Source organism: Panicum virgatum, chromosome 7K (genome assembly GCF_016808335.1).
Source record: "Panicum virgatum strain AP13 chromosome 7K, P.virgatum_v5, whole genome shotgun sequence".
Taxonomy (NCBI): Eukaryota; Viridiplantae; Streptophyta; class Magnoliopsida; order Poales; family Poaceae; genus Panicum; species Panicum virgatum.
The window spans coordinates 30,533,278-30,671,977 of NC_053142.1; the positions used below are offsets into that span (position 1 = coordinate 30,533,278).

Consider the following 138,700-nt stretch of genomic DNA (forward strand, 5'->3'; position numbering starts at 1 on the left):
AATTCTTCTATGCCAAAGCCACCCAAGAGACGACTTGGTGAAGAGGCATGTCATGGTGCTTGTTTGCTTTGAAGAGAAATCCACCAAATAGATGTTGCCATGCCTAAACCCCGTGAATACCATTGACTTGTCTTCTTCAAGAGTTACTACAACACCATTCTTGTCAAAGGTACATGTTAGTCCAAGATCACACAATTGAATAATTGAAATAAGATTAAAACTTAGTGCTTCTACAAACAAGACATTAGAAATAGATAAATCTTTAGAGATTGCTATTCTACCCAAACCTAAGACTTTCCCCCTTGAGTTATCACCATAGGTGACATGTTCATGATCGCCGGGGTCTTCAAGAGAGGTGAACATGCTATCATTGCCGGTCATGTGTTGAGAGCAACCGCTATCAAGTACCCAATATTTTCCACCGGCTTTGTAGTTCACCTACACACATGAGAATTCACTTTTGAGTTTTAGGAACCCAAACAAGCTTTGGGCCTTGCACATGTGTGACAAGAGCTTTTGGGACCCAAAGTTGCTTGGGGAGCTTCTTCTTTGACTCCTTAGCAATTTTGCCAATGAATTTGGCCTTCACCTTGCCCTTCACTTTACTCAAGAGAAAATGGTTATTTTGAAACATTAATGAGTAATTCTTAGGTAAAGTGGGAAGAGGACGTGATGGTAAGGTGCACTCCCTAGTGTGGTGCCCGGTGACTTGGCAATGTTGGCAATATAAACCAACTTCCTTGATGAAGCTAATCTTGATCTCCGGAGAAGGAGTAGTGCCTTGATTTGGCTCCGGAAATGAACCAAGACCTCTCTTGCCATAGTCACGGGCATTGTTGAAGAGAATCTCCTTGTGGATGTATTCTCCTCTTGAGAGCTTCTCCACACTACTCTTGAGGCTTGCCACTTGATCCATCAATTCCTTTTCCCTAGAAGGTACAAGCTTGGGCAAAGCATTAGTAGCATTTGCATTAATGAGTAGGTCATCACATGAAGTAGAAGCATTGACCTTCTCAATAGTTTCATGAGCAAAGTTCTCAAGACTTGGGTCAATTGCTTCATAGGCAAATTCAAGTTCTTGTTATTTGTGAGCCAACTCCCTATGCTCTTGTTTAAGCTTTTTGTGGCTCTCTTCAACATGCTTAGCAAGTACAAGTGACTCATTGTGCTCTTTGAGCAAGTCATTGTACTTGCCAAGCAAGTCGGAGTGGGCAAGCTCTAACTTGGCATGAGTGCTCTCAAGAATCTTGACTTTGCCCTTTTCCCTCTTGATGACGGATGTATACTCATTAATGAGGTTAGTGAATTCATAAGGGTCAAGCTCTTCATCACTATCATCTTCACTATCCACCTCACATACCTTGGTGTTACCTTTTGCCATGAGGCACATAGGAGGCGGAGGTAGTGGTGGTTCTTCATTTGTGAGGGCGATGGTGACGATGTCTTCTTCATCACTTGAATCTTCGCTTGATGAGACATCGGTCACCCACTCTTGTTTTTCCACCAAGAAGCTTCTCTTGGTGTGCCCTTTCTTCTTTGGGAAGAGCTTGGTCTTCTTGTTATGGCTCTTCTTCTTCCCAACCTTCTTGTTCTTGTTCCTTTTTTCATCCTCTTCATCATCGCTTGAATCATGGCGATGTTTGCCTTTGTTGTCCTTCTTTCTCTTGTCCGGCTTGGGGCAATCGGGAGAGATGTGGCTTTTTTCTCCACAATTATAGCAAGTTTTGTTCTTGACATCTCCCCATGGCCGAAACATTCTTCTTTTGGGGTCAAAGTTGAAACCCTTCTTATTGATCTTGTCATTCAAGCGTGTGAACTTTCTCATCATGAGAGCAAGTTCTCCATCATCTTCTTCATCGGATGAGCTCTCATGATGATCCTCTTCTTCATTGCTTGAGCTTGATTCTTGCTTGACCATCTTGAGCTTGCGGGATTTGTTGGCCTTGGTTTTGAGAGCAATTGACTTGCTTGTTGTTGGCTCTTCGGACATACCAAGGATACCCATTTCATGAACGCGAATTTCGCCCACAAGCTCTCCCACTTCCATTGCATCAAGATTCTCTTTTTGAAGCATAGCATTGATAATGTTGTACTTGGGCTTCGGAAGGAGCATGAGAATCTTGCGGTTGATGGAGCCACTGTCAATTTTAGAAACTTCAAGAGCGTTAATGTCCTTGACAATGACATTCAAGCGAGAATACATATCATTGCAATTTTCATGAGCAAGCATCTTAAAGGAATCATATTTTGCTCTAAACAAGTGATATTTTTATTCACGGACTTTTGTGGAGCCTTCATGAATTTCAATTAGCTCTTTCCATATCTCACTTGCTAAGTCCATGACATTTACTCTAGCAAAGACTTCCTCACTAATGGCTTCGAAAATTGCATTTCTAGCCTTAGCGTTCCATTTTAATTGCTCCGGGGTGGGAGTTCCGGTGAATCCGGTCTTTGTTGCCATCCACACTTCGGGGGCAATCGCATCAAGGTATGCGGCTATAAGAACTTTCCAATAGGCAAAGTTCTTGCCCTCGAAGTGAGGCGGCGAACCTCCCATCTTGGCCATAGCTCTAGGCGGTGAAGCCTAATGATCCAAATGAGCAACGAGGCTCTGATACCAATTGTAAAGATCGATGGACCAAGAGGGGGGGTGAATTGGGCCTTTTTCAAATTTCTAAGATAGATAAAACAACCTTAACCTATGCAAAGCTAGTAAGGCTCAATTCAGCAACCGGCTAAACAAAGCAAACTACACAAGCTAACAAAGATATGAAACTAAGCAAGGTAGAGCTAAGCTATGATCTCTAAGGTCAAGCACATGAAAGAATGCATGAAAGTAAGTGCTTGAAATGAAAGAGAGTGCAAGAGACAACCGGATTTTTTCCCGTGGTATCGATGTGTTGGCACACACCCCTAATCCACGTTGTGACACTCACTAAGAGTCTTGTCACCTCCCATGTCACCGAGACTTGGGCGCTCACTAAGAGTCTCCGTTCACCATCCCGGCGTGGTGGAGCTCAAGTCACGTACAATCTTCTTCTCCGGGCTCCCACAATCCTTGGCAAGCTCCGCGAGAAACACTTCGATCACCAAGATCGTCTAGGTGCTGCCAAACACCAAGAGTAACAAGCTCCTAAGCCTTCACTTGACCTACACTCAGTTGGCCCTAGCTCAAGCACACTTGCTACACTTGCAAAGGATGAAATCTTCAAGGTTGAAGCACAAACAAAGCACTAGATCTTCTCTCTTTTGCTCAAAGCTCTTTCTCTTCTTCTCAAGGGTGGCCTCAAGTTTTCAAGGTGTCAAAGGCAACTGAAATGAGCCAGGGGGTACCCTTATATAGAGTGGAGGAGGTCACATAGCCGTTGGAAGTTTTCTGCAGAAAAACCGTGACCACCGGAAGAACCGACGGTATAGAAAGTATAGGCATTGGTTCAACCGGTCTCTCTGTGTCAAAGAAGTAGCCGTTGGAGTTCTGACACAGTATCCACGCTTGCGTCATTTGCACCGGTGCATGCTCCGTAGGGGCATCGGTTCAACCGGTGCTGAAGAGGTTCACTGATCAACTCAAACAAGCGTTCTGGAATGAAGTACATCCAATGCACCGGTGCTTTGATTCTGAAGCGTCGGTTCAACCGGTGCTGAAGAGAAGTTGAAGTCCACCAAAACATGCTTTCTGGAACAAAGAACTTCCATTGCACCGGTGCTTATCTTTTGACCATCGGTTCAACCGGTGCTATACTTGATTTCTGCCTTCATCCAGAGAAGATAGACCGACAGGGCATCGGTCCTTCCGCCATGCATCGGATGCTCCGATGCTAGAGCACCGGTTCAACCGGTGCTGCTGATTTTCTTTGTTTTCAACTGTTTTGACTTGGATTTGAATGTGACTTTGATTGTTTCTTCTTCCAAGAGTTGTGTTGACTTCTATTGACCATATTTTGCTGTTTTTGAGTGAGTGTGCAAGATTTCTAAGGCCAACTCAAGTTTTGATCAAGCTACTAACTCATGAACCCCTCTTAATAGTACGATCAAGAACTAGAAACTATAAAACCTAACTAAATCAAGTGTCCTTCAACTCCTTGTGACACTTGAGACTAGAAAGGCCCTTAATCTTTCATATCGAGTCCTTGGTACGCATGATTGTTTCGAATTGAGGGGTCTCCTTTCATATTTCGTATGAGACTAATCCAGTTATTTAGCTTTCCTTTAAAACACACGTTAGTCACATACGGTTGTCATAAATCACCGAAACTTACCATTAGCATCTATCGGCCTAGATGCGCTACATATGGACATAGACGATCAATCTGAGTAAGTAAATGCACACTCTTCCATATCCACATATTCTATTTACATGATTTTAGCTTTTACCTTTTAACTACAGCGCTTGGGACAAAAGCCATTATTACCAACAGGTAACTATTTATTATTCCATGGGTTACTATGCTATGTTATTACACCTTTGAGAATTTTTATAAAATCAAAATGGTTCCATCAATGTCATCATACTATGTTGCTAGGGCAATCGAGATGATGAACACGATGAAAAACAGGCCGCCAAAAGGCAAAAAATTACCTAACCGTTAATGGTAAATTGCTGTAATAATAATCTACTATTTCCCTTCAACTGTATGTGTACTAATTACTTTTTTCCATATTAATCAGATATCAAGCAACGAAGAAGTGAAGGGGATGGAAACACATTTTGATGTATAGGAAGCAAAACAATCAGCATCAGAAGATTTGGTTTACTCCTATCCAGTTAGCTTTCGTGATCTACAAATGCAAACAACACTGGAGAATGATATTTTGCTCTTCACAAGCTGATAATATGACCCTTGTATTTTGCTACTGTGGTACGCAAATCTTTGGTAACACCATGCTGTTCGTGCAACGGCAAACACCAATCGTTTGGCCCCTATGTGTTGTCAGGATCTTTATAAAACCATGTAACATCTACAATTCTGGTAGTTCAATACAAGTATAGTGCTCGCTCATCGGTACATTTGTTTTTTACAAATTTAAAATCACAGGAACACAGTCCGGTCACCAGATTGAAATTTTGCATACATTTTCATCTATCCAGCTACCACAGCTACATATTACATATTCAGTGTATGCATTCGCTATTCTGAGTATCTAAAATATATACAAATATGTGGCAAAACAAAAGGTAGACAATGGCTTCAGCGCGGCAATGCCGCGTGTTGTTTCTAGTGGTCACGAAACTCGTGCATACCTAATAGTGCTTAGTACTTTTGAAATTTAGAATTCATAAAATGTGACTGCCGGATCACACACAGATGGAAAGCGCACATTTCCACAGTTTCGCTCTGTAAGCTAAGACGTATGAAGATAGAATATTTTTCATGGGAGCGTGGGCAAGGGAAAAAATCGCAACCACAAATGTTTTATCTTCTTTACCTATAAATTTAGAATTTCTATAATAAGTAGATGTACTCAAGCATTATTAGAGCAATGGTTCCTTGGTCCCCTATTACTTTCATCCTCATTTTAACACACAAAGCTCTAGTGCTTGGATGGTGATGTAACTTTTTAGGATGTGTGGTTTGTTTAAGACTGTTTCACTTGGTCGCATATAAATATTTTTATTCTGAAGTAAATTGTACCTTTCGAGTTTCGACTGATGAGTTGTGTTTGATCATAAATGTAGGGCATATGATAGTTATTTGAATATTAGTATTTTTATGTTTAGTTTAACATATATGATAAGTTACAAGTTAAGGATGTAATATACATTGATTTGTTAGAGTTAATATTGTTGTTTATTTTGTTTCATTGAGTTGTGTAGTGTCTAGAGTCAAGTTTGTATACATGTTCTTTATATCGCGTGGCTTAGTGGCCAGGAGGGGCAACCATGCTATGTGTGCGGCAGCTAGGTGCTATGCACACGCACGTGGGATTGGATTTGCGGCCAGCAAATTCATGTGTCACCCTCTGAGCTTTATGTCCCACCATGGTGACCTTAGACTGGATGCAGTGATGAGAAAACAGAAAAATAGAAATCATCACTGTCGTAATCATAATCAATTGAGATTGTGATCACCCAAATCGAAATCCTGCAGCTTGAATCAAGGTCCTGCCCACCCAAATCAAAATCCCGTGGCCAGAATCGAGGTCCCGGAGGGGAAGCCAATGGCTGGTCTTTATGTGTAGAGGGACACAGATGGAGACATATAGAGGAGACACCAAAGCCGCAGGATCAGATAGCTCATGCTTGTAGTTGTTGGTTGTGATCCGCATGTAGGGAGATGTGCCTTACATGTAGGAGGTGTTTAGTGACCACGAAAGAGTTTCGCCGAGCTGTGTGGCCAAACGTGACTAAATCTGTGCCTATGCGTGTGCATATGTTTATTTAAGCCTTCTGTGCGGTGATGAAGTAAACAAAAAGAAATAAGTCGCTGGTGTGCAGTGCCACAAAACTACTTATGTGTTCCTATGTTCCTACGTGAGCATCTTCTCGAAAGAGCCGAGTGCCATGAGCTATGACAGTGAGTGATTCCATCATAATTAACATATCACTATATGTTATATGATAAATCATAAGTTAAAAGATAAGCTAGGTGGACCCATTCTTTAACACTTAGCCATCCAAATGATAAACTCCAAATTAGGAAAATATATTGTTGCATATAAAAAATCTAATTCCTCACTAATTTCTAAACAAACACACCAAACCTCAACATCAATATCAACTCCTAAAGTTTGTGGTAGACTTTTTCCAATCGATTTATACAAATGTTATTTCACCAAGGATATCCTAACAGGATCCCCGTTTTCCAAGGAACCGAGACGCTTGGAAAAAGAATTGTTGCATTCTTCAACCAATCTTTGTTGTGTTCTTTAGTCATTCCTTACATCAAATTAGTCTCTTCGTTCTCTAAACCCCATGTATCTTCAATTCCTTTCCATCACTTTAATTCCTTTGCATCACTATGACTTGTTGATCTTATATGCTCAATTCTCTTGCTGTTGTTTTTTCATTGTGGGTCATGCTCTAATTTTATTACTAATAAGTAATGAAATTTTAAGTTTGAGGTCTTTTTAGTATTTCTCATAAAACCAATCACGCCTCTATTTTTGCGCTTTTTGCATGACAGCACCCAAGACCGAACATCATAGAATGCCTAACCACATAACTAAAGCTAACTACAAAGTCTAGTAGCAAAACTTATTCTGGACAATCAAAAGATACTTCATGAGAAGAAATTGTAAACGTTTGGATCTCCAGTATAGCCAAATGAGTTTGCAAATCTTTCTCTCTGTCAAGTCTGTCACCCCACCCCAGCACCGTCCCTGTGTCGTGGTCGTGCCCTTCTTGAAGGTGGACTGCAGCACTGCTGCCTTCAGGGCTTCCCTTAGTAGGAGATCTATCGTTTTTCTTCTGAAAACAATCATCATTCCTAGTTCCCTACATAGCCTAGTTATCACCAACAACCCCACCATGTGGAATTTCGGTTCTTTGGCTTAGACATATATTGACCTAGAACTAGAATCAATCAGAGAAGCAATGTCTGCATTTATTTTTCCCAAATCCATTTGGGATAGCCTTTGTTTCGCAAAAGCGGTAGCAATACCATGTAATCACCTCAATTGAGACTGATTTGTCTCATCCAGTCACCTTCTGAAAGTTAACCTCCACCCCCATCAATGGCGGACCCAGGAATCAAGCGGAGCCTGGGCCAAGTCTACACCCACGCACAAGCTAATTTGCCTTGCCTCTCTCGCAGTGGTCAACACACAGCAATTCTCTTCCAACCCACACACTGACTCTCTGGTGGTATGGCGAGTTGGCGACAGGAGCCCGGGCACGTGCCCAGGGTCGCCGGGCCCTGGGTCCGCCCCTGACCCCCATCGCGGTAAGTGATTGCTCATTTCATATTTCAAACAACCTTGGAAATATCCCGCGAAGGAAACAATACCACACCAAGGGAAATATTTCGAAAATCTGTCTTTTGCCCATCTCCCACCACCATGGTCCTCCCTTTACTTAGTTGTATCAGATTGATTGATTTTGGACTTGGTGCTTGTTTCGCTGGTTGATGGAACCTAGCTGTGTGATAAATTGGTAACAATTTCTCCCAGATTTATTCTTTAAGAAGCACGCAGCAACACAGAACGGACTCTAGCGATCTCACTTCTCTGTCAAGCAATCACAGAGCAAAAACAAACAGTGCTACCACAGCGACTAGCAACACGCACTGATCGGTCAAGCTCAGTCTTTGAAGATCCCGAAGGACGGGTTGACGATGGAGTAGCCGCCGTCGAGGAGCAGGTTGTGCCCACTGATGTACCGCGCGTCGTCGCTGGCGAGGTAGAGCACGGCGGCGGCGATGTCCGCCACGCGCAGGCGCACGCCCTTGAGGTTCGCCACGGCCTCCATGGCCTGCTCGAACGCCTCCCCCTCCAGGCCCACGTACCCCGTGGCCAGCGGCGTGGCGGCCGCGGCGGGCGAGACGCAGTTGACCCGGATGCCGTGCCTGCCCAGCTCCGCCGCCGCGTTCTCCGTCAGCGCCACCAGCCCGCGCTTGGCGCACGTGTACGCGTGCGACGCGGCGCCGGCGACCGCCGAGGCCAGGCTCGACGTCCCGATGATGCAGCCGCCGCGCCCCGCGGGGACCATGACCCGCGCGGCGTGCTTGGTGCCGAGGAAGGGGCCCACGAGGTTGACGGCCAGCACGCGCTCGAAGTCCTCCTTGGTGCTCTCCCGGATGCTGTGGCACGCCGCGCCGCCGATGCCGGCGTTGTTGAACATGACGTCCAGCCCGCCGAAGCGCGCCACGGCGTGGTCCACGGCCGCCGCGACGTCGCCCTCGACGGTGACGTCGCAGTGCACGTAGCTGGCGGCGCCGGCGCCCAGCTCCGCGCAGAGGCGGCCGCCGAGCTCGTCCTGGATGTCGGCCACCACGACGCGCGCGCCGTGCTTCACGAAGAGCCGCGCCGTGCACTCCCCGATGCCGCTCGCGCCGCCGGTGATCAGCGCCACCTTCCCCTCCAGCCTGCGCGCGCGTAACAAGTTAGGCCAACCCGTCAGCACGCAAAACAAAGTAAAATCTTGCAGATTGGCAACCGAAGAAACAACAACTCGATGATCGAATCGACATGGCAGGAAACGGAAGGCAGCAGCAACTAGTAGTGTTCTTACTTCCTTTCAAGGGCAGGAATAACTTGATCGGAGCTGGTTGCCATGGCAGCAGCCTCTGCAGCCCTTCTCTATATGGCGAGAGTGTGATGTCAGCGTTCTCACTTCCCCTCACCTGCTGCGGCTGGAACTTGGAGCGACTTCGACTTTCTTATACTGCTGCTGCTCCAGTGCAGATGACAAACAGCGCCGGCATTTACAAAAACAAGTTCGGCGGGCATCTCTAGTGTTTAGATGCGCCCCACCCCCCCCCCCCCCCCCGGGTCGCAGATGGCAAGGGCGACGTCGCGAGGTCGCCGTCGCATTAGGTCTCAGCGCGTCGCCCTGATGAATTTGATGCCCCCCGGTCGCAGATGACAAACTTGCTCGTCGTTTCCTTCGCAGCCGGCCGCCGCCATCGTGTTTTAAAAGGCAGTGGAAAGGCCGGCAATGTTTTTGTTATTCGTTGGTCGTCGTCGATCCGTGCTCGATGCACGTATGTGTCGAGCTACATACAGTAAGGTGGCTCCATTTTCCGTTAATTTCCTTCCTTGCTGCTATAGGATTGCTCATCTTGACTGGAGTGGCCGGATGCCCGGATTCACCTCTCGATTTATGGCAGGTGCAGTGTATTTTCGCCGCTCCCTAGTCTCTTCCACCTAAGTTTCGCGTAAAGGTGGCTAAGAGCAGTCCCAACTCGTAATAATACACCTATATATAGACGGTGTCAAGGCTTACTTTGATAACGAGCCAATCCTATTGACTTGTTGATGTTAAAAGTGAGATTTGGTTCGGTTCGTTTCTTTTTTTATTAATCATAAAAAAGGCTACACATTATTCCGATGCATATGAATGTTTGCTCATTGGTTATCCGAAAACTGTGAACGAAAAGGCATTACTGGATGTGAGAATCCTGCCTTCCTGGTATTATTATTTTTTCTTTTATGGGTTTATTATGTTTCTGCCCCTACTTCGAACCCCAATTGTGATATTACATTTGTTTTTGCTCTGTTTGCGATTTTATCTTTACTATTTCAATTTGAAGCCTCCGTTTGCTCCTAGTTTTGACACAAGCTGACCAAAGATTTATCAAATTTAACAAAACGAGAAAATGCTTTGTACTGTAGCGAAAAGTAAAAAATGCTCCTTATCCCTTCGATATCTCCCCTCACTCTACACCCCACCGTGCAGTTCCATTCACAAACCACAAAGCCTAGCGAGTCCGTGGTGATTCCGGCTAGCGGCGAGCGGGGGGGCGTGGTCGGTGGCGCGGGGGCGCGTGCTGGCAAGGCATGGCTGGGGCGGGGTGGAGTGAGGCTGCGAGGCCTGCAGCGGCGCGACAGGATGCGAGGCCGGAGTAGGGCCAGGGGTGGAGCTACGTAGTGGGGTGTGGGTGTAGCCGCACCCAGAAAAAAATTACAATTCCTTATCATTTTCAAATTTTTATCCTATTTGCTTGAATACTATATATATATGCTATGAAGTGCCGCACCTCCCTCTGCTGCTCTCTAGCTCCGCCCCTGAGTAGGGCCGCGCAGCGGCGAGCTCAAGCCGCGGCGGCTTGCATGGGCGAAGGAGCGAACAGTGGCGGGGCCAACAAGAGCTCGCGTGTGGGCGCTTGGACCCATCATTGCTTGCTTACTTGCTTGATTCCTTCAATTAGCCGGCCTACTTAGTATGCAAGGGTATTTATTGAATACCAAATTTTTTTGCTAATCTATAGTATCTAAAGGTATAAGCCAATGTATGTATGTTAATAATAGGTATAAAATAGTCATTTTATTTTGCGTTTTGAATTTTTGAATACACAACCTTCAAACCCTGGGCCCGCCACTGCTACTAGCTATGCCGTGTAAGATCATAACAAGGTGCCAATCTAAGCAAGAGCTAAGCTGCAAAAATCATGTCAAAGCGAGGAAGGCTCTGCCGCAATGCAATAACCGGAGAATGAGGACCCCACGCTCCCTCAGATTGTACCAGCAAATGATTATAGAAGTTCTATCGGTGGTTCATCTAAATTTTTTTGTTCAATTGGTTGTCCGTCTCATCAAGGATGCAATGCAAACCGAGCTTGTTTCATCAAAAAAAAAGCAAACCGATTGCTGTGTTAGAGAATGGTAGGAGGATAAACATTTGCGCCGGTCACACAACGGGGGATCCCCATTTGTCTTCCCGAAGGTGGTAAACTCATGTATCTTTAATCCACTAGCGGCCCATAACAGGTCCAAAACGACCCACGAACCATAAACTGCTCAGAGTTATACCGTTTGCATATCATCAACTCATAAATAGGCAGCATGCAGGAACTAATTATGAACGGATCAACATGCAGAGCTGCGTGATGTAGTGTATGATAAAAAAACAAATTATGATCCTATCATCAAGTAGGTATGGTACCAATTTTTTATTATCCTTTTATCTCGTTGCATCTAAAAGTGTTGATTTATCCTAGCAGTAGTGATATTCACTATTATTTTAAAAAATGATTTTCAACATTTTCAAAGAGCCTGTTCAACATCTCTTAACAGTAAATTCAACATTTTTAATAAACTAGTTCAATATCTTAAATATCAATGTTGAAATTGTATATCTACAATGTTGAAATAGTATACCTAAATTGTTGGGATAGAATAATTAAAATGTTGGATTTATAAGAAAAATAAAAATATAGCATATCAGATCTCATTTTGCTAAGAAAATTCAAAGAAGTATTATAGTTTAAACGGAATTGAAATTGGATGAAACGATAGAGAAAAACGAGTTTGAAGTTTGAAACCTTCAGTCGCCAAGCAACCTGTGCATATGAATCTGTCCAATTATGTTGTTCTTCCAATCTCTTCCAGACTTCCATGGTTGCACGTGCTCCATGCCTGAAATACATGTGGAAGAGAAGGATAAAAGAAAAATCATAACCGTTCATCTCTAAAGTGGAAGGTAGATAGAGTTGCCACCTTCCGGAAGACAGATAGGTTTTCCGCACACAACGAGTCAATCAGCAGCCCAGCTCATGGAACCAACAAGGCGGGCCGGGCCGTGAGGACCGAGAGTGGGCCTACGCTAACTACTGCAAACACCCACGCGACCGAGGGCGTTGAGTACGGCTCCCGCGGCGGCTCCGCTGGCAGCTTCTGCGCCGGAGCTGAGGATGCAAATACGAGTCACAACTAACAGTCAAATATAATAATCACATAAGGTCTAATAACTATCTTTTATTTCAGATCAAAATTTTTGTTCCCGAGCAAAACCTCTCGAATCATGAAGTTGGACGACCACTAATTTGAACATGATCGTAAGGATGCAAAGAGGTGATCCTTAGATGTATTTCCAACTCTTTTTAATTTAAAATTTTATATAATTTTTTAAAATAAAATTTTATTTTAAAGAAATAGTATAAAATTTTAAATTAAATAGAATTGAAGGTCACCAAATTGCACCCTACAGGATCGGATGCACGCATGCATGCATGATCGTCGCTCCGTACGTGACAGCGCTACGCTCGAGCAAACCGCCACCCAGCCTGAGATGAACGGAGCAAACCCCAACTCCATTCCAAATCTAATGCCTAGATCAACCTCGGCTCCGGATCCTCCGGCTTCAGTGGCAGGCTCGCTCGAGCTCGGCTCATTGACCGCCCTCCCGGCTCCCGCTCAGGTTCCCTTCTCACTCTGTTTCTTAAAGCTTTTCCTTCTCTCTCGGACTCTCTCCTCGCTTGCTCTTCCTTCCGGCGACGACTGGGCGAGCGGCGGCGCCTTTTGTCCTGTATTCGCCCAGCCCTTTGCCGGCAATGAGCGAAGAATCGTCCAGGTGTGCCCGCCCCTTCTCTTCCTTCTGCTGCGCGAGACGGAGCACCCCAAACCCTAACAAAATTACTTGTATTCGGATCTGAATCCAGTTAAAATTATTTCGCTTTCAAGAGTTATCGTTCTATGCTGGGTCCGCCCCTCAGTATGTAGCTTATCTTGTCTATACAAGCAGTATCTACAGTAGCGCATTCCAGTGCCTACTCCGTGCCCTCATGCAGGATCATGTAAGAAGACGGTCCTGTTTGATCATAGTTGGAGGATTGTGGCAGACGAGATTGATTGCCACCTTATGCTTAGGTGTTCTTGGCTCCTTTTTCTTCTAATCAACAGTTCAATGCCACACTAAAATTCCTGCTGGCTGTTTTCTTCTTGGGTAAAATAGTAATCTGTATAGTGTTTTCCTGGCCCTGGCTCTAAAATGTTACCATAAACCATATTCCCATGCATTGCCCTTTATGAGAATTATATCGCTATTAAGTTGAGAATTAAGATTTGTTTGCCTTATAGCTTCATTTTAAGCTATATAGGGTTGCAGTAGGCAACCTGTTTGCTGACAGTCTTACTCTGCAGATATTTCGGGTTTCCAGATCACAATGTTAATATGTGCCCACATTGCACAGGCTGAATTGCTAATGTGCTATTCGCATCACAAGGGCCCTGGCTGTTACTAGAATGTTGTGAATCACTCCTTTTTTTTCTGCCCAAGTTCTATGGTTTTCTAATGTTATTCTATCCCAGAGACGATGATGAACTTGTTGATCAAAAGAAGTATCTTGAGGAACGGTGCAAGCCACAGTGTGTAAAATCACTTTACGAGTATGATGTATGCTCTCTCTTTCTTTTATGGGAGCTCAAAACTCCAGTTTCTTTACTGTTTAACATATCCTTTAGTTGGTAAAAGGGTTCTGGAACCATATTATTTCTATTCCTTCATGAAATTTCAAAATTTAGCTCATTGAGGTTGGCAGAACAGTGGAATACATTCAAATGAAGCTTTTCTCAACAATCAACACACTTTGAATACCTGACCAGATTAGCCAGGGCCTGCTGATGGTAGTAGCCATGGTCTTTTTCTTGTGCAATCGTGGGCCAATCTATTTTGAATTATTCACCTGTGTGAAGTGTGAACATACGATTATTAGCCAATCTGAAGATTCTTCTTCCAGAATATTTTGAAGTTGCACATTGGCTTGGCTTATATTAGACTTTTCTTGGCAGCCAGTGTTAGGAGCTAATTACTGTTGGTCAAGTGGTGTTGGGTCTAAAATTATGTATATTCTACTATTCTTGAATTCACATTTCCCATTGTCCTGATCGGACAGGACAATCATGGCATTCTGAGAGTTATGCTCCCAATCTATTAACAGGCATGCCAACTAGTTATTTTCAGCTTCTGATTAGCTATTCAACCATTGCTTTGTTAAGGATGTATACTGATTGAACCGTAATAAAATTTGTATGTGGTCCTGTTTTTTTTTAATCCTATAACTTCGCGAATGCAGAACTTGAGCTGTAAGGTTGTCAGGTTGAGAATCATATAAATCTTCATTGCAGTTCCTTGGATATGGTGCTGTAGACCTGTACATACCTATTTAAAAACTGAATTTGAATATTAGACTTCAGCCCTTCATGTTGTTTCATTTTACCCTAGGATGGGTCATAATATTTCAACTGTTTACTATTCATACATGGTGCGTAAGTTCTTGTTCATCCATTAAAAGGGTGGCTGTCTGTTTTCAGAAATGTGTCAAGAGAGTGGAGAATGATGATACTGGGCACAAACACTGCACCGGGCAATATTTTGATTACTGGTCATGCATCGACAAATGTGTAAGTACTACTTCCAGATTACATTGATATTTGTTACAATCAGCTGAAGAAAAGCACCGTTGAGCTAGATAATAACCAATTTTCTATGAAACATGCATCTGCAGGTAGCCCCAAAGCTGTTTAAGAAGCTAAAATGATGTCTGGGATGGAGCTTTTGGCAAGTGATTCTGATGATAACATGATGCTACTTTCTGCGAGCGACTTATCCATTTGTGTTAACCTTGGCGCCTTTGGAACCTGGCTGAGCTCACGAACTATTATGCCTGTGCCTTGATTCTGTGAACTTGTAATAAATCAACAATTTTCCTTCGCAAGCATGTGTGTTCCTCTGGACTTGACATGGATAAGTTGATGTTTGGTGAATCTAATGTCATTTGCCCCAGTGCCATTCCTTTGAACTGAGCATGGATAAGTTAATGTTCGGTGAGATTCTTGCTCTTTCCCCGTTTCTGCGAGGAAAAAGGATATTGTGAGTGAGCTGTGAAGAGAATCAAATGTGGTCCTATTCACACCGTTTTGTGAATTGTGATAGCAGTCGATTGAGCTGGCTGTGTTTCTTTGCCCTTGCACTAGCGAATTGAAAAGGAAATCACGATGACCAAGTCTTAGTTACAATAGAACTACTGATCTAAATTTTCTATCCAACAATGGATGAATTTATAGTCATATCACAAGTTTTTTTTGTATGTGTTGGGGTTGATGGGGTTTAGAAATGTGGTTCTAAAATACGCTATATCGGAGTATTTGTATATTGGGATTGGCTCTGGAAGTTATTTACTTTGTTTCACAATTTCCCCTTTAAACAATACTGGCAATTAATTAATTGAAAATGGTGATGAAATGAAGCATGTGAGCTACTCGAGTGGGTGATAGGGAGAAAGTTATGAGGTTTTGAAGGAAGATTGAGGAATGAGTACTTAGATGACTATATGCTACAAAGACAGCCCATCCACTGGGATAAATAAAAATCATTGGTAGGTCGTGTTTACCATACTGAAGTCACTACTATATATCTAGATGACTACAATGTTATTCTATCATGAATCTAGTGACAAAGATGCAGATTATTGAGGAGAGCCCAGAGTTTCCATCTTGCTCTCTCTGCCCATCCTTGCTCTGCCACTATGTGGAGTAGTGTTTCTCACCACTGGTCCCTCCCTCCTCCCTGTCCTGATTCTGAACTGTCCGTGCTCATCCACTCCTGCAAGCTCAAGGTTGATCGATAAGCAACCTCTGGCACATCAGGCCCATCCTCTGACAAGCTGTCGATGCCGATCCCTAAAGGCCTTTGCCTGCTGGCTCTGATTTCACCATGAAAACACTGTGAGGATGTACCCCAGGAAGCTGCTGCTGCTGCTCCATGGCCAGGCGAGGAAGAAGAGCGTCTCGAGCGGGAGCTCCTCCACCACCAACAGAGGCTCGGCGGCCGGGCGGCGGCGGCGCGGCGTGGCAGCAGCCGCGGCGTGAGCAGAGCGTGGAGCAGCACGGCGCCGCTGTCTACGGGTCCGGCACGCCGCCGGGCACGTGGCGGCGGCAGGAGAGAGAGGGACTCCCGGTCGGAGCAGGCGGCGGATCGGAGATAGGGAGATTCTCGGGGAGCGCCTTTGCTCCATGAAAATCTCCCGCTGACACCATCGCCTTCCCGGCGATCAGAGAAGAGGATGCCGCCGCGGGAACCCTGTTCGCGAAAGGAAGAGAGTGCCGTGGAGAAACGGAGGATGCGGTTGGGGGTTTAGGATCGCAACGAACTTGCAAAGGTCCGGTCTCCGGTGTGTATACACGTATTAGAATATCTTTTTGAAGTAAACCGTATTAGAATATCTGGGAGTTTGTTATTCATTCATGTGTCACGAGTCACGACGGATTTTTATTCTCCGCGCACCTACACCCTGTGCCGGTGCACACGCACGTTGACGTTGCTCCCTAAGAGACTCCTCAAATTATTTTACTATTACTAGTAAAGTGTACGTGCTGCACGTATTTTAAAATCTAGTCAGACATCGAATATCATCTATACAATAATGTATTTTTAAAATCTAATAAACAATAGCTTTTTATTTAGTAAATAATAATTTATCATCACACACAGTAATATTGTTCAATAACAAAAACATAGCACATGATATAATTATGTCTGCACTGAAATATTACTGTGGAAAGAAAACTGCCTTATAAGTCTTATAACTCTCGTAACACAGGAAAACGTGCCTTGTAACTCTTATATGACCACGTTATCTAGGACTGGTGAAAGAAACTCTAGGCATTTCTTCAAAAAAAAATCTAGGCAGTACCAATTACTCTTTTGACAAACTAATTGCCTCAAGTGCCAATAAGAACACCAGTGAGAAGGGGACGCCGGCATCAAGATTGCAACTGCCGGCATAACAGGTTCAGCAATGTACTTCCATTCACGTTGTGGACTTGGATAGCTTGATTCCCATACAGCTTCTTTGCTCCACCTGAAAACACATAAATTTTGTCATATATCCTGAGGAGTGAGAAGTATAGGGGGTATAGAATCCACTCATCCAGCATGAAGCAACGATGATAACTTTCACTGGCATACCTGACAAAATAGTAATGTTCTGCAGCTATACCAATAGGCCCTATATACCAAGTTTCTCACATGCAGAAAACCACTCATCAAGAGAATCTTGTCCCCGTCCGCTGACTATAAATACATTGTTCTTTGGATGATTGCATAAGGTTTTGAGAATTGAAACGACTTCAGCATTGGGAGCTTTGTTGATTGATGACTGGGGCACAAGTGTATCATCGTAGTCAAGAAATATCGCTCTTCTGGAAGCCTTGTTATAACAAGAAACAAAGTGCTCCGAAGACAGCTTCCTGAAACCAGGAGAGAGCCAGACCAAACCCGATAGCCCAGCACCTTCAGCTGTAATGATCTTTGCATGCTCTTTCCAGATCTTGAGCAAAGCTGTGTGCCCAGTAATAGCAACATCATGAGTGCTGACATAGCGATAATGCTTTTCATGCCGTAGCTGTTTCTCATACTCTGTCAAGTAAGTTGCTTGGCACAAGGCGTCGGCCACATCATCGACACTCCATGGATTTACCCCTAAGAGGATGGATACCTCGAGGATTTCTTGTTGAAGCAATTGTAGCAGACTCTGACGTCGGTATATGTATCCCATACTGCGGTAGAGCCGGGAACAAGTTGAAGCTCAGGGTCAAACAGACACTGCCAGTCTTGCCAGAGCTAGACTAGGCGTAGTTTGGATATGAAGAACATGTGATCCTCGGTTCCTTACCATGTGGTACGAAGAGTGCTCGTGACAGAGCGTCCTTCCGCAGCTGGGGCAATGGTGCTGTTAGGGAAAAAAAAGTGAGTCAGTCATGGTGTCTTAAGTCCACTGCTACAATTAGCTAGCTGCGGCCGATACATGATCCGATTCGTAGCAACAGACAGAGAAATTTACAGTAGAGCGAGATATATTCAGGGGTTAGAGACAGATGTAGAGCTATGTATCACCGATACGCGATACGGGTACGGCGATACGGTGATATGTGAGTTTAAAAAACGACATAGTGGTAGTACAGAGAGAGTATCGGAGTATCGAAGTATCGAAGTATCGGATACGCAAGTATCGGATACGGGTACGGCTGGGTTAGTGAAGTATCGGTGATTCCCAAAAATTTTCACCTCGAAATTTGTGCCTCCTCCTTTGGATACATGCATGGAGCATTAAATGTAATTAAATAATAAAACTAATTGCACAGTTTGGATGTACACGACGAGACGAATCTTTTGAGCCTAATTAGTGTATAATTAGCCATAAGTGCTACAGTAACCCACATGTGCTAATGTCGTGGTTAAAGGCCTCAAAAGATTCATCTCGCGGTTTCTAGGTGAGTTCTGAAATTAGTTTTTTAATTAGTGTCCGAAAAATCCTCCCGACATCTGGTCAAACTGTTGATGTGACATAAAAAAAATTTGATTTGGGAACTAAACGGCCCCTCGTAGATGTAGAGGATGGGATTCGTACACGGCGGCGGAAGGTGCCGAAGGTGCAGCGGCAGACATCGCAGTGGGCGGACTCCTAGAAAGGCGGAGGCGTCTCCATGGCCTTCCGCTTATGCAGCGGCGGATCTGGTCCCAAGCTGCTCCTGCTTACCTCGCTTCGCCGATCTGACGCGCAGGTGACACGGGAACCGATTGATTGAGGAACTTGCAAGACCGGGAGGGAGTGGGGCACAAGGGGGAACCGGTGAGGAACGGGGGATCCTGTCAGGCATCGACGTCAGGGTTGCAGGCCATCACGCCTCGGCCATCCAAGCGAGATCAGCGGGAGGAGGCCGGACAAGACGGGAGGAGGAGGAGGCCGTGGCGGCAGCAGAAGTGGCAGAGGCGGGCGCCATCGGGGCGGAGCCTGGCCTTAGCGCCGCAGAGAAGCGCGAGTGGCTGCGACCGCAGAGCCACGCTGCCAGGCCGGCGGCGGCGAGGGTGGGCCAGCGCGAGAGGCGAGGGCCACCATGCCGGGCGACGACGATGCTGGGGAAGCGCGGTGGAGCGTTCTTGCGTGGGAGGCTGGGAGCCAGTTTGGTCAACGTGGTGAAGTACCGGTCAATGTGTAGAAGTGGGTAGGCGGGCGAGTAAAGAACAATTCGGTGATAAAAATAAGTGAAAATGGGTTCTATAGCACTGAAAGATCTCGAGATCCGGAAAATACCACCGAAAGATCGCGGACACGTAAAATATCATCGAAAGATCGGAATTTGGACTGAAAATAGCACTCCGTTAAAATGACTAATGGAGCAGTTAGTTTATCACACAAAACGAACCGGTACATGCATTCCAGTGGGCAAATGAAGCCATTCCAACAGCTATAGTGGTCAAAAACACATTCCAGCAGCTACAGTGGGCAAATAAACACATTTCAGCAGCCATACTAGACATATAAGCACATTCAAGCAGCCACATAGACACATTCCAGCACATATAAAGCACCCAACACTTAAAGTAGAGAATAGGGAGAATAAGTGTGAATAGAGTAACAGTTTGGGATCCAGCACATACATAGCAAAGGGGGCATGTCTGCTAACACACACAACAGTTCAATAGATACATCCATAGTCTAACTAAATATTACAGTAGCAAAGCCATTTCTTAGCCTATGATAAGCCTTTTTGCAATTCCTCCTGGGGATATGTCTGCGGCTGCCCTGCTCCTTGTTGTAGGTCCTGGACTGATAGGACTACAAGTAGAAGCTGCCATCCTTCTTGTTGTTGGCCCTGGACTAACAGGTGGTTCTGCAACTAAGGAAGTAGAAGGTGCAGATTCTTTTTTGGATTTTTTTGGAGCTTTTTTGGAGGTAGATGTACTGCCCTTTTCTTTCCTTTTGCTGTACAAGAGGAACGTATCAGCCATACGTAAGAAAAAATGAAATTACAGAAAAAGTGAGTTGGTCAATTTACCTTGAATTTTTTGGGGCTGCTGGTGGCATTTCAACACTGAGATCAGTAGGTGGCTCAGTACAACCCTTCTCAATATGCCCAAACTAGAAGCATCTTTTGCATTGGTAAGGACCCCTTTTTCCTGGCTCACCCTTACTTTTGATCCTCTTCACTCTTGGCCTACCTGCAGACCTTTCAAGCTTTGGAGGCAACATTACAAACCCGGGATCAACAATAGGCCACTGTGACTTGTCAACCATTGGGTTGACCCCAAAGTGATATGTAGCCTTGAACCGTTGAACTGAGTAATATTCATGAACAAAGTGTTCAAGTTTAATTCCTCTAAGGGAACCTATAAAGGCTATTGCATGGGTGCAAGGTTTCCCAGAAATATGCCACTGACCACATGAACATGTCCTGCTGTCAAGGTCCACAGCATGCCTCCAAGGATAGTTGTCCTTAGTCAATCCAGAGACCTCAGCCTTCAGACCACCACTCCCCTTAATTGTGTACTTCAAGTTTCTACTCTTCATGTTCAGCTCATTTTTAACACTAGGGAGAATGGAACCTTCAAGTTTGTTAGCTATACGCTGCCTCATATCTATCTTTTCCATGATCATACCCCTAATTGTGTCCACGAGGACATCCACAAGTAACCCTTTCGTCTCTTTAATCCAGTTGTTAAAGCACTCCGATATGTTGTTGTTCACATAGTCAACCTTGCACTCCCCTGAGAACTTTGCTCGAGACCAAACTTGCTTGTGCTCTGCTTCCAAGTAAGGAATTGCTTCTGGACAGTTCTCTGCAATTTTATCCCAAAGCCACCTATGCCTCCTAGGAGTACATGCCCAAGCACAAGGCCACATGTACTTTAGCACATCTCCGTCGAAGTGCTTTCTAAAATTGTGCATCAGGTGCCTAAAACACTCTCTATGCTCAACATCACCTTGGAAGACATTGTGGACTGCTGTCTCTAAGCCTTTGCAAGCATCTGTGTGTATTGTGAGTCCATGTGGAGTTCCAATTGCTCTCTTCAATTGCTTCAAAAACCATGTCTAATCAGCTTTTGTCTCCTTGTAAAAAAATCCATATGCCACCGGGTACATCCAATTATGTCCATCAATAGATGTTGATGCAGCTAGCTGTCCATTATATTTACCTGTGAGGTGAGTGGAATCAACCCCAAGGTATGGCCTGCAACCAGCAAGAAATCCATCCACACATGCTTTGATGGCCACAAACATCCTACGGAAATAGACCTGACCATTTTTGAGCTTCTTGCAATCAATCTCTACTATGCTTCCAGGACATGTAGCTTCTAACTCGGCTTTGAAACTCCACAAACTTCTAAAACTTTCCTCCCAACTGTCATGTAGGCCTTCTAGTGCAAGTTTACTTCCTTCCCACACCTTAGTATATGACATTTTGATCGGGAATTGTCTTTCAAGGTCAAGTTGCAATTTCTTTGCTCCCAAGGCTGGAGTGGACTTGAGTAACTCCGTTGCTCTGTCAGCAATCCAGGCTTTGCTAGCCTCCTTACCCCTCACTTGGCTGGTGCTAGCATAGGTATGGCTAGAACCTATTGACACAACCTGAAAATAATTGACATAACATGAATCGGGCAATTGCATAGACTGAAATTAATTAACAAAACATGAATAAAACAACTGCATAGGCAGGAACTAATTATGAAACAAAAACCTTGCATAGTAGTATACCATGAAAGTGGGGCAACCACGAAGTTTCTTTGCATGAACTTTCCATCCACACTCTGAATCTGCACATCGTGCCCTATATCTTGTTTTATCACTATGCTCCACAAATGTTTGAAACTCCCTTTTTATGGCATATTGCTGAATCATTAGCTTGAAGGTCTTTTTATCAGGAAATGTTGAACCTTCCTTTATATCAGGGTTGTCTCTGTCATATGTAGTGTGTGGAACATATGGAGCATCCCGCAACATGGTGGCCTCATCACTTGGCACAGCCTCAGGATCAATGTCTTCAGTTACAGATTTTTTGCTGTCCACTTTCTTCTTTTCTTGCTGCACTTTCTCATTACTTCCTTCTCCCTGTACATGCATTTTCTTCTTGAAATACCTCCACTCTTCATCAGCTCCAACTGGATCATCTCCCTCATGGTCAACATCGGGGTCCAAATCATGGTTACCCTCCTCTACTACTCTGGAAGGACCAGCAGCTGTAACACCCAGTTGAGGTTCCAAGGCCCATTCTAGACCATCCAAATCTGCCACTTGATTTTCTTCAACTGACACTTGACTTTCATCCTCCATTGCAGTCACAGTCAAAGCCATATCAGCATGCACACATCTATCTGGCACATGATTTTCTTGAACTGACACTTGTCTTTCATTCTCCATTTCAGTCACAGTCAAAGCCATGTCAACATGCACACATCTATCTACAGTCATGATAAACTCCACCTTTTTTGTACCTCGCAGCAAAGTTAGAAGCTCTTGGTCAGAACCAAGGCGAAATGTTTCTTTGTTCTGACCCACATACCAAAAGTTTGCTTCCTGATAGCTACCCCAACTGAAGTGCTCCAAAACATCTTTCTCCATGTCAATGATGGAGTACTCATCAGCATCCACCCACCAATCCAAGCGTCTGCCCTTTTTGTACATGGATCGATCCTCCTCAACAGTTGAGTAGGAAGATACATCAATCACTACTCTACAAGCATTGGTTGGATCGATCCTGAAATTGTAGCAGTGCAAACAAATTAGCACTGCTTCCAAAAGTTGGGTCTTTCTCATCACTGACCATCCTCATTCCAAATGCAACCATGTACACTAACGAATCGGATTTTGCAACTAATTTCAGTTCTACTATACTAACCTAGTAGCAGTATATAGCTAGGGTTTAGTCTTACCAATCAGGGACCTCTGTTTCATGCATTCCTCCACCGGTGGGGCACAGAGGGGAGTGGGCGCGGCTGGCGGAGCAGTGGAGTCGTCCTCGCAGTCCCTAAATCTAGCAAACACAGAAATAAATCACTTACTGTAGGGGCTTCCTTGACTGTAGAGATAACAGTAACGAACAGAGGGAGGAAAGAATTAGATCTAAACAACAGAGGGAGGGAAAGCTACATATCCGCAGAGGTGTTGGGGAATTAATTACCAGAGATGGTGAAACCAAAGAAGCATCACAGAGCGCACAAGAGGAGGAAGAGCGTAGATTGAACACCTTGCCGGTGGAAGGGGTGTTGAAAGCTCACATATCCGCAGTGAGGGCGTAGAAGATGGAGCTGGGAAAGGTAGCAGCACACAAGGGAGCTAGCAGCACGCAGCACGCAGGAGACAAGGGAGCTAGCAGCACGCAGGAGACTAGGAGAGCAGCAGCAGGACGGCAACAGCGACGGTGGCCACGACGGCTTGGAGGAGGCGGGCCGGGATCGACAGGCTGATGTGCAGTAGACGGCGACACAGCTATGGATGTAGGCAATCGGAGGGGGATGACCGGTAGGCACCGAATTTGGGGGTGGCGACGGCAACGGCTGTGCTTGACTTCCCGTGTGGAGAGAGGGGAGGATAAAAGGAGGAAGTGGCGCGGAGGAGGCGGCCCGTCGCCGGCGCAGCGGAGGGGGCCCGTCACCGGCGGAGGCGGGGCGCGGCGCTCGCCCGGATGCTCGCCCGAAGTCGCCCGGCGCGACTGGCTCTGAGCTGCAACGACTCAATCGATGGGGATAAGATAAGGACAGGGGCAAATATGTCTTTTCACGTTAGAAATGTGTGGCAGACTAACAGCTCCGTTAACAGAGTGCTATTTTCAGTTCAAATTCCGACCTTTCGGTGGTATTTTACGTGTCCGCGATTTTTCGGTGGTATGCATGGAGCCCGTCAGCCCGGGCCTGGGCGCCCCCCCCGGATCGGGTGCGGCGAGGAACCCGGCGCGGCCAGTCACAGGCGGACCGAGTGATCGACCGACGCGACGAGGTGCGCCCCGGCCAGGCTTTGGTGACCGGCGGTGGCGGTAGGCCTGCGGCCTGCCACGATCGCGCGCCGACGCGCATGTCCGGAAGCGGAGGCGGAGGCGGAGGCGGAGGCCGAGACCCCCCGCGCATCTGGGAGTGGAGACCCACGCCGGAAGCACCCGACCACCCACCGACCCACGCCTCCGGGATGGCGGCGCGCGCACGTACCGGCGCCATACCGATACCGCGCGGCGCGGGGCACCACCAATCATAAGGCTCGAGGAGAACGGAGGCGCAGATACAGAGAGAGAGAGAGAGAGCAGAGCGCCCTGGGAATGGAAGCCAATCTCGGCCAGCAGCCCAGGCGCAGCGGGCTCGGGCCGTGCCGAGGCGGCGAGGCCCGTGATCGCGCAGTGGCAGCGCAGCGCAGCGCAGGCGCGTCGGCACGGCCGGGCTGCTGCGCCGCTACGGGACCGTGCCGGACGAGGGCGTGCGTGGGCGGGCAGCAGTGACGCAGGGCACGGCAGAGGAAAAGACGGGTGGTCTGGTCACCCTCTCCATCTCCGTGCCATGCGTACGCAGCCTGCCCCAGCAGCCATGCAGAGCGCCCAGAGCCACATCAGGGCGTGTTTAGTTAGAGGTCGCAAAAACACAAATATCTGCCTAAAGTACTAAATAAAATTTATTTGTAAAACTTTTTTATAAATGGGTGTAATTTTTCGAGATGAATTTAATGAGCCAAGTTCCACCATAATTAGCGACAATGATGCTACAATAACCGCCCTAATCATTCTCTAATCATGCGATCAAATGCCTTATTAACTATAACATATGCTACAGTACCATAATTATGAAAATTATTTTATAATTAGACTTCATTTAATACCTCTAATTAGTACTTCAAGAGACTTTTATGAAAAAATGTTCACCCCTAACCAAACACGGCCCCACATGGCCGCCGTACCGCACGTTGCCGGAGTACAGCGGCAGCTGCTCTGCTCTGCTCGTGTGAGGGCCTGACAGGATGCTCAGCCTCCCTCTCTCCTTTTTAGTGCCGCCCCGCCACAAGTAAATTCCGAGTAAATTTCCTGTATGCCATTGAAAAATTGAAGTGATTCCTTAAGTGCTATTGGAAATTATTTCATCCTTTCTATGCCATCGTTTATAAATTTTTATCCCATCCATGCCATTGCTGTTAAGTCTCCCTAACAGATCCGCTAAAGGGTATGGCGAAAAGACCAGAATACCCCTCCGTTCCCTCTCCGGTTACTTCTTTTTTCTCGAGCGGCCCACCCTCCCTCGCGCGGGAGGTCACCGTGCTCCCCTGCTCCCTCCACCGCCTCCTCGTGGCCTCCTCTCGAGCGGATCCGAGCGACGGGGAGGACCGGCGGCGAGCAAGGCCGGCGCATCCTCCCGCCGCGGCGCCTGCTCCCTCCTCCCTCCTCCGCGAGCGCCGCTGGATCTGGGCTCGGCGGCGTCGAGCTCGGGACGGCGAGCGGTGGCCGGCGCGCTTGTCGGGCGGCGGCAGCGGTGAGCAGGCGGCCCCTGCTTCGGTGAGGTGCGTGGCCGGCCATGGAGCGCGGCCCCTCCCCTGTTCCCTACTCCGGCGACCCGAGGAGCCACACCGTCCTTTTCCCTCCCCTGCCCCCTCGCGCACGGCCCCCTTGCCGCGCCCCTCGCCGCTCCGTGGCGAGGCGGAGCGGCCGCGGCGACGTGCACGCGAGGCCGCCGCGCGGCACGACGTCGCGTGGCGGGGAACACTCGAGGCCGGCCGTGGCGAGGCGGAGAGGCAGCGGCGACCTCGAGCTCGGACCCGGAGGTGGCGCCAAGGCGGATCAGCGCGTGGACGAAGGTTCCGGCGGCGCCATGGGCGGAGGAGACGGAGAGGAGCTGCCCCCAACACTGGCTCCGTCCCACCGGGCTGGGGCACGCGGGCCCGCGCGGGGGAGGGAGGCCCGCGGGTGCCCGCGCGAGGGAGGAAGGGAGGCGCGCCGCTCGTTCAGATCGGCGGCAGAGCCTAGGGTTCGGCGGCAGGGGGCTCTGGCGGCGTCGGGATGGAGGGGGTGGGCCGCTCGGGGAAAAAAGAAGCACCTGGAGACGGAACGGAGGGGTATTCTGGTCTTTTCGCCATACCCTTTAACGGATCTGTTAGGAAGACTTAACAGCAATGATATGGAGGGGATGGAAAATTATAAACGATAGAAGAGATAAACTAATTTCTAATGGCACATAAGGGATCATCTCAATTTTCCAATGACATACAGGAATTTACTCTAAAATTCTTGGGATGCCGGCTACAGTTACCCGCCCTGTTGCGATTACTGCGCCTAATGCGACACCGGGATCGGATGGAGCACGCCAAATCTCTCGCATGAGAGCTACGCGATCGCGATCGCGATCGCCACATGCCCCGTCCAATCCACCAGATCGGAAATGACGTCCCCTAACAGTGTCAAGAAGTGAGTGTGAATGTTCAGAGGATGGGTTTTCAGAGAGGATTCAGATCAGACCAGATCAACCGATTGATAAGAGCAAGAAACGGTATGGGAGTATAGAACAGATGATGAATCGCCAACACAAATAGGGATTAAAACAGATGACAAATTCCACAGTTTTCTTGGCCGACTGACGGCAGTCCCAAATGTAAAGGCAGCTAGATCCACAGTAGCATACTAACATCTCGACCTAGGACCAGGTTCTTCTTAAAATCTCAAGACACCGAGGAAGGTGGAGAAACTTATGTAGTAGTAGTATGGTTCACCGGCCGTCGACCGGTCGATGAATGGAGCTCCGGCTCGGCGTGCGTCGTCGTCTACGCGGCTGTCGGGGCGGCCATGATGCTCTTGCTGGACGAGGAGCTGGTCGGCCTCAGCGCCCTCATGGGGCTCGCCAGCGCCCACGCCCAGCTCCGGTGGCTCCGCGTTCCGTTGCCCCTCGTGCTGCCGCCGCCGCCGCCGCCGGTGCCGCCGGCCCCACCGTCGGGCGCGGAGAGCCAGTAGGAGGAGGACGAAGGAGGGGGCGCGGCGCCCAGGCCGCCGCCGAAGAAGCCCGCGCACTTGATGCGGTGGTGCTGGTCGGCGCGTTCGTCGTCGCCGTGCGCGCCGCCGCCCAGGTGGCCCAGCGCGCCCGCGGCCTTGGGCTTGGGCTCGCGGTGGGACTCCACGCGCCGGAGCGCGCAGTCGCCGAAGCCGGTGGAGAGGCGCTCCAGGAAGTCCCCCGAGAAGCTGCGGCTGCCGCACCCCACGGAGCGCGACCGCGCCACCTTCCTCCCGAAGGACGACGACGAGGAACCCTCGCTCCGGCGGCCCGGGCTCTCGGGCTCCACGATCGCCTCCAGCCGGCCCCCGAGCGCCGCCGCCGACGCAGACGCCACGGACACGGAGTTCCTCCTCGCCACCGCGGCGCCGCCGCTGTTGCCCGGGGCCGCGACCGAGGACGCGCTCTTGTGGCTCCCGGACGACGACGAGGACGACAGGTGGAGGAAGGACCAGAAGCTCTTCTTGCGCGGGCTGTCCGCGGTGACCGCGGGCGCCGGCGGCGGCAGCGGCTCCTCCGGGCGCGGCGCGACGGACTTGCTCCGCTTGAGCCCGGCGCCCTGCGCGGGCATCACCTTGCGCGAGGCCGCCGCCGGAGGGTAGAGCGGCAGCGGCGCCTCCGAGGAGGCGCGGTTGGACGGCGGCGGGGTGGAGGACGCCGACGCGGAGGCCGCCGCCGGCGGCGGGTGGAAAGGGCTGGACTTGGACGAGGACACCAGCATGCCGAGCTTCTCCTGCAGGCAGAAGGCGCAGATGCCGCCGGCGCCCGCCCCGGCGGCCGCCGTCGCGCCGGGAGGGTAGGGGTGCTCGCTGCAGTACACCGCGGCGTCCTGGTCCGCCGCAGCCGCCACTACCGCCGCCGTCGCGTCAGCCGCTTTCTCCTCCATTCTCGAACCCGCTCGCCCTCCTCAACCGTCCTCGCCAAGGTCCCGCGCTGCCGGGACGGATCTTGGCTACGCGGCGAGGACACTCCACATCACCGCCGCCGCTAGCTCTTCCTGAGCAGCAGGCGGAACGAACGATCCTTTGCCGGAAGCTCAGGCGCTCAGCTCCTCCTCCTCAACCCGATCTGGCTGCTTTCCGCGAGCGTGGAGACGACGAGCAGGAGGACGGAGGGGGAGCAGGGAGATCGGGAATGGAGCCGGTCCGCGGCAGCGGCACGGGCGCACAAGCGGATGCGGAGGGCAGCGGCAGGCAAGGCGGGCAGAGGGGTGGGTGGGGTGGTGCGCTCTTGTGCTCGCTCCGCTCGCGCGCCTGCGCCTGCGCCTTATTTTAGGCGGCACATGCGCCTGTTTCTTTTTGTCCCGGCTCGTGGCGGACAGTCTGGGGGCCGTGAAGAGGCTGGGGGCACGTGGGGGGTGGGGGCGCTTCTCCCTGCGCGGCCCCCGGCAGCAGCAGGCGTTGATGGCAACGGATCCCCTGCACAAGCACCACGTTCGGAGATCGGAAATTCGCCTTGTTTGGTTTCGCATGGTTCTAGCGCGTATGCTTCTCGAACAAAGAATCTCACATGCATGATATACAAAATGAAGTCTATTTGTAAAAACAATTTAGAGATGGGTGTAACTTTTTGCGACGAATCTAATGACGGTAATTAATCGATGATTTGCTACAGTGATGCTACAGTACCATCCTCTAATCGCGCGGTCAACGGCCTCGTTAGATTCTTTATGGTCACTAGCACAGGGATTCTGAAGTTGGTTTTCTAAACTGATTTTGTTTGATACTGTAATTAGCGATCAAATTGTTACTATTCCTAACGCACTACAATTCAAGCACCAACCAAACGAGGCCAATTACCGTTGCCGATCGCACGCTTGGGCCGTAACCATTGGGTGGGATTCTAGGGTTTGAGATGGATGACGGCCAAATGGATGAAATGCTTTCGTTCATATGCCTAGAGAGAGAGAGCATAACAAAATCGCTGAAATCTTTTCGGTTTGTCTGTAATAAAAATTCCGTTCGGGGGGTACAGCAATCTCTGGACGGGATGCGATTTGACTTTTAGAGGAGCTTCTTGTAGGGATGCGCACATGCCGCCGTGCCGCTAGCATTGTCATGCAGGGGGTGCAAACCGGGTCACCAATTTGCACATCTAATCTCTCGTGTGGTGTAGGTTTAGGACTCGTCAATCCGGACTCTATGTCTAGTGTACTGTTTGGATCATCTAGAATAAAGTATACAATTGTATAAAATTAACTAGCAACATTAATATGAATATGATACTAATTAAAGCTCTAAATAATGAGCCTTGGTGACCTAATTAAGCGAATCAGTCAAAAAAATCTTTCATAGCATAATGTGAAGCTAAATGATTATTTTAAAATTCTCTAGGTAAAATCTAAATAGTTTCTATTTTGATGGTTTCACGTTGAAGGAAAATAGACCTAATTATCCTCTCACAAACAATGTGTCAAAGCAAAGCACAAGAGCATAATGCCTTTTTGATATGGTATGGGCTTATAAAAAAAATGAAGGTATTTAGAAAGATTATTATTGTAAAGACTATGTGGGGCAAGAGGTTAAGCAAAGCGTTAATAAGACCAAACCTTAGTAGTGGCGCCGCCGGAGCCGTGCCAAAGCTGGAGCATCCGCCGGCAAGGGAGGCGAGGCGCTGCTGGGTGCTGCTCGTCGTTGGCCTGGTGGCGCTGCCGCTCCTCGCGATCTTCGTCCTCGGCCAGGTGAGCGCGTCGACGATCTGGGAGATGGCGAGTGCCACGTTCACAGTCGTGCTGGAGCCGGTACGAGACGTGGCATGGCGGTACTACAAGCACTTCCCCTACGCGCCGTCGCCGGCGGGCTTGGGGATGGCGGTAATAATTTGGATATGTACTGCCCCCGAGCCAATTCATCTGCTATATATCCCGTCAGTTCTTCCCCTTTGCTCGAGCTCCCTTCCACGCCAAATTCACCACCCTTGCTCAACGAGCGCAAAATTCATCTTGCACACGACCTCCTCGGCGCCCCAGAGACCCATTTGATCCGTTCCCGAGTTGAATCCATCGCCGGAGCACCGAGTTCGCAGTCCTCTTCTTCCTCAGCCCGCCTCTGCACAGAAACAGGCACGCTGCCGTTGAGCCAGGTCTTTTGGGCGTTTATGGCTTGAGTCAGTTGGTCGTGGAGGGTCGCATCGGGTGATGTATGGTGTAGCTACTGTTGTTCATGTGGATCCAGGCCTAGTTTGGCTAGAACGCGAGCTCACCACCATGGCTAGTCAAACTGATCTCCGGTGACGCGCACTGCCCGAGCGCGCGGGGTCATGGTGCAGAGAAACGGGTAAGTTACGCTAGCATCACTACCACATATATCTAAGATATTTGCGAGTAGAAGATCATAGATCGTTACCACTAGACGCGCAGCGCAGCGGAAGAAGTCGCGCGTAGATATAGATGAAGTAGTCGATCACGTCCCACGAACCGAGCTCCTCGTACTTGATCCCAGCAGCCGATCAGCGCAGCAGTCGCAGTAGCGCCTCCACGGAGTCCACACGTACGGGAATGAAACGCCGGGCGTCGGTGTGCTAGCACCGCACGCATTACTTGATCCCAGCAGCCGATCAGCGCAGCAGTCGCAGTAGCGCCTCCACGGAGTCCACACGTACGGGAATGAAACGCCGGGCGTCGGTGTGCTAGCACCGCACGCATGGCAAGGGCGGCGGCCGAGAGAGAGAGGGAGGGGCGGCGGCTAGGAGGTGGCGCGGCTCACAGGGGATCGCCCCCCTAGCCCCTCCCTCGTATATATAGGGCGTACTAATGGGCTTCTATCTCATAGGACCATTAGTAACCCTAATCCCTATTGGATAATATTCTTTTGGGCCTTTAAACCGTATTGTGATGATGGGCTCTTGGGCATATCACCAACAATCTCCCACTTGCACTAGAGACAATCATACATGCAAGCTTTCCAACATTCCAAACCCCTTAAGCGTGTGACCCGTTAGGTTCATGTGTAGGTGGAGGTGGTCGTGATCGAAAATCATTTCCGAATCACAAGTCAATAGCGGCACCTAGCAAGGCATAGTGACTCACAAATACACATAAAGATCATATCGGCAGAACCTTAGATATACTCATACACCGATCCCTTTGCCACACGATACCAGTCAAGCTCAAAGCGAGATGCGTGCCACCTTTGTGATAGCTCGACCATTCTCTCGATCTAATAGTGGATTCTATTCATAACTAACCTTTAGTCATCATGATTAACTCTTTAATCACTTTGGCATGGCCATGCACTTTCAAATCCAACTATCTCGAGGGGCCCAGAGATATCTCTCCCGTTATCTAGGAGGGGCAAATTCCATCTTGATCCGCTCACATCCCATTCTATATTTCATGACACACCTGTAAGTTACTTTTGTAACTACCCAGTCACGTAGTAGCGTTTCGTAGCCCCAAGATGCACCACTACACACAGTGAGAAACAATGGCGATCTCAGGTCTAAGGATCCAGTAGGTATAACACTCAAGAACAACTGATGGCACATACAAAATAACAATCCCAACATTGTTTTGGAGTGGGTCAATCCAACAACATGTTCACCAACATGTGTCCACATCATTAATCCGATATCTCCATATCCATGATCCGTGAAACATGATCATCAATTAATGCATGTGCTAGTCTTAATGCATGTGCTAGTCTCAATGTCGTTGTTGTCCCACACAACGACATAAACTAGGGATAATTTAGAATCATATCATTGTCAACAAAGAGTTTCACGAACAAGTCACATACTTGATAATCAATGTAAAAATAATCATCCATGGAACAAATAACAATTATTTATCATTACATAAACATACTCATGACACAAAAATCTCCCACGCACACTAGAATCACTGATGTAAGTATCTAATACCCATAGATCTCATGTGCGCCTCATGCTTTGGTTGTGGGAGAGGCTTCGTCAACGGATCAGCAACGTTTGAATCCGTGTGCACCTTGCAAACCTTCACATCACCGCTCTCAACAAAGTTACGGATGAGGTGATACTTCCGCAGTATATGTCTGGACTTATTAGTTGTTCTAGGCTCCTTTGCTAGTGCAACGGCACCACTATTATCACAATAGAGGTCCACTAGACTGGACGCACTAGGAACAACACCCAAGTCAGAAACAAACTTTCTGATCCAAACAGCTTCTTTTGCAGCTTCGGAAGCTGCAATATACTCGGCCTCTGTCGTCGAATCAGCCACCGTATCTTGCTTAGAACTCTTCCAGCTCACTGCCCCACCATTGAGGCAGAAAACAAAACCGGATTGCGATTTGGAGTCATCTTTGTCTGTTTGAAAACTAGCATCGGTGTAACCCTTTACAAGGAGCTCATCTTCGCCTCCAAATATTAGGAACATATCCTTAGTTCTTCTCAAGTACTTAAGGATACTCTTTACAATTGTCCAGTGAGCTTCACCGAAATCTGACTGATACCTGCTCGTAACACTTAGAGCAAAAGAAACATCTGGGCGCGTGCAAAGCATAGCATACATGATCGACCCTATGGCTGAAGCATAAGCAATCGTACTCATCCTCTTTTGCTCATCAGGTGTCGTAGCACACTGACTCTTGCTTAGAGTAATGCCATGTGACATTGGCAAGAAACCTTTCTTGTAATCTTGCATATTGAACCGATTCAATATCTTGTCAATGTACATGTCTTGGCTTAATCCAATTAGCCTTTTTGATCTATCTCTATAGATCCTAATACCCAGAATATAAGCCGCCTCTCCTAAATCCTTCATCGAAAAACTCTTTTTCAATGAGGTTTTAACGGCTTCAAGCATTGGAATATCATTTCCGATCAGTAATATATCATCCACATATAGGACCAGAAACATAAGTGCGCTCCCACTAGCCTTTTTTAAACACAAGGCTCATCTTCATTCTTGATGAAGCCAAACCCTTTAACTACTTCATCAAAACGAATATTCCAACTCCGAGATGCTTGCTTCAATCCATAGATGGACCTCTGAAGCTTACATATTTTCCCAGCATTTTTAGGATCAACAAAACCTTCAGGCTGTGTCATATACACGTCCTCACTTAGATGTCCATTAAGGAAAGCGGTTTTGACATCCATTTGCCATATCTCATAGTCATAATATGCGGCAATTGCTAGAAGAATCCGAACAGACTTTAGCATTGCGACGGGCGAAAAGGTTTCCTCATAGTCAACACCTTAAATTTGTCGGAAATCTTTCGCCACCAATCGTGCCTTATAGATGTGAACATTTCCATCCATGTCTAATTTTTTCTTAAAAATCCACTTACAGTCGACAGGTCTCACACTGTCAATTTGATCGACCAAGTTCCAAACTTGATTATCATGCATGGATTTTAACTCGGATTCCATGGCTTCAAGCCATTTGTCGGAGTCGGGTCCCATCATTGCTTCTTTATAGGTCAAGGGCTCATCATTTTCCATCAATAATACGTGGCGCTCCTCCGTAATCAGGAGGTTGAGCTTGTTAGTAGCGCGGCGTGCGCTTATAGACCTTCGTGGGGCTGGTGCCTCAACTACGGGTTGTGCAACATCTTGCACATCCCATGGATCTTCAGTGGGTGCTGAAACAGTTTCGGGTGTTTCCTGAATTTCTTCAAGTTGCACCTTGCTCCCACTAAATTCTTTTGAGAGAAACTCCTTTTCTAAGAAAACACCATTGCGAGCGACAAACACTTTGTCTTCCGCCTTATTGTAAAAATAATATCCTTTGGTTTCCCTAGGATACCCCACAAAGAAGCATTTGTCTGACTTTGGAGTGAGCTTATCTGACATCAAACGTTTGACATAAGCCTCACACCCCCAAACTTTGAGAAAAGATAATCCGGGACGCTTCCCAGTCCATATCTCATATGGTGTTTTCTCAACAGACCTAGTTGGAACCCTAGTCAATGTGAACGCAGCAGTTTCAAGAGCATAACCCCAAAATGACAATGGAAGATCAGCTTAGCTCATCATGGACCTAACCATGTCCAACAAGGTTCGGTTCCTCCGTTCGGATACCCCATTCCATTGAGGCGTTCCGGGCGGAGTTAGCTGCGGAATAATTCCACATTGCTTCAAATGATCACCAAATTCAAGGCTCAAATATTCTCCTCCACGATCAGATCGCAGAAATTTAATTGTCTTACCTAATTGATTTTGTACTTCATTCTGAAATTCTTTGAACTTTTCAAACGATTCAGACTTGTGCCTCATTAAGTAGATATAGCTATATCTACTAAAGTCATCAGTGAAAGTAATAAAGTACTGAAAACCACCTCTGGCTATAGAGCTCATTGGTCCACATACATCGGTATGTACAAGTCCCAACAAGTCACTCGCCCTCTCACTCTGACCAGTGAAAGGCGCTTTGGTCATCTTTCCAAGCAAACAAGACTCACATGTGTCAAATGATTCAAAATTAAATGAGCTTAACAATCCATCTTTATTGTGTTGTTCAATGCGCTTCTCATTTATATGACCTAAGCGACAATGCCAAATAAAAGTGGGATTCAAATCATTTGGTCTAAGCCTCTTAGTATTAATGTTACAGACAGATTTATCCTCAAGATCAAGAACATATAATCCATTCACCAATGGACAATGAGCATAAAAAATACCATTGCAAAAAATAGAACAACGTTTGTTCTCTATTACAATCTTAAAATCACCAACTTCTTCCAAACATGAAGAAGAAATAATGTTCTTGCTCAAAGCAAGAATGCAATAACAATTATTTAATTCCAAAACTAATCCGGAGGGTAGAGACAAGTGGTAGGTGCCGACCGCCAACACCGCAACCTTTGCGCCATTGCCGACACGAACGTCCAACTCGCCTCTTGCAAATCTTCTAGTCTCACTTAGACACTGCAACGATTTGCAAGTGTGAATCATCGATCCAGTATCAAAAACCCATGATTCACTAGAAGATAATGCAATATTTATTTCTATAACATTTATACCTGAAGTGGAAGTCTCACTTCCCTTCTTCTTCTTCTTTTCTTCCAAGTATTTCTTGCAGTTCCTAGACCAATGTCCCTTTTCATGACAGTGGAAGCATTCATCCTCAGAAGTAGGGCCAGATTTGGCCTTGGGTGCTCACTTTAGCTTAGAGCCCGAGGACTCACCACTGGAACTCTTTTCCTTGCCTTTACCTTTGGGATTAGGAGGCGTCCAACGCTTCCTCTTTTTGTTCCCCTTCTGAATCATCATCACATGATTGGGATTCTTCTTAATGCTCTCCTCTGCTATCTTTAGCATCCCATGCAACTCACTCAATGTTTTATCCAAGCTATTCATCTGAAAGTTCATGATAAAAGGCTCATAGCTCGCCGGGAGCAACTGGAGAATAACATCAGTAGCCAAGTCTTGGTGAAGTTCAGAACCAAGTCTGTCCAAAGTCTCAATGTAACCAATCATTTTGATCACATGAGGACTGACCGGGCTACCTTCTGCCAGTTTGCACGCAAACAAGGACTTTGAGATATTGAACCTCTCAGTCCTGGCTTGGTTCTGAAACATCCCACGCAGCCCCTCGATCATGGTATGAGCATCCGCATGCTCATACTGCTTCTGCAGATCATGGGACATGGTGGCGAGCATCAGACAGCTGACATCAAGTGAGTCATTGTAGTGCTTCTCATAAGCTCTACGATCAGCAGCAGTTGCATTGTCAGGGAGATCATCAGGATATTGCTGCTCAAGAACATACTCCTTTTTCTCTTGCCTGAGAACAATTCTCAGGTTGCGGTACCAATCAATAAAGTTTGTTCCATTCAACTTTTCTTTCTCAAGAACAGAACGCAAATTGAAAGCGGAATTGTTACTGGCAGACATGATCTACAACATGAAAGTAAAGCAAGATTTCAGCACTAAGTTTATGTAAAAGACTTTCATTAACTGATTTAACAAAAGACAACCTACTATATCAAAGTCATCTTCTCTCTAATGACATATAGTGGTTCAAGATCCATAATCACTAAAATCTTAGTGAGCTTTAGCATCACGGCTAGAAAAGTAGTGATACAGGTAAGCAACAAATTACTAATCACATCTAATGCCCCGGCCCCAACCCTATGCCTTAAAGCCCAAAACTGTTTTGATAGCTTTGTTGAGTAAACCAATACTATGCTTGTGAATGTCCGACATCCACCCTATACAAAAGTGATAGCTGAGGGTACTCTACTTTGGTAAACCTACCACACAACGATCAAAATTTATAGGTGCAGCTATTGGTAAAAGGCATAAAAAACTCAACCTTTTTCGAGGAAGCTATTCTATCATGATTAAAGCATCCACCATATGTAAAAGCATGAAAAAATAGTATGACAGGAAAATAAACATCACAGGCATATAATCATATTATATTGCGAATAGTATGGCCTCTTGCATCACAATGGGCTCCATCGCCATGGCTACAAGGTGACCTCCATTGCCATCCGTCCTGTCTTGTGGTGATCATCATCGCCATCGTGATTGAAGCTTCTATGAAAAGATACTAAGCTACTACATCTAATAGCTAGTGAAATAATTACATGAGGATTCAAATATCACAAGTCGACACGCAGATCGTTATACAATAATGGTGCAACCTCAACCCGGTTGTGTTAACTTGCGACACGCAGGCCGCACAAATCATCACATACATCATCACATGATATTGAGGCCATACCATTCACATCACACCCTGCAAAAACAAGTTAGGCGTACAACGTGTTCTACCAAAGTAGCGCTTGGGAAGCCGCTACAGCGAGAAAGCAACGGCGGGCCGGTCAGCGGGCGGGGGGTCGAGGGGGGAGCCGCCCCCCGCGGGTCTCAGGGCAGCGCCCTGAAAACCTCACGGAATTACACAGATCGCATCTAAGGAATCCCTATGAAAATCTCATCAGAGTGATCGCATCACCTCAAATCCGAGCCATTCATAATGCCTCAATTTTCACTAGGTCAATCACATTGACCGTGCAAACTTTGCACTTGAGAAGACTGCATCTACACATGACCTCGATCTGTTGGTTCAATCTGCTGACTATGCACACAGTTAGTCCCGATGGTGATTCCAGCCGGTAGGGATATGTCGTATGCATAACAGAGAAAGAACACAAACTAATCTTTTGTCACATGCCGCGCAATCAACTCGCTCCAGTTTTAACCCCTTATGACCAATTGATCTAATCAAACCGTGCAAAAGTAATAGATCCAATCTACTACAACAACATATCACCTATATGCAAAAGATCCAGACCAAAAACTACGCAAGATGGCTCTGGTACCACTGTAGGGAAACGGGTAGGCTACGCTAGCATCACTACCGCATATACCCAAGATACTTGCGAGTAGAAGATCATAGATCGTTACCACTAGACGCGCAGCGCAGCGGAAGAAGTCGCGCGTCGATGTAGAGGAAGTAGTCGATCACGTCCCACGAACCGAGCTCCTCGTACTTGATCCCAGCAGCCGATCAGCGCAGCAGTCGCAGCAGCGCCTCCACGGAGTCCACACGTACGGGGATGAAACACCGGGCGTCAGTGTGCTAGCACCGCACGCACGGCAAGGGCGGCGGCCGAGAGAGAGAGGGAGGGGCGGCGGCTAGGAGGTGGCGCGGCTCACAGGGGATCGCCCCCCTAGCCCCTCCCTCGTATATATAGGGCGTACTAATGGGCTTCTATCTCATAGGCCCATTAGTGATCCTAATTTTTCTTGGATTAATATTTTTTTGGGCCTTTAAATCGTATTGTGATGATGGATTCTTGGGCATATCACCAACACATGGACATGGAGGAGCGGATGATCCAAAACGGCGGCTGTTGTGTTCCATCACCGTTGGCGACTCCAGCGGCCGGACATGTCATGTCCCCGACGCCCCCCTGATCGGCCCCACAGTCTGGTACTGGTGCGACTCCAGCGGCCACATGCGTGGCGGTCGGAGCCGACGCCGATCCGCGGCCGGCCTCCTCCGCTCCTCCCCCTGCCGCATGTGCCGCCACGAGCCTGCTAGCGCGGCAGTTTTCACTGGCCTCGCTCGCCATTATCATAGACCATACACTACTACTCGTACTTGTACTGGTCTAGTCTACTAGTAGCCAACGCCGCCGATGTGCGTTGCGCGAGTGAGTAAAATAAACACAGTGGTTGATCTCGCAAACCCGCGCCGTGACAGCGGCGAGCGGCGCTGGCCTGTCCGCGCCGGCGCCGGCGCCGGGCCAGGGGGGACGCGATCATGCTCGTCGTCCTAATCTGCAAGCCCCCCTCCCTGCATGGTCAAACATGCAACAGCTAGGAGCACAGGCGAATCTGCGGCCAGTAGCGCGATCCAGGGTGGCGCATCGACCAACCGGGGCAACCAGCCGATGTGAAGTGGCAACGCCCGCCGCCCAGCAGCCCCAGCGTGCCCCAGCCTTTGGACGGATGTGATCCCGGACGCGACTCGCCGGTGACACTGGCATTTTCATGCCGTTTCTTTTTTTTTAAGTAAAATTTTCATGCCGTTTCGATTTGATCTGCAGGGAGAGAATGGATGTAAGGTAGGTAGGTAGCATATGTACACTCACATGGGTCCGGCTCGGGCGGCCCAACCTTAATTATAGGGGCCAAACTTTTAATCATGTCACATTAAAAAAAATAGTATTTAGAAGTATTAAATAAAAATTAATTACAGGACTAATTGCAGAATCTGGAGCTAAATTGCGAGACAAATCTAATGAGATATATTAATTCATAATTAGCGAATTATTACTGTATTAAATTATGAATTAATTACGTTTATTAGATCCGTCTCGCGAATTTGCACTGTTAAAAAAAATTATAAATAAAATTTATTTGATACTTTTAAATGATAAAATTTCTTTTAATGTAATAAGAGTTAAAAAAAGTTGCTAGAAACAAACAGCTCTGCTTCTCCCAGAGACCCTAACATATAATGGAAAGCGTCAGTTCGACAGTCCGTTGCCAATGCTACACCTACACAAAGAAAATCAGTGTTCTTCATCGGTATCGGCTCCAGTGTCCAGTGGCGGTCAGTCCTTCGCTTTCCTGCGTTTTGGGGCTGATGGCTGCTGCTGCGAAACTGCGTACTACGTGCGGCAGCCATTATACTCCCCACCCACACCCAGACATCGGGCTTGCCGCATGCTTGTGCTGCCTGTGCGTGGGCTTTCGATACTTGGCACTCGAGGAGTTGTTTGATTTGAGGGGCTAAATTTTAATCTATATCATATAAAAAAGAATTTTAATATTTAGAAATATTAAATAAAATTTAATTATAAAACTAACTACAAAATACTAGGGCTAAACTGCGAGACGAATCTAATAAGATATATTAATCTATAATTAGAGAATGGTTACTGTAGCAAATTATGAATTAATTAGGTTTATTAGATTCGTCTCGCGAATTAGCACTCAGCTGCTAAAAAAATTTATAAACAGATTTTATTTGATACTCTAAAATATTAAGATTTCTTTTGATGCGACGGGGACTTGAAAAAAAGTCCCAGCAATCAAACAGTTGCATCGCGTGCACGGCCTCCGTTCCAGGTGACACTTGCATAAAAGTAAGCAGCAGGTCCCCCAGTCCAGTCATCAGCGATTCTCAGGATCGCCGCCATTCGCTCTCAACACGCTAAAAACATTCGATGTGGTTGGATGGTTTTAACCGGACCGATCACACTGCAGGAGAGCGAGGTGGAGTTGAATGTTGCGGCGGCCAGTGCTCTTCTGGCACCAGGTACTGGAGAGAGCACCCTCATTTCTCAAGCCTCGTGTTGGATTTTGTCTGCTTCACAAGTAAAATTCGTAAAGCAATGCTATCAACTCCCAACGAAAATTCTAACTGAGAACGTAGCTGCCTATACGTCCCGGTCAGCTTCAGTTTCAAATTTCAATGATGATTTTTAACTACTCCAAACATAAGGAATCTCGTAGTATGTAAACCACCTGGTGAAGAGAGTGGACTTCTAAAATCGCAAGAGAATCCAAACATTGAAATATTCTAACTTTACATAAGCACCTTATAAGTATTTTTAACCGTAATCAATATAAGTAATTAACAATAATCCATTATTGATTACAGAAAAAATAATCTGAGGAAAGAAATCTTGCCTTTGCCAATGGGTTTCACCAAAGCTCCTATTGCCAGAGCCATGCATCCTTCCTTTCCCCATTGCTCTGTTCGATGTGTCGTGGCTGATGCTGATTTGTTATGAGAGGAAAGTACTGCTGACTGGCTGGTGACTAGTGGTTGATGCTGATTTGGTGTGAGAGAAAAACACTGTTGACTGATTGTAGCGAACAGAGTGTCAAATCAGTCGCCACAATAGAACTCAATGCGCTCAACAGAATATAGATCACACAAGCTAAAAAAATAATAAGACGGACAACAGTATATCCAACTCAACCAGTGTACCTTCAGTACAGAAGCATACACTTCCCGTTGCTACAAAAGGATCACTTGAATAAAAAAAACATGATAGAAGCAAACATTTGTGTTTCAAAGATCAGCCTAACTCCTAAGGCACCCGTAGCCAATCACTGTGATTAGGTCACATGCTGTGAGGCTAGGCGTTCAGACACCAAGGCCTCGTCAGGTCAAGTTGGCTTCAGCAGTTGCTGAATCTTGCCCATACCATCGACCGACCTTCTACCCGTGTCATCCGGCTGTTGAAGGACTGTTCCTAGTTCCAATCAGATCCTTGTTGAATTGCAGTACCCCTTTGTGTACAAGTGAGCAGTTTTACCATAGCAAGAAGCTATCACCTTATTCTATTTCTTATAAAGTTTCATTCTACAAAAATAACTAAGTTAAAAAAAATACTCCATCTAAATACACAACATCTTCATTTTTTTTGAACCACAACATGGATCTAAAGTACTACTAACATATCGCACTGAAGTCCAATCTAATTTTTATTACTCACCCCACTGAGCCAAAAGGTCTTGGGTTCGAGTCAGCCTCTCTGCATGCAGGGGAAAGACTTGCCTCGGTTATTCCTTCCCCAGACCCCACTCACGTGGGAGCTACCAGCACTGGGTCTGTCCTTTTACAGTTTATCAATAAAAACTTGATGCTCTTCCGTGCTATTGACATTTCTGTACGCAAAATAAGTGATCATGGACGAAGTAGTCTAGGACCAGAATTTGAAGATATCCATGAAGCAATTACATCAGCAAGTGTCTCAACATCCTTTGAGATCTGTGCCCGTAGAATGCCCGAGTCAGTACCCAAAGTGGTACCAACCTCCTTAGCAACAGCCTCCCACGGTGTGCCTGCAGTCAGATTTGCCAGAAGTTCACCTCCGCGGTTCACTGCATCAGCCATTGCTGGTGGAACATCAGGAAGCACCTGAAGAAACAAAACATAATTACTCTGCCAGAATTATAAAATCTCTGTTCTAACAATGGCTTTTCAGTAACTCCAAAACAAGGAAAGATGAAAAGGAAAACAGTACCTGCTGTAATGGCAGACCATGATCCCCAGGAAGTGATCGAATCGACATATCAAGCAATGAACTAATGGCTGCTTCAGAGCTTAGTACTTGTGCAAGGATAGAGGTTTCATCAATTTGATCATCTTTGAACTTTATTAAGAGGTTCCGAGAAACTCCATAGTAGGACTTTATCTGCAGAAAATTGTGATGTGCCAGTAAGTCAGCATGCATAGAAATAAAATGGCCCAGACAAAAATCTTGGTAATTCAGCATAAACAGATTGAAATATAAATTGACGACAATCCTAAGATTGGTTATAAACTTAAGTTTTGAACTGAAAATTCTGACAATCTCAAATAAATAGGTATTGACAGAATTCTGTACAACACCAGAGACAATTTAAAAATACGTTCATAGATTTTATCTCTGTGAATTAATTGACTTAAGGTAAGTTTAGAGAACACAAAACTACAATAATTGTTACCAATTCTCACATGGGAGGTAACATATATATTAATATTAAAAGAATAGCACTAAACATACCAGGCGTCGTGTCTCTTCTGGTTTTGGAATGAAGTCCTCCCGCCCTTTTACTAAGTTCATATACAACGGAGGAAGTTGTTGAAGTAAAGGTAGAAGTTGCTTAACAACAGGAGGGCTTAGATTCTCAATCTGCTTAATGGCTGCTTCTGCCTGTTATGCAGAATATAAGCTACTAAGCTATGTGGATGGATGGATTCAAGTAGGAAATATACATGCACCCAGCTACTTTTCACCGGACAGCAATAAATTTATTGTGTTTGAAATATTCAAGCAAAATAAATAGAACAATCTATGGTCATTCTTAATTTCACATCCTTCAGTCATTGTTAACTGATCAAACCCAGGTATTTTCTTCCATATTGAGTTTGGTACTTAGTAATGTAACTAAATGGAAAACATCAAAGCAGGAAATGGAATAAAAGGGCCAAAATGGCAAATCATAAAGTGTGCTATAGGAAGAGTGAAAAATTCTCAATTTCAATGGAACATGTGGCACCTCAATTAACATTCTTATGATTAGCAAATCCTCAACTTTCCCTGTAAGAAAAGTAAATGAAATGGATTTTCCCAACAACAAAAGTAAAAAAGATAAGTTGGCCCTAAAGAAAATGTATATCAAGTCATCATACCATGGAGTGTAACAACAGAAAAAACATCCGAATGCAATCTTCCAATTATTTCTAAAAAAAGGCCATGCAATTCTGATATTTAAAAGTTACAATTATGATATAGAGAGGCCTACGGAACTAAAATTGAATATTCTGGTAGTTTTGTGGCAGTAAGTAAAGGTGTAAAGCTACACAAATAGGATATTATAGTTAATATAAAAAATGGTTCAAGCTACATTTCTGTTATTCGGGACAACCCCTGAAACTTCTGCATGAGACATCTATAGTCTTCAGAACAAGGAAGGAAATACCAAGGTGAACACTGACGGCGTAAGCATAAAAAATTAACCTGTGTGTAAGATGTTAGTCATTTCAAGCAACAGTTTTGACACCAAAGTAACAGAAACAGATCGTACCCCAAAACGGACTGTTGGATATGATGTCAGCTGGGACAATATTGGACCAAAACTCTGTGCCATGGGAACAATTACTGGTGAAAATAGTGGGATGGCAGAGCTTGCCTCCTGCAAGAAGAGAAATATCAGAACTACTCGTAGTTGTCCAGAGGCAGATTTTTCTGGAACAGGCAACTTGAAAAGAAGAAGAAAAAACTTGAACAAAACCTTCTCTGAGTAGAAAAAATGAGAGGGTGCTAATGCCATCTTATAAAGGCATACATGGTTCATAAAAGTATATTGGCAAAGTCGCATTCAAACAGCTTTATCACGTGTTAAAACTGATGGATCTGTTTTATGAAGGAAGGAATCATACAAAACTTCTCACCTGGCTTTAGCATTTGCATCCCATGGTGTATGAAACCGAATTTGAGATAGGAAGAAATTTATCAGCTTGTGAAGCGAAAACATCTGGAATATGTGGTCCTCTCTCATCCACACATCTGAAGTACCGCAGGAAACAAATAACTCTAGACTCTACAGTCTACACTCCAATCCTTATTTCAAGGACCAATTCTGAGCATTGGGATGTAGGACTAGAACAAAAGAGTCACATTTGCAACAATACAAGCAGATCAAAAGAAGCAATAACCTGACCCACACGTGAATGATCGCATCAGGTCTTTGAGTCTTGTGGTGTCTTTCGGGGTATGCTTTGACTTCAAACCATTTTTGTGTTTGTGGTGATGAACATGGCTTTTGTGGACTAGTCGAAATAAAATAATGATAGAGAAACTGTTCTTTCATTCATACTCTACAAAATTCTTTCATGACTGCAGAAATGGCACATGCTTCTCAAAGCGATCAAGGGTGGCCTGACAAGCAGATGCTGAAGGTGAAATTTTGGACGGATGTGTTTGTGAAGTTACCAAGAGAGCAATTGCAAGAAGATCTGGTGTGATCATCTTTGGAGCTCGGGAGAATTAGATCCTTCTAATAGTAGAGAAAACTTGGTTCTGGTTGTTAAACTACTTTCAATTTCTTTTGTTTTATTTTGCAAGTGGAGTCCTCAGCAAAAAAGCAGGATAACCTTTCTCTAAAAAGGAGATAGGAGGGGAGAGACGCAAGACATACCTTGTTGTTAAATGACATCAATACATTTCCACTTCGCTGCACAGCATATCTTGATCCTGGAATATGTCATGAAATATATTATATAATTGATTGAACAATAGCAAGAAAAAAAATAATTTCAAAGGACAAAAAAGTTACTTCATAAACATAACTGAAATTCAATCCATGGTAAACTCTTACCAATCAGCATGTGGATAACAGATCCCAAGGAATGTCCAACACCAAAAGTTGGGAGATCATTTACCTGAGTTAAATTTCATATAATTATTAGTAAAATGGACCAGAATCCAAGTTACTAGTCAAATAGTTCTACTTACAGGCTCATTCAAGTTTCTCAAGCACCTGTCAAACTTAAACTGAACTTCATCAGCAATGAAGAAATGATCGAAGCCACTCGCATATGGCGTAGCAATCACCAAAGCTCCCCTAGATTCCAAAATATACAGGTCAGCATTTGTGCACTGGAAGTAGGAATCCTAGCAAAAGTTTAGCAATTCCGGAAAACTTATAATGACAGAGTTAATTAGTCAGAAAATAGTTACGTACATGGTCCATAGGAAAGGTTAGACACTTTTTGAACATACCTGTCCGCGAGCCGCTCGAGGAAAAAAGCGGTACGTGATCTGAGGCGCGGCTCCGACAAAAATCCCTCCGACGAAGTGGACAGCGAACGAGGGCGCCGAGGACTTGGGTCTCAGCACCCATGCTCCCTAGCGTAAAAATGAGTCACCGCTAAGGGTAATATAATTTCTTCTGCCATTTCCGCATCTGAGCAACATCTACTTTAATGTAGTCCCATCTGAGCAGCATTGATTAGTACGAGCATGGCACCCATCAATCTACAAAACCCATCCTCTGGTCTTGTTCCTGCCTGTTGATTCCAGAACTAGGACCAGACACCTCATGTGCAGCAGCAGCGGCCCTTGTTGACGTACATGTTTTCTTTAGCCTCGACTCACGATCGCCAGGCAGGCTCCTCTCCCTGCCAACATTCTGACCAGACGCAGGGCCATTGTTCTCTTGTTTACCACAGATGGATGCGTTCCTTGCATCACCTTTTCTCTTCCTCTCGTTCACCACTGCTTCAGGAGCCACAGGAAGAGAGGAGTTCTCTCTGAGCTGACTTTCATGATCTCTTAGCTGAAGCATGCTCAAATGCTCAAATAAAAGAATCATATAGTAGAATCAAAGATAAATAGCACAACATCTTTAAAAGAGACACCTTTTGTTCAGCAACTAATCGTTGATGTTTTTGTTCCTTCAACTTGAGCTCCAACAATTTATTCTAAGAAAGGAAAAGGTAAATCAATAAAACAAATCCAAACATGTTGCAAAATCTAATGATGGTTATTGCTAGATTGGTAATAATATTTTTGATTTTTGCGCCTGTCTAAGTTTGCAGTCTAACTCCACGATCCGAAAAACAGATAAGAATTGGTACACAGAAATTCCAAGTTTCCTAACTAAATAAAACTGTCATTTGAGAATGTGCCTTGGAATCTAACAGACCTTCAAAATCTTTTACCTAATAAATATTTCAACAGGCTGTCAGATACAAGTCAAAAGCAATAACCAAGAAACACCAGAAGAACCAACTCTTCAAATAATTATATACCTTTTCTTGCAAGTTCGTGCAAAGTTGCTCTTTCTCTTTGGCTTTGGTCTCTGCTTCTTCAAGCTAACATCATTCAGCAGGAAAAATACAAATTACATATCATTAAGCTAGACTTAAGCAGGTTGCTAGCACAGTGTGCAAGTTATCATGAAAATTAACTTATGAAAATGCACAACTAAAACTCACCATATGTTTGGTCCTACGAAGTTCAACAGTATCAACTTGCTTCTTTGCTGGTCCCAATTCAATACACCGAGCACGGCTAGCAAATTTTAAAGAACTCAAGGTTTTCAATATATCACTATCAGCTGGGCTAATTTGCACAAACATTAACACTTTCGAGCCGCCTCCTATTATCAATGTTGAAAGGAACAGAAAGCAAATTAATCATATGGCTGTTAGCCTCACCTCCTTACCTGATCCTTGATCGGACCCTCACACTCCACTCAAATAGGAGGCGGCTCACCTTGTACTTAGCTCACCTTGTCTATAAATTGAAGAGCAGCTGCAGCTCCAAAGATTAAGCAGCACCATTCCTCTCGTGTGCTCTTCCTGCTCTTCTTCCTCTCCTGTTCTTCTTCAACCTGTGTGTGTGTGAGTGGAGTGTGAGGGTCTGATCAAGGATCAGGCAAGGAGGTGAGGCTAACAGCCATATGATTAATTTGCTTTATGTTCCCTTCAACATTGATAATAGGAGGCGGCTCGAAAGTGTTAATGTTTGTGCAAATTAGCCCAGCTGATAGTGATATATTGGAAACTATGAGTTCTTTAAAATTTGCTAGCCGTGCTCGGTGTATTGAATTGAGACCAGCAAAGAAGCAAGTTGATACTGTTGAACTTCGTAGGACCAAACATATGGTGAGTTTTAGTTGTGCATTTTCATAAGTTAACTTTTATGATAACTTGCACACTGTGCTAGCATCCTGCTTGAGTCTAACTTAATGATATGTAATTTGCATTTTTCCTGCTGAATGATGTTAGTTTGAAGAAGCAGAGACCAAAGCCAAAGAGAAAGAACAATTTTGCACGAACTTGCAAGAAAAGGTATATAATTATTTGAAGAGTTGGTTCTTCTGGTGTTTCTTGGTTATTGCTTTTGACTTGTATCTGACAGCCTGTTGAAACATTTATTAGGTAAAAGATCTTGAAGGTCTGTTAGATTCCAAGGCACATTCTCAAATGACAGTTTTACTTAGTTAGAAACTTGGAATTTCTGTGTACCCATTCTTATCTGCTTTTCGGATCGTGGAGTTAGACTGCAAACTTAGACAGGCGCACAAATCAAAAATATTATTACCAATCTAGCAATAACCATCATTAGATTTTGCAACATGTTTGGATTTGTTTTATTGATTTACCTTTTCCTTTCTTATAATAAATTGTTGGAGCTCAAGTTGAAGGAACAAGAACACCAACGATTAGTTGCTGAAGAAAAAGTCTCTTCTAAAGATGCTGTGCTATTTATCTTTGATTCTACTACATGATTCTTTTATTTGAGCATGCTTAAAGTAATGCCGACCTTGGTACCTCCATATTTCAGCTAAGAGATCGTCAAAGCTAGCTCAGAGAGAACTCCTCTCTTCCTGTGGCTCCTGAAGCAGTGGTGAACGAGAGGAAGAGAAAAGGTGATGCAAGGAACGCATCCATCTGTGGTAAACAAGAGAACAATGGCCCTGCGTCTGGTCAGAATGTTGGCAGGGAGAGGAGCCTGCTTGACGATCATGAGTCAAGGCTAAAGAAAACATGTACGTCAACAAGGGCCGCTGCTGCTGCACATGAGGTGTCTGATCCTAGTTATGGAATCAACAGGCAGGAACAAGACCAGAGGATGGGTTTTGTAGATTGATGGGTGCCATGCTCGTACTAATCAATGCTGCTCAGATGGGACTACATTAAAGTAGATGTTGCTCAGATGCGGAAATGGCAGAAGAAATTATATTACACTATATGCTCCCTAGCGTAAAAACAGGGCCTTAACCAACACAATCGGGACAGCCGCAGACTGGAATCACAGTACAGGAGACAGCAGCAGCCACCGAGACGCACACGCACCTCGACTTCGGTCCAATCTCCGGTCGAACCCCAGCCCTCCCGGGACTGCCTCGCCGCCTCCGTGATCACCCTGCGCTCCGGCCCCCAACAGCGAGAGGTTAAGCTGAGAGCGGGCGCGAGGTTGCCCCAGATGAACAGAAGAAGGGAACCACGGGACCGTCCTCCCCCCGCCTACCTCTCGATCTGGGAGTAGAGCTGAATCGACCCGTCGGAAGGCGCCGCGGCGGGGCGCGGCCCATCTCCGTCCTGCGACGAGCAGCACGAGATGGCGCGCCTCCTCCTCCTCCTCCTCCCAATCGACGCCGCGACGCTGCTCCGGGACCCCGCGAAGAGGCGTGCGGGCGAAGAGCCCGCCGCGCCGCCGCCCCCCGCGCGCCCGCACGGCGGACGCCGGCGGCGGAGACGCCGCCGCCGTCCTTATCATCTCCCCCACTCCCGCCGCTGCTCTGCAAGCCGTACGGGTTTTCCTCGTTGCGTCTCCGCTTCAACTACCACTCTACCAGTGCCAGAGTGCCCGAGTGCGGCTGTCACGCCACGCGGCACGCGCGCGCCCGCCCGCCCGCCCGCCACACTCGGCGCGGGCGAGCCCGCCGACGCGGCCCGAGAGCCAGCCGCACGATGCTGCCCCGGAGCGGCCCGCCCGACGCGTTGTCGGACGGGTCAAAGGTCGCACGAGGCCAGAACCAGAAGTGCCGCGCCGGGCCCGTTGGGGTGCGGGGGCGGGCCGGCCTTCGGCTTACGCCGCACACCACACCCCGACCCGCTGGGCTCGTATAACTTTGGGAAAAAGTTTAAATAACCCCCCCCAGACTATGATACGTTGGATACATAGGACTCTGAGGTATGAAACCATATACCAGACACATTAAACTTTTGCAAATGGTACAAAAAACCCCCCAAGACGGTATTGGAGCCCGGTTTTGCCCGCGTGGCTGTCCACCCTGGCTTCCCCCGCCACCGTGTCTCTTGTCCCCGCCTGTCAGACCACCATGGACAAAAGGGGAAGCCCAGCGCGGACCAAAGGGGCGGACCAGTCCCGGACGACTCTGCCTCCTCTGTCTGTTTCTCGGTCTCCTCGTCTTCTCCGAGGCGTCTCCGTCGTCTCCGGCAAGGCGCACGGCGGGTTCATGATCAGGAGGTCCGTTCGCTAAGCGGTCTGGCGCAGGAGCAAGAGGTTAGTCCCCGCTTTGCCGTTCACCCATTTTTGCCCCAAGGTTTGGTCGTGATTGGACTAGGTATGGGAATGAGGGTTTCTATGGGAGGGGAAATTTGGAAGTAAATGGCGATGAAGTAGTGTAGTTTTATGTATTCGGCTTGTTTGTAGTAGACATAGTTTGGATTTTAGGCGTTAGGGTTGTGGGTTTAGGTTATTTTGGTGGAAAGTTGGGGTTTTTTTGGGGGGTATTAGGTTCCTGCAGGTTGGGGTAAAAGTATACAAATGCGTAAGATTTTGATGTATGATTGCTGCACATGTTTTGATATTGCAGGATGGATAATCTTGCTGTTCGGTTTCACTTTGGTGGGTCATTTCTCAATACCGGTGGGCAGTTGCAATATGTTGGAGGGAGAACAGGGATGTCCGAAGTTGAGTTGGACAAGATATCTTATCCAGAGATCAAGGGTCATCTTGCTGATCATGTGACCCACTCGAGCTGCTACAGGTTGCATTGGTTGAAGCCTGGTTGCCAATTGTCAGATGGCCTTTTGTTACTTACTGATGATGCATCATGCCAATGGATGGCTGATAACATGACTGATGGAGGTGCTGCAGACATATATGTCGAGGAAGTCTATGGTATGCAGTGTGTTGAGCAGAGTCCTGAGAAAAAGGATAAGGATTGGAGGAGTTTTATGCAGTTCTATAGATCCCCACCTAAGATTTCACAAGACTACAATGAGGCTGAATGCTATATGAGTGGTAGAAGCGAATATGAGCAGAGCTATGTTGATGGTTCTGCTGATGACGAGGTAGATGATGCTGATGGCAATGCTCATGAAGACAGCAGTGACAATGACACATCAGATGAAGAGTACAAGCAGCCACCAGAAGATGACAGTTCTGCTGATGATGAAGAAGGCCAACAGTTCAAGAAATTTGCAAAAGAGATTAAGCGCAATATAAAGGCTAAGAAGCTTGGAGTCCATGGGAGCCAGCTTGGAGAAATCAGGCTTGAAGATGTTGTGGCCGAAGTGCCAAACTTAGATGATCCTGGTAGCCCATGCTACGACTCTAGTGATGCCTATTCCTATGAAGAAGACAGTGATGGAGAGACACAAAGGTGGAAGAGCATAGAGAACCGATATGACAGCAAGGCTGCAGTTCCTATCTTCACACTTGGAATGGCCTTTAGGAGCAGTAGGCAATTCAAGAAGGCAGTGGTGAAATATGGCATAGCAACTCACAAGCACATCAAGTTTGTAAAGGATGAGAAGAAAAAGGTGAGGGCTATGTGTACTTGGAAAGGTTGCAAGTGGCTGATATATGGTTCCATCACCAGCAGGTCTGAGTGGTTCAAAGTTGTTACCTTTGTTGATGAACATACTTGCCCACCAAGGAGAGACAACAAGTTGGTCACATCAAACGTGATTGCAAAACATTATTACAGTGAAATCAAAGATAATCCCACCTGGAAGGTTGGCCTTATCAAGAAAGCAGTGCTTAAAGACCTGCTTGCAGATGTGTCCATTGCCAAGTGCAAGAGAGCAAAATCATTAGTTCTAAAGGCTGCTCTAGATTCCATGAAGGGTGAGTACACTAGGGTTTATGACTATCAGGCCGAGCTTCTTAGGAGCAATCCTGGCTCAACAGTTGTGGTCTGTTTAGACCCTGAAATTGAGGACAGGCATGTCTTTGAAAGGTTCTATATTTGCTTTGATGCTCTGAAAAAAGGATTCAAAGCTGGATGTAGAAGGGTAATAGGATTGGATGGGTGTTGGTTCAAAGGTGCCAACAATGGGTAGTTGCTCTATGCAATAGGTAGAGATGGTAATAATCAAATGTACCCTGTTGCTTGGGCTGCTGTGGCAACTGAAACATATGAATCCTGGTACTGGTTTCTAGGGCTGCTACAGAAAGATCTCGACATCTGCAATGGAGGGGAAGATTGGGTGGTAATATCTGACCAACAAAAGGTAAGGAGTACCCTCTCTATGAATGGTTTCTGTCCTCAATTGTAGCAATTCCTTAATTGTATACATCTGATAATTGTGATGCTTCATATACAGGGCTTGCTAAAGGCAGTGAGTGAACTGGTTCCTAATGCTGAACACAGGATGTGTGCAAGGCATATATATGCAAATTGGAGGAAGATACATACAGATAAGGAGTTGCAAAAGAAATGGTGGGGTTGTGCTAAGGCACCTAATAGAATACTTTTCAATTACAATAGGGCCCGCCTAGCTCAAGATACACCACAAGGAGCTCAGGATATGATGAAGACTAGCCCTGAGCACTGGAGCAGAGCATTCTTCAGGTTGGGATCCAATTGTGACTCCGTGGACAATAATCTGTGTGAGAGCTTCAACAACTGCATCATGGATGCAAGATTCTTTCCTGTTATTTCCATGAATGAAGCAATTAGGAAGAAGTTAATGGTGAGGATTCAAGAGAACAGAGCAAGGGCAGAGAAGTGGACAGGGACAATTTGCCCTAACATTTTCAAGAAGCTGAAGGTCAACATCATAAGGTCAGGCAAATGTGATGTGCTGTGGAATGGAGATGATGGCTTTGAGGTGCAGATGAAAGAGAGTCACAGGTTCATTGTCAGCTTGGAGCAAAGGACTTGCTCATGTAGGTACTGGCAGCTTTCAGGACTGCCCTGCTGCCATGCCATCAGCTGCATCTACAAAGCTTCCAAAGTGCTGGATGAATTTATAGCTCCATGTTTCTCTGTGTCAGAGTACAATAAAACCTATGCTCATGTCCTCCAGCCAGTTGAGGGCCCAGCCAATTGGCCAATTTCTGATATGCCAAGGCCAGAACCTCCAGGTTTTGTCAAGATGCCAGGTAGGCCCAAAACTGAGAGAAGGAGGGAGCCTGGTGAGGCACCAAAGGGGACAAAGCTTAGCAGGGTTGGCACAAAGATGACTTGCAGGCTGTGTGGAAAATCAACTCACAATGCAAGAAGGTGTCCAAAGAACCCAGAAGCAGGCAAAAAAAAGAATGCACATATAAAGAGGGATGCAAAGAAGACGAAGAAAGATGGGCAGCCATCAACTTCGGCAAATCGACAATCTACATCCAGGGGTAAAAAGAGGAAACTTAGTGAGGTATGTGAGGCCCTCAGTGTCCTATGGCATTTTTGTTTCTATAAAAATTTACACCTCTCCATTTGTAGGACCTGGCTCAAGGCCCTGCTCAAGTTCCTGTCCATGCTCCCGCACAAGGTACCTGGGGCAGCCAGACAAGTTCCATTACCCAGCCAGCAAACCAAGGAGGGACATCTCTAAGGCGTTCAAGAATTGCCCATCTGTTGTTTGGGGACAACATCTAGTAATAGGCAGTAGGGAAGACAATAGTAATAGATCAGCTAGTTCAGTTAGTCTTTTGGATGAACAATGTATTATATTCAGTGTCCATGTAGGACCTGGCACTAGAAGTGCATGATGCACTTGTGCAGCCTTTTGGATGAACATGTCTTTTGCTTGGTCTTTTGTGAAAACTTCATGTAACACCTGACTTCACCAGTCCTTGAAGGGTAGCACAAACATAGATATGGATATAAGTGCAACTAACTGCACTTTAATTTGCACAAATTCATATGCTCTTGTTCCAGTTGTTCAATTATGCATTCCTATTGTGAACTGGTTTGAGATGCACAAAATGCACATTTTTATTGTGAACTGCTCTGAGATTCATTGAGGTCAACACAAAATAGCTCATTCATTCATTCATGCCTTACACACAAAATGCATCAATCCTGGACAGCACCTGACATCAAGCCATCACAACACCTAACATCACACCTAGCATCACACCAACCACAAATACACACACAAAGGGACAGACTGATCTGGACCTATCCCCTGCACACATCTTCATAGCCATTGCTTGTAGCAATTCATCCTTCTCTGCCAACTTCTTTTTCATTCCTTCTCGTTCTTCCTGCAGACTTTGGTTCATCTTCTTTTGATCTTCAAGCTCCCTGCTTACAGTCACATCAACACTCTGAAGCTCATCAACCTCATCTCTCTCTGCCTTCATCCTCCACACAGCATTCCGAAGATCTATCAACAAGGTCTTCATGAATTCAGAATGCTCACCATCAAACCACGAGAAGAACTTGCAGTCCATAGCTGACTGTAAAGGAACAAAGCACATCAAGAAGGAATTGTTCCTGAACCATTCCAAACAAAATCAACAACAAAGAGAGTCATCCTTACCCGTGCCCTGCTGCATCGGTAGTACCTGCGCCCCGGGTTGTCGTCGCTCCACGAAACCCTCCTCGGTGCCTTCAGCCCGCACCGGCAAATCACCGCAGGCGCATAGTCCAGAGGACCTTCGCGGGCAGGCACCGGCGGCCCCTTCGATGATGGTCGCGCCCCTGTAGAAGAGACCCAGGAGGAGGTCGATTCGGCCATCAGGTCGCCTCGCCGGCCCTAGGAGCCTTCCTCCCTCACCGGACCGCAACCTGCTCGCCTCCTTTTTCCCCGCCGCCGCACTTCTCTTCGCGCCAAAATAAGCCGGCTGCCCGCCTCCTCTTCCGCCCTATTTCAGCAGCGAGAGCACCTTGGTGGTCTGACAGGCGGGGACAAGAGACACGGTGGCGGGGGAAGCCAGGGTGGACAGCCACGCGGGCAAAACCGGGCTCCAATACCGCCTTGGGGGGTTGTTTGTACCATTTGCAAAAGTTTAATGTGTCTGGTATATGGTTTCATACCTCAGAGTCCTATGTATCCAACGTATCATAGTCTGGGGGGTTATTTAAACTTTTTCCTATAACTTTGCGTCCACGCCTGCCGCTTGGCTTGAGGTCGCTGCTCCTGCTCACCGGCCGCGACGACTGGACGGGCGATGCGACCGTGGGCGCGGCGCGGCGCCGGCGCCGGCGCGGAGGGAGGCGAGGAGGCGGGCTCCTCGAGCTCTGACGGGAACACCAGGAGCGCGAATGCGAGCACGAGCTCGAGCACCGCTGCTAGCAGCGGCGCGGCAGCGGCGGAGGGGCGGGGGATCACCCCAAGGTCGGCGGCCACCATCAACCTCAGCCAGGAGTACAGGCTCGCCATCCACACCGAGTCCTACCAGGAGATCTGGGATAAGATCCATGTAGACGGGGGCTGGCGACGGGGGGTGCGAGGCGGCGGCGGCAGCGACGAGGAGGAGGAGGAGGAGGAGGTGCTGGACAGGATCACCCTCGCCGGCGTGCTCCGCCCGGAGGAGGCGGTGGTGGAGCGCGCACTGTGGGACGCGCCCGACACGGAGCTCACCCGCCTCGCGGCGGACTACCTCCGCAGCACGCACAACGCGTCGCTGCTCTGCCTCTCGCTCCGCCGGGCGCTCCGCCGCGCGCGGGCGCTGTACGGGCCCATCACCGACCTCCTCGCCCTCATCCCGCTCTCGCCGCGCCTCGCCGCGCCGCACTGCGACTGCGCCTTCGACGCCTTCCTCCTGTTCGACCAAATGCCCAACCCGTTCCCGGCGCCCGGGGCCGGGTTCCAGGGCGTTCACCGGAGCTTCGCCGGCCTCAGGAACCACCTCGACCTTCGCCTCCTCAGTGTCCGGCGCAGGCGCCGTTGGCTCCGCTGCGCCAGGCGCGGGTCGGGCATCTGCCTCATCGCCTGCGCCACCGGCGCCGCCGTCGCGGGCCTCGTGCTTGCGACGCACGCCCTTACGGCGCTGCTGGCGGCGGCCCCTGCTTGTGCTGCATCCAGCTCCTGCTGTCCATTGGCAGCTTCGATGAAACGCCTGCAGAAGCACATGGACCGGCTGGACGCCACGGCCAGGGGCACCTACGTCTTGAACAATGACGTCGACACGATCGAGCGGCTGGTGGGCAGGCTCCATGCCACTGTGGAGAGCGACAAGATGCTTGTCCGCCTTGGGCTGGACTGTGGGCGAGGGCAGCATCACACCATAGAGGAGGTGGTGCGGCAGCTCAGGAAGAATCACCCCAGCCTGCTACGGCAGCTTGCTGACCTTGAGGAGCACATCTGCGTCTACTTTGCAGCTGTCAACCGTGCCAGATTACTCCTTGTGCACCACCTGAATGCCCAGTCTGATCCTGAGTCTCCATTGTCATGACTCTTGAGTTTATGAGTCTAACACAATACCTTCAAGAATAACTCGATGTCTCAAGACCTCATCTAACTCCAAGTGATCTGACACTGAGTCACCATTATTATGAGACCATGAGTCTCCAATGGTACCTGCCGTCAAGAATTAGTTGATGTCTCAGAGACCTCATCTATCACACTAGGTGATGCACAAATTTCTTATTTTAGAAAGGTATGGTGCATTATTATTATTAGCCGCGTGACATATTTTTTAAATTGTTTAGACCTTTTTGTAGTTCTATACATTTCATCTTCTCTACTTTCAGAAGTTATTGTGGGATTGTAATGGCACAATGTTTCTGATAGGCTCAAAGTGTTCACCAATTCCTTAGAACCGAATATTTGGACAATTGCTTGCAAGTATCATCATGACAGTTTTGTTGCAAGCAATGTGTTGCTTGTGCTATTCAGAGGTTCCTTCAGATACTTAACTTTGCATGCTGTTATATCTGTATTGATGTTTTGAAACTTGAAAGCGTCATCAAATCATCATGGTTGCTGTACTTCTTTATTCCCTTTTATAAGATTATCTTGCTTGCAGTATTGATATGGGATGCCAAGTTTCGTATGGAAATCCCATGTTGCTTAGTTGATTAAGGAATTTTGCAAGGATAATGCTTGCAAAATCGTTTCAATTTTTCAACTATTAAGGTTCATCAAATGGTTCGTGAACAATTTGCTTGACTTGATAGTATCTTCTTGCTTGCAGGGAAAACCAACTTATGATTTGTCAATCTTCAGTGATAGATTTTCCTTTTGCAACTTTATTTGTCTTATTGTGTTTTTCTGTTTTTTCTTTTCTACCAGGCACTTGTTTCTACGCTTTGCAAGTTGATAGAGTTTATACAGATAATTTTCTTTGCAATCTCATGTATTTTATTTTTACCTATATGGAATGGTTACTGAAATACTACTATACAGTCTGTATTAAATATATGACCCTTCGTGGAAATATTTGGTTAGATGCAGATATTTGTTATACGATTATAGTAGCTGGCATTCTAAGTAAATCATTGTATTTGCTTTGCTTCTACATTCTAAATGATGCTTACAACTTGCTACTTTTTGGAACTTGAGTTGTCAAATCCTATTGGCTATTGCTAAGGTGCTTCTGCAATTATCTCCACATTGCGTGGAAAAGCATGAATTCTTGTGTTTCAAACATTGCTTCTGTTGTGATTCTTTCTGAGGACAAGGGGAAAACCTTGCAATTGCAACTCAGGATCTGATGTTGTGGTTTTTTGTGAACTCTACATGTTTTATGTGAACTGACAGTTCAGTTTGGACTCGACTAGCATACAACACTACATTTACAGAGTCAAATCATATGTGTTTCCATCTCCAAGGGTACCCTTGATCGTATCTATCTTTCAACAACCAAATATGGATTTTGATCTACACCTCAACACTTTCACCTGAATTTGATTTTTCAGTTGTAAGTAGGTGCTTCAAATATTACAGGCTGTTTGCTACTCCCTCCATTTCAAAATGTAATTTGTTTTAGTTTGTCAAGTTCGTAGAAAAATTAGCTTTTCAAAAAAAGTTTGTAGAAAAATAGTGTAGCAACTTCCATAAATGCACTGTTTAAGATGTATGTAATTGCGGTTTTAATAAAACTAATTTGATGTTGATACATCTTTCTACAGACTTGCTCAAAATTAGGAAAGTTTCTTAGGACAAAACTAAATACCTTATTTTTGGGACAAGGGGTATTGTCATCCTTCCCCTGCGCTGCAACCTAGCTACATTGAACATTATATGATATTTATATGCCTATCTGGGAATTCTCTAGCCTTCACCGTTAATGCATTAACACAATTCAGCAAATCTTTACATTTTGGACATTACCCCTTGGTGTCATAATATTATGCTGCTATATAGTGCATTGTCAAGATTCCAGTGGTGAGAATCTTAACTGGAAATTCGTAATTGGTTTCAGCCATTGCTATGTATAGTTGAGGTTCATCTGGATGCATACATGCAATTATGTATTTCAATCTTGTAGCACCGAGGATTTGACATATCCATCTTCAGGATGGAAATAAAATGTAGTTTTCTGTTCGATTCCTCTGTTCTCCTTCGGGCAGCATCCATCTCTGGTGTTGACTGTTGAGTGTAGTGTGTTTACCATGACCAGTACTTAGGCTACACAATACCATGGTCCATGGTTGCTACATAGAGAAAATTAGCTCCATATTTTTTTTGTTTACAACATATTTGGCGAATTGGTGTTTTTATTTAGCAACTACAGTTATTTGTTGATTATTAAAGTACATGGAGAGAGGTTATGATGGAGCCCAAACTATCAATAAGACAATTTTAGGAGGCTATTGGTTTATGGAGAGTTTACTCCTAAATTTACACGTTGCGGATTTAGGGTCATTCTTTGTAAGTTACCCTGCTATGCAAGTTGTATCAGGCAAGCGGATCACAGATGAATCAAATAGCCTACTTCCATGCCAATATCCACATTTTATGCGTGAAGATGAATCCAAATGTTTTGGAATGTGAAAATGAATTGGATAGCTCAAATTTGAACGCTCATTGGGGATCAGTTGTCTGCAAGTATCCATATGTGTCAATAATGATTTTGATAAATGAAATCTTATGAGTAAAAATCTAAATCAATACAAAAAAAATAGATTTGTCTCGCTGTGCCCACTATGATTTTGATGTTTGGGATTGTATTAGTAACATTTACACTCTCGTCGTCACTGTGTAAAACTTGTTCCATTTTATGTCATTGTTGCACCAATTTTAGTGTCAAAACTTATTTGATCCATACCACTTGGAAGTGGTACGGGCAGCGGAACATAATGCTTATGAGTTATATGTACTGTGTCTTAACTCTGCAAGAAACACTTTTCAAAAAAAAAAACTCTGCAAGAAACCAAATAGCTAAAATAAAAGGCAAACAATTCCATATTCTTAGATGGTACGTAGAATGTTCTAATCATACCAGTGCTTACTGAATCCTTATCCTTTCACTTTTACGTAGCCCAGGGGCCAATTTTTGAGGTATTTTGTTTCAAGATTCTATGAAGTGTGTGTGTGGGGGGTGGGGGGGTGCTATATTTTCTGCTGCAAGTGTCATCAAAGTTTCCTCCAAAATTTGCTTGTACGCAAGCCAGTGCTAGTACTCCCTCCATTCACTTTTGATAGATATATTTTAAAAACTCAAATGTTCACAAATGATAGCTATATTTGCTAATGGCATGGGCTGTGGCAATAAATAGCACTGGTAACGAGGAGTTTCCAGTTAAAGCATTGGAGGACCAACAAAAAAGTCCGTGTTGTATTTATTATATGATAAGTAAAGTTGTTTTCCTTGGTCATTGTGTCAAGATGAAATATAGCTATCAAAAGTGAACGGAGGGAGTATTTTGGACCAGCTCAAAATGGCCTGTCGGTGGCCTATTGGTTCTGCCCTGCCTGCTGCCGGCCGATCCATTTTGTTCCCGTTTGACCAGCCGGCTTATGGGACCCATCTCATTTCGTGTAACGCGCCCGCGGTGACGGAGCCGTGAGCCAGCCGTAACGGCTCCGTGCGACGCGCCCGCCCGCCCCCATTAGGCGTTTTCCAACGGCACCCCGTATCCCTCCCCCCACCCTACGTAGGGGGGCTTTGGGGAGCGAGCCCTCCAATGGCTCCCTCCACAGCTCTCTCTATATACAGGGGGAGTTGAAATTTCCCTCATATATAGGGTGAGTTTCAACTCCCCCTATATCTCTAATCACACCGTTTCTTCGCGATATTAATCTCGTTTGAGCCCCGTAACACGATGATAATGCGTATTATGACAGTACAAATATTGTATGATTTTTTTAAAATTCAAAAACGTTAAATAAATAGTTAGTTAATGAGTGATAGTATATAGGGGGAATAGATATGAGGGGAATGGTTGGAGAGAAGGAGTTATAGGGGGAGGAATTTTTTGGAAGGAGATAGTAAAATATAGTAAATAGTACGTTGGGGGGAGTTGGATGGGGGAATAGTTGGAGAAAGCCTTAACCCGCGCGACCACCGGTGGGTAACGTCGTCACCCTAACGCCGCCGCCGTGCCCGGAAGCGGAGCCCGCCGCGCGTAACCCTAACGCCGCCACGCGCGGCCATCCATGGCCTCCTGCGACGACGACTTCGGCCTCCTCGGTGACGACACCCACCAGCCGGCAGCTCCCCCGCCCCAGCCCGCCACCGCCGCGCTGCAGCCCGCGGCGGCGGCGGCGGCGGCGCCGCCCGCCCAGGCCTTCTGCTTCGCCGGCGCGACCGTGGCCGCGGGCGCCGGCTCCTTCGCGCAGGCCCAGGAGGAGAGCAACCACCACGCCGAGCGCGGCAAGGCGGCGCACCACGCCAAGCGGGCCAGGGAGCGCCCCGACGAATTCAGCAGCGATGGGGGCGAGTACTGCTCCTACATCAACAGCGGCGGCAGCGGCGGCGGGGGCGGGGGGAAGAAGGGCCGCGGTGGCGGGGGGAGCTCGGGCGCGTCGGACTACCGCAAGGATCGGGAGGAGTGGACGGACGGCGCCATCAGCAGCCTCCTCGACGCGTACACGGACCGATTCGAGCAGCTCAACCGGGGGAACCTGCGAGGTCGGGACTGGGAGGACGTGGCCGCCGCCGTGACCGACGGGCAGGGCAAGACTACCGGGGGCAAGAGCATCGAGCAATGTAAGAACAAGATCGATAACCTTAAGAAGCGCTACAAGGTGGAGTGCCAGCGGCTCGCCAGCTCCGGCACCGGCGCCGTCAGCCACTGGGCCTGGTTCAAGAAGATGGAGCAGATCGTCGGGACCTCTGCGTCTCCTGCCTCCTCCAAGGCGCCTGTCGTAGTAGAGGATGAAAAACCGAGGCAGCAGCAGCAGCACGCCAGCAAAAGGTGGCCCATTTTGACATTTTTGCTTGATTAATTTGGGGATCTACTAGTCTCAGCTAATTTTTATCACTGTAGGTGTCCTCTTTCCAGCGCTGGCCCTCTTACTGTGGTTGGCAGCTCCAGAGCAAATTCTCTTTCAAATCCAAGATGGAAGAGGGTGCTTCTGAAGATTGGGGGCACTGCGTTGGCAGGAGCAGCTCCTCAAAATGTTGACCCCAAGGTAGTATAAATTAACTGCTGGTGCTAAATCTGGTTTTCATGCTGTCCTGAACTCCTGATCGTTTCACACTAAACTTGTCATCTTGTCAGATTATAATGCTGATTGCTAGAGAAGTTCAAGTGGCGTGCCATCATGGTGTGGAGGTAAAAAGAGCACATACATTTGATCTGAGTGGTGCATTTTTCCTATATGAAGAAACACTTGTCAAATTATATTGCATTCACTCCTATTAGGTGGCAATTGTGGTAGGAGGGCGGAATATATTCTGTGGTGACAATTGGGTAGCTGCAACTGGTACTGATCGAGCCTCAACGTACCCAATCGGGTAATTTTCTGACATTGCTTTCTCCTTTTTATTTCCTTTTGATATTTGTCCTGTCTGCTGCACCTACATTTTTAGCCTGACAGAATAATGATAGCATGCAACAAAAAATATTTGGATGGGTCCTACAGAATGAGACAAACGTTTTGTCGTTTTACTTCGTAATGTAGACAAACGCTTGGCCTTGGTTGGTTGTATTCCAGTGGACAGATTGATCGAGCAATTGGTTGGATCTGCTTATTGATTAGAATCCATTAGATGTTTCCTTAAGCAGATCTTTATGTATCGTACTAAACCGGCATTATATTGGCAAGTGCCAGTTCAAGTTCATAGTCTCGCTGGAGCCATATGCATCAGTGTAGAGTCTAATTTAATACTTGTGTAGTGAGTCACTGAGTTTAAGCTCTGTTACACGGACACGGCCAAAAGGCCACGTATCACGTGTCCGAGACGTCTCGGACATGGATACGGCGCGGACACGGCGTCGAGACGTGTCTATGGAGTATCGGAAAAAAATGGTAAATACATTGATACGTCGGCTGGACACGTCTCGGCCTGTTTTGGGGATACGGCCCAGCCCACGAAGCACCTGAGCCCCATATCCCACCTCGTGTGACCTAGCACTCTCTGCCCCCCACGCTCCCTCGCGCAGCGGCACGCACGTCCGCTCCCCCGACCAGGCGGCCAGACGTCCCTCCCGCACGAGCGCCGTTGCCGGCGACGAGCCGCCGCCCGCCGGCGACCGGAAAGGAGGACTGCTGGCTGCAATCTCCCATTCGCCGGTGAGTTTCCTCTGCTCCTCTGTTTCCCTCTCTGATTCCTCCCCCGATCTAGAGACCTCAATCTGTTCTTGCCTTCTTCTGTAGATGGCTACATTGAGCCATGCTAGTGCTAGTGCTGCTGCTGGAGGTTCTAATGCTAGCGCAAGTGCCAGTGGTAGTGTAGGATCTGCATCCACGATTGACATAAAGGCTCCATCGTGGGCTTATGTTACCATTCATGAGAATGAAGCACCTTGTGGAGGATGTAGAAGCATAAGCCATGAAGCATCGAACTGCAAGCCTGCAAGCTGTCCTTAATAAATTATATTAGTTTCCTAGATTTGTCTATGTTTGTTATGTATTGACTACTATTTGGTATTTGCCTATGTATGACTGGTATTGAACTTTAATTTATTATTATTGTGAACTTTGATATGCATTGTTCTTTATTTATTTATTAAAAAAAATTCTGAAACGTATCCACGTATCGGGGTTTTTTGGGGAAGTACCGTATCGCCGTATCCGTATCGGCCTCGATACTGATACACGTATCAGTGTCCGTATAACATAGAGTTTAAGAACCACAAGAGCTTTTTAACAAGATCATACTGTCACTGGTGCTTTCTTGACAACATTGTCCTCTTGAATTTCGTAAGAAATTGTTGACAAGTTGCAACAACAAAGACATTTTTTTTAAAGAACAGACATTTTTTTCTTTCTACTTTTAGGGTCATCTGCGTTGTTGGTCTGTGATGGAGGCCTGAATGGGAACAAGAATGCTATATAGTATTCAAGATTTTTCTAAGTTGTAAAGTCAAGTTGAGTAAGTAGCATGTGGACCGAGTTGAATGACTAGTCGCGACTAGCCCAGTCCATTAAGCCAGGAGAGCAGGCCAGCAAGTGTACCAATACTCACTAGTGCTGGTACTGCAGAGAAACTGAGCATGAGCATTTGAACTTGTAAATTGGTAACTTGTCTTCTTCCATAGGCAGACACACCTTTCAGTCTTAACTGAATAATGATAAATGGAGTTCAGTGTCCGTGGTTTTCTTTCGTATACATCTTTTAGCTACAAAATTCCACATCTATTCATCTTACATTACGCACGCTTGGATTCTAGCTTTCTTTCTATATTAGTCAAGGGCTTTTGGTGAACTGCTATTTCAGTGACATGGGTATATGCTTACACCTGCCTGTTTTAATTGTCAGAATGATGGCATCAGTAATGAATTCGGTACTTCTTCAAGCATCACTAGAAAAAATAGGTGTGGAGACACGAGTCCAGACCGCATTGATGATTCAAGAAGTTGCAGAACCATACGTTAGGCGGCGAGCAATACGTCACCTTGAAAAAGGGAGGGTTGTTATCTTTGGTGGGATTGGTGCTGGCATAGGGAATCCACTTTTCACAACAGATACAGCTGCTGCCTTAAGAGCTTCTGAAAGTATGCTTCTATTCATTATTCTGACTTGTCCAGTGGTCTTGCGCGTACAAATTCCTGTTCTTCACAGCTTTAATTTTGTTTCTATTAAAGCGGCAGCTGATATGAAGAGGAAATCTGACTAGATGCACTTTCAATCAGTCAATGCAGATGTTGTCCTTAAAGGTATTGTTGGTGATGATGAATATGGTTGCCCCCCTAGAGGCAATAGTAACACACCATTTGAGCACATTTCCTTCAGGGAGTTAGCAGCAAGAGGATTCAGCAGAATGGACATGACAGCAGTAACGTGTTGTGAGGAGAACAACATTCCTGGTTAGTACCCCTTATCAACTAATTATCAACAGAGTTGCTTTGCTGATGTATTAGCAGTTTAGATAAGATGACACTTGTGTCCGTATGTTTCTTGCAGTCGTCATCTTTAATATGTTAGAGCCTGGTAACATATCCAGAGCGATTTGTGGAGATCAAATAGGCACCTTAGTTGACCAGTCTGGAAGGATCACTTAATATTATGAGGATTTACTCTAGCACAGCTTGAGGACATGCCAATACTCTGGGGACCATCATGCATTTATTGCTTGCATGGATTTATCAAGTGGTGCAACGTGTTCATCAGACGGAAGCCTGCACCTTGATTTCTCTCAGATGCATGTTGTGTATTATGTGTTGTGTTAGCAACTTCCACATTTAAAAAAGTATTTATCTTGTAATACCTGTTCGTAATGTGGTCTGTAGATTAGTGGGAGGGCTTATGTAAAATAGTTCACGGGTACGCAAATCAGAATGTAGTGCTGTAAGCTGTAACGCTATTGTTCAATTTGTAGTGTTTGAGAGATCCTCTCGCACGATTATTTATTTTTCAATGATAAGATATTATATGCTATTGTCGTCTATATAGTGTCGATGCTTGTTTCACTTCTTTGTACCTGGTGCTATTTAATGCTGAGAGCTCGGTTTCAATGAAGAATTTATAGATACCAGTGTTTAAGTGCCACCCTGGTCTTGTTACCTTCAGACGCCATCACTCACCCGCTTTAGTCCTGGTTCCTGGAGGTGGTGGCTTCACTGAACAGCTATCCTTTGTCCTTTGCCTCCGGTAATCTCCGAGCATGTTATCTCCGGACCTGCTCACTTTTCGGTACAACATGTGGACTAGAGTAGCCGACGGGCGATGGGACTTAACAGCCTCCCCTCCTCATCAGCTTGTAAGTTGTCCGAGCATGTATCAAATTATTCTCCAGATGGAAAACAAAACCTTACATCAATGTTCTTTTCTGCAGATAAACATCTGGTGCATCCAAAGACAGGTCGATTGTACCTAGCAGCTGACTGTCCCCTCTATCTCCATCAAAGAGCCAGACAAAACAAGGACAGAAGAAATTAAGGCGCTGGAACTGTGGATATTTTAGATATTTCCTTGCCGCTTTCTAGTTTCAAGACCCATACAGAGGTTAGTCAATCATTTTCCTTATCTGGAAACCATTGCTATCTTGACCCAGGTACAGTAGTTAATTAGCACAAGATTATCGCACCAACTTTTTCCCACGGGAATTTTCAAACTTCATAAATGTTAGATATTTTAGAATCTGGCATGACACAGTTTGCACTTGCCCCTAACAAGATGTCAACACACTACTGTGTACAGGTAAAGCATTGGGTGCGTCCAGTACAAAGAGGCTGATGGCATCTAGCAACTGATGATTATGGCATCTATCGTCTATTCCTAGCGCAGGACAAAAGCAAAAGTAGAAAAAAAAAGGGCAGTGGTGGCATGGATATTTAAGATATTGGGTTTTTTTGGATTGACACCATTGCAATTTTGGAACTTTGGAAGAATATCGTTACTATTCGCCTAATTGGAAGCAACTTGAAATTTGTCACTGGAACACCATGGAGTACGTATCCGATGGACTCGGGCCCAGCCGCAGGCGTATACCCCCTGTCCGTTTTTCCGTATGGCCCATTTTGCCCCCGGGTCAAGAGGAAAAGGGCGTCGGCCTCCTCTGTCTTCCGCGCCCGACCACTATTGTATTCCTCCTCGCCTCACTCTAGGGTTAGGTGCCTCCTCCGCCGTCCATGCAGACTCCTCCGGCCGCCGTCGACGCCGCATCCGCCCGCCGTGGATGCTGGTTCCAGCTCCGCCTCGGCCGTGGACGCCAACTCCTGCTGCAACGTGGACGCCGCATCTAGGTCCGCCTCCGCCGTCAACGCTGCCTCCAGGTCCGCCTCCACCGTCGACACCGCCTTCTCCTCGGTCATGGCAGGCACGGGTTCAAGCTGTTCGCATCAGAGGAAGGCTCTCCCTCTCATCCAATGCCCCAAGTGCCACGCGCCGGTTGCTAAGTACAGGAGCAAGAATGACAACATCTACTACAGGTGCTCCAACAAGTGCGGTGAGTTCTGGTTCGAGGCTGCATATGAGCTGTATTTGCGCGATAATCATCGACATCTATTAGAGAGCTCTGTCGGTTCTGGGCACATTCAAGAGGTCGAGCAGTCTCCTACGCCTGGTATTCAAGGACAACAGCAGGTGGTTAGTGGGGAGTTGAGGATTGTAGCACTTGACTTGAAGATGCAACTTGGTGACATCAAATTGGAGATTTCCAACCTGAGGAACGAAATGAAAGAACTAGCAGATGAGGTCAGGAAGGGTAATAGTCCAATTGTGGTGGGCAATGCAGCTGTTTTTGTTGTGTTTTTGGCAATGTTAGGTGCTCTCCTAGTGGCAATGTTTCGAAAGTAATGAGGAATGGTCATGTAATGTAGCTGTTTTAGCTTAGAGTTTGAACTTCATGTCATTTGGTTGTAATTGGAGCTTGATTTATGTGCAATATATGACCAAGTTTCAGCATCTTGTTTGGAAATAATCTGAGATGTGTCAATTGTGACAGCATGTAACTGATGAGCAATAACATGAGCAGTAATATGAGCATGTAACAGATTGCACCGAAATTGCACAGATTGTAATATTTGACAGCAATACATGAGCATTTCTGACATTACAAGTTCACCGAAATTGGACTGAAGTTCAGGTTGCACATAGTTCACCGAAATTGGTAACTAGAAGCAGTACATGAGCATTTCTGACATTACAAGATCATAATTAACTAAGGGTAACTAGTACCCAGATTACATTACAGCAATGAACATAGTTCGCATTTCAAGTCTCTTCCCAAAAGCACCAAGACAACATTGAACATCACACTGTCAAGCAGTCTGTCAAGCGGACTCTCCTTGGAATAAAAGTTTCCTGATGCTGGACACAGCCGTGGGAGCTGGGTTTGCCTCTGCCCTCTTCTGTTTCCTCTTCACAGAGGTCTTCTTCTTTTTGGGGGTGGCCTTCTTTTTCTTCTGTTTTTTTTCTGTTTCTTCACTTCTGAGGGGCCAACATCATCATCTGTGGCCTTCTTTCTACAAGTATGGTTGCAACAATTACAGTTAGTGCACATGAAAGGTTCTTATGCTTCAATGAAATGCATTAGTTTCCAAAAAAATCTTACCTTTTGTTCCTGTTTAACCCTTTTTCACCATCTTCACCAACCTCTGCATCTTTGAAAGTTTTGGCAAAATGGCCTAGTGCACCACATCTCTTGCATTTAACCTTTTTCTTGGTGGCCCTTTTTTCTAGGCACCCTCTAATCCTTTGCACATTTGGCCTGCCTGGTCCTCTACCCAATAATGGTGGATACACTTTGTAACCCAGATTCACTTCAGGCCACCGGGACCTATCTGGTATTCCTTCAACTCTGGCTTCATAAGCTTTTTTGAATCTAGCCACTGAGTAGTACTCATGAACATAATCTTCAATTTTTATCCCCCTATTGGACAGTATCCATGCCAAGGCATGTCTACATGGCTTCCCAGTAACTTGCCACTCCCTGCAAAAATAATTGTGATTCTGCAGATCTACTGTTTGCCTTTTCTGGTTGTTCCATTGGTCCAAAAGTGTGACCTCAGCTATGTAATTATCACTCATTGACACTTTTATGACCTTGAGTTGGTTGCTAATTAGATTCAACTCTTTCATGATATTAGGTAAAATTCCTTCGGGCCACTGCCTAGCCAATTTCTTTCTCAAGTACCTCTTCTCCATTATGAGCTCCCTCAGCTTGTCCACTAGTTCATGCAGCAGCAAACCCTTGAACTTCTTTATTTGAGCATTGAAACTCTCTGACACATTATTAGTCAAGTAATCACACTTGCTGTTTTCAGAGAACCCACATCTGTACCATATCCTATTGTGGTGTGTCTCAAGATACTCAACTATGTCAGTTGCAAACTCATATATTTTCCTCATGTGCCACTGGAACATGCCATTTGTGTAGCTTCTAGCAGCTGGATACAGGTGATCACTGAAGACATCACCTGAAAAGTGCTTCATAAAGTTTTGGTGCAGGTGTCTCATGCACTCCCTATTTTCAGCATGTGGGAATGCTGCACCTACTGCCGCCTCTAAACCTTTACAAGCATCTGTACAAATAACCAGGTTTGGAACATCTCCAATGGCTCTGTGCAGCTGTTCTATGAACCAAACCTAGTTGTTCTCATTCTCTTTATCAAAAATTGCATATGCAATGTGATACAGCCAATTGTGCCCATCTACACCAGTTGCGGATGCCAACTGTCCTCTGTACTTGCCATACAAATTGGATGCATTAACACCTATAAATGGTCTGCACCCCTCTAGGAATCCATCAATACAAGGTCTAAGAGCTACAAAAATTCTGAACCCTCTCACACTCTATCTGCACTATGCTGCCAGGTGATGACTGATCAATCTGAGCTTTCCAGATGAAAAGAAGTTGAAAACTCTCATCATACTTTCCATGGATCTGCTCTAGTGCTACCTTCATGCCTGACCATGGTTTGGAGTACTTGAGTTTGATACCATAATCCTCCTCTAATTTTTCCTTACAATCCTTTGGACCTTTAGTTGGATTTCTCTTCAGCCAATCCCCCAACCTATCAGTTTAGTAGTAGGACAATTGTGCTTTGCAGGCAATACTTTGATCTGCAAATAAGAAAAAAACATTATTAGTAATTTATGGTAGGATAGTGCAAAACAGGAATACAAAATACAAGGACAATTCACCTCTATTGCCTTGCCATGAGAGATTCTTGAAGCATGTATGCGCCAAGGACATCCTTCAGCTTTACACTTGGCAATGAACCTAGTCTGGTCTGTGATGACTTTGGCAAACTCAAACCCTGTCAGAACTGCATAATGCCTAACTGCCTTCCTAAATGCAACAATATCAGGAAACCTTTCTCCCACTTCTATCTTGGGATTTTCTGGATCATGGATAACCTGAACCTCCTCTGGATCTGCATCATTTACCTCTGCCTCAGGAGAAATTCCTCCTTCAGCATTGGGAACCCCATCAAATTCATCAGCATCATGAAAAGAAGGATATTCAGCATTGTTAGATGGTTCTGGGGCTGGATTGTTAGCTGCCTGAGGAGATGGTACAGGCATGAACTGAACCTCATCATCAATTCCAACATACTCCTCAGCATTATCAAAGATATCAGGCTCCATGTCAGCCTCAAGCTCAGGCTCTGGATCTATTGGTAAAAATTTTGCCTCCCCAGAATTATGGTCAATAGGATCAGCAGCATCATTACCAAGTCCAGCTGGCATGTCTTTGCTATTGGGTGGGATCTGATCAGGGTTATCATCACCAAAAGAAACAGGTGGGATCACACAAAGTGGCTCTAAAGCATCAAACTCATCAGCCTGTCTATGAAAACTATCAAAAACCCCAACAATAAAGTCGCATTGCATCTGGTCCTTATACATTTCGAAAATGTCATGCATATGCAAATCATTCTCTAGCTTGACATCTTCCCCCAGCCTTTTGTCATAGAACCATACACTATCAGACTGACTACTAGACCACTGGAACTCATTGCGCAGGTTATTCATTAGCAAGTCGAAAGAAAAAAGAACCTACTTCAACATCCCACTTAATCACGCGTCTCTTTGTGTATGCTTTTCTACCACTACTGTCTGTGGAACTGAATCCTTCAACTTTAAGAGCTAGTGAGAACAATGAAACCCTAGCAACAAGAGAAAAATCCCAAAATCGAATCAATCACTATCGATAGACTAAATCCAAAGCAAATCTACTGATACCGTTCTCACAATCATTCACTAAGCAACTAAAGGAGGAGGAAGATCCATACCCACCGTCGTTGTCCGCCATCTCCACCGGACAGCGCAACGGAAGGCGTGGCTGCGGATCACCCATTGCGGTCTACAGGGTCCATCGCAACGGGCTTCGGATTGGTTCTTCTCGCCGCCGGCCCCGGAGTTGGAATCGCCGCCGTCAGCTAGGGTTTGGGGAGCACAGCGGCGAGGGAAAGGGGAAGGACGGAGGAGGAAGACGATAGCGGTCGGGCGCGGAAGATAGAGGAGGCCGACGCCCTTTTCCTCTTGAGACGGGGGCAAAATGGGCCATACGGAAAAACAGATGGGGGTATACGCCTACGGCTGGGCCTGAGTCCATCGGATACGTACTCCATGGTGTTCTAGTGACAAATTTCAAGTTTTAATGGTACGCTTCAAATTAGGCGAATAGTAATGGTATTCTTCCAAAGTTCCAAAATTGTAATGGTGTCAATCCAAAAAACCCTAAGATATTTCCCTGTCACTTGCAAGGCCCATATAAGGTCAGTCAGTCATTTTCCTCGGCTGTGCCATGGCTTTTTTTCTTTGCTGTATGCAGATGTACAAACAATAGTTAATTTACATAAGATAACAACAGCATTTTTTTCCACTAAAACTGTTCTAATTACACAAAAATTGATATGTTTCTGAATGTGGGATGTAACATGAGGCACAGGCTTTTGGCACAATCGCACATGCACCTTAGATAGCTACACACTCACTGTAGTCTCATCCTTTGAACCTTATACGTTACACATTTACAATGTTCTTGTAGCCACCTGTCTCACGAATGCAAACTAGGAGATTCTTTTGGACCTAGTTCCTAAAAATACAGGACATCAGACGCTTTCTCACTATGGATGGAAGGTGGTGCTGGGGGTGCTAGCTGATTACATCATCGGCCAGAATTGCATATAGTTCAGCCAAGCCGGTGCGTTCCCTGACACCACTGTGCTGGCCTCGCTTGCTCCATTAGAGGACGACGATGGAGCAGCCTGACCGGCAGCTGAAGATTTGGGGCACAGGAAGAAACTCCTGGAGCCCAGTTCCATAACCTTCGCCTTTGGGTCCAGACCTAAGCATTATTTAAAAAAAAAGATAAAATTTTCAGTGGATGACTAAAATTATGGAAATAACAACAAAAGAATCCAAATATCTACTCCCTCCGATTAAAATACTGCTTGTCTTAGCCTCTTTTAACACTTGTTCTACACTTTTAATCAGGAAACTTATGTCATATTTAGTCTAGGCTTACTCTTCCTTTGCATGAGGCCCTGTTTAGTTTTCAAAAAAATTCCTACAGTACCTGTCACATCGAATCTTCGGACACATGAATGAAGCATTAAATGCAGTTGGAAAAATAACTAATTATACAGTCTAACTGATTAGCACGAGATGAATCTTTTAAGCCTAATTAGTCCATGATTGGACAATATTTGTCAAGTACCTTGTCAAGTTATCATTTCACCTACTTAATTCTATGGTCAACTCTAGAACAAGTGTTATGAATGGTACAAGTTTATCTTAAAGCAGAGGTTCAGCAAATCGAGCTTGTACTAGGCAACCGTGCTTCTACGCTGTCTGCACTCTTTTGTGGCTCTGAGCTGACAGATCATCAAAACTAGCAGGAAAGGCCCATGGGCTCAGTTGTCACTGATCTGTGGGGACCACAAGTCAACAAAATGAGGATAAGCTGTTGACAACTCAATGCATCGAGTGAACTTTGGATGAAACGATCTTTTCTGTCTGCAGTAGCTTGGGGATAAGTTGTGTTGATCTGGTAGCTCCGTTTTGATGTTTATTAGAGACTATGATGTGATGAAAGCAGAGACGGAGGGTGCGCTAAAGAGGATCAAAGCGACAAATTAAAGCGTAGCGTGGCGCAGAGGAGAATTGAAGATGCAAGGAACGTACTCTCCAAGCTGAACTGGGAGTAGTGGAGTCCGAAGGCGGCCGGGTCGGCGGACGGCAGCAGCAGCCGGCGGCCTTCCTTGACGTAGAGCGCCACGGCGGCCGCCACCAGGTCGGCGACGGTCCACTCGGCGGACGCCATGACGTGCAGCGGCCACAGGCTGCGCTGCACGGCCACGCTCACCAGCACCTTGCTCGGCGTCCTCACCAGCCCGGCCTCGCCGCCGGCGCGCGGGGGCGGGGACCCGGAGCGGAAGCTCGCCCCCCTCACGCCGGCGAGCAGGTCCGGCATCGTCTTGGGCCTCTGCTTCTGCAGCTGGTGCCGCTGGTCCACGCCGCGGCCGTGGAACGACGCCGACCGCTGCCGATCCGCCCCCGCCCCCGCCGCCGCCGCCTCCTGCCGCTGCCTGCCGCGCGAGCCGCCGCCCTTGTCGCCTAGCGCCGGCGGCGCTAGAGGAGGCATCGTTCGTTCGTCGCGCGCGGCGCGAGAGCACCGGTCGCCGGAACAGCTCGGCTCCGAGCGGTCGAGGCGACGAGACCAGCTGGTGACGCGCGGGCGCGGGCGGGTCACGGCCGGCGGCGGCAGGAGCAGGACGCGCGGTGGCCGGACGACGAGGGGGCCAATGCGAAGCTGAGCATGCTGCAGTCGGAGGCGGCCGCGGTCACCATGCGGGAAGGTTCCGAGAGACCAGGATCAGAGAGGGCTGCGAGAGCAACAACCAGCCAGCAGGCAGCAGCGGGCGACTTGTCCTGGGCGAAAGCTGGGAAAGGCAGGCGCGGCGCGGGGTATATAGAGACGGGACTCCACCACCCATCAATAATTGGATTTGGATTAGCGCGCTGTGCCGGGTAATCACCCAGGAATCTCTGACTCCGATCCGGGACAAGGCGTCGAATTAGCCCATGTCCTGGGAGCCACCGGTCGAGCTGAGCAAGGACAGTGATGGTGGTTGCCGTCGCGTTGAACACGCCCGGGCGGCGACGGCTGGACGGACGGCGACCAGCGAGCCCGCGACGCCGCGCGGCGCGGCAGCCCGGTGGCGCGTCCCGATCGGGCAGCCGCCCAAGATTCCTCCCCTCCCGGGGTGGTGATCCTCCCTATAGTTTTTAGAGCAAATGATATCCGCTTATACAGTTATACTCTATACTAGTCGTGATCTGTCGTGCGCAGAGCTCGATCGCTCGGCGTCATGTGTGTTCCAGTACAGCGTGATTGGCGGCGTGGCTACGGGGGATTCTCGGGATCGCGGCGGGAAAGGAACGGGTCGGGGGGGAGATGCCCGGCCCGGGACATGGACGGGGACGGGCGCGGTGGAGCTCGCGACTGGGGGAGGCCGGGGCGGCCTTGCCTGGCTGATTGCGCTGCGCCGATGACGACGAGACGACGACACCGCGCGCGCGCCCAGATAATGCCCGCCCCGGTCTCGGCCGCCCGCATCTACCACTCGCTCCCGGCGGCTCGTGCTGCCGCCCCGCGCGCCCGTGCGGGGCCGCTGCCCGCAGCTTCGGATCGGTTTCCACTGGCCAGAAAATGAAGCTGCTGCTGCTGCTGCTGCGCCATCGGACGGGACGATCCAGAACGCGCGCACGCTCTCGACGCTCGTGGAACACGCCAGCTGCACGCATGGATTGGCGAGCCCTCGCTCTCCGGCTGCAGCGGCGGTCATCCCGCGCCCTCACCGGCCACGGTGGCCGCCGGCTAGCTGCAGCTGCTCGACCGGTGCGTAGCTAGGTAGGCGGGCGGCTAGACTAGGCAAGGTGATCGAGGCGTCTCGTCCTCAACCTCCCGCGCTCTCCCGTCGCCCTCGATGTCATGTCACCCCTTCCTCGCCTCTTGGTGTCATCTAATTTTGTCAAGAACCTAGGCATAGCCGCGTAGGCGCAGCAAGCTGCAGTCCGGTTCAAGCGCGCAACGTGACGGCTCTCTCTCTCTCTCTCCTCCGATGCTTACCGCAAATCGCAGCTGCAACTGCAAGCAACGACTTTGTAGGCGATCTGTGGAAACTGGGAGTGGCGTGGTTGGAGAGTTCGTAGGCGGACTTCAATGCTCTGACGTTTGCTTGGTCCGTTTTTGAGGACTACACGATGCTGGGGAAGTGGGCCAATTGCGTTCTTTTACCCCTGCACGTCAACATCACTTGTTTCACCCTCGGTTTAGCCATGATTTTGCCTCTGTTTTTTATAAATGATGAAGGTATCTTTTTGATTCGGTGGGATTAAATAATATTTTTTTTGAAAAGAAAAGAAGTTTGGGAAATTGGAAAAGATGAAACTACCCCTGCGGGCTGCACAATGGAAGCTCCAAAGATTATGTCGTGCTGCGAGGAAAGAACAAATTACTTACTCCCTCCATTCCAAATTATAGGTCGTTTGATTTTTTAACACCAAATTTAAACACTCATCTTATTCAAGAAAATTTGTACATGCTAAGACATTATAAGGATCCAAGATAGCCTGAGACATCGGAAGAAATGAAGCCATCAAACCACAGAATATAAAGATGATCCAATTAGAATCATTTCATGAATTTGAAATTGGCTCAATTTATATGACACTAAAATTTAGTTCTCAAGCTATAAGATTTCTAACGCATCCAAAATTATTAGAATCCAGTTTGCAACAAAAAGTTACCCCAACATGTCTGAAAATTGCCCTAATTGAACTTCTATAGAAACAACTCGAGAACTGGTGGTTAAAGTACGAGGTTCTTCCACGTTATGGCTTCTCAGCGCCTTGCGAGAAACAAAGACAAATGATACGTCCAGCTTTGAACATCCGTTACTTCCTAGAAAAAGAAAAAGAAAAAAAAGGGTGAGTTTCTCACACTGTCAAATCAGGGCTCTTATCATACAACAGTCCAGATTTCTGGTATGTACCAGCATTTCACCCATTAAAAAAAATTGTCATAACTCACTGAATAGCATAAGTCGGACAGAAACCAGGCTGTATAGCCCAACAAGTTGCAGAGAGCCATGAGACAGAACACCTGCCAGCTTACAAAAGCCTTCCAGATCACCTTCAAAAATTCGATTTATTCCTACTCAAATTTAATTTCAGCTCACAGAGAACTAAACCCTGCGTTGTTTTGGGAGTCTGCATCCATTATGCGGAAGTTGGGTGACATCGTGGATGTACATGATAGGAGATTGATCTCTAACTCTTTCCCCTCGAAAACCTTCCCTAAAGCCCAGGATCACTTTCTTCTTCTTCTTGAAAAAAGAAACCCCTTTCACTTTCATGACAACAGACCTTAAACCCATCTTCCTGGCAGACCGCCCAACATGTTCGGCAGTTGCTTCAGCAGCATATCGAGAGAGACGAGATCGACCTTTTCTGTCTTCCAAACAACCAGCAGAAGCTCCAGTCTTTTTATTACCACTAGCATCTGTCACCGTCACAAAGGTCTTATTTTTCTTCAATAAGACATGGATAAAATCTCTCTTCTTCTGTGAATATTGTTCACGTTCATTAAACATTCGCGAAGTAGGAAATGGAAAGCGCCCCCCAAGGTTGAAAGGCCTCTCTCCAGCAGCTGTCTTTAACCTTTATGTCAAGTCAGAATTACAGACAATGATCAGTCATTGAACAAATATACATGTGTACATGGAAATATCAGCTGCCTACTTACGTTGTCCCACCATTATCTGCATTATTGAAGTTGGCCTGTGTCTTAGTAGAATGTAAATCTTGACGCATAAAATTGAATCTGTTGAAATTCTGATGTGGCTTCAATTCTGCAGCAATTTCAGGCCCAGAAGGCGGGGAACTCTGGACAGACAAAATTTATTGTCATAATTCTGGTCAGTAGTGATTGATGCAATGCAATTTCGGTATTCTAAGATAAATGAGGCATAATTCGAATAATTCATGAGAACGGAAAATGAGATAGAGCATTAAAGTTCAGCAAAGTCTCGGACAGCATTTCATGTATGGTCAAGGTCAACACTAGTACCACAGACGTGTTTAGAAAGAAATATACGTATTTATTCCTTACAGAAAATAAGAAAATGATAGCTATATAATTTTACTTATAGGAACTCATGTGAAAATGTAGCTGACTTGTGCACATTGTCATCTAAATTTCAAGCTCCATTGCCAAGTTCATAGTTACTTTATCAGCACTTGCGTAGGCTTGAAGATGAGAAACCTACACCTATATGTGATAGTGACATTACATGAGGGACTGAACATTGATCAATGCCACCACCAAAGCTGTAGCATGATGCGATGGAACATGGCCACATTGGCAGCAAATTTACATCTTCTAGTCAGCAGATTGGGATCAAATTGTTAAACATATTTTTTATCAAAATGCTAAAGAATAAATCCCAACCCATAAAAAATTCTAAGATTGACAAACTTTACTTTGAAAATAAGAAATTACAAGAGTGAAGTTGTGTACTCCCTCTAGTAGGATTTTTTTTCTCAAACATGCAGGATTGCTGTGTATCATTGCATTAACAGAAGAAAAGGAGTCATGCAAACATACACATCCCCTGCATATAAATCACATTTGCGCCTGTTTTGCACAGGACAAACACAACTGGACCTGCAGTAGGATATTTTTAACACTTTGGACCTACTCCTAAGGCCAAATTGCTTTTATAGTACTCTTCACAAACCGTTTCACAAACATACGATTGCTTAGCTCCAGATTACTATTTTACCACTGATCCATTCACCATCTTGGCTACATCATTGCACTATGCCATACGATTCAAAACTCACGGCTCACAAACAGCAGCGAAGCTAAGATAAAATTGGCCCTTATGCACCTTCCATTGCATTTAATGGAACAGATATAATTTATATGGTAAAATTCAGTCAGCTAGTAGAAAAAAAAATCACCATTGTGCAAGTGCACCAGGGAGAATAAACGTAGCTTCGCCCCTGCTCACAACAGACCTGGTCCTCCCTAACATTATCTTCTCTCTTTCTCCATTGTTCTCCAGCACCACCGCAGCACTGTAACCGCCACCCTCACATCCTGCCTGTGGCAGCTCTTCCAGCCTTGGCACCCCCAGCTGTGGCTCCAGCACAGCCAGCCTTCATGTTCCTGACAGCCGTGGTGCTGCGGTTGTGGTGCCTCCTCCTTCCTCACTCCAAGCCCAATGCCTCCCTTCCCTTCCTTGCTGGCTGCTCCCAGTTGTGGTGCGAGATTGAGCTGAGCTCCCATGTCGGGTGAAGGAACAACATCAAATTCGGGCCAAGCTGCAAGATCCCGGCAGCATGGATGAGGTGCCATCTGTAGCCACACAAAACTCTAGCACCTCCGGCGTCACGAACAGCTGTGGTGTAGAGCAGAAGGGAGAGCAAGCAGAAGGGAGAGGAGTTACAGACAGGAATTCTTGCCGACTGCCAGATGGGAGGAGGACCGCAGGAGAAGAACCAATAACAGAGCAAAACGGTGAAGAGGATCTATGTGCGATCTGAACCATTCATTGCCAGTCATGTGGGTCAGTGCTAGATGGAGCAAAAACTGGGAACTTAGGTAAACCAGTTCCAGGTGGAATTGATGGTACATTTGCAAACAGAGTTCATGATAGTGGTACTGAGGCAATTTGGCCTATTCTGAACTGCACCTACTATTCCAGCCTATCTTCGCAAAAAACTGATGTGAGACATCAAACATAGCAGCATTCATTTTAATTTAGCTCTACCAATTTCATGAGATCATTCATACAAAGAAAAGTGTTGCTTGGGAATAATGTGTAGCAGAACAAGGTGAATTCCCCCAGCGAATATTGGCACTACAGGAAAGAGGTGATTCAAGGGGGGTTTTCTGATAAAATGATTTTCTGCACGCATGACAGTTGACCCATAAGCTGAATTCAGAAGATGACAGCACTACTGCACCTCATTCAAAAAAGGACCACCTGAAGGAACCTCTATTTTACCAGGAAAACAGAAAAGGGCATGATGCGTGGAGCATTTCTTCTACCGCAAAACCAGATATTTCAACCATGCCCTTGATTAACCTAACACATCGAGGATGAAATTGATGAAGTGAATTGGGATGAGGTAGAAATACCTTGTTGGGTCCAAATGCATCCGAGGTGAAGCAGCGCGGGAGGAGTTGGCTATGGAGCAGCCTTCCTGTGAAATGTCCATCTGAGGCTTGCCGAAGACTCTCCCCAAGAGATGCAGCTCGTGGTGCCACCGCTAGCGACCGGCGGAGGGCGAGGTGGGCGGATGAGAAGATGGCCATTGTCCTCGATCTCCTACTTAAGATGCAAGAAGAGTAGAAGTCAACAAAATATTTCAGATCTGAGAAGAATAAGAGAGACCAACAGAAAGAACAAATAACAGCGTGGAGCTGCTTTGGTTCTGTTTTTTCTGTGCAGTTATTTCTGAGAAGCTGAGAGTTTGGCAATCTGATTTTGTGTTGAGAGGTTGTCTGTGCTGATTGTATAATGACATGTTCCCAATTTTACAAAGGCAACTACACCATTAGTCATGCGCTACCAAAGCCGCGACAACAGAATCAAGAACAGCACACACACCACTATTACAGTTGAAGCACTTCCATCGTACGTAATACACTAAGCGGCACGGATACGGATACGTGTATCGGTATCGGAAGGATACAGATACGCGGATACGGCAATTTCCCAAACAACCCGATACACGGATACGTTTTAACTTTTTTTTAATAAATAATAATAGTGCATTATAAATTACAAAATAGATATTCTACTATTCTAGTTCAACATTAAAGGTCTATTACAGTCAATATTCTTGTGTAGCTAGTGCTTTTTGAAAATGGATAATAGTTGCATCTCCATAATATATTTCTTCCACCAGGTTTAGGCTTCTCTAGAATGGCGACATGATCCCACAATGGAGCCCTGATATCAGTTATTTGTCTGGCCCCAGATCCAACACTAGAACTAGCAGCAGCACTAGCACTAGCACTAGCACTAGTAGCACTCAGATTTGGAGATGCCATACTGCTGAAATTGAAAGCTCTAATCAGGAAAATTTGTAAGGAACAAGAACAGGGGAAGGGAGAGAACAAGAACAGGGGACGAGCTCCTTTGCACCTTGAGCCGGGCGGAGGTCCTTTGCAGCAGCCAGGCGGGCGGAGGTTCTCTGGTCCCTGCAACGGTGCAGCCGCGGCTCCGGCTCGTCGTCGCCGCACGGGGAGCTCCTGGTCCTGGGGTCCTTGCGGCCGTGGCTCGTCGTCGCCGGCGAGGGCGGAGGCTTCTCCGACGGGCGGCGGCCACGAGTGGCGGCGCGAGTCACGCGTGGGGGAGCGGGACGAGCGGCTGCACGTGGGGGAGTTGGGGTAGGGCAACAGGGGCTCGTGGCTGTGCGTGGGGGTATGCTCGTGGGCTGTAAGCTGAGCCGTATCCTACCAAATACGTATCGAATCTGAGGTTTCCCGGCCCAATACGGCCCAGCTCGCGGACACGCCCAGGATACATATCCTTGGCGTATCCGCGGCGTATCCGTGTCGGATACGTATTGGATACGCGATATGGCAGCAGGGTCGCGTATCCATGTTTCTGAGGTAATACATGTGTGACCATGACCACTATTATCAACATAGTTTTCAAAATCTGCATCACGTATGGCAGTCTCTTTTGAAATTATGAAGTATCAATACTGCATTTATGTTTTTGAATTGCTTCTTCATTGGATAGGTAGGAAAGTTCAAGGACATACACCACCTTATCTTTAATTAAAAAAATAGACCACTTCATCGTTAGAACTCTGAACCATCACTTGACCACGTTCTGGAGGGATGAACGTGCACGGTTGAACACCTTGGATCCCACTAGGTGATGACCATGTCGCTATTCAGGCACATGGTACCTTTGACCCTTCTAGTAGGGTGGCTAAAAGTCCCTTTCTGAAGAGTGCACGAAATGATGATCACCATTGCTAAAATTGCTAGATGCTAAAACGATACACTCTGGATACGCTATACACTAGTCAAAACCACTGAAGAAACCACAAACATCTCTCTCGCATATGGGATCATCGAGTGCTTAAACCTAGGGAATGGGCTAGAGGCGGATGGGAGGAGAGCAAACCGATTTACCCTAGATCGTGGAGCAGCTCGATGGGGCCGTAGGGTAAGGGCTGGAGGCGGATCCGCGGCTCGCCGTCGCCGCCGTCCTCGGGGCACCAACCACGCCGGCCTCTCTGTCCTCGGCCGGACGGGGGGACCCGCACGCGCCGGGCGGAGCGGGGCGGGCGCACGGAGCGGCGGCCGGAGGGGAGCCACCGGCGAGCGCGGACGGAAGTAGGCAGCAGGCTCGCGGGGAGCGGGGCAGCGCAGCGGCGCGAGGGAGGGAGATGCTGGCCAGTGCCGGTGAGGTGTGTTAAGGTTACGCACAGAGTACGGATGATGGGCTGTAGCTGTGGGCTGGGCTGAAAGTCTTTGCTGGATAAAAGTTCGGGCTTTTTACGCTACTACCATAGTGCTTGTACGTAGGATAATATAAATTTTACTTATACATATATGAGATCAGCAATTCTGTGCTCTTTTATGATTTGGATTGATTTTTTTGAGTTTCAATGAAGATTCTGCTTGATTTAACGGGGTTCCGATTAGAATTCTGATTGACGGACCGTGGAATCATTACTTGCTCTTAGAAATAGTAGAGACTAGTATAGTGCCCGTGTGTTACTATGGGTAATAAAATAGATCTACGTAATACTATCAATTTTTTTTTCATTCACGAGACATTGACTATTCATGTTCCGATTGGGATTCCATTTGATTTGTCCGGTTCCGATTAGAATTCGGATTGATTTGTCCGGACTTCGATTTAGATTTCAATTGGCGGACCAAGGAAACATCATTTGCTTTAGAAATAGTGGAGATAGAGATTTGGGTACCAGGATATTAAACTGGAATTATCTGAAATAATTTTAGATTTCCAAATTTGCTACCGGGCTTTTCGGGTTTGAACTTTGGATATCAGGTTTTGTGGCACCTCTAGTCGTGTGTTTCAACCAACCGGCAACGCAGCACGGGAGGGGTGCTACGACTGAGGGGACTACACTATGGGTGCGATGGCTCGTGGAATGCAAAATTTGGCCCTCGAGATGCAAATGGCGCCCATCCCCGCCGGGGAACGCCTCCCCATCCCCGTCCCTATCCCCGTTAACACTCGCGGGGGCTAATTCCTCCCCATCGCCGTCCAGCCGTCTCACCTGCTGCGGCGTTGCCCCGCTGGCCCTTGCCGCCTAGCTGCGGCGCTGCACCAGCCGCCCGCGCGGCCGCACCTGACCCCTTGGAAGGGGGTGGCAGCGGCCCGCGGGAGAGAGGGATACCGGAGGCGGCGGCGGCATGTGCGAGTGGGAGAGACCGAGAGCGCGAGAGAGAAGGGTTCGGGGTGCTCCGTTTCGGCCAGCACGAAGGGAAGTGAAGGGGCGCGCATACCTGGTGGGCGCTCGCTGCCGGCGAAGACGAGCCGAGGGGCTTCGCCGCTCGCCCAGCCGTCGCCGCCAGGAAAGGAAGCCGAGGAAAGTCGAAGACGTGCCGTAGGGCGCCGCCGCCGTCGCCGCCAGGAAAGGAGGCTGAGGAAAGTGGAAGTAGGGCAAACAGAGAGAGAGAGAGAGTTGAACAAAGAGAGAGAACGCAGAGACCAAGCTACGCGCGGCGCCCGGGCCGTCCCGATGGCAGCCCAGTTTGCTGGGTTTTTCTTTTATCGGGCCACCAACAGCAACGACATGCACGTTCGGGCCGTCTCCATAGCAGACCTGTATTGCTGACTTCCTTCTTTTTACCAGTCAAATGGCGCCCATCAGCTTGGTTCACGGGACGCGGGGATTTTCGACGGTTCCACGGAACCAGCTGTCGTGGTGCGTGATGAGTATGCAAGCTGGGCTACTAATCGTGCTGCCATCCATGTAACCAATCAGATGCTCCGCGGAGCCATACTACATACGTGCGGGCACCCAATCAATCACAGGACCCTGCATGCTCGCAGCCTCGCCGGGTAGGTTCCTCCGAGCAAGGAATCAGGTCCTTGAACAGGAGAAAATTGTCTATTTGATACTAAAAAATATGAGGTTTATTTATTTGACATTGAAAGTTCAGAACTTGTCTATATGTCCCCAACTAAAAATTTTATTGACTATTTGACACCCCGCTTGCTTCCGTTAGATTCCACCATTAGACACGTGGACCGCATCGCGAAATGAGCAATATGCTCTTCTGCCCACGCGTGAAGACAGAGGAGGCCAGGCAGGGAAAGAAGTCACGGGAGGGGACGGCCTGCGCGGCCGCTGCTCGCCCGTCCGCGCGGCCGATGCTCGGTCGCCAGCGCCGCCGTCCGCGCGGCCGCGCCTCGCCGCTGCTCGCGTCGCCTGTGCCGCCACGGCTCGCCACCGTCTGCCCGCCCGCCCGCTCACGGCGGCCCAGGCATGGCGGCCGGAGGCCAGCGTGTGCTCCCGCCCGTCCGCGCGGCCCCATCTCGCCGCTGTTCGCCCACCCGTGCCGCCGCGGCTCGCTGTCGTCTACCCGCCCGCCCAGCCGCTGCTCGCCCGTCCGCGCGGCCACTGCTCGCGCCGCCGGTGCCGCCGCGGCTCGCCGCCGTCTGCCCCGCCCGTCCGCCCACGGCGGCCCAGGCGTGGAGGCCGGAGGCCAGCGCGTGCTCCCGCCCGCCCGCGCGGCCCCGCCTCGCCACCAGCAGGTTCGCTGCGAGCGACGCCAGCGCGCGGAGCCGCGGCGCGCCGGACATGCCCATGGGCGAACGCGGCGGTGGCCTTCGCCGGGGATGGGGATCGCCTCTACGGCATCAGCGAGCGAGCGCGCACCTCGTGCTTGCGACGGCTAGCGGCGAACGCGGCGACGTGCGGGCGGCGGCCATGGCAGGCGGCGGCGCGGCCGGCGAACAGGCGGCGAACATGCTGCGGCGTAGCGAGCACGAGCTCTACGGCGATCGGGCAAAGCCATTGGTGCAGTAAAAAGGGCGAAAGAGAGGGCCGAAAGGGGTTTCACCGGCGGCGGCTCGGCACATAAACAGGGGCGGCTCCCATGGCGGCGTGGCGATCGGCGGAGAGGTGGCTCCGGCCGACGACGGCCGGGGCGAGGTGCAGGGGAGGTCGGTGAGGTCGTGAGGGAGCTCCTCGCGCGAGGAATCGAGACGAGCCGCTGCGGTTGAGGCGAATCGGGACCCGCGGTGGAGCGGCCCCAATGGCGGGCGGCTTGGTTCGGCGGCGGACTTGGGCAGGGGAGAGCGGAGCGGTAGCGCGAAGCGAGGGCGTCGGTGCAGTGGCGGCCAGGGTGGAGCTCTGCCTTCTTGGCAATGGCGGCCGCGGCCTATGTTGTCCGGATACGCGGGTAGGAATACCGGTACGCGATACGGGATACTCCGATACGCTATTTTTCTAAAAACAAAGATACGGGGATACGCCAATATATATAAAAAATAAAAATAAATAAAAGTTTCAGGAACTAGAATGTGAGAAAATAGAAGTTCTAGGGACTATAATGCATCATAAACTCATATATTCATATGTTCTATAATTATTAGAAAAAGGAAGGGGCAAAGGAAAAAAGAACCAATCTTCTCTTACCTGTTCGTCTGTTCCACGAATGGATGTCGGTCGTCTTCTTCCCCCAACCTCCGGCTTTATCTCTCTCTTTCTCTGTGTAGCGGCTAACTCTAGCGGCCGCGGCTCCTCCTCTCTCTCCGGAGGCTGCGGTTCATCCTCTCCCTCTCTAGCGGCCGCGCGAGCCGTGCGAGGCTGCTACGGGCCTGCGGCTGCGCGAGTGGGGATGAGAGGGTGGCACAGCTGAACGGAGGACCTTTATACGAAGCGACGATTGAGTGGTGTTGTTAGGGTTTGAAGGTATCGGACAGGTATCCACGGGAATTCCATGAGTATCCGATTTATTTTTATTATTTAAAAATACCTAAATAGTCTGATACTTACGGGATATGTATTCGGGAGTATCCGATTTATTTTTATTATTTGAAAATATAAATAGGCCGCGGCTCTGGCTCAGGCGCGGTGCGCGCTTAGCCAGCGCGAAGGGTACACGACGGTGGGTGAGTGCGGCGAGGTGAGGCGAAAGGGAATGGCGAGAGGCGCCCGGGACACTCAGCGCGCGCATAGCGTACGCGGCGTCGGCCTTGGCGTCGCTGGCCTCCGACGAGCGGGACTTGACGAACAGCGGCGAGCCGGCCGAGTCCAGGAACTGCAGGACGTGGCCCGCGGCGCCTGACCACGCCGGGGCGGCTAGCGCCTGTGCAGACACCGCCCTCGACACCTTGACCCGGCCGTCGATCCCCGCGGCGGCGAGGGCCGAGCGGAGGTTGAGCATCGCCGGGACCAGGAAGTAGGCTTTCCTGGGGCAGTTCGTCAGCACGTCGTCGCCCACCAGGACGTGGTGATCCTGGCCGCTGGGAGGAAGCGCGCGAGGTGGGTGATGAACCAGAGGTCGGTTTCCTCGTGGAACTTGGCGATGTGCTCCGGCTGCACATTGGGGATGGTGAGCATGAGCTCTGCATCGCTGCCTGCTTGGCATCGCAGCAGCTCAGGGTCCGCTCTGCACATGCAAGCATGCCTCTGCTTAGACTCAAGGGCTGTGTTTAGTTCCTTTGGAAAAACACTGTAGCACTGGAAAACACTGTAGCACGATGTATCGCTTTTCGCTTGTTTGTGGTAAATATTGTCATATCATGATCTAACTAGGCTCAAAAGATTCGTCTCGCAACGTACATCAAAACTATGCAATTATTTTTTTTATTTACCTACATTTAGTACTTCATGCATGTGTCATTTGCTATATTTAATGTTTCGATGTGATGGAAAGTTTGGAAAATTAGGAGTTTGGGGTATCTAAACACACCCAAAGGCATTTTGGTCTTTTCATGTTGCCTAGCCCCACACATCTCACGGTGGAAGCTAACAGAAGTCACTAGAGTGTTAAATAGGCAACAAAATTTTGACTTAGAGACATATAGATAAGATGTGAAGTTTGGATGTCAAATATGCAAATCTCATTTTTTCTAGTGTCAAATAGGCAAATTCCCCCTTGAACAGAGATAGACGCCTGTTATGCGTTGAGCTTATCAGCACTAGTTTGTTCAATCGGCCTAACAATTTTTTTTAATTTTATGGTTTTGAAACCTGTACGACAGCGTTATAATCATGGTAACTCTTATGTTTGTCGGTTAGCAGAATAAAGAAGGTAACTGCAAAACTTATCCTACTTTGATCTCTAGCAGCATTACTACTTTTTCAAGTTCACATGTTTGTCCTTTTGACGTGCAGGATGTTTATCCTGGAGATAAAGAAAATCTCTAGGATCAGCCGCTCAAGCGACGCAAGTGATCCCGAGTCGTCGGCCGATAAAGCAACCCAAAGGAAAAAGGCCATTGTAGTGGGGAACCAAACACCAATCAAATTTCTCGAATATGGACAGCATACCTCCAACTTGTGATGGAGAAAAAGCTGCCGCTATCATCGCCGCAGCCTTCATCGACATCACCATTGAGGAAATTGGACTTCGCATTTGCAACACCAAAACGAAGGACACTAACCCTAACCTAGCAAGCCCTAAGGTAATAGAATAGGTAACATACATCAGCAGCCAACTCCGTGGCCCCTCTCTATCTCCGGCGCTAGAACAGCTGCCGGAGGCGAGGCGGTGCCAGCGGGATCGATGCTAAGAAGCAAATCGCCTCCTCTTCGTCCCAATGTACTGTTGCTAGAGGATAAGGACGAGAGGAATGAGAGGACCCGTCAGTTATATTTTTTTAGATTACACAATACAACTCATACACTTAGACGCATACTCACCCCAATAACACAGCGTGCGCAAATCTCTTAGATTGAGACGATAAATTTTTGAGATTGACGAAACCACCACAGGCGCGACAGCTCGCTGTCAACAAAAAAAAATCGTCTATTACTGAAAGTAAACGCTGTTAAAATCCTAAAATATTGATGGCGCTCCATCGAACTAAGACCAAGGACGTGGGATGAAAATCGTAAAGCTAGACATCCTAGCCCACCACAGAATGGGCCAAGAGCAACAATCCAGAACAAGTATCGGCCCACAAGATAACACGGTGGATTGCTCTAAAAAAAGATAGGAAAAAATTTAAATTACTCCCCTAAACTATAGTCAAAGTCTGAATAACCCCTAAACTATTATTTAATTCATTTTAGTAATATAAACTATTAATTTATCATTAAATATTCTAACATATCAAAATAATATTTAAAAAAATAGGAGTTTTGAGTTTAAATTTTACAGCATAATAGTACGCACCATAACACGTGTTAGAAAAAATAGATCATAATTTTTTAATATTATTTTGATATGTTAGAATATTTAATGATAAATTAATCATTGGCGTACAAAATTATATGAAAACTAATGGAAAAAATTATAAAACTTTTTCTAAATATGCATTATGATGTCCACTACTACTTTGCAAAAATTAAAATTAAAATTTAATTTGTGTATGGAGAAACAAAAAAGATAAATTGTATTAGGGGATAAAATAAACTAAATAGTATAGTTTAGGGGGTAAATTGAATCAAGTTATAGTTTAGGGGATTATCCGGACTTTGGTTATAGTTGAGGTGAGTTATTTAGACTTTTTCCAAAAAGATAATACGGTGGACAACACAACACAACAATCGCATACTACCTTTTGGTTCATTTTCATTGCGTCCTAAAAAAACAGTCCATCTTCATGGGCCCGTGTCACATGTGCGCAAAAGATGGAGACACGGCGGCCGGCTTCCACGCTTCTTCCTCTCTCTCTCTCTCTGCGCAGCTGCATAGTGGAACGATTTGTTTATCAGTCACTGGTTAAAGCCCCTCTGAGCAGCATGCTCTTTTTTTTTGCATAAAATGAGCAGCATGCTCCATAACCTAAATCTAGTAGCAACACAGGACATGTACTTACACAGTATAGCTACAGTACATGCGCGCGCATGTTCATCGCAAGAATTGGGTCTGGTTTAGTTGAGGAGTGTAAAGTTTTTGAAATAGAATCTTTTCATATTTGAAGTATTAAATATAGACTAATCACAAAATTAATTACAGAAGTCGTCAGTAAACAACGAGATGAATTTAATGAGCCTAATTAATCCATCATTAGTACATAATTACTGCAACAATTATTGTAGCAATTTAGTATCTAATCATAGCCTAATTAGGCTCATTAGATTCATCTCGTAATTTACATTCAAACTATGCAATTAGTTGTTTATTTCATCTAGATTTAATATTTCATACATGTAAGATTCCCGTTCAATGTGATAAATTTGGAATTTTGAATTTTGCAACTAAACAAGACCTATGCTCAGGCGGCAATCTTGTCAGCATCATGCTACGGGGATAGGTCTACTTCACGCTGTCAAACTACTATAAAATCAACTTTTAATTATAAACTTTGGTAACAGAGATCATCAACTATTGAAACTAGCAAGTTTGGCTCTTAAACTGGTTGCAAAGGTGATTTTTTTATAAAAACATTAAAAAAAGTTAAACTAAAATTTCATAAGCTATTTATTTTAAATCAGAAAAATTTGAAACGGGTACAAAATTATTTTTCTAAAATTGTAACATAGTATCTATTATTGATCTATTTAAATCCTATTTTTCTAAAATAATAAGCATAACTACAAGCAAATAAATACTAGGAACATAAAAAAGAATTTGAATAACCGAGAAGTAGAGTCCCTGTAGATAGGTTATATTTTTAGAAAAATTTTGATACTAGTTTTATATTTTTTTGATTTACATGCATTAGTTTTGATTTTTTAGATCTAATTAGAACTTTTTTATTTTTTAAAATAAATAAAACTATATTTCTTTTTTTATCTTTGAAACCACATAGTGGTCAAACTTATCCGGTTTCAACAGTTGTATGGTCTTCATTATCCGATTTTGTAGTTAAAAACTGAAAATTGAACTTTTGTAATAGTTTGAGGGTTTAAAATGAATTTTTATTTGATCTTTTTGCCCTAGTAGTAATAGCCTAACAAACACCGAGGTCCTCTGCAGTAGCTGCAAGGCCTAGTGACCGAGTCCCTCTGCACTAACTGCAGAGAACCCGTTCCCCTAATAGCCCCCACGTGAGCGCACGTGATTGAATTCGCAGGGCTTGATCATCATCATGCATGTGGTCCGCAACATACGCATGCGATGAGCGATGAGCCAAGTATGATATCCAACCAGTACAATCATATTTCTAGTGTTACCATTTTCTTTCAAAAAAAAGGAATCTTTAGTGTTTTCTAATCACAAAATAAGTAAGAACAGTAATCCTTGCTCCCTCCTCCCCCTCCAAACCAGCTATTTTTCTTTCTTGGAAGATACCTCCAAGCCAGCTATTGCCTATCAGCATCTGCGACCGGGTCATGTCACGATCCCCGTCTAACGCCTGAAAGGAGGGCAGGGGTTGCAAGCCGCACAAACCTCGGAGGCGCGCAGGCCTCACCGACCACTCGCCTCTCGCCGTCGGGGACCCGGCTTCCAAGTTCCACCATTCCCTTCCTCTCCGCCTCTCCTGGCTCGAGAGCAGAGATGGACCCGGCTTCCACCGTTCCTTCCTCTCCGATGTGTCAATATATGTGTGTCTGTTCAAAAAGAAAAATGTGTGTTTGGCCTTGTTTAGTTGGGTCCATAAATTTTTTGAAATGAAATCTTTTCATATTTGAAGTATTAAATATAGATTAATCATAAAACTAATTACAGAACTAGTCTGTAAACTACGAGACGAATTTACTAAGGCTAGTTAATCCGTCACCAGCACATGGTTACTGTAGCAATTACTGTAGCATTTTAGTACCTAATCAAGGTCTGATTAGGTTTATTAGATTTGTCTCGTAATTTACGAGCAAACTATGCAATTAGTTTTTTATTTGATTTAGATTTAATAGTCCATGCCATGCATTTTAGATTCTCATTCAATGTAATAGTTTTGGAATTTTGAAGTTTGCAACTTAACAAGGCCTATGTGATCCTCCGTTGATTACCATGGTTCGTCGTCGTATGCCCATTTAACCCATCGGTGCATCGTTCTCGGGGGCCATAATAAAGGTGGTTGCACGTAGTTATAGTCTAGAGCGGATCTTAATGGGGGGCTAGGAGGATCAAGCCCCTACCTTCCCCTAAGATCAATGAATACTCTTTCAAAAAAAAAAGATCAATGAATACTCCCCTAAGCCCCCTTCCCCTCTATTTTTGGGATCAAAGAATGAAAAAGAAGAGAGGAAGAAGAAGAGAAGGGGAGAAAAAAATAAGAGAAGGGAGATGAGGCCCCTCTTATTTGGTTGATGGATTCGTCACTGATTATAGCGTCGCGTAGCGCGCCTGCCGCGCTGGCTGGTATATCAGTATATGCACTTGTGAGAGCGGAGTACTAACTCCCTCCGTCCTAAATTATAATAAAGAGGAATTCTAAAATATTCAGACAGCATCAATTATTTTAGTGAAACGATGGCTTTGCTCTCCGCTGATCATGTGCTCTCTCTTTATCGGCACGCGCGGGTCGGTGGCACTTGTTGATTTTGCGAATTGATATTGCAATGCTTGGCAGCCTACATATCCATTTATTTTGGGACGAACTTGTTTATTTTGGAGGGAGGAAGTCTCTCCTAACACCAATGAATAGGTGGTGATGGGAGTTCCCGAAGAAGCCACATATTGTTTATACGGACGTACTAAGGGAGTAGTAGGAGTTGCGTCAAATAATCGCGTGCCGCATGGTTTCTTTAAACACGTCACACTAACTGACCGACCAAGACCGGCAACCACAAACAACGAGCCAACACCTGTAGGAGACTTCTTTTCCAAAAAAAAAAAAGAGCACCTGTAGGAGACCTGAGTCTTCTAGTCTCTCCGGCGGTCTCGCCCTCCTGCTTTCGGTGGAGTGCGGAGGAAATTCAGCGAGGACCACGACGACGACAGGAGACCCCCTACATTACTCCATGAGAGGGGCCGCGTCGTCCTCTGTGGCTGGGACGGCGGCGGCGGAAGGGAAAGGCAACCGTCACGCCACGCAACGCCACGCGCGCTCGAGCTGAGGCCTGGCCTGGCTTGGGTCCACGCCACGCGCGCCGGCCAGCCGGGCCCGGTCGGTCAGGGCGTTCCTTCCGCACGAGCGCGCGCCACGTCTCGCCGCGGACACCAGACGCGCGCGCGCAGCAGGCAGGACCGCGCGGCTTGAGCCTTGAGGTGGCAGCACGCGCGCCGGCTCCCAGCCCTCCCCGGACGCCGGATGATGCCGGCGTGCCGCCTAATCTCTTTCGGACTGGCGCCTCGTCGTCGTTGTCCCCGCGCGCGGAGAGCTAGCTGAGCACAGCAGCTCGCGGTCGCCGGCGGCCGGGTCTACGCTTCGCTTCGGTCGGTCGGTCCTCCTGCCCGCTCGTCCCTCGGATCGGTCCGGCGCGTTCGCACGGCGCCCCCCCGCCGCACGGCTAACGCACGAGGTGCCTGCTTGACTCGACAGGTCCCGGACTGCTTCCATTATTCAGTTCCTCCATGGGCACAAGACGCGAGAACACCTCACAAACACAATCGGTACACACGATACTTGCTTGTCAGTTGTCACTAAAGGTGGCAAGCAGGCTGACAACGACGCAGGCGTACGACCTTTGGAAGAAACGACGCAGGCGTACCTCTCCAATAAGGACTGGATTGGCCGACGATGCTCGTGTCCGGTCTGGCTTTTTGGGAGCGCAACGGAAGTTAGCGATTGATGTTGCCCCTGTGACGTGACGAAGGAGACCCATGTGAAAAACGCCCCCCTCCCCCATCCCAAGGATGCATTTTTCAGAAGATTTTTTCCTCATATTTTTTAATATTTGAGATTCGTACAAACAACCATAATTCTTGATCCATCCAAACCCTAACTCTCTCCCGAGCTTCTCTCTTGGTCTCTCCGAGCCGCCATCACCGCCGGCCGCCTCGCCACGCGCCCACGCCCGCGCTACCAGCCGCTGCCGCCGATGCCTGCAGCTGCCACCTACCACTACCTGCGGCGGACAGCCGCCGCGATGTGCCGCCGCTCGCCGAAGAAGAAGCTTGCTCGATCGCCATTCAACATTTAGAATTTAATATTTAATGCTTCCAAATTCAACATTTTATTTGTACAATTTCAATATTTTTATTATCAAATGTTGAACCGATTCAATAAAATGTTGAATTAATCATATCAAAGTTGTTGAACATAATTGCAGAAATTTATATTATATAATTGGGTCAAATGGGCTTTAAAAATGTATGGCTTATCTATCCTTCACATGCCTAGAAGCCCTCACAACACAACACAACAATCGCATACTACATTGGTTCATTTTCATTCCGTCCTAACAAAACAGTTCATCTTTATGGGCCCGTGTCACACGTGCACACAAAAAAAGATGACGCGGCGGCTGCATAATGGAGCGATTTGTTTATCAGACACCGGTTAAAGCCCCTATGAGTAGCATGCCCCATGATCTAAATCTAGTAGCAACACAGGGCAGACTGCAGAGGACTTGCAGCGTAGCTACAAACTACAGTACATGTGTGCACATGTGCATCGTAGCGCAAGAATTGATGCCCATGCGACAGCCTTGTCAGCATCATGTTACCGGGGTTATTCCAATTTACACCATCAAAATAAAAGTTAGATTTTTCAACTTTCAATTATAAAATCGGATAACAGAGACCATCCAGCTATCGAAACTGGCAAGTTTGATCCTCAGGATGGTTTGAAAGGTGGTTTTTTATTTTATAAAAAATAAAAATATTCAAAGTTAAACTAAAAATTCATAAGTAATTCATTCTAAATCAGAAGAATGAAAAACTAGTACCTTTTTTTCTAAAAATATAACATATCTATTGCCACTCTACTCCTTGGTTATTCGAATCTATTTTTTATGTTCCTAGTGTTTATTTGTTTGTAGTTATACTTACTATTTTTGAATAAATAGGATCTAAATATATCACTAATAAGGATGTTACATTTTTAGAAAAAGTTTTGGTACCTGTTTCATATTTTTTTTATTTCAAATGAACTAATTTTAATTTTTTTAAAAAAATATAAAACCATTTTTGAAACCACCCTAATGGCCAAACTTGTTCGGTTTCAACGGTTAGATGACCCTGGTTATTCAGTTTTGTAGTTGAAGACTGAAAATTAGACTTTATAATAGGTCGAAAGTATAAATTAGACATTCCTCCTTATATTTTTACCCTAGTAATAGCCTACTAGCCCCCCCCCCCCCCACCCCAACACCCCACGTGCACGATTCACGGGCTTCGTCATCGTCATGCAAAAATAATGTGCAAAACACGGCTGCGATTCCGCCATCCATTTTGGCATGCATGTGTTCGGCAACCTACGCATGCGATGAGTGATCAGCCAAGTATGATGCCCAACCAGCACAATCATATTTCTATTGTTATCAGTTTCTTTCAAAAGGAGGAGAATCTTTAGTGTTATCTAATCACAAAAAATAAGTAAGAACAATAATCCTTGTCCTTTTTTTAAGAATTCTTTTACGGTGGTTGGAAGGTACCTAAATTAATTGCTCTTGAGAACTTTAATCCGCCAAGGGTACTATGTTTATTTGTCCACACCCAAAACCCCACCCCCACCACAAAGCGCACGCACATTCCCGTGCCGCCCGTGCGTCCTCCGTGCCATAACCCCCGCTCGTCTCCCTCTCGGTCGCCCTCGCCCTCGCAATCGCCCGCGACGACGGGATCCACGCCCTCGCCGTCGGACTCCCCATCCGCGCGCCGCCAGAGGACGTCGTCGTCGGTAGCCTGCCTATCCGCAAGGCTGCCTCGCTCGCCCTCGCCGTCGCCGTCGCCAACTGGATCCACGCCCTCGCTGTCTACCTCCCCATGCGCGCTGCCAGAGGATGTCGTTGTCAGTAGCCTGCCTATCCGCAAGGCTGCCTCGCTCGCCCTCGCCCTTGCCGTCGCCCTCGCCGACTGGATCCACGCCCTCGCCGTCGACCTCCCCATCCGCGCGCCGCCAGAGAACGTCACTGTCGATGCCTGTCCGCAGGGCTGCCTCCCCGCCGTCGCCCTCGCTCCCTTGTTGTCGACAGCCCTACACAAAGGATGTTGCCCCACTTCACCGTGGGTAGGGTTGCCCTAGTCGGCGCAGCCGTGCTCCGCCGCCACCGCCTCCGTGCCGGTTTTGTTCCTGCTTCCCCAATGGATCAAATTACGACCTCGTCGCCCCTTGCAGCCGCCGGCACCAGATTCATCCATCGCGCGGCAGCCGTGTTTTGTCATCTAGGCACAGGTATGGTTGGACTTCGCCTTCTTCTCATTAGTTTTTTCTTGTTACATTAGTGTTCATCACATGATAACATAGTACTGGATGATTGGTGCGAATTGTTATGTGAACCGCATTCTCAAGCGACCAAAGGTGTGCATTTTTATCTAATTGGTATAACGCTATTGTAGTCATGAACAATTCGACTTGTTGCAAGCTTTTGGTATAAGTTTTCTGTTAGTCCCTGATCTTTTGATGTAATGAGTTCACAGCTCACAGCACTAACATGACCCTGAGCTCATACGAGTAGCATCAATTCAAAGCATATTAGTGCATGTGACTTCGACCTGCATGTGTTTGACCGGTGATCAGAGGTGACTACCACCGGACCATTATTCTTGAGCTTGGCACTAAAGCTGATTGGTTTGTTGTTTCCACGCACGTGTCTGACTGGTGTACACAAGTCAGATGCACCGGTCAAACATTTTGTATCCGGTGTACTGAATCACGTGTTGCTATTTAACTGCACTCACCAGTTAGACCGTTGTCATCAGCGGACATGTTTCCATTCCCTCGGCCGATTTCCTATTGTCTCCCCTCACATATTCGACCGGTGATCACCATTCCATATTACCAGTCAATATTTTAGTCGACTAATCAACAAAAGGTGTGAATTTGTTATGTTGATATTTAATTGGTCTAACGCTGTTGATGGATGCAGGAGGGAATGGCGGATCTTGAGTCTTTCCTGGAGTACAGTCAAATTGTTAGCCGGTTGTTTGCTAGTGAAGATGAAGGATTTCAGTTTTATAATGCATACGGTCTAAAGAAAGGATTTAGTGTGAGGAGGAGCTATGTTGAGTGGGACGCTGGCCACAATGAGATGACCCTTCGGAAGTTTGTTTGCAGTCGTGAAGGTTTCCGTGAAGAGAAGCACATGAATATGGAGAATAAGCAGTGGAGGCCGCGAGGTATAACTCGTGTTGGATGCCGTGCAAAATTTGTGATTGCACGACAAAGGAACACGGGGCAGTGGTATGTGAAGGATTTCATCGATGAACATAACCATCCTCTGGCGCCAGAAGATCTTAGTTGTCTGCTGTGTTCGCACCGAAGAATCAGTGATGAGCAGAAAGCTGATATTCTCGAGATGGAGATTAGTGGGATCCGTAAATACCAAATTTTTGAAATTCAAGAAATGCAGTATGGTGGGTATGATAAAGTTGGATACACACAAAGGGCTTGTATAATTTCTACCATCGCCATAAGCAGGGGGCAATTGCTGCTGGTGATGCTCAAACGGTCATCAGACACCTTAGGGAACGAGAATGCAGAGACGCTGATTTCTTTTTCAGGAGCTTCATTGATGATCAAGGACATCTGCTGGGTCTGTTTTGGTGTGATACTCAGTGTCTGCTTGATTATGCAGCATTTGGTGATGTCATTGTATTTGATAGCACCTACAAAACAAATCGGTACAACCTGACCCTTGTTCCTTTTGTTGGGGTGAATCATCATAAACGTACTGTTGTTTTTGGTTGTGGAATAATTTCTCATGAGAATACAAACTCATTTGAGTGGCTGCTGAGAACATTTTCTGACGCTAATATTCAGAAGCATCCTATTTCAGTGATCACTGATGGAGACCTTGCTATGCAGAGAGAAATAAGGATAGTGTCGCGGAATACATCGTATAGGCTCTGCGGATGGCATATTGAGCAGAACCTTGTGCGTAATATTCACGATGACAAAGTGAAGGAAACGTTCAGGGTCTTTATGTATGACTGTTGCTCCATAGAAGAGATTGAGAGGAAATGGCGGGCATTCCTCGCAGAGAATGAGGTTTCAAAGGAATCTTGGTTTTATCAGATGTATGAGGTGAGGAGAATCTGGTATGCTGCGTATCATGCGGACAAGTGCTATTTAGGATTGAGGAGCAACCAATGGAGTGAGAGCATCAACGCTAGGCTTCAGATGCAACTGGATGGTAAAATGACACTGTTAGAAATGGTTGAACACTATGAGACCTGCCTTTCTAGGGTGCGCAGAAATAAGGCGGATGATGACATTAAAGCCTTGCAATCTGAGCCATTCACAGCTCCAGATGCTTCAATTCTTGAGATAGATGCGAAAAAAGGTTCACACCTAATGTTTTTGTGTTGGTGCAGTTTAGCATTAAAGCAACCAGCAAGTGTCATCTGATTGAGATCCTAGATGGCGATGATATAGAAGAGTACATTGTTGGCAGGAAGGACAAAGGAGACATCATGATCTATGTGAAATGTGAATTTACTGTAGAGGGCAATCTGAAGGGAGTTTCTTGCTCTTGTCGTAAGTTGCAATCCGTTGGAACCCCCTGCTCACGCATATTCTTTGTATTCGTCCATCGGGGAGAACACAAGCTACCAGACTGCTGTGTTTTGGAAAGGTGGACAATGGGGGCCACGAGTGCTTTTCCACCAATAAGGAAGAGCACCATGTATGAGTATTCCACAACCCTTCTGAGGTACCGTGACCTACGCAATATCAGTCGGGCTGCATCCTTCTCAGCATCTCGTTCAACTGAAGGATATGAGCGGCTCAAAGGCGCCCTTCTTCAGGAAGCAGGTATGATCCTGCCAAATGTAGGAGCGAATGAAGGCAAGATATATGGACCGGTGCTGCCACAAGCCCCGGAGGCTGATTGTGAAGACATCAGAGATGTATTGGATCCCTTGCATGTGCCTGGCAGAGGGGCTCCCAAGAAAAAGCTAAAGTCAACTTCCAGTAAATCTGTTACTAAATGCAGCCTTTGTAAGCGCGAGGGTCACAATCGGCGTACATGCTTCATGAGAGCAGAGGTATTCCTCAGTTCAACAATATAATGCTACATGGTGATGCCTGAAGATGTTATGACTAAATGCTAGCTATGACTAATGTTCCTCTTAATTTGTAGGAAACAAAGCTCCCTGAAGATGTGCTAGATGACTGATTTGTAGGTAAGGCGGTGCAGCAGCACTGTACATTTCTCATCATATAATTTTTCCTTTTCTTCGCTGTGAAAGTCCTCTTTACGATGGGTAAATGATCATTTCTTTTCCTGCTTGTACAGAACAAGGATGTCGGTCTACATCTTCTTCGTGCGCGACTTGTGATCAAGAGTTGGTTTGATGGTACCTATGGAGATTAGTGGAGCTGGGTTTCATTGTACTATACTCAGTTTACCATGGGTGTATCTGTGGCAGAACCGCCTAAATTATCCCGGCTCAAGTGCGTAAACCATCACCATAAAGGCAACATTAGCTTAAACGCACTTCAAACGGAACAATTTTTGGTCTGTCGGGTAACGTCCCGATACAACCACCGATTCTCGGATCGAACAAGCATACCCCGCACGAAGGCGAGTTCAGAGATATTACAACCACAATTTTACAACTCAGGCATATTAAAGATTACAAACCAGTTCAAAAGATTATTACAAAACCAACTTAAGTAAAACAGTTATACAAATCATAAGGGTAAGTTCAGAGTTTAGACAGCGGAAGGTAAAACACGACGGCTACAACACGTCGCAAAATGGTACCAAGCCAGCCCAAGCAAAGTATCACTCGTCATAGTTATTGCCGGCCGAAGACGTATCCCACTCTACGAACCAGCCAGGAGGCAACGAGCAAGGATAGGTCAAGCTAGCGATCTGATCCTCAAAACTCATACCTGAAAAAGGGTTTCAACAGCAAGGCTGAGTATTCTAATACTCAGCAAGACTTAACCGTCAACGGGTATAAGTAGCCCAATATAGCTAGACTATGCAAGGTTTGTGAGGCTCTGGTTTTCCTTTTTGCTAAAAAGCAATAAAGAGTAGATCCTTATTTTCAAGTTTTAGCTTTCAAGATTCTAGTAGATTAACCATTCTATGTAAGCAACTACTATCCAATCATGGTAGAAAACTAAGCAAACATCAAGATTGATAAATAATATTGTTGCTCTTATTACTCTGTGTGGCAAAGGGATCAAGCAGTCTCATTTCATCGTGAGAGGCGGACGATTCTGAATCGAAATTCAACCATGCAAGGCAAACCTAACACACACGTTTGGAACACCGTCGGGTCGTTTCCAAACAACCGTTGACCTTTCTTTCCGGCTTGTGGATAGGAACACTCTCCCCGACTACAGGGCTCCAAGGTCCACCCGTGCCCGGTCCACCCTTGTCCCTCGAAGTCGTAGTGTTGCACAACATAAAAATAAAACCTATCTCTAAGAGAGAGTGTCAGGTATATCCACTCCCCGGTCCAATCGGCTACTAGGCTTGCCGCGTACCATATTTACGGCATGTGGCTAGTACTTTCAAAAACTTAACCACCGCTACCACACACCGCGACCTTAGCAAGTTCATCAACACAGACGGGGTCTCACATAAGGTTATGATATCGAACACAACCCCGTCCGTCGTCCTTATATTGACAACAGAAAGTAAACAAGCAATTCCTATAAACCTCGCGAGTGACAGGCAATCACTCGACTTTTACCGGTCCTATAAGCTTAGCAAGTAGTCGAACTCAGGTCTAGTGTTCAGTACATGGGTTCCTAGGATCATGCATCTAGGGTTTCAATTCAACTCCTAAGAACTGTAAATGCATAAACAAATAATAACAGTAAATGATAATAATTTGAAATATAGGTTATGTCCGGGGCTTGCCTTCTCGGTAGTTGCTAACTATTTCAGCTCTAGGCTCTTCCGAACTTTGGTTCGGGGCTTCAGTTAGTTCAGCTGCATTCACCTGGACTTCTGGATCACCTCTGTCAGACTTCGGGATCAGCTCGTACGTTCCGTCCGATAAGGCAGTCGTGTCTATATGTAATGCAAGAACAACATTATAAACATACATGGGCAATCGTTTATAGAGTAGTTAAATAACAAATTTAACTACACAAGGCATCATGATCAACAGCACAAGCAAGTTATACTAACTTCATAAAATGAGTGGTGGTTCATTCCTATAGCATTTAACTCAAGGTTTGCTAATTAAATAAACAACTCAGATCACAAATAGCAATAAATTTAGCAACAATTACCCTAAACATAAAATGAACAGACTAAGCTACCCTGCAAAAATCATGCCAAGACATGTAGCCAATTAATCACAACAATTCTTTCATTCAAATAACACCTAGATCAAGCTTGAATTATACAGGTCAAACTAGAGCAAAGTAGAAGCTCAAAATTTAACAGGAGGTTGACACAGAAAAGTACTAGCTACTGTGAAATTTTCATGATTTTATCTACAGAGAATTAATTATGAGAAATAAACAAAACAGAACAACAGATTATCAAGATTCATTTTTAGCTCCTGTTCTAGCCATGAACTGAGGCTCAAACTTCCTGGACAAGCTACGATAATCAAGAAGAACATGCAGAAATATTTCCATGATTTATTATGAACAGAAACTATTTACCATAATTAAAGCCTACTAAACAAGGATTAAATCAAATAAAAAGCTACACCAAAGAACTGATCATGAAATTTTTATAGCGAATCAAGTGTTACAAGAGTGAACTACCATAAAAGTTTCACTGCAAGACAAGCTTTTAATCATCAGTAAAGAAAAAGGCAAAACAATTAGTCTTTAATTACCTAGTGACACAAAACCATTTATACAGCAAAAACTTTCAACAAACAATCATAATATTTTGATTCTACTGCAAAGATCTTTGTACAAGGACTCCAAAACATCAAGATTTGCCTTTTTCTGAATTTCCTATGATTTTCTATGGAATTTCAAAGTTCACTGCAAAAATTACAAAGGAGTCCCTGCTGGCACTATTCATATGAGTCTTGGGCTATGCATAAAACCCCCCGGGTTGTCTTGAATTTGAACCCGAGGTCCTTGGCCGCAGGGGAAGGACAGGGGCGGCTCGGCCGGCCTAAATCCGGCAAGGGGGCTCACCGGAGTTTGGGGGAAAGTGGTGGAGAAGCACCACGGCGTCAAGAGGAACCCGTAGGTGGCTTTGGTTGGAGCAGGGATGGCCGGTGGTGGCTCGTCGGCGTGACAGTGGCGGCGGCGGAGGGGTGGCTCAGCGGTGGCGGCGCTCCGGCGACGGATTGGCGGGGAGAAAGGGCTGGGGAGCTAGAGCGGCTCCTGGCGCACCAGAAGGTGCCCGAAGTTGGGGTAGGGGTAGCCCGTAGCGGGCTGTCCGCGGCGGCCAGGGCACACCGGCGGCGAGTTGTGGCCGGGGGCGGTGGTCCGGTGAGGGAGAGTGGAAGGGGTGGGGCCGAGGAGACTCAGGGGACCAAGGGGGTTCGATTCAAGGGTCTAACTGGGGAAGTGGAGGTTCGAGGTGGGCGCTCCACGGGGGCCGACGAGCGGCGGCGCAAATGGAGGGAAGGGGCGGCGAGATGCTGAAGCAAGGTTCTGCTGAGCGATTCGTTAGGCCGAGAGTGGAAGGAGTAGCAAGGAAAAGGGCTCGGGGATGAGCTCGGCCGAGGAAAGGCGAAATTGGGGACGGCGACGTGCTCCCGTGGGCGGCCGGCGAGGTGGCAGCCGCGCGAAGCTTCGGGGCGGCGTGGCGAAGGGAGGGGAGGTCCAGCGCGAAGGAAGAGGGCGTCGAGGAGCTTCTATGCGACGCGTGGAAGCTAGCAGGCGGGAGGTGGCGCGGGAGGGCGGCCCAGAGCGGCGGGCGGGCGGCGTGGCGCCGTCGGTCGGCGGCGAGAGAGAGCAGAGGAGCTGGAGGAAGGGGAAAAGGACCCAAACGAAATATCCAAAAACTCCAGGGACCAATCTGTAAACCAGCGATAACTTTTAAGATAGAGCTCAAATGAAAAAGTGTCCAACATGAAAGTTGTTCAATTTTTCAAGACCTACAACTTTGATGTTGACCAAAAATTTATTTGATCAAAGATTCAAGAGCTAATTTTTAAAACATGGAGAGGATTTTGAATTCCAAGAATTTTGTCTTTTTCAATACAATTTCACTTTAAACTTAGACTTAAAAGCAAAATTTGCTGCCATGTAATAAATGCTCTGAATTTTGCAAAAACACCCTCCACAAAAGTTATAAAAGCATACTCTATTCAATATAACTGCAGAGAGGACCTTGCATAAAATCATAATTACACATAAAACCTTTTTATATTTACAAAAAGATCCTTTTTCAAGCAATTCAAGCACATGATGCATAATTTGGTTCTAATTACCCTTAATTGGCTATTTAAAAACCTGGGCCGTTACAGTATCTGTAGACGTACACCTTCCTTGCTGGACTTGTAACCGAAGTATTAACTCAATATGGAAATGCCTGTTTGCCATTAAGAGTTAAGTACAATCTTTGTGGTAAATAGAATCCCCATGAAATCTTGATGTTATTGGATGTGCGTATCGGAGAAGATTGGATGCCCGCCCAATGCGAAGCGGAGGTAGCGTGTCGAAAGCATCACGGCGGTAGGTTGTCCGATGCGTTGCTGGGTTGCATGTCCAAACAGTCGCCGAGGTAGAGTGCCCAAACAGGCTGGACGAAGTATCGTTTCATAGTGTCCAAACCATCGCGTCGATAGGGTGTCCCCCGTCACGGCGATGGATTGTCCAAACCCTCGTGGAGGTAGCATAGCGGCAGTAGGGTGTCCAATATGCCACGTAGGTAGGTGTCCAATGAGTCGCGTAGATAGGTGTCCAATGTGTCGCATAGGTAGCATGTCCAAAACAGCATCAGTTACAAAATTCTATCCGGTGGATCTTTTCGTGTACTCCACCGGTCGGATTGGTGAGTGCATAGAATGGAGAATTCATCCCACAAATGTAGAAGGTGGCTAGTTCCTCCCCTACCCCACTCACCGGTCATATCGGTGGTACTACCGTGGTGTCACCGGTTATCACTGGATATTTTCACCAGATACAATCACCGGTTATTATCAAGCAATACGGACTTTCTGAATGGTGAGTGGAGAACCAACGACTTTTTGTTCTTCAAAGCCGTCCGTTGATGTCCACCGGTGATCATGGGTCCATCGTGAGGGGCGACACATGCTACTGCAACTTGGGATACTTGTGTTTTTGACACGAAATCAAATTAATTTCATCACCCATAGATAGTATAACAAAACATACATCTGACAAGCTCTATTCATTAATATTTGTAATCCCCCGTGCAGGGCCGGTTACAATTAAACTAGCACTCCATGAAGATCACTATATACACGTTTAATCAGAAGTCAAGGGAGCACTCCCTTCAACAGCAAGTTGTGAATAGAAGTCCCAATGCAGATCATTGTCAGTAATGAAGGGCTGGCCGAATGGATTGTTGCGAACATAAGTTTGAACATCATCCACTTCAGCTAGTTTCTGCAGATAGACACGAACGTCTCCACCAGGCCCTGCTTGTTAGGAATAAAATTGGCTCTATTAATAAGCCAGATAATTGTAAAGAACATTAATGTTTCTGGACACCTACCTAATGAATCATCTGCCCGGTTTCGATAATTGTAGGAGTGAGGAAAAATTCCAGTGTGTGGTTGCACAAGATAAAAACAGCGTGTCATTTCATTATAGGTGATCATTTTAGAAATATCGACATAGGGAGGTGTTTCGACAAATACAGGATTGCGAAGAGCTTTGTAAGGAGAGTCATCCACAAGCAATGTATTTGAAGGCGAGTAGCCCCCCCCTGTTCCCATGGAAGATCAGGGTCTTCCTTCTGCCACAGTTTTCTCAACTCCTTGAGGACTAAAGGTTTTTCCCTATTCTCCAGTGTATTATGCCCAGTTTCTGTGCATTTAGACCCGTCCTACAAATAGTTAAACCATAAAATTAGTATTAATACGCTCATAAATTGGAATATACATGTGTATAGATGACTAACCCAATAAAATAACAGGCGCGGTTTGAAATCTTTCATGACAATATCAACCACCGATTCCACATTATTTCTGGACAAATTAGAAAGGCAAAATTAGAACAACGTAAAACAAAATTGGAAACATCGAGACTAGAAGCCCAGAAATGTTAAGATATCGTACTTGTTTCTTGAGTACCATATAGCCGCCTCAAAGTTCTGGGCGCAAAAGTCGAGAAACTCATCACAGTAAGGCCTTCGAAACACTGGTAAAAGGTGCATCAATGTATATTAACATCTTTCATTACAGGCTAGATTCATGAGCATCTGTGCAAATAGTACAATGGGATAAATATATTTACCTAACTTCCATCCAACACGGCCATCAGCCATGAGACCGCTTTGTTGGTCATTGTTAATATCCGCAAGCACACCATTAAGATCTATTATAAGAAGCTTCTTCTTTGACGCTCTAAAGGAGTGTATCAGTGAAACGGCACATGGCACACAATTATCCTTGTCATCAAGGTCTCGTAAGCATCATTGTATCTAAATTGAGATCTTAATGGTACAAAAAATAAGACAACTCAAGAAAGTATCGGAAACCATTACTTGGAACCAAACCTGTATGAGAAGAAGTGGAAGCAGCTCCTGAACACGAGGTGTCTGAGGTTCTGGAGACCGTAGTTGTACTTTGTGATGGCTCCTACTCTGGCTCCTCCTGCTCTATGGGATCAACAGTCTGTTTTGGGGTGTCCTCTGTGCGCTGATCGTTGGTCTGCTTTGGGCTCTCATCTGCTGCCCTATCTGCATTGGTCAGCAAGACAGTGTCAGCGGATGCTATATTATCTTTGTGCTGATCTGCGGTCTCTTTTGGGGTATCCTCTGTTGTCTTCTCAATGAGATGATCTGCGGTCACATTCGGGGTGTCCTCTGTGCGCTGATCATTGGTCTGCTTTGGGCTCTCATCTGCTATCCTATCTGCGAACTCATGTGGATCCACCGCTGCTGAGTCATTGCACAAGAGAGGGCTAGCCTCAATCGATTGAGAAACCATATCAGTGTTATCGGATTTCATCTAATCTTGCTGGTCCGGCTCTGCTGTCGTCTCTTTGTCCTGATCTGCGGTCTCATTTAGGGCCTCGGTGCTCTGATCTCGGTGTGTACCAGAAGTACCTAGATGCGGTGCTGGCATAACTATCAGGTGAGCAGGAGGCGCCGAGAAAGCCAATGTAGCCTGTACTGGAGGTTGCTCAATTCCGGTAGCCTCGAAAAGTTGTCTGAACATGAGATGCGTACTCTCGCTCTCTCTCTCTGAAAGGCCTTTCTCATCTCCTGCTGCTCCTGATGCAAAGCGAACCACCTGTTTTTATCGCGCTCCTCCCTGGCTTCTTCCACCTTCTGCATCTTCAACATCTGCTGCTGCATGTTGAGTTGTTGACCATCTGCTTCTGCATGTTTGTTGGCGCCTACCAACGTCACCACCGGGAAAGCAGCGATGACGCCCGCAGACGCCAATTTTGGGGTGGCAGTATTTCATGAACCATGAATAAATCTGCAAGCGCACGGAATACCGCTGTAGCATTTTACCCGGGAGTATACCGGGGTGTCATTTATATTTCCGCAGGGAAGGCGGTGAGTGTAGGGATATAGACTACTTGATGAACTTTATCTAGATTGGATATTCTCATGCATAAACAGGAGTAAAATATATAACATGGTAGGAGGTAGTGTGACACACACACAAACTACCCTCTTGGATAAATAAATAAAGAAAAGAAAAGATAAAAGATGCTCTAGGCCTGGAGCAAGGCAGAAGTTAGAGCTCGAGGCAACTGTGCTAGGCTAGCTATATCTATACTATCTTATTGGTTAGATCGTTAGAGATTAAACTACACAACAGGGAGACCGCTATCGAAGCAACGGGAGGAGCCCGTACACCCCGGTGGCTTTATGTACCTCCTACCCCCCATACCGAACGTGGAGGATTACTCAGGCTCGGACAGGGCTGTCACCACCTGCCGGCTACCTCTACAAACTGTGGGTATAGTTGACATCCAGCAACTCTTAGCTAATCTAGACGCCATGTCTACACTAGTAAGGGATACTCTAGTGTCCCACGCGGAGCCCCCACCCTCCGGATGGACAGACATCACACTAGAGGAAACATGCGAATACTGGAGCAGTTGATAGAGTTCTAAGCACGATATGTTAACCATCTCAAGCACAGGGTGATCATGCAATGCAAGCATTGAACAATAATGCAACCATATCAAGAAGCATATATTCGATAACTCAGAACATACTTCGAGCAGATATCGGTAACCATAGTCTAATTCTATTACAAACAACCAAATATTACAAGAGAGAGCTAGAAATGAACCCATACCAGAACTCTCGAGCAGATCCAGCGACTCGAAGACTCCTAGACTTCTCCTAAACTCCACTAAGCCTAAAGACTAAGAAAGAGGTGAGTGAGGTGAGGTGTGTGTGTGTGTTCTATTCTCTACCCCCCTTGTATTTATAACAGGGAACCACGGGGTGAGAACCTTGCAACCGACCTAGGGGACCTATGAGGAGGCGCCACGTGGCTTGGATGAGGCGGTGGGGCCCATGGGCTAGGTCGGCCGACCTGGTAGGTCAGTCGGCCTGCCCGAGGCTCCAACCGTCCCCAGCTTCGTCCAGCAGGCTGTCCTGGGCTGCCTTGTCCTAATCCCGTTGGTCTTGGCCTATCTTGAGTGGTCTTAACTGGGTTCTTGGGCTACACTTGATCCATATGAGCCTGAATCGTTGCTATGATATTTTTTGTGATTTTATGTCGGGCCAAAGTGTGCTTGCAACCTGCATATTAGCTCAAAAACACAACTTGCGTTTTCTAGAAGGTAAAGTGTGGTTTAGGGACTTTATTGGATAAATATGCGTGTAAGAAATGCAAACTCTCATGATTTTTTAATCAAGTTGACGCCTGAAAATAATCGTTAGTGAGCGTCAACAAGATCCCCCAAGCTGTCCTTTGCTCGTCCCGAGCAAAGTAGGACAAATCAGGTTGTTGATCAGAAAATCACTTTGACTCGTACCTTACCTGTCATGTCATAGTCTGAAGCAGAGAGATTCATCTATAAGCTTAAATAAGTTGGCTATCATACCTTTGCACAATTACCTTACTCCTTCTTGGGGCTCTTTAGCTGTCTCCTTGTCTTGGGCTGTTGAGAGTTAGAACGGTGCATAGAGTAGTACTTACTTGCTCATAGATCCGCAATCCATTTGGAGATACTTTTTGAAATATTTTTTGAAAACATGGAAAAGTTCCCAAGATGACTCTCTCGAGGCACTCAACTTGTATTTTCCTCACCAGGGCAGTATTTGCCTTCGATCTTTCCTACTACTACAAAGCTTTTTGTGGAGCTCAAGGTAGGATAAGAGCAGGACATACTTGCATTCCATATATTGTAAAGTCAAAGAGATGATCCATGGAGAAACAAGTCATGCAATCTCGATCAAAAGGTGCAAGTGTATGAGTGGATGGATGGATGGATGGATGTGGCTTACTCCTTGAGGTAATGGTTTTCTCTCTCGAATCATCCCTGTCTCATCTTTTTTTTTAGACATGGCTATCCCCTTTCTCTTTTTTTTTGGTCATGCTTCTTTGGCATGCCATCTTTTCTCTTTTTGGGCAACCATAATCTAACTTTATTTTGTTTCAGGGATGTTCTGCGAGAGAGATCACCAAGACATGGAGCATTTATTAATGTAGAATGGATGGATGGTGGTGTCAATTCCCAGTGTAGGAATATAGCAAATGGATGGGTCGTGTACGTGCTTATGATCGAGAAAGGGTGAAAAGTATCTCACTAGGGTCACACAATTTGACAAAACTCAACAGAACATCAAGCAGCATATGTGTAAGGTTTTTCATGGAATATGACATATGACTCTGGTGGGATATTGTGTATCACTGAGGAACTTGCCTTTTTAGATTTTTGAAAACAACTCCCGATTTCAAGCATCACTAGAACAAACTTGCACAACCTTATTTACCATATCTAAACTCACAACAACTTAGATTTGGATCAAGCATACGCAACCCACGAAACTTTCAGGTTCATTGGCAAGGTACATAACCAACAGATTTAAACTCAAGAGAACTCTCATTTCCAAACTAGGCACAACAGACATGATAGAGCAAAGCAAAACTCATCCTTTCAACTTATCATAAGGAGTTAAAACATTCTTACCGCGCATGGTGAAAAGAGAAATAAAGCTGTAGATTTTTATTTTGTTTTGAAAGTTTTATCAAATTTTATTCAAAAGCAAGTAAAGGGATACAATTGACTTAGGGGAGGGAACCTCCCCCAAGCTAGCTCTTGGTTTAGGGTCTAGAAAATAGGAGCTTTCTCCACCTGATTAGGTTGAGGTCATTTCGTCCGTACCTGGAGAAGTAGTAGCGATCGATGATATCTTATTCTTCTTGCACCATTTCTTCTTGTTCTTCTTTGATGGCGTAGGTGGCGCAGGAATATGATCCTCGGATGTAGGATAGACGATCTTTAGATCTTTCCATACTGTATTGGTAATGAAGTCAGGGATCTTCTGGTCGTCTTCTACTTGCTCGGTTGGTGGAGTACGAATCTCCCAATCCTCCCAATCTGGCTTGGAAGCGGGGTGATAATCATGATCATCCCAACCGGATTGTGCCCATAACCCTTGTTTCTCACTATCCTCATGAATCAGGAATACCTCCCTTTTGTTTTGAAACTTAAACTTCATGGTCCTTCCCATGATGTGGAGGCTGATTCTTCCTGTCCCTATATCAATTCTGGCATTTGTATCCTTGAGGAACGGGCGCCCGAGTATGAGCGGAATCCCAAGATCTCCTTCCATATCGAGGACTACGAAGTCCACCAATATGTAGGTATTTTTGACTTTTACCATAAGCCTTTCCACGACACCTTCGGGATATCTTATCGTGGAATCCGCCAGCTGAACACACATAGTAGTAGGGGAAATTGATGGATAGCCTAGCTTTTCGAATGTTACCTTGGGCATGATGTTGATGCTGGCTCCAAGGTCACAAAGGGCGTGATCAAATTCACAATCGAAGATTGAGCAACTAATCACTGGGGTTTCAGGATCTTCTCTTATTGTGGCTGCTAACTCGCCCCACGCACCTCTTCTTGGGCGTGTGAGCTTCTCTGCATAGCTGAGGGGTGTCCTGCTAAGGGGTTCTTTCACATAGCATTTATGACATTGACGCTCTCTAGAGTTGATTCGGGTTGCCCCGAAATCTTTCCTAGTTCAGCAGCAGGTGTAGCAGCAGCTAGCCGAGCCAATTAAGTTTTTAGTGTCTTATTGAAACTCAGCTGGTTCTTCATGGCGGTGGAGAATCCGTCCATCTTGGCATGGATGGTCTCCATAGATTTGTCTGTAGCGGCCAACTTCTTCTGAAGGGACTCATTGATTTTCGCTTGACCGTAGACAAGATCTCTCAAGGTAGGTTGGTTAGAATTGAAAGAATTTGAATTGCCATTACCTCCTTGATAACATGGGCGTGGTTGATTCCACCCCTGACCACCTTGTGGATGAAACCCATTGTTGTTGCCATTGAGGAATAATGCTTCCTCTTGGGTTTCTGGGCAATTGTCGCCCTAATGTCCAATATTCCCACAGACCTCGCACATCATGCGAGTTTCCAATGCTTGAAGTGTTTGCATTTGAGCCTTATCTTGCGAATAATCCTCAAATTTCTTGAGGAGATCAATCTTCATAGCGAGCATGTCAGCCTCGATGGAGTGCATGCCTCGCTGGCATGGTTGGAGGCAATCATCGCTCCAACCTTGGTTGGAAACCATCTTCTTGATCAATGATGTAGCTCTTTCAATAGTCAGCGAGAAGAAAGCTCCACCCGCAGCGGCATCCACATGATCACGGGATGACTGAGTCAACCCGCTGTAGAAGTTCTGTAGAATGAGCCAATTGTCCATTCCGTGGTGCAGACATGCCAGAATGTACTCCTGAAGTCTCTCCCAAGCTTCAGGATTTGACTCATTTGATGCCTGCTGGAAATTCAAAATCCGACCACGAAGAGCATTGGTTTTGCCCGTCGAGAAGAACTTCGAGAGGAATGCCTTGACACATTTGTCCCAAGTGTCCACAACAGCCTTGTTAGCATAAAACAATTACTTCGCTCTCCCCAAGAGAGAGAACAGAAACAGATGGAGCCGGATTGTATCTTGTGATACACCCTTGATAACAAAAGTACTGCAGAGCTCCAGAAACTGCTGGAGATGAGCGTTGGCATCCTCATTGGCCTTGCTACAGAAAGGGCTGGCCCGCACCATCATAATAAGACCCACCTTGATCTCGAAATTTTTCCCTCCGGTGTTAACCTCGGGCCCAGTAGGGACCTGGTTAGCAGACGGAGCAAAGTAATCACGGAGTGTCTTCTGGGCCATAGCTTGAGAAGCTGACGATGATGCAATGATTGGTTCGGCTGCCGAGAGTGGTCTCCTAGGTGATACGAGATGAGCTCGCGTCCTCCTCAAAAGTGAATCTGGATCGGAATGAAAGTTTTGCGGCAAGTCGAAACCGGTCACACACTACCCTGTTTTCATATCAACAAAGACAAGAAAACAAAGCCAAGTTAGTCTGTTTAGCAAGCGAATACTAATTTTGATTTTGTTCATAATTTTGTCTATTAACTTCAATCTGTGCCTTCCCCGGCAACGGCGCCAAAAATGCTTGTTGGTGCCTACCAACGTCACCACCGGGAAAGCAGCGATGACGCCCGCAGACGCCAATTTTGGGGGTGGCATTATTTCATGAACCACGAATAAATCCGCAAGCGCACGGAATACCGCTTTAACATTTTACCCGAGAGTATACCGGGGTGTCATTTATATTTCCGCATGGAAGGCGGTGAGTGAAGGGATACAGACTAGTTGATGAACTTTATCTAGATTGGATATTCTCATGCATAAACAGGGGTAAGATATATAACATGGTAGGAGGTAGTGTGACACACACAAACTACCCTCTTGGATAAATAAATAAAAGAAAAGATAAAAGATGCTCTAGGCCTGGAGTAAGGCAGAAGTTAGAGCTCGAGTCAACGGTGCTAGACTAGCTATATCTATACTATCTTATTGGTTAGATCGTCAGAAATTAAACTACACAACAGGGAGACCGCTATCGAAGCAACGGGAGGAGCCCGTACACCCCGGCGGCTTTATGTACCTCCTACTCCCCATACTGAATGTGGAGGATTACTCGGGCTCGGACAGGGCTATCACCACCTGCCGGCTACCTCTACAAACCGTGGGTATAGTTGACATCCAGCAACTCTTAGCTAATCTAGACACCATGTCTACACTAGTAAGGGATAATCTAGTGTCCCGTGCGGAGCCCCCACCCTCCGAATGGACATACATCACACTAGAGCAAACATACGAATACTGGGGCATTTAATAGAGTTCTAAGCACGATATGTTATCCATCTCAAGCATAGGGCAATCATGCAATGCAAGTATTGAACAATAACGCAACCATATCAAGAAGTATATATCTGATAACTCAGATCATACTTCGAGCAGATATCGGTAACCATAGTCTAATTCTATTACAAACAACCGAATATTATGAGAGAGAGTTAGAGATGAATCCATACCAGAACTCTTGAGTAGATCCCGCGACTTGAAGACTCCTAGACTTCTCCTAAACTCCATTAAGCCTAAAGACTAAGCAAGAGGTGAGTGAGGTGAGGTGTGTGTGTGTGTGTTCTATTCTCTACCCCCTGTATTTATAGCAGGGAGTCACGGGGTGAGAACCTTGCAACCGACCTAGGGGACCTATGAGGAGGCGCCACGTGGCTTGGATGAGGCAGTGGGGCCCACGGGCCAGGTCAGCCGACCTGGTAGGTCGGTCGGCCTGCCTGAGGCTCCAACCGCCCCCAGCTTCGTCCAGCAGGCTGTCCTGGGCTGGCTTGTCCTAATCCCATTGGTCTTGGCCTGTCTTGAGTAGTCTGAACTAGGTTCTTGGGCTACACTTGGTCTATTCGAGCTTGAATCGTCGCTCTGATATGTTCTGTGATTTTATGTCGAGCCAAAGTGTACTTGCAACTTGCATATTAGCTCAAAAACACAACTTGCATTTTGTATAAGGTAAAGTGTGGTTTAGGGACTTTATTGGATAAAGATGTGTGTAAGAAATGCAAACTCTCATGATTTTCTGATCAAGTTGACGTCTGGAAATGATCGTTAGTGAGCGTCAACAATGTTAATCATAAACTCCCAGCTATTGGCAGCATGAGTCGGCGCTCCAGCTGGAGGTGGAGCTGGAGCTGGAGGTGGAGCTGAACTGGAACCACCTGCCTCTCCATTGTGATCTCTAGGAGGTAGAGCCATGATGGGGACTTCATAGTCTGAGTCTGAGTCATCAGAGTCGGAGTAGCTATCCCATAAGCCATGAACAGCATCCAGGTCCTCCATTTCATCATCCTCTTCAATAGTAGCATCTCGCTCTTCTGGAGTCATGCCACGTTGAGCTACCACTAGGGCTCTAGGGCCACGGCGAGGATCCATGGAAGCCAGCGGTTTGTACACCTTGTAAGCAGTGCTGCTGTCTGCAAGGCGGTCACGAACCCGATGCCTTGAACTCTCATCAATGATTCTGCGTTTCGTCGCGACATGGGGACTCGCAAAGCTTGATGATTCAACTTTCCCGTACTCACAACTCTTCCTTTGACGCTTCCTCTGCAACGCATTTATTTTCCCCCACGCGGAGACGCCTCTCCACCTCATCGGACTCCACCACTGGAGTTAAATAGAGTTTAACGGCAGGCGCCTGATTCCGGCGATTCTATAAAATCAACGACACAGTTTCCATCTACACTCTGCCCCAATTTCCTCCGCCATTGCTATCGACCTCCCTCCCAGAAGCTGCTATGGCGCCCACGAGTTCCCTCCCCGTGCTTCTAGAAGAGATGCTCATCGAGGTTGCCGCCCGCGTCGCGGCATCATCGAGTTCTCCCATGGCGGATCTCCGTCGCCTCTGGGGGGTTTGCACTCTCGTGCACAATAGGGTGTGCGGCGTGCCGCTGGTGCGCCGTAGCCTCAACCTGAGCCGGGCGCTGCGGCAGTCCGAGGATGCGGAGACTCGCGACCGACTGATCGCGAAGACCTACGCCGTGGGCAACCTGGAGTTGATCTTCATCAAGGGGATGAGGATTTTCTTCGGACACCATGGCGGGGCTCTTCAGGCGCCACTAGACAACCTCGATCAGGCTGCCCGCGGCAGCCACAAGCCGACGGCGTACATGCTCGCCATGGTACTGTGGCGAGAAAAAAGTGGTGCCGCGGCCGACCTCCAGGCGAAGCAGCTCCTGGCGGAGGTGGCGGGTGACTTCCCGGCGCTCGTCATCTGTAGCGACCGCTGGGTTTCGGATCCACGCGTGCACGCGTTCGAGACGCTGTGGATGTTCGTGTGGCCTCCCAACTTCCCGCAGCCGGACCCCGTGCCTGGGCCAGTGCCTCGCGACGACGATCACTAGTGCGCATCCCCGTGCTGTGGATGGATCCGGGGCTGGTGCGGCGCTCCCGCCGGCCGCGATGGATGGCTGGACTGGTCCTACTTCTGCAGTAGCGAATGCAGGATCAGAAGCCTCTGCGATGACACCTTCCGCTGGCTCGGGGCTAATCCTTAGGATATAGAGCAACTCCAGTGGTTTTAGCAGGTGCATTGTGGCTTTTCTTTTGTTAGAACTGTTTGTAGTACTGAACAATGCGACTTGTTCTGTTAGAGCCCGAGCTTTTGGTGCAAGTTTTCTGTTAGTTCCTGATCTTTTGATGTAAATGTTGGCTTTTCTTGCAGCCTATTTCAATGCAAATTGAACTAATTTGCAAAATTCAGTGCAAATTGAAATTGGAGGGCACAAAACAATATCAGTTCACAGCTTACAACACTAACTTGACCCTGAGTTCATACGAGTAGCATCAATTCAAAGCATTTAGTGCATATGACTTCGACCCTGATTGGTTACGTTCCAAAATTTGCCTTGCCAAAACTCATAACATGACTCAATTTGTTGGATTCCAAGAATAGTAGCCTACTTCAAAAAGTACTTTCCCAATATTTTGCCCTACCCTAGTTATGGCAAGTCAAAATTTGGAATCAAACCAATCAATCCCTTCAATTGATGATGGATTTGTTGATTTCACGCATGTGTCTGACTGGTGTACACAGGTCAGATGCACCGGTCAATCCCCTTTTGTTTCCGGTGAACTGAATCACGAGTTGCTCTAACTGCACTCACCAGCTAGACCGTTGTCGTCCCCGAACATGTTACCATGCCCTCGGCCGATTTCCTGGTGTTTCTTGCTCATTATCGTGGTAGCACCAGTCAGACCGTTGTCTCCCCAATGTTCTTCGGTGAATGCGGTCTTGAGCTGAATAGTGTGAATGGTGTTGGATTTTCATGTAAAGTTCGTCCTGCTACAAACTGTTTGTGACCAATTTTGCCAAGTCATTAAAAATGCAAACAGTTTATTATTGCCACTCAGTCATGACATATGACTTACAACTGACTCATGCCACATCATTGTCACTAGCATTCCAAACACAACACTTAAAGTTACAGCAACTAATACTGGAGTTAAAGCAACTAACACACTAGACATCTGGACATTCCAAATACAATACCTACGGTAACCGCTCCTCCTTAATAAATCTATAGCCATGCCTAATCTCCAGTTGATTCATGATCTTGTATGAAAGGTACGTGTCTACGGCGGCGTACTCCACCTGAGATGGTCGCAAATAGCACGCGTCCCAGGTATCGTGGTCGGCGACCGGCTTGCTGAGATGAGGTAGGCGTAGTACCTCTGATGCGATCTTCTCGAGCGACGAACGCCTTACTTTGTACACAGGATGAGGTCCGCCGAGGTACTCGTAACTCGGATCGGCTTCGGGGACTGCCAATTGGAGGTCAACCGGATGGCTTATTGTGATGCCAAAATCATCCTGTAGCCGGTACACGTCGTTGCCGATGTGTGCACCCATGAAGATGTGGTCCCCCTCTATCAGGAAGCTCTTCAGGACTGCTGGGAGGTCGCCACCGGTGGCATAGAGGACCTGAAACACAAGGACACATGATCCGATGCACAACTGCAAGAGTGCCATCGTGAAGTTGAAGCCGTCGAACTTTTTTCACTCGGTGTCCAATCCAATGATCATGCGACGTTGTGGTGGGCTACCTCTGATATGTTCGAGAAAGCACGCTGCCACCGACGCGTCACAAGTTACCGTCGTGTCTAGCAGCGCCCTCTTGAATGGCACCCAATAATGACTCATCGGCGGTGGATTGTTCGGCGTGGGGCGCCAGCGCTTCCTCTCCGGAGATTTCGGCCACTCACCCCACGAACTGCTCGGCATGGCCTTCGGCGCCGGCGGCCAATCATTGTTGCTACAATCTCCGCGGATGTCCTCCAGGCGACGACGTCGTCCATCGCCTCCTCCTTCGGCGTCCTTGCAGGCATCTTCGCTCGCGCACCATGCAGGAGCAGGAGACGGTGGATCGACGAACGCCAGGGAGGATGGTGGTGCAGGCGTCGGCAACCGGGCAGCCGTGGAGGTTGACGGAGGCGTCGGGGACGGGGCAGCCATGGTGGATGTTGGATCCGTTGGCGACGGCGCAGCCATTGAGGTTGACGGAGGCACTGCAGGAACCGAAGTAGCAACCGGTTCAAGAGAGCGGGAGCGGGAGCGGGACCAAGAGCGAAAGCGAGGGCGAGGGTGAGGGCCAGCCATGTGTGTGAGAGAGAGTCTTTCGATGGGTGGAGAGGACACCTCTTAATTGTCGAGCGACTAGGCAAACGCGCCTCAGGAATCGCAAAGGACGCGTCCGGAACTGAACCGTCACGGCGTTACACGACGGTGCTGAAGGACGCGTCCGGAACTAAACTGTCACGGCGTTAGACGACGGTTCTGATTGCGGCTAACCACGCCTGTTCTAGTCGCGTTATTGGGCAATTAGTGGGGCGGCCCTCGACGACGACAGTTTCCAAACCGTTCGGACTACGCCTGTTCGCCTTCTCCATCCCACCCTCACCCTCTTTCTGCCACCATTGTCATCGACAACCCACTCTCGTCGCCGGGGGGCCTATGGCGCGTACGAGATCCCTCCCCGTGCTTCCAGAAGAGATGCTCATCGAGGTGGCCGCCCGCGTCGCAGCATCATCCAGCTCTCCCATGGCGGATCTATGTCGCCTCCTGGGGGGGCATGCGCGCTCGTGCAAGACAGGGTGTGCGGCGTGGCCCTAGTTCGCCGCAGCCTCAACCTGAGCCGGGCGCTGCAGCAGACGGACGACGCAGAGACTCGCGAGCGACTGATCGCGAACACCTATGCTGCGGGCAACCTGGAGGCGCGCTTCATCCAGGGGATGAGGGTGTTCTTCCGACAGCACGGCAGGGCTCTGCATGCGCCGCTGGACGACCTAGAACAGGCTGCACGCGGCGGCCGTAAACCGGCGGTGTACATGCTCGCCATGATCCTGTTGCAAGCAAACAGTGGAACCGAGGCCGACGTACAGGCCAAGCAGCTCCTGGCGGAGGTGGCGCATTACGACCAGGCGCTCGCCGTCTATAGCGGCCGTGGGGTTTCGCGTCCAAGCGTGCATGCCTACGACACGCTCTAGATGTACGTGTGGCCCGACTTTCATCAGCCGGCCCCCGTGCCTGGCCCAGTGCCTCGCACCGACGTTCACCAGTGCGCATCCCCGCGCTAGGGATGGGTCCAGGGCTGATGCGGCGCGCCCGCCGGCCACGAAGGATGTCTTGAATGGTCCTACTTCTGTAGCGAGGAATGCAGGATCAGGAGCCTCTGCGATGACACCTTCCGCTGGCTCGGGGCTGATAATTAGGATATAGCTTCCTCGTTGTGCAGGCGGTCGCATCTTGAGCTGAAGCAGAAGAGCAACTCCAACCGTGGTTTTTCTTTGTTATGACTGTTGTTTGTCCTCAAGTACTCGACAATGTGACTTGTTATGTTACAGACTGAGCTTTTGTGCCTACTTTTGTGTTAGCGCCTCATGTTTTGTTTATTCTGTTACAATTTGCTCTTCAGAACTAAGTTTCATTGTCAGTCTAGTTTTTCCACCATCGGCCCAGATCATTTTCATGGACTTAGCGGATATGTGGTTGCCATTGTTTATATCATTCACACAATCGACCGGTGATTACCGGAAATGATCACCAGACTTTGAGTCACCAAACAGACCTGAGTCTCTATCTGGTGATCCTAGCGGTCTCTCCGGTGCAAGCTATCATGATCCACTGCGATGGCACCATGAATTCTAGGATTGCATCAACAAGCATAGGGCCGATGCAAAGTAAGACTTGCATTATAGGTTTTCCCGTTAAGGACTGGATATTAAAGTTTTCGCATACTATGGCTATAAGTGAGTTTTGGTGCTCCAAACGCCACCTAGGCACCAAAGTATTTTCCTTATTATTACACACAAATAAGTTTAGAAAAACAGGCAGCTTGGTCTACAGAACTAAGTTATGTTACATGTCTAGTTGTTCCACCTCACCATTCAATAAGGGCCAGACAATTTTATGGACTTGGCAGATATGCGGTTCCAACTATTTTTTTACCACGCACAATTTCGACCAATGACCACCGGACATTCTGACCGGACAGGGAGTCACCGGACATATCTGAGTCTCTATCCGGTGACATAAACGGTCTCGCCGGTGCAGGCTATCATGATCCACTGCGATGACACCATGAATTTTAGGAATGCAACAATAAGCACAGCAGCTGATGCAAAGTAACACTGGCATTAGAGCGTTTCCATTAAGCACTGTTGGTTAAAGTATTCGCATACTATGGCTATAAGTGAGTTTTGCTGCTCATGACATGTCCCAAACATCACAAGCTACCTAGCCACCGAAGGAGTTTGTTTTTTGTTGCACACAAATAAGTTCAGAAAAACAGGCAGCTTGGTCTTCAGAACATGTTATGTTATAAGTCGAGTTGTTCCAACACACCATTCAATAAGGGCCAGACAATTTTATGGACTTGGCCGATATGCGGTTCCAACTGTTTTTACCACACACAGTTTTGATCGGTGATCACCAGACGTTCTCACCGGATAGTTCTTCACCGGACATACCTGAGTCATTTGCCGTTCATAGCAACGGTCTCTCCGGTGTAGTCTATCATGATCCACTGTGGTGGCACCATGAATTCAAGGAATGCAACAACAAGCACAGCAAGCGATGCAAAGTAAGAGTTGCATTAGATCATTTCCCTGAATCACTAGAGATGAAAGTATTTTCATACTACGTACGGATACAGTGAGTTTTGCCGTTCATGACATTTCCCCAACATTACAAGCCATCTAGCCACCGAAGCAGTTTGCTTATTATTGCATACCAAGTTTAGAAAATCAGGAAGCTTGGTCTTCAGAAGTAAGTTATGTTACAAGTCTAGTTCTTCCACCATCTTGTGATTGGATGAAACCATCCAATATGGGACAGACAATTTCATGGACTTGGCGGATATGCGGTTGCAACTGTTATTACCATGCACAAATCCGTCCGGTGATGACCGGACATGTTCGACAGACGATTACTCATTATTTGTCAGGTGATCTCAATGGTCTCACCGGTGAGAGCTATCATGATGCACTACCACGGGTAACCATAAATTCTGGGAATGCAGCAACAAGCACAGCAACAAGGACCTGTGGGTCTATCTGTTGGTCTCACCAGTGTCACCTATGCAACGAGTCATGATCTAGCATGGCACCGTGAATTCTAGAAAGAAGTCTGCATGCATGATGAGGACATCTACCTTTTGCTGTACATATTTGATGCTATGAACCGATGTTTTCCACTGCAATTTGCAAACCAGTTCTTTTCGCTTTGAAATAGCAGCAAGCTGAGCCAACAGTTACACCAAAAGATCTACCACTAACACAAAAGAACCACAAAACCCCATGCTCTAACAGAACAAGTCACATTGTCGAATACATCAGAACAAACAATAGTCCTAACAAAACAAAAACTACAATGCACCTACTAAAACAACTGAAGTAGTTGTTCTCCTTGATCTCCAGTTGCTCCTTTACTTCCATCTTGTTCTTCAATTCATTCTTCTCCTTTTCTAGTTGCACTATCATCTGCCTAAGCTCTCCATTTTCCTCCTGAACCCTCTGAACCTGCTCCTCCTCTGCTTTCTCCTTCCTCAACCGCCAAACAGCATCGAAGATCACACAACAAAATCCGCTCATACTGGGTGGCCTGACGTTCAATCCACACATAATAGCCGCAATCCTCGGGCTTCTACACTCAAATTGCACAACAAATCAGAAAATCAATCGCATAGCAGATCAAAACCAAGGGGAAAACAAAAAGAAAGGCTTACCAATCCTGAAGGACATCTGTAGTACCTCCAGCCGGGGTTATCTTCGCTCCATGATGTCCAGCACGGTGCCTTCCTATTGCAGGGGCACTTCACCGCCGGGGAGTAGTCATACGGACCTACTCGGTACGGCACCGGCACCGGCGCCGTGAACCTCTCCATGCCCCCGCCTCCTCTTCCTCTGGACGATGACGTGGACCACCGTGACGAGCGCGAGATTGACGACGCCATGGCCGCAACCCCCCTCACCGGACGGCGCCCTCTTCGATGGCAGGAACCCTAGGTCCGCCACGAACCCTAGGGCCGACCTATGGATCAACTGCCAGAACCCTAGGGCCGGCCTAGGGATCAACCTTAGTGGGCTGGAACTATATTAGATCAAACATTCAATCAAAAATATACTACCAAAACATTATCCCAGTCAATATAGATTGACTACTTTACCCTGATACAAAAAATTAATTCCGGAATGGCAATTACCCCTCTTATTATTTTTCGCACGGGCCCCACAAGAAAAGGAGGTACCTGGTGCATACTGGCCCACCATTTAATATGCACCAGGTGCATACTAGGTACCTCTCTTTTGGATACCTCTAGGTACCTCCTCACTTATCAGCCGTCCGATCGAGCGACGTGAGCCATCCATTTTACCCCCAACCATTGGAAATTGATTGTTTTTTTAACCCTCCAAGCCATCTGAGCCCTGCGACGTGTGACCAGGTCATGTCACAATCCCCGTCTAGCGCCTAAGAGGAGGGCAGGGGTTGCGGGCCGCACAACCCTCGGATGCGCGTAGGCCTCGCCGATCACTCGCCCCCGCCGGCAGGGACCCAGCTTCCACCATTTTCCTTCCTCTCCGCCTCTCCTGGCTCGAGAGCAGAGATGAACGCGCCGCAACTAAAGTAGCCACAGGTTTTGTAGTTTGTAGATAATACAAAATTATTTTTGAAACCACCTTAATGGCCAAACCTGTCCGATTTCAACACTTGGATGACCCTTATCATCCGATTTCGTAGTTGAAGATTGAAAATCTAATGTTATTATAGGTCGAGGGTGAAAGCTGGATATTTTCTTTTTATCCTAGTAATAGCCTAATAACAGCCCCCACGTGCGCGCATGCTTGAATTCACGGGCTTCATCATCATCATGCAAAAATAATGTGCAAAACACGACTGCGAAGCCGCCATCCCATTTTTTTTATATGTATGTCTGCTAAGCATGTGTTCTCTCTGGCACGCGGGTCGGTGTTATTAGTCGGTATTCCTAATACTGTAAGCTCCTGAAAAAAAATAAACAACAAAGAGGGTCAGCCACTGACCATACAAATTTCATTATTGCGAAGCACCAGTGCAAATACGGTTTTCGCATGATCCTAATCCTTGTATCTCAAAGATGGCAGTGCTTGCCAGCCTACATATCCATTTATTTTGGGACCAACTTGTTTTTATTTTGGACGGAGGAAGTCTCTCCTAACACCAATGATAAATCACTTTTTTTTTTAAAAAAAAACGCTATGACAAACCACTAGGTGGTGACGAGAGTTCCCGAAGAAGACAGGTATTGTTTATATGGACGTACGGGAGGAGCACTAGTTGTGTTATACAATGGTTTCTTAAAACACGTCCTAACCAGGTCTAAAAAAAACACGTCCTAACCACACTAACTAGACCGACCAAGATTAAAAAAAACAAAAAAACCTAGACCGACCAAGGCCGGCAGCCACAAACGAGCCAACACCTGTAGCTGTAGGAGACTTCTTTTTTCCAAAAAAAAACACATCTGTAGGAGACCTGACTATACCTGAGTGAGGTCGCGTCGCCTGCCTCTCCGGCGGTCTCGCCCACCCGCTTTTCGGTGGAGTGCAGAGGAAATTCATCAAGGACCCCGACGTCGAGGACGGGCGACTCGTACATTACTCCATGATGAAGGGGCCGCGCGTCGTCGTACTCTGTGGCTGGGACGGCGGCGGCGGAAGGGAAAGGGAACCGCCACGCCACGCCACGCCACGCGCGCTCGAGCGAGCGGGCCGGCGGGGTAGTTTAGCAAGCTGGGGCAGGGCCTAGCTTGGGTCCACGCCGGCCGGGTCCGGTCGGTCAGGGCGTTCCTTCCGCGCGAGCGCGCGCCACGTCTCGCCACGGACACCACCAGACCAGACGCGCGCGCGCGCAGGCAGGACCGCGCGGCCAGCTCCCGGCCCGGACGACGCCGGATGATGCCGGCGTGCCGCCTATCTAGATCTGGCGTGCCGCCTATCTAGATCTTTCGGGCTGCGGCTCAAACGTCCTACGCGGGCGGCGCGCGCACGCTATGGCTTCTGCGCAGTTTTCCTCGTCGTCGTCGCTGTCCCCGCGCGGAGACCTCAACCTGCTAATGGTCCGGGGTGAAATCAGTTTCAACAGTTTGGATTTCACCTGGTATGCTATTAGTTTGAGGAAATGAGTTAATTTTCTAAATAGTTTGGTTTGTTAGGAAATCTGGTTTGGTCTGGACTTTAGTGAGTTGAAAGTCACGTCCTCGCGCAGACCTCAAGTCGTGCTACCACCACGTGCCGTCGCGGCCGAGCCATGCTGTGGTGGGTCCTGCAAGTAGTGCCGACACGTCGATGGTTGAGGGACGCGATGGGGCTGTAGCTGGGTCCCGTAGAGGAGTGGATCCCCCAGGTTATTGAAAAATGTGCGTACCGAGGAGCAGCAACCAGCATCACGTACAGCAGTAGAGGAGGTAAAACTGTAGTAATGGGTTGGTAGATGTTGTATTCAGTTAAAACAAGTTAATATTTACAGTTCAGTTTAATTTTGGTTGAAAAAGATCGTCGTTTTGGTTTGGTTCAGTTTTTTACATATGCAGTTTGGTTCGGTGTGGTTGATTGGTGAGAAGAAAAAGAAATTAATTTGGTGTGGGTATGGGGCGGTTCTCAGACCATTAGCAGGTTGGCGGAGACCTCGGCAGCTCGGGGAGTCGGGGTCGCCGGCGGTCGGGTCTTCGCCTGCCTCTCTGGTCGGTCCTCCTGTCCGCACTGCTCGTCCCTCAGATCGGTCTGGCGCGTTCGCACCGCGCGCGCAACGCGCTGCCTTGAATCCATGTCCACGACACCGCTGTTCTTCCATGGCCACAGGCCCCAAAAACGCAGGACGCTGCTGGAGTGGCAGCAGCAGGCTGACAACGATGGAGGCGTACCTCTCAAAGGGTGTGTTTAGTTCCCACCAAATTTCCAAATTTTCTATCACATCATCACATCTCCTGTCACATCGAAACATTAAATATAGCAAATAATTCATACATGGAGTACTAAATATAGTTAAATAAAAAAACTAATTGCATAGTTTTGATGTACGTTGCGAGACGAATCTTTTAAGCCTAGTTAGGTCATGGTAGAACAATATTTACCACAAACAAACGAAAAATACTACAGTGTGCTACAGTGACTGATGTCGCTTTTTCTCCCCTTTTCACCTCCTCTGTACACAGCCCAAAGCAAGGACTGGGCCGGCACAAATCCGGCCAACGGTGTTCGTGTCCGGTCTGGCTTATGTGGGCGCAGCGGAAGGTATAGCGATTGATGTTGGGAGCCACGTGATGTGACTTGTGAGAACCGCCGCGGACCCCAAAACTGTCCTGAAACTTCTACAGTAGTCTGGGGGAAATATCGGGCGGCGAGATCGACCGTGGCAACCGATTTTCTTGCAAAAAAAATCGTAAACGCATTAAAGTGAAATAAAATCTTACTAATTTGAAGCACTAAATGAAGTCTATTTACAAAACTTTTTACATGGATGGACTGTAAATCGCGAGACGAATCTAATGAGCCTACTTAATCCATAATTTGCAATAGTGATGCTACAGTAACCATCCGCTGATTATTGATTAAATATGAATTAATTAGCATCATTAGATTCGTCTCGCGATTTACAACTCATCTATGCAAAAAGTTTTGCAAATAGACTTTATTTAATACTTCAAATGCCTTGTTTACATCTTTACAAGTTTTTGCAAAATGAACTAAACACACCCTTAGCAGGTAACATTAGTGCCTTAACAGTGCATGAGCATTAGTACTTCCACAGCGTCAGCATGCTGGATACGACTTGGAGCTCTTGCTAGCCAACAGCCGAACAGATCGCGACTTCGCGAGCATGGTGTGCAAAGTGGTGCTAGCTAACCTATTTTGCTCTCTTTTGACCTCGACAATTGAGACAAATATTTCCCAGCATTTTCATCATCAATTTCGCCAAGCTTGTACGAACACTTGTTAATTAAGCTGATGTGCAGGTCAGCATTGCCCGTTCGTACAGGCTTATTAGGCTCTACTAGGTCTCTATAGCCTCCTAAGGCCATTCTTAATGCAAGTGTCATGACATGGTGATGACATGACATGTAAGAAGAAAGAAAATAATAGAGTTTTATGGTGATAAAACTTAGTGTGCACGGTTACCAAAAGCCATAAAACTAAGATGAAACTCCATTAAGAGAATTTGAGTCTCATTTATACATATTCATCAACTTCTATTGGTTACATGACACATTTGATCATTAAAACTTAAATAAAACAGTGGAATGAAACTATGCATTTAGCGAAGGCATAGAGTGAAGGAATCATAATTTCGAGATGTGTATCGTTTAGCATCCCTGTAATTCCGTAACAAAGAACGTTGAGTTCTTACATTTTTCAATCCCCTTTTCAAATTTGGTATCTAGTATAAAACTCAAATTCAGAATTAGAGAGTTATTAATTGATGTACAAAAACCTGAGTCCAAAATTGTACATTGCAAATCTCTCTTTTTTTTTGAAGGACTAGATTGCAGATATCACAATCCACAATTCAGTGGCTTAGATTACCAACCGTGCGTGCCTTGGCTATTCAGAATTTGAATCCAGACGTTGCCCAACCTTTTTTTTTCTGCTGATTATCACTTCCCTTGGCTCAATTTGCAACTGTGCTGTCCTCTAAAATGAATTGGGACGCTTGGCTTCCACCCTGCAGTGACATTACCGCAGAGTCTCGAGCATTTTTCCACACATTTTCCTGGAGTGTACGGGCAGAGCCCCGCGGTCGTTCTGGGAAGCGACGGCGAAACGGGGGAAGCGGGCGCAGGACGCGCGCGAGGGGGAGGGGGAATGCACTGCACGTTCCGTCTCGTTCCACGGCGAGGGCGAGCCGGGGTTAGTTGGCTGCTGCGGTGGCGTGCCGGAGATGGAAATATTTTTGGACGCTGACCCAACCAACCCCCGCCTCGACGCATCCCCACCAACCCCTGCCTCACGCTCCGCCTCCGAGCCTCAGACCAACCCAGATCACCGATCGCCGGCGCCACCTATATATCGCGGCACACCCGCCCCTGACCTCCTCAGCTTCACGCTCCGAAGCTTCAACTACCCATCCAGTTTACCTGAGCAGAGCACGAAAGCAGAGCGCGGAGAGGGAGGTAGCTACCTGAGCCGAGCTGACAGCAGAGCAGATTGGTGCGGCAATGGCTGCGGCGAGTATGATCAGGGCGCCGGTCGGGCAGAATCCGAGGCTCGCGGGGAGGGGCGGCGGCGTGGTCCGGTGCTCGTTGCAGGGCGCGGTGGTGGGCGGCCGGGCCGAGTGGCAGAGCAGCTGCGCGGTGCTGTCCAGCAAGGTGGCCGCGCTCGGCGCGCACACGGTCAACGGCCACGTCGCGCCCGCGCCCGCGCCGCCGCAGCACGGGGCGGTGCTGGATCTGGTCCCCGTGAGCAGCATCGACGGCGGCGTCAAGAAGAACCTGCCGCAGCCGCTGCGTATCGCGGACCTGTCCCCGGCGCCGATGCACGGGTCGCAGCTGCGCGTGGCGTACCAGGGCGTGCCCGGCGCGTACAGCGAGAAGGCGGCCGGCAAGGCGTACCCGGGCAGCGACGCCATCCCCTGCGACCAGTTCGAGGTGGCGTTCCAGGCCGTGGAGCTCTGGATCGCCGACCGCGCCGTGCTCCCCGTGGAGAACTCGCTGGGCGGCAGCATCCACCGCAACTACGACCTGCTGCTCCGGCACCGGCTCCACATCGTCGGCGAGGTGCAGCTCCCCGTGCACCACTGCCTGCTGGCGCTCCCGGGGGTGCGCAAGGAGTGCCTCACCCGCGTCGTCAGCCACCCGCAGGCGCTGGCGCAGTGCGAGCACACGCTCACCGCCATGGGCCTCAACGTCGTGCGCGAGGCCTTCGACGACACCGCCGGCGCCGCCGAGCACGTGGCCGCCAACGGCCTCCGCGACACGGCCGCCATCGCCTCCTCCCGCGCCGCCGAGCTGTACGGGATGGAGGTGCTCGCCGACGGCATCCAGGACGACTCCGGCAACGTCACCCGCTTCGTGATGCTGGCCAGGGAGCCCATCGTGCCGCGCACCGACCGCCCCTTCAAGACCAGCATCGTCTTCGCGCACGACAAGGAGGGCACCTCCGTCCTCTTCAAGGTGCTCTCGGCCTTCGCGTTCCGGGACATCTCGCTCACCAAGATCGAGAGCCGCCCGCACCGCCACCGGCCCATCCGCCTCGTCGACGACGCCAACGTCGGCACCGCCAAGCACTTCGAGTACATGTTCTACATCGACTTCCAGGCGTCCATGGCCGAGCCCCGCGCGCAGAACGCGCTGGCCGAGGTCCAGGAGTACACCTCCTTCCTCCGGGTGCTCGGGAGCTACCCCATGGACATGACCCCCATGACCGCCGGCTCCTCCTCCGATACCTCGCCGTCGTCCTGATTACTGCTCCTGCAGCCCCCCGAGGAGGAGAAGCCGTCGAGCGAGTAGGGACGTTGGTTTCTGGTCATGTCGTCCTACTCGATCGTCCCTCGCCGCTGCGCTGCCCGGGAGCAATTAATTTTGATTTTTTTACCTTTATTTATTTATCTATCGTGGTAATACGTGTAATTGTTCCAAGTTCATCTCGATAGCGGTGAATACAAGTACCTGTCAGATAGGCGAAACTCATGTTCATGCCTCTCCTGTGTCTGAAACCCTGAGCGTATTCTTCTATGACTAGCTGTGCAATGCGCAACGCGAAACCTGCAGTCTAATCAAAGGAAAAACCTTCAGGCTAAGGGAATGCAGGTGAAATCTCCCAAACGGGGAGTAGTAGGTGGCAAGTGACACTAGCATATTCTTCCCCTTTCCTACCCTGGCAACCTTTGGGACATACAACTCCAGATCTGGCTGCTGGGCTGCACGTTCTCGGCCAATCGGCCGCATCCAGTCCACGCGCTGTCTGTCTGTGCGTCATGCCGCGCCCATTTTTCCTCAAAGCGGATCGAAATGGACACGAAAAGGAGGTGAAAAATACGTTGGTGCGGTCAGAGAGGGCATGCGCGTCGGCGGCTCCGTTTTCAAAGAAAGGGGGGCGAATCACCCCCGCCTCGTTTACAAATAGTACAATAATTTATCAGAGCAAGTAGCCAAGTAGCCTCATTCCCCACATGTTTGTGATGCAGACATTGACGAGCGAGGCGCAAACAATTCGCTGAACCAGCCAGAGGAGGCCGGACCCCAGCGCAGCGACGTCGCACCTACGCCACGCCACAGCCGCCCACGACGCAGCCCAACAGCAGCCACAGGCTGTCCCGGGACTGGACAACAGAAGCGAGCACCATTGGATAGGTGCAGCTCCCGGCAGAAGAGAAGGTACCAGCAGGGGCACGAATCAATCACTGTACATTCCAAATAGAAGAGTTACCATCGATGATGCTGAGATCCAGCAGCGGGCGACCGTTGTTAGGGCCCCCACCTAATGCGTGCCAACCGAGAGTTTATTGGCGTGCTGATGATTCGCTAAACAATACGGTTTTCATTTGCAGTATGATGACTGGGTGCATCAATTTTCATGTCCATAGGCGGCTGCACTTGTAAATTGATTGTCGCCGCCGTGAACCCTAGTTTGGGACTCGGGGACAAACTGCTCACAGTGCATCTCCACTCTACGGGTAAAAATAACCTCTAGGCATGTTTTTTGACAAAATCACAGATGCTTATGGTCAGTGTTAGTCTAAATGATAAACGCTAAATAGTCGGTTGTCTACCATTTAGCTATTATTCAGTCTAAGTGGCCATTTAAGTGGATTAAACAGTCATTAAACGGGGTGGACATGACTGAACCACTGTGTAGCGTTTACGCAGTATGTACATAGGCTAAACGCACGTGTGCGTGAACAATGCCTACAACATATTGTTGCAAAGGCGTATGGCAGCACGCAACCTCAGAAAAGTCGTGCTTAATTACATTCAACACGAACCCGGTGAAAGTGAGATATCTGGAAGTTTTTCAACCTGAATCTGCTCGTCTTCTTTTCTACATCAGTTTGAAATTGAAGCTGCCAGATGCAATTCTCGTGAGTTTCCACACTTCTCAGTTTATCAAGATCATAACATTTCTCTTCCCATTCTTCAGCAGCAGCCTCCTATGAACCGGTTGAGGGCTTGTTTGTTGCGGCTCCAACTCTGGCTCTGCCGGTAGCTCCTGCAGGAGCCGCACCCCGCACCGAACGGGGTGCTCCACCGGCAGCTCCAGGATGTGAGTTTTGTGAGAGCCAAAACTCTTTTTTGAGATGCTTTAGTGGAGCTGGTGAAGCCAAGCTCCACCTACTCTCGCTCTGGCTCTGCCCCTGGAGAAGTCCTCCCAAATGGGGGCCGATTGTGCCCCATTCTTACCCTGCAAGCCTGTGCTGAGCAAGACCAAGCTTCCGGCCTATTTGATGTACTTCCCTCCGTTTGGAAATACTTGTCACTTTTGACCAAGGCTCAACAACCAATGCACTTATTTGGTTCTTTCTAAAATGACTAAAATGCCCCTTGTCACCTTATATGTACACGTAAGCAAGTTCTAGATTAGTCTAAAAGGCTTGCACTTGGCGCTTTCAGATGGCTATTGGACCCCACACACAAGGGCAAAATTGGAAATTTTATACTGCAGGCTGTTGGGTGACAAGTATTTCCAAACAAAAAAGTGATCATTGGTGACAAGTATTTCCAAACGGAGGGAAGTACCAAACATTTTGGTAGGTGGTGAGGCCAGCAGTTCAAATAGGCAAATAGACCATCCTATTAGACTTTTAGTATGCTTTTCTCCGTCTAGATCAACAGAAAAGGGCATGACTGAATCCCAACTGCACTTCAAAGGTTAAGCATTCAACCAGTGATATTGACGCCCCACGGGTTGGCTTGGCCGGTTGTGGCATGCAACAAACACGCCCCCTATTGTTGACGAGGCATGCAAGACGACAAGACATCATCTCGTACGTACATCACAAGTTGGATATTGCTACAGATTCAGACGAGAGGAAAAACTACACATCAGGGATTCAGGGGCTGTTGGAAGTCCGGATGCCAGTGGCGCGGAGGAGCGCGGCCTGTTGCGCGTGAGCTCGTGGACGAGCGATTCGTTGGTCGTCCCTAATATATGAAGGCACGATGATGTAGGCATCCTCTACGTCGGGAGGTCGTTGCACTGCTTGGAGAAGCGGCGGATGTGCTCACGGAGAGTCTGGCCAGGCTTCTACTGGCAGTTCCTCTACCTTGGAAGTTACTGATGAACACATGATCGAAATTACTCCAGCAGTCGATGCAACCTTCTGGCAGGTGCTCAATCTAGGTTCGTGCGCTGTTGGCGAGGTAGAGTGGGAGGTATTGGATAATGAAGAGGTCATCATCCGCTCCCCCCGTCATGTAGGTCGTGCGGTAGTATTCAAGCCACCGTCATGTAGGTCGTGCAGTAGTACTCAAGCCAGATGCTGGGACAAGTGGCCCCGAGTATTTGCTGAGGTTCAATGGCGTCCGAAGTCGAGCCAGGAACGGGGCTTGGCGGATGCGCCTCCCGAACGCTCGTCGGCCGCATCGCTCGGGGGCTCGAGCTGCGTGCAAAGTCAGGATCTCCATGCTGTCAGTCGCGGTTCTCCCTCCCTGGCGCGCAGGTTGGCACGCTCTGCCTCCTCTTGTTCTCGAGCCTGACCGCTGATGACGTCGCGGGCGTAATGGTATCCGCCAAGTCGGCTCCGCACCGGGGGCACCGTCTGGCCGCTTTGCGCCGCACCGGGCCCTCGCTGGCGGCGATCTTCGACGACCGCTGCGACTGCTCCTATCGTCGGAGCTGTCAGCGTGCTGGCACGCCACGGCTTCCAGTAGCATGCGGAGTTCGTCCATGACGCGCTGGACTTCCGGGCTCGCCAGTGACTGTTGGGATATTAGCTTTTCAGATGTCCAAACAGGGAGCATGAACAGTACGAAAATGACAATGAAAATAGGCAATTCTCTAGTAATAATTAGAAAATTCAACCCTTTACAATGTGGAGTGAGGGGGCTATTTATACCCCTAGCCCTCGGCCAGGTTTCCCCAAATTGCCCCCTTACAACTCATTTACAGCTCACTTACAGCCGGTTCCGAGGTAAAATTACAAGGTGAGAGATGTACAAATCCGACCTTCTCACGTATTCACATTTCACACGCACGCCTACACCTGCCGAGGGGCTTCGAGTCCTTCGGGGTACTTCGGAGGTCGCACCCCTAAATGCTCCGTCTTCAAGCGATCAGCCGTCACCTTCGGCCGCCCGAAGATGGGATCCTTCGTTTGTTGGCGGCGAAGGTCTTGATCTTTAATCTTGTGCTTCTGAGTAGCCACTTGTCACCTTCGGCCTGCCGACGGTGCGATCGATTGTCTCATTCGGTCTCCTGAAGGTGACTCCTTCAAAGCTTCACAAGTTGCGGACCTCAGGCTTGTGCTCCTGAGTGTTCGGCCCTCACCTTCGGTCCCGAAGGTGAGCTTCTCGGTCCCCGGTGTCTTTGTTGGCACCGAGCACCCTTCGTGCGCGCTTGTTACCCAACACCGGAGCCCTGCAGACAGGTTAGGAGATGTTTTCGAGGCTGGGATTAACCTCCGGGCGCATTCCCGACGGTCCAATCCCCAACAGTAGCCCCTCGAGGGCGAGGTCCGAAGCCGACGGTCCGAACCCGCGTTAATGAAGAAGATTGCGCGTAACCTTCAGAAAGCTCCCGATGAAAAACGTCTCCCGAACCGTCGGCTGCAACAGTCGATTTTGGTGGTGTACGTGTCAGGCTCCGATTGCGCCGCTTGGGCGGCCGACTCCTCGATTTTACCGTTGGTACTGTTGCTTTCCCTCGCCTATATAAGCGGAGGGGGGGTAAATCCTGTGCCCTCTTGAGCTTTTCTTACCTTCGACGCTTTCCACTATAAAGCATTTCTTCCGAAGGTTCCGCTTTCGTGCGTGATCAAGCTGCTTGTTTTTCTCGGTGTAAGTGGATTAGTGGTTCATGGCTCGCACTAAACAAACAGCGAGGTTGATCGAAGATTCGTTTGAACCCTTTTTCCTAATTTGCCTTTCTTCATTTTTGTGTAGATATGACATTCATTAAGAGGGCGGTTCTTCGTGCAGACTCTGGTCCAGCTCCCGGAGGAGAGACGGGTGCTTCACAGCCGCCTCAGCAGCAGCAGTTCAGCGAGAGCGTTTCGGCGGTGTCCGCGGATGTTTCGGAACTAATGGCTCCGGGGAAACGTAAGACTCTGCTTTTCGAGCCATCTGTCGTTTCTCAGAGCACGATAGACTTCTACGTTTTGAAAGGCTATTTCGCCGAAGGTGTTTGTCGTCCTCCAGGGGCGGAAGTGATTCCTGTACCGGAGACCGGCGAGGTTGTGGTTTTTAAGGATTTTTTTACTGCGGAGCTTAGACTTCCGATGGATCCACTTGTGCCGAAGCTTTTGGAGCCATTCAACGTGAAGCTGCACCACTTCACCCCGAACGGGATTGTTGCTTTGGCCAAGTTTTTTGGGTGGTGCGGACCTTCGGATGAGAAGTGTCCGTGGATGCCTTTTGTAGGCTTTTTTAGCTGCACTGCCAGCCTCGCAAGGTGTACGTGGAAGAGGACGCTAAGCTTAGCGAGATTTAGAATGGCTGTTGCACTTTCGTTCCTCGTATGCCGAACAAGAGGATTGGCCTAGAGAAGGTTATGCTTTCGACGGCTTATAAGAACAAGTGGGAGGGGAATTGGTTGGGATACTGGTTTTACGCCAAGATTGGCTTTCCTAATCCCGAAGGTTCTGACGAGGAGAAGTATCTGCTGGCTTCGGACATCGAGATGTTCGAACACGTCTATCAGCCTACCTTCAGCAAGCGTGGGCTAGCTTTCAAATCATGCCTGGAGGCCTTCATGACGGCTTGCCAAATTTGTGGCGGTAGGGATGTGGTGGAGGAGTTTTTGGCTGCGAAGGTTTGGCCTTTGTCTACTGGATGGTCTCCGTTGAGGTTCGAGTGTAAGCGTTTTGCTGGCTTGAAGTATGACGTGACGTCTCCGATTTTTGGGCTTCGGAGACCCGAAGGTTGCAGCAACGAAGTTATAGTGGCTGAGCTGGAGCGGCAGGCTGCGGAGATATTGGGTTTCTGGAACAGGAAGGAGTATGGTTATTTGGTGGAGGTGTGTGGGGAGAACCTTCGGTTGAACCGGTGTTTGGCTGAGATGGGCGTGGCTTATGAGCCTCGGCCGGTACCGGCGAACGCCATTCCGAGAATGACGCCGCCCGTGAACGTTGGTTCGGAGGTTCCCGGGTCGAAGTCTAAAGGTAAGGCTAAGGTGGAGGAGGTGGGGAGTTCCGGGGCTGTTGGCACGCGGGGGTGCGGGCGTGGCCGAAAACCTTCGAGCACGAAGGTTTCTGTTGCGAGGGCTGAGAGCGCCAAGAGGAAGGCACAAGATGAGGAGGTTTCTTCAGGCGATAGCGGTACGCCCTCATTTATAGAAGAGCTCATGGGGACGGTGGGCGGGGAGATTGTAGTTCCCGAAGGGAGGCTTTTTAGATCCCGTTATGATCTTAGCGATGAGTACGGAACCATGCTTTTTGGTTCCGGCCGTCGGGTTGAGGTGGCGAGGGCACTGATTAATCTTTATTGTTCCCCCGAAGGTATAACAAAACGCCAGAGGATTCAGAGTCTCATTAAGACTGGCTCCAAGCCTTCGGACATTCCGAAGCCGTCAGAGGCTAAGTCCACCAGGGCTGCGGCCGGTGCCCCGAAGGATCCGGCCCCGATGATGGCGGTCGCCACGCCTACCCTTGCTGCGGGTGTCGAGGAGGGGGAGATTGTGGTTGGTGAGACGCTGCTCTCTCTCAGGGGCGGGGATTTCCCCGGTGGGTCGTCGGCTCTACCTTCGGATAAGGAGGTGGAGATGTTGGAGGGATTGAATCTCGACGAAGCCGGTAAGCTTCGCTTCCCTATTTTTGTGAACCCTTTGTTTGTGACCTTATAGTATCCCTCTTTTTATTTTCTTCGCAGCTGTCTCTACGTCGATGAAGCAACTTTTGGCTCTGATGCATGGGCCTGGAATGACTGGGATTCTTCCTCCTGAAAGGGCTAGGGCAGAGCCTGATTGCGTTTAGCCTTTCTTCACTTTTTGGTGTCCCCGAAGGTGATTTTGTGTTTGATTCAGAGTTTAATGCAGCCGTGGCAGAGACGTCTACCTCCGACGCTGCCTTCATCATTGCTGAGTTGAGCAAGAAGCTTGCCCACGCCAGCCGTATTTTGATGCAGAAGGCCAAGGCGGATGCGGACCTTCGGGTGACGAGCGCCACCGAGAGATTGGGTCTAGTTGACAAACTACGGCGGGCTGAGGCGGAGGTTCTCGCTCTGAAGGACGAGAACCAGCAACTGAAAGTCAAGTGTTCGAAGCTGGAGTCAACTGCTTCGGATAATGAGAAGGTTCGAGAGAGCCTTCGGAGTACTGTTAAGGGGGACGCAAATGAGAAGTCTGCCCTCAAGGCGAGGATCATCGAGCTGGAGAGGGTTCACGCTAAAATGGGTGAACTCGAGCAGGTCTTCACCGAGGTCGCCTCACGAGCTGATGGAGTGTACCAAGAGTACAAGAAGGCTCTTGCCGCTCTTGGCGCGGAGCCTTTACCCTTGCCTGAGCCGGCCAAAGGTTCTCAGGTCATCTTTCAGCTCTTAGATTGGATGATGTCTGAGTTTGAGGGCCTCGGTGAGGTGATGAGCGTTGCAAATGACAACGCGGCCTCTGTTTCCTTCGAGGGGCTTGTTGGAAACCTTCTTCGCGCCGGCGCATTTGATCTTGCCCGACTGGAGGGTTTTCAGTATGCCCCTACGAAGGTTTGGCTGAGGAGGTCGCAAAGATTCAGGAGATGAAGGTTGCGTTTTTTGAACAGTTCTGGGAACCTTCGGGCAAGGTCGCCGTTCGGACTCTGGCAGCCGCTGCTACTGAGGTAGGGTTGGTTCCAGCAACCGTTCGTTTTTCTTCTGCTTGTTTTTGATTGGGTTCGTCTATTTTGTGCAGGGGTCGACTCCTGATCAGCCTTCGGAGGACAATCGAATGTCCGAGGCTCGCAGGTCTCCTTTGGGGAATGACGCCGGTGGTTCGTCGGGGGCTCAGGTCTAGGGATTAGTTTGTAGTTTACTTTGGTAGTTTCTGACACTTGGTCTGTAAATATTCCCATGGTGCAGGATATGAACAATGCTATGGTATTGATGAGCTGGGAGGCTTTCAGCCTTGCTCGTCCCGGATGCAGCGTGGCAGAATATTTATGCTGGTCTGGTCGAAATTCATTGTAATCTGTTTTGATTTGTGTATCCGACGAGGTGCCTTGTTATGTGCATCCTTCGAGGTGTTGTGTTTTGTGCATCCTTCGAGGTGCCTTGTTATGTGCATCCTTCGAGGTGCTGTGTTTTGTGCATCCTTCGAGATGCTTTGTTATGTGCATCCTTCGAGGTGCTGTGTTTTGTGCATCCTTCGAGGTGCCTTGTTATGTGCATCCTTCGAGGTGCTGTGTTTTGTGCATCCTTCGAGATGCCTTGTTATGTGCATCCTTCGAGGCGACGCTCGTTAGGGTTTTGTTTTTTTGGAAAAACGTCTCCCCCCTTCCTAACGAGTCGTTGCCCAGAGGCAATTTATGTAGAAAAGGGAGTTCTCTTTTGTGGAACCTTGATAGATTATTTGCTTACCACCGAGGCAACGCGCGGAAATTTTATATTTTTGGAAAAACGTATCCCCCCTTTCTTGCGCGCTGTTGTCTTCGGGGGGTTTTGTTCTTTTTGTTTCATGTGGATCGAGTGATTGATGCCGAGGGGTCGGATGGAAAAATGTCTCCCCCCTTTCTGGCATCCATGTTTCGATTGTTCCGAGGGTATTTTTCTTTTTGTTTTGTGCCGAAGGTCTTTTGGTTCGGTTCGTTTTAAAGGTCGAAGCCCCCTTTTTTTGCCGAAGGTTGTTTGTTTCGGACCTTTTGAAAGGTCGAAGCCCCTTGGCGTTCGTTTTGCACTTTTTGTGCCTTTTTTGCCGAAGGTTGTTTGTTTCGGACCTTTTGAAAGGTCGAATCCCCTTGGCGTTCGTTTTGCACTTTTTGTGCCTTTTTGCCGAAGGTTGTTTGTTTCAAACCTTTTGAAAGGTCGAAGTCCTTTGGCGTTCGTTTTGCACTTGTTGTGTCTTTTGTGCCGAAGGTTTTTTAGTTCGGACCTTTTAGAAGGTCGAAGCCCCTTGGCGTTCGTTTTGCACTTATTGTGCCTTTAGTGCCGAAAGTTTTTTGGTTCGGACCTTTTAGAAGGTCGAAGCCCCTTGGCGTTCGTTTTGCACTTATTGTGCCTTTAGTGCTAAAAGTTTTTTGGTTCGGACCTTTTAGAAGGTTGAAGCCCCTTGGCGTTCGTTTTACACTTATTGTGCCTTTTGTGCTGAAGGTTTTTTAGTTCGGACCTTTTAGAAGGTCGAAGCTCCTTGGCGTTCGTTTTGCACTTATTGTGCCTTTAGTGCCGAAGGTTTTTTTTTGGTTCGGGCCTTTTAGAAGGTCGAAGCCCCTTGGCGTTCGTTTGGATAAGTATGCAAAGTTTACGGATTTTGTATACTTTGCTAACTTACTGTTTTGTGTAGCATGTAGATGCTTGCCGAAGCTTGCCATTTGGGCTGCTTAGGCGAAGCTGACACTTTGTTTGAGGGAAGTTCATTGCATTGAAATAGTTTACAATGGGTCTGCCTCGTCAAAAACCTCACCTCCGGTGTGGAGTTTCCCCTTGTGAGGAAAAGAGTACGGCCCTTTTGCAATGTAAAAGGGCTGAAAATAACTGCGAATGTCCGCGATCGCTTATAGTTTCGCGATGCGGCCTTTTTACAAACTTATATGTAGTATTTTTTAAGGTTGTCCGCATTCCAAGGATGCAGCAGCTCATTGCCTTCGGCGTCGGACAGGTGATATGACTCTAGCCTGTTGCTCTTGATTACTAGGAATGGCCTTTCCCACTTGGGTTGAAGTTTGCCGGAGGTTTCGGCATTTGGCTTCCTTTTTAGGACCCAGTCTCCGACTTCAATGCTCTTTTTGACAATCTTCTTATCTCTCCACTTCGTGGTTTCTTGTTGATACTTTTCTAGGTTTTTCGAAGCTTGTAGGATGTCTAGTTCCATGAGGTCTTTGTCAGCCGAGGGGATGACCTCCACTTGGTGGGTCACCCTTAGGCTTCGGTTTTTAAGCTCCTCTGGTGTCATTGCTTCGGCACCGTAGAGTAGCCTGAATGGGGTGAACTTGGTGGTTCTTGATTCTGATGTGTTGTGGGACCAGATGACCTTCGGGAGTTCATCGGCCCATTTGCCTTTTTTCTGATCAAACAGGCACTTTTTGATGCTTCCGAAGATGATACCATTGGCTCTTTCGACGGCCCCGTTGGATTGCGGGTGGTACACTGAGGCAAAGATTACTTTCGTGCCCACACTATTACAGAATTCTCTGAATAGCTGTGAATCAAACTGTTTGCCGTTATCGACAGTGATCTCCCTTGGGACCCCGAACCTGCAGATGATGTTCTGCCAGAAGAATTTTCTGATTGTTTCTGATGTGATGTTGATGAGTGGCTTAGCTTCGATCCACTTTGTGAAGTACTCAACAGCAACTGCTGCGTACTTGTAATTGCCCTGAGCTGTGGGTAGAGGTCCCACTAGGTCTATTCCCCATCTTTGAAGGGGCCAGGTCGGAGGTATCGGCTGAGTTGACTCCGAAGGTTTGGAGGACTTCGGGCCCATCATTTGACATGCTTGGCATGTTTTTACTATGTGCTGAGCATCCTTCAGCGCCGTTGACCAGAAGAATCCTTGCCTGAAGGCTTTGGAGACAAGTTGTCTGAAGCCAATGTGGGATCCACAAAATCCGGAGTGAATTTCCTTGAGGAGCTCAGTTCCTTCGGTTGTCGAGATGCACTTTAACCATGGGCTGGTTACACCTGACTTGAACAACTCTCCCTCGGAGATAACATAGCCCCTCGCTCTCTGGAACATTTTTTTCTCCTCTTTTTCATTTGGCAGCTCGATGTTTCCCTGAAGGTACTCCATTATAGGTGTTCTCCAATCTTCGGCTGAGATTACTGAAACCTGTTTTTCTTTTTTCGGCTTGACCGAAGGTTCTATGATTTCTTCGAAAAATACATCCGAGGGTAATTGTTCCCTTCTGGATGCTGCTTTTGCCAGCTTGTCAGCTTCGTCGTTCATATGCCTCGGGATATGGACGATGTCGAAGCCCTTGAAATGCTTCTCCATGGCTCTGACGGCATCGAGGTACTCGATGAGTTCTGGTTTTCTTGCCTCAGAGTCTTTTTCAATGTGGTCTCTGACAACCTTCGAATCTGTTATGACTATGAAGTTTTGATGGCCCAGGGCTTTCATTTTGCGAAGGCCCAGGAGCAAGGCTTCATACTCGGTGGTGTTGTTGGTTGATGATTCGAGGTTGCCGAGGCTTAGACGTGCTGCGTATCTTGTTTTTGCTCCCGAAGGAGATTCTATGATTGCAGCGATACCCGCTATGTCGTTGCACCAGGGCCCGTCGCAGTGCACGATCCAGGTTTCACCCGAAGGTTCCTCTTTGAAGATTGGGGATGTCCATTCGGTAATGAAGTCTGCCAATACTTGTGACTTGATGGCTGTTCTTCTCTCGAAGTCTATGTAGAACTCAGAGAGTTCCGAAGCCCATTTAGCAATCCTGACTGAGGCATCTCTATTGTTGAACAAGTCGTGCAGAGGTTGATATGTGACTATGATTATCTTGTGAGCTTCGAAATAGTGTCGAAGCTTCCGAGCAGACATGACTACTGCATATGCGATTTTCTCTAGCTCTGAGTACAAGAGCTTCGAGCCTGAAAGAGCTTCGGATACGAAGTAAACAGGTAGCTGCTTCTTCTTTCCCTCGATTTCCCTCTCTAGCACGAGCGCTGCACTGACAGCGGAGTAGGATGCCGAGATGTACAGGAGCAACACATCTTTTCGGGTCAAGTGAGGTCATTTTGACCATGTTCTGGAGATGGTTTTTGAGTGCTTGGAGGGCTTCGCTTTGCTCGAGGCCCCACTCAAATTTGTTTGCATTGCGAAGGACCTTGAAGAATGGTAGGCTTCAGTCAGCAGAGCGAGGGATAAATCTGTTTAGGGCTGCTATCCGCCCTGTGAGCTTCTGTACGTCCTTGATGGACTTGGGCTCCTCCATGTTCCAGAGCGCTTTTACTTTGTCAGGATTTGCTTCGATGCCTTTGGTGGACACGAGGCATCCTAGCACCTTTCCTTTGTGAACTCCAAAGATGCATTTGTTGGGTTCAAGGACAGCACTGCTTTTCTTAGGCTTGCGAAGGTTTCAGCCAGGTCTGCCACATGGTTGCCTCTTATTGAACTGGTTACTACAATATCATCAACGTAAGCCAGGACATTTCTTCTGAGTTGGTGCTCTAGGACCACCGAAGACATTTTTGAAAAAGACTGTGCGTTTTTCAATCCTTCGGGCATTCTCACGAAGCAGTAGGTGCCGAAGGGGGTTATGAAACTTGTTTTTTCTTCGTCTTCTTTCCTCATCCAAATCTGATGGTACCCGGAGAAACAATCCAGCAGAGACATCAGTTGACTGTTTGCCGCATCATCGACGACTCTGTCGATTCTTGGCAGTGGGAACTCATCCTTCGGGCAGGCTTTATTGAGATCAGTGAAATCGATGCACATGCGCCACTTGCCATTCTTCTTTTTGACCGGCACTGTGCTTGCCAGCCATGTTGGATATTTGACTTCTCGAATAACATTTGCATCTAGCAGTCTCTGGACTTCGGCCTTGACTGCTGCGACTTTTTCATCTGCCATTTTGCGAAGCTTCTGCTTCTTTGGCTTGATGTTTGGGTTGATGTCCAAGCGATGCTCAATGATATCTCTGCTGACGCCCCGTAGGTCACTGGCGGACCATGCAAAAACATCTTGGTTCTTGCGGAGGAACTCAAGAAGTTCTTTTTCTTCCTCGGGCTCGAGGGTTGCATTGATTGTTACCATCTTGTCTGGTAGATGTACGTCGAGGGGGACCTTCTTGACTTCGCAGTTTTCCTTGAAGGTTGCTTTCTCGTTGTCTTTTTGCTGCTCTTTGAAGGTAACAGACTTAGATTCGGTCTGAAGGTTGTGGACATTTTTCTGGCCTGGGGTGTATCCCCGCTCTATGTCTCGTGCAAGCTGCTGGTCCCCGCGGATGGTGATGACCCCGCGGGAGCTGGGATCTTCATGCACAAGTACAGTTGATGAACGATAGCTTCGAACTTGTTGATTGTCCCCCTTCCTAGGATTGCGCAGTATGGGTAGGGCATCTCTACCACATCGAAGGTGATGTGCTCTGTTCTTGCGTTGGCCGTGTCTCCGAAGGACACAGGGAGTGACAATTTGCCAATTGCGTTCACTCTCTTTCCTCCGAATCCCATTAAAGGAATATCCGAAGGTTGAAGCAGGCTTCGATCGATCCCCATCTTGTCAAAGGTGTCGGAAAAGATGATGTCTGCAGAACTGCCAGTGTCAACTAGTATCTTGCCAACCCTCCAGCCTTGAAAATTTGCCTCGATGACAAGAGCGTCTGTGTGTGGGTAGCTGATGACGTTAACATCTTCTTCAGTGAAGGTGATCGGGGACTGTGACCACTGGGTTCTCTTGGTTGGACCTTCGGAGACGATGTAATGGACTTGCCTGAAGTAGTCTCTGCGCTGTCTCCTGTTTTCGAAGTCCAGGGTGGAACCTCCGGAGATGGGCATGATCATCCCGAAGGTTGGTAGTGCCGCGGGTTGGCTATTTGTGGTTTGGTTTTCTTGTTTTGGTGGGTGGACTGGGGGTGGTGATAGCTGCTCTTGTGTTGGTTGAGCTTGGGTGGTGGGTTAATTGGGTTGTGTTTGATGGTTTGGCTGCGACTGCCAGTTGTGGTTGTAGTTGAACATGGGTGGGCGGTATGCTTGGGTAAATGGGGGGTGGAACGAACGAAGGTTGTGTGTACTGTATTTGCTGAGTTTGTGGAGTCTGAGGCCATGTAGTATGCCCAACTAGCTTGGCTTTTTTTCTCGGACCCCATTCTGTCAAGGGTCTTCTTCTTCTCCGGGCACTGGTTTGTTCTATGGTCGGAGTCAGACCTGTGGAAGTGACAGAAGAATTTTTTGGGCTCACGCGAAGGTCCACGACCTCGGCCCCTTCCTCTGCCGTGACCTCTGCCCCGTGCTCCGGACGAAGGTTGTTTGTTATTTAAGTGCTGAGGTTCTGACTCTGGCGGTATCATGAAGGGATCAAAGGTTATCTGATCCTCATCATCATGCGAAGGTTCCAGAGGTAGGATGAGCTACTGAGGTGGCTGTTCTTGCTGCCATGTTTGCTGGTTGTATTTTTCTGCCTGATGCATGATTCTTCTTTGCTCGACCCTTCTTCGGTGGTCAGCGTCTGACTTCGCGTACTTCTCTGCTTCTGTATAGAGCTCCTCCAGGGTCCTCGGGGGCTCTCTTGTGAGATGAGAAGCAAGCTGGCCAGGCAGGAGACCTTCGATGCATTTCTCGATCGCATCCTTCTCTGGGAAGTTTGGGATTTGAGCCTTCTTCTGAACGAACCTCCAGAAATAGTCATAGAGAGGCTCGCGGTCGTGTTGTGGGCACTTGAAGTGTTTCACAGTGTTGGTATTTAGCCTTCTGAATCCCTGAAAGTCCTTGAGGAGCCTGCCTTTCAGCTGGTACCAGTTGTTGATTGATTGCGGGGGAAGGTATGAGTACCAGTTGGCCACAGAACCTTCGCAGGCCATGACAAAGGACTTGGCCATGGTTGAGTCGTCACCTCCGGCCGAAGCGATGGTTGCTTCGTAGGCCATGAGGAACTGGGTTGGATCAGTTGTTGCATTATACTTGGGGAGCTGTGTGGGCTTGTAGCTGAGCGGCCATGAAGTTCGCTGCAGAGCGACTGAGAGTGGCGAAGTCGGGTCAAATGGGAGGTTGACCGGTGGTGGCCTTTGGTCTTCACTGTGAGCGAAGGTTGTCTGGTGGATGATGCGGTTTTCTTGTTGGGCAGAACCTTCGGGCATTTCTTGGTATGCCCTCTGCAAAATTCTCAACTTCTGCCTCCAGTTCTGCTAGCTTGCGTCTGGCCTCGGCTAGCTTGTTTGCCTGGTACAGTGCCCTCTTTTGGTGGCGAGCTGAGCTTCGATGTTCCTTTTCTTCATTTCTAGGGCCTTGAGCTTGAGTGCTGCTACTGTGAGCTCCGCCGATTGGGCTTGATGAGCTTCGGTGTTTTCAGTGTCATCAACCAGATCTCCATGAAGAACAGCTTCGTTGGTGATGTCTTCAATTCGTGGGTTGGCCTCTTTGTGCTGAGGGCCGTCGGGGACGTGGCTAGGCTCAGTGGTGTTGCTTGTGGTGCCGTCGGGGGCTTTCCTCTTCGCCGGGGCCATCGAAGGTTGTCTTTCGAGCTGGAACGGTGGGCGCCACTGTTGGGATATTAGCTTTTTCGATGCCCAAACAGGGAGCATGAACAGTACGAAAATGGCAATGAAGGTAGGCAATTCTCCAGTAATAACTAGAAAATTCAACCCTTTACACTGTAGAGTGAGGGGGTTATTTATACCCCTAGCCCTCGGCCAGGTTTCCCCAAATTGTCCCCTTCCAACTCATTTACAGCACACTTACAGCCGGTTCCGAGGTAAAATTACAAGGTGAGAGGTGTACAAATCCGACCTTCTCACGTATTCACGTTTCACATGCACGCCTACACCTGCCGAAGGGCTTCGAGTCCTTCGGGGTACTTCAGAGGTCGCACCCCTGAATGCTCCGTCTTCAAGCGATCAGCCGTCACCTTCGGCCGCCCGAAGATGGGATCCTTCGTTATGACCCCTCCCATGTGCTCCGGGTCCGGGGGTGGCACGCAGCGTCCCCATCTGCTGCTGGCACGTCCGTTCGCGCTACGCGTGCTCACGCTCCCTCTCCAGGAGGTCGGCTTCACGTGCCTTGGCGGCTTAGCCCTGTTCATGCCACGCTCCTGCTCGTATGCGGCCTGCTCTTGCAGCGTGCGCTGCCCGTGGGGCTGGGGAGGTTCTTCATCGGCCCCTCCCATCTTGTCCATCCCCGTGAGGTGCACCATGTTGGGCTGCCGTG

At 47.7% G+C, this 138,700-nt stretch overlaps 13 protein-coding genes, 2 long non-coding RNA genes and 1 pseudogene across 23 annotated transcripts; 9 read left to right on the forward strand and 7 right to left on the reverse strand.

Annotated features, from left to right (window-relative positions):
- Positions 1-4,374: 4,374 nt before the first annotated feature.
- On the forward strand, positions 4,375-4,707 carry LOC120643175. The gene is made up of 3 exons (XR_005662865.1): positions 4,375-4,418; positions 4,524-4,592; positions 4,669-4,707. It is a non-coding gene; the product is annotated as an uncharacterized LOC120643175 (long non-coding RNA).
- A 3,435-nt stretch (positions 4,708-8,142) lies between these two features.
- Positions 8,143-9,387, reverse strand: LOC120640102 (momilactone A synthase-like). The gene is made up of 2 exons (XM_039915985.1): positions 9,282-9,387; positions 8,143-9,078 (listed from the first exon to the last, which is right to left on the reverse strand). The coding sequence occupies exons 1-2, from the start codon at positions 9,385-9,387 to the stop codon at positions 8,240-8,242; spliced, it is 945 nt and encodes a 314-aa protein (XP_039771919.1). The 3' UTR covers positions 8,143-8,239.
- Positions 9,388-12,806: 3,419 nt separating this feature from the next.
- Positions 12,807-15,176, forward strand: LOC120640871 (cytochrome b-c1 complex subunit 6-1, mitochondrial-like). The gene is made up of 4 exons (XM_039916792.1): positions 12,807-12,949; positions 13,687-13,771; positions 14,689-14,778; positions 14,883-15,176. The coding sequence occupies exons 1-4, from the start codon at positions 12,930-12,932 to the stop codon at positions 14,913-14,915; spliced, it is 228 nt and encodes a 75-aa protein (XP_039772726.1). The 5' UTR covers positions 12,807-12,929; the 3' UTR covers positions 14,916-15,176.
- Positions 15,177-16,850: 1,674 nt separating this feature from the next.
- Positions 16,851-19,333, reverse strand: LOC120640872. Its single transcript, XR_005662041.1, has 4 exons — positions 18,786-19,333; positions 18,051-18,107; positions 17,345-17,934; positions 16,851-17,237 (listed from the first exon to the last, which is right to left on the reverse strand). It is a non-coding gene; the product is annotated as an uncharacterized LOC120640872 (long non-coding RNA).
- Positions 19,334-19,735: 402 nt separating this feature from the next.
- Positions 19,736-23,776, reverse strand: LOC120640873. Its single transcript, XM_039916793.1, has 5 exons — positions 23,335-23,776; positions 23,087-23,187; positions 21,912-22,911; positions 20,215-21,785; positions 19,736-20,141 (listed from the first exon to the last, which is right to left on the reverse strand). The coding sequence occupies exons 2-4, from the start codon at positions 23,110-23,112 to the stop codon at positions 21,249-21,251; spliced, it is 1,563 nt and encodes a 520-aa protein (XP_039772727.1). The 5' UTR covers positions 23,113-23,187; positions 23,335-23,776; the 3' UTR covers positions 19,736-20,141; positions 20,215-21,248.
- A 2,910-nt stretch (positions 23,777-26,686) lies between these two features.
- LOC120640874 (uncharacterized transmembrane protein DDB_G0289901-like) lies at positions 26,687-28,428 on the reverse strand. Its single transcript, XM_039916794.1, has one exon. The coding sequence runs from the start codon at positions 28,047-28,049 to the stop codon at positions 26,940-26,942; it is 1,110 nt and encodes a 369-aa protein (XP_039772728.1). The 5' UTR covers positions 28,050-28,428; the 3' UTR covers positions 26,687-26,939.
- A 12,064-nt stretch (positions 28,429-40,492) lies between these two features.
- LOC120640876 lies at positions 40,493-48,348 on the reverse strand (annotated as a pseudogene). The gene is made up of 10 exons (XR_005662042.1): positions 48,085-48,348; positions 47,910-47,979; positions 44,827-44,952; positions 44,560-44,668; positions 44,423-44,486; positions 44,243-44,298; positions 43,130-43,237; positions 42,106-42,255; positions 41,584-41,754; positions 40,493-41,477 (listed from the first exon to the last, which is right to left on the reverse strand). The product of XR_005662042.1 is annotated as an uncharacterized LOC120640876 (transcript).
- A 615-nt stretch (positions 48,349-48,963) lies between these two features.
- Positions 48,964-50,870, forward strand: LOC120640104. The gene is made up of 2 exons (XM_039915986.1): positions 48,964-49,083; positions 49,397-50,870. The coding sequence occupies exon 2, from the start codon at positions 49,398-49,400 to the stop codon at positions 50,868-50,870; it is 1,473 nt and encodes a 490-aa protein (XP_039771920.1). The 5' UTR covers positions 48,964-49,083; position 49,397.
- A 16-nt stretch (positions 50,871-50,886) lies between these two features.
- LOC120640105 lies at positions 50,887-52,402 on the forward strand. The gene is made up of 3 exons (XM_039915987.1): positions 50,887-51,041; positions 51,135-52,178; positions 52,247-52,402. Exons 1-3 carry the CDS (start codon positions 50,907-50,909, stop codon positions 52,400-52,402), a joined length of 1,335 nt encoding a protein of 444 aa, XP_039771921.1. The 5' UTR covers positions 50,887-50,906.
- Positions 52,403-53,848: 1,446 nt separating this feature from the next.
- Positions 53,849-56,214, forward strand: LOC120640877 (UPF0496 protein At3g19330-like). Of its 3 annotated transcripts, none has more exons than XM_039916795.1 (2): positions 53,849-55,353; positions 55,891-56,214. In XM_039916795.1, the coding sequence occupies exon 1, from the start codon at positions 53,923-53,925 to the stop codon at positions 55,147-55,149; it is 1,227 nt and encodes a 408-aa protein (XP_039772729.1). In that variant the 5' UTR covers positions 53,849-53,922; the 3' UTR covers positions 55,150-55,353; positions 55,891-56,214. The 3 variants fall into 3 exon arrangements, with proteins under 3 accessions (XP_039772729.1, XP_039772731.1, XP_039772730.1); XM_039916797.1 differs by having other exon boundaries at positions 55,989-56,214; XM_039916796.1 differs by lacking the exon at positions 55,891-56,214 and adding an exon at positions 55,448-55,612.
- A 3,030-nt stretch (positions 56,215-59,244) lies between these two features.
- LOC120640878 (uridylate kinase-like) lies at positions 59,245-63,697 on the forward strand. Of its 6 annotated transcripts, none has more exons than XR_005662044.1 (8): positions 59,245-60,058; positions 60,131-60,275; positions 60,365-60,418; positions 60,509-60,600; positions 62,569-62,804; positions 62,901-62,966; positions 63,043-63,116; positions 63,214-63,697. XR_005662044.1 is itself a non-coding variant. In XM_039916802.1 (7 exons), exons 1-6 carry the CDS (start codon positions 59,298-59,300, stop codon positions 62,924-62,926), a joined length of 1,320 nt encoding a protein of 439 aa, XP_039772736.1. In that variant the 5' UTR covers positions 59,245-59,297; the 3' UTR covers positions 62,927-62,966; positions 63,043-63,116. The 6 variants fall into 6 exon arrangements, 4 of the variants coding, with proteins under 4 accessions (XP_039772736.1, XP_039772735.1, XP_039772733.1 ...); XR_005662043.1 differs by having other exon boundaries at positions 62,943-62,966; positions 63,214-63,273; XM_039916802.1 differs by lacking the exon at positions 63,214-63,697 and having other exon boundaries at positions 62,895-62,966.
- A 65-nt stretch (positions 63,698-63,762) lies between these two features.
- LOC120640879 lies at positions 63,763-65,647 on the forward strand. The gene is made up of 3 exons (XM_039916803.1): positions 63,763-64,009; positions 64,085-64,254; positions 64,450-65,647. Exon 3 carries the CDS (start codon positions 64,711-64,713, stop codon positions 65,545-65,547), a length of 837 nt encoding a protein of 278 aa, XP_039772737.1. The 5' UTR covers positions 63,763-64,009; positions 64,085-64,254; positions 64,450-64,710; the 3' UTR covers positions 65,548-65,647.
- A 3,848-nt stretch (positions 65,648-69,495) lies between these two features.
- On the reverse strand, positions 69,496-71,790 carry LOC120640880. The gene is made up of 2 exons (XM_039916804.1): positions 70,888-71,790; positions 69,496-70,048 (listed from the first exon to the last, which is right to left on the reverse strand). The coding sequence occupies exons 1-2, from the start codon at positions 71,345-71,347 to the stop codon at positions 69,864-69,866; spliced, it is 645 nt and encodes a 214-aa protein (XP_039772738.1). The 5' UTR covers positions 71,348-71,790; the 3' UTR covers positions 69,496-69,863.
- A 1,936-nt stretch (positions 71,791-73,726) lies between these two features.
- Positions 73,727-78,233, reverse strand: LOC120640881. Its single transcript, XM_039916805.1, has 4 exons — positions 77,928-78,233; positions 76,916-77,108; positions 74,513-74,652; positions 73,727-74,427 (listed from the first exon to the last, which is right to left on the reverse strand). Exons 2-4 carry the CDS (start codon positions 77,090-77,092, stop codon positions 73,953-73,955), a joined length of 792 nt encoding a protein of 263 aa, XP_039772739.1. The 5' UTR covers positions 77,093-77,108; positions 77,928-78,233; the 3' UTR covers positions 73,727-73,952.
- A 14,590-nt stretch (positions 78,234-92,823) lies between these two features.
- LOC120640106 (protein FAR1-RELATED SEQUENCE 5-like) lies at positions 92,824-95,067 on the forward strand. The gene is made up of 5 exons (XM_039915988.1): positions 92,824-93,304; positions 93,526-93,974; positions 94,265-94,427; positions 94,627-94,703; positions 95,032-95,067. The coding sequence occupies exons 1-5, from the start codon at positions 92,824-92,826 to the stop codon at positions 95,065-95,067; spliced, it is 1,206 nt and encodes a 401-aa protein (XP_039771922.1).
- Positions 95,068-121,038: 25,971 nt separating this feature from the next.
- On the forward strand, positions 121,039-123,269 carry LOC120640883 (arogenate dehydratase/prephenate dehydratase 6, chloroplastic-like). Its single transcript, XM_039916807.1, has one exon. It carries the CDS (start codon positions 121,790-121,792, stop codon positions 123,029-123,031), a length of 1,242 nt encoding a protein of 413 aa, XP_039772741.1. The 5' UTR covers positions 121,039-121,789; the 3' UTR covers positions 123,032-123,269.
- Positions 123,270-138,700: the final 15,431 nt, after the last annotated feature.

Excerpts from the sequence above, each read along its gene's own strand:
- LOC120640871 (XM_039916792.1), top strand. The coding sequence starts at position 12,930 with ATGAGCGAAGAATCGTCCAG. Across the intron at positions 12,950-13,686 it reads ATGAGCGAAGAATCGTCCAG|AGACGATGATGAACTTGTTG; the intron begins GTGTGCCCGCCC and ends ATTCTATCCCAG. Across the intron at positions 13,772-14,688 it reads AATCACTTTACGAGTATGAT|AAATGTGTCAAGAGAGTGGA; the intron begins GTATGCTCTCTC and ends GTCTGTTTTCAG.
- LOC120640883 (XM_039916807.1), top strand. The coding sequence starts at position 121,790 with ATGGCTGCGGCGAGTATGATCAGGGCGCCGGTCGGGCAGAATCCGAGG.
- LOC120640873 (XM_039916793.1), bottom strand. The coding sequence starts at position 23,112 with ATGCATGAAACAGAGGTCCCTGATTG. Across the intron at positions 22,912-23,086 it reads GAAACAGAGGTCCCTGATTG|GATCGATCCAACCAATGCTT; the intron begins GTAAGACTAAAC and ends CTACAATTTCAG. Across the intron at positions 21,786-21,911 it reads GTGGTTGCCCCACTTTCATG|GTTGTGTCAATAGGTTCTAG; the intron begins GTATACTACTAT and ends AATTATTTTCAG.
- LOC120640881 (XM_039916805.1), bottom strand. The coding sequence starts at position 77,092 with ATGGCCATCTTCTCATCCGCCCACCTCGCCCTCCGCCGGTCGCTAGCG. Across the intron at positions 74,653-76,915 it reads ATGCATTTGGACCCAACAAG|AGTTCCCCGCCTTCTGGGCC; the intron begins GTATTTCTACCT and ends TTGTCTGTCCAG. Across the intron at positions 74,428-74,512 it reads GCAGATAATGGTGGGACAAC|GTTAAAGACAGCTGCTGGAG; the intron begins GTAAGTAGGCAG and ends CTTGACATAAAG.
- LOC120640878 (XM_039916799.1), top strand. The coding sequence starts at position 59,298 with ATGGCCTCCTGCGACGACGACTTCGGCCTCCTCGGTGACGACACCCAC. Across the intron at positions 60,059-60,130 it reads CAGCAGCACGCCAGCAAAAG|GTGTCCTCTTTCCAGCGCTG; the intron begins GTGGCCCATTTT and ends TTATCACTGTAG. Across the intron at positions 60,419-60,508 it reads CGTGCCATCATGGTGTGGAG|GTGGCAATTGTGGTAGGAGG; the intron begins GTAAAAAGAGCA and ends CACTCCTATTAG.
- LOC120640102 (XM_039915985.1), bottom strand. The coding sequence starts at position 9,387 with ATGCCCGCCGAACTTGTTTTTGTAAATGCCGGCGCTGTTTGTCATCTG. Across the intron at positions 9,079-9,281 it reads CCAAGTTCCAGCCGCAGCAG|ATTTTACTTTGTTTTGCGTG; the intron begins GTGAGGGGAAGT and ends CCAATCTGCAAG.
- LOC120640880 (XM_039916804.1), bottom strand. The coding sequence starts at position 71,347 with ATGCCTCCTCTAGCGCCGCCGGCGCTAGGCGACAAGGGCGGCGGCTCG. Across the intron at positions 70,049-70,887 it reads CTCCCAGTTCAGCTTGGAGA|GTCTGGACCCAAAGGCGAAG; the intron begins GTACGTTCCTTG and ends AATAATGCTTAG.
- LOC120640874 (XM_039916794.1), bottom strand. The coding sequence starts at position 28,049 with ATGGAGGAGAAAGCGGCTGACGCGACGGCGGCGGTAGTGGCGGCTGCG.
- LOC120640104 (XM_039915986.1), top strand. The coding sequence starts at position 49,398 with ATGGATAATCTTGCTGTTCGGTTTCACTTTGGTGGGTCATTTCTCAAT.
- LOC120640105 (XM_039915987.1), top strand. The coding sequence starts at position 50,907 with ATGTACCCTGTTGCTTGGGCTGCTGTGGCAACTGAAACATATGAATCC. Across the intron at positions 51,042-51,134 it reads TAATATCTGACCAACAAAAG|GGCTTGCTAAAGGCAGTGAG; the intron begins GTAAGGAGTACC and ends CTTCATATACAG. Across the intron at positions 52,179-52,246 it reads AAAAGAGGAAACTTAGTGAG|GACCTGGCTCAAGGCCCTGC; the intron begins GTATGTGAGGCC and ends CTCCATTTGTAG.
- LOC120640877 (XM_039916795.1), top strand. The coding sequence starts at position 53,923 with ATGCGACCGTGGGCGCGGCGCGGCGCCGGCGCCGGCGCGGAGGGAGGC.
- LOC120640879 (XM_039916803.1), top strand. The coding sequence starts at position 64,711 with ATGGACTCGGGCCCAGCCGCAGGCGTATACCCCCTGTCCGTTTTTCCG.
- LOC120640106 (XM_039915988.1), top strand. The coding sequence starts at position 92,824 with ATGGCGGATCTTGAGTCTTTCCTGGAGTACAGTCAAATTGTTAGCCGG. Across the intron at positions 93,975-94,264 it reads GGTTTTATCAGATGTATGAG|TTTAGCATTAAAGCAACCAG; the intron begins GTGAGGAGAATC and ends GTGTTGGTGCAG. Across the intron at positions 94,704-95,031 it reads CGCCCTTCTTCAGGAAGCAG|GAAACAAAGCTCCCTGAAGA; the intron begins GTATGATCCTGC and ends CTTAATTTGTAG.